The sequence below is a fragment of the Nicotiana tabacum genome, chromosome 20 (assembly GCF_000715075.1).
Source record: "Nicotiana tabacum cultivar K326 chromosome 20, ASM71507v2, whole genome shotgun sequence".
NCBI lineage: Eukaryota > Viridiplantae > Streptophyta > Magnoliopsida > Solanales > Solanaceae > Nicotiana > Nicotiana tabacum.
The window spans coordinates 82690527-82834705 of NC_134099.1; the positions used below are offsets into that span (position 1 = coordinate 82690527).

The following is a 144179-nucleotide window of genomic DNA, read 5'->3' on the forward strand; positions in this document are numbered from 1 at the left end:
TGTCGCATTTGTGACCTGGGGTTTGCAAATGCGAAGTCCTTCCCATATCTGCTTTCTTCGCAAATGCGAAGAATAGTTCGCAAATCCGAACTCTGACCCTTCCGCAATTGAGACCATTTGATCACAATTGCGATTACTGCTTGCCTAGTCCCACTTCGCAAATGCGAACTCTAGCTTCCCCAGCTACTCTTTGCAAATGCGATGAGTAGGTCGCAAATGCGAATTCATCAATGGCCGCAAATGTGAAGCCTGATCTCGCATTTGCGAGGGTTGAGGCCTGCAACAAAAACTGAAGCACACCAGCAATGTTCTAAGTCCAAATTTCACTTTGTAGCCTATTCGAAACTCACCCGAGCCCTCGGGTGTTATATCCCGTAAGTTTTGTAACATCAATATTATTTTTTTCTAATACCTTTTGTTCCATTTTATGATACTCCATAGTAATTATTTGTTTAGTTGCTAGAACTAGATGCTTAAGAAATATTTTTGCATGTAACAAAAGTATTGCTCTACTTAGAATTTATAATTTTAAACATATCATAACATTTTCACTTAGAATTTGTAATTTTAAACGTGTCATAATATCTTTATGATTTTAAGTATATTTAATATAAAGGTAAAATAATATTTTTTCAAGTTAAAGATCTTTCACATATATGATAGTACCATTTTTTTAAAGACTAGTAAGAATAAAAGTATCATATATAAATAGAATATTCGGAGTTTTTTTTTTGTTCCTCCATTTGATAATAATTTGTGAAATTACGTACCCTTCTAACGTGATTTTTATTTATGAGATTTCTTTATTATAAAGATAGAAATTATTTTCTCACATGAAAAGAAGGTTATCTTTTTACCATTTCAAAAATTAAGCATACAAATTTTATACTCTTTATATGAGATTAGAAAAATTATAAATTAAGAAAATATATGTGTTTTTTTTAACATGACATTTTAATGAAATAATAGTGTATATATTTATTTTATATGGTACCACATGACCATGATAGTAAGTTATATAAAGTGTGTTAAAAGTGAGTAGTATTTTAAGTAAGTTGAGATAATTCTTAATTATGTAGATAATTGATTAATTGTGGGGATAACTATGATTAAGTGGACAAAAATCTCTTTTTGGGGTGCCACTTGGCATCAATCTAAGCGAAAATGGCACTAATAGGCATGATGAGTCGTAAGGCATGAAATGCATTGTTTACACGTACAAGCTCTTGGTCTCTTTACTGATAAGTAAGAAGAGATTTGATGGAATTACTAATGTAAAACTTGTTGTGACCAAGATTCATCCAATTGCATTCTCCTTTCTGCAATTTCACCAATATCAACGTGCCAGTTCGAACTGCAAGTGATTAACCTTACAAGATCAAGAAGTTTAAATGGCACTTATTTTATGCTGCAAATATTCGACATCCTAATATTGAAGTACTTTCTTAGCAGAAAATAAAATTTACAGTATACGGAAGAATACTACTATAATTGAATTTTGGGTAATTAAATGTACTTATAAAAAAATGAAGAAGATAAATGTAGTCAAAGAAAAAGTTATTTGATTGATTCTTGAAATAGTGATTGTGTGGAACAAAATGGGAAATAGGGAGTAGTAATTTTATTTCACATTACTTTAATGGAGTATTAAGCTAGTAAGCTACTACATCATTTCCTAATGATTTCATTGCTTCTCAATCTTTATTGTTGTAAAACTAAATTCATGTAGTGCTTCAACCAGAAGTTATTAACTGAATAAGGAAGTAATTGCATAGAACTTTTATGAAATACTTTACCTAGATTTGAAAGTGAGGCACCCAACCTTCAGTCGTGGAGCGTTGAACATTTATGAGGTATCATGGTACACAAAGTAATAAGAGAATAAGTTCAGGTATGTTTAGGTTATTCCTTCTTTCTTTTGGCATGATCCATACGGTACAAACGAAACAAGTAAATGCACAATTTCCAGAAATGACTCTATTCATAGAAATACTAGAGATGTTTATGTTCTTGGTTCCCCATGTGTCATATTATTCTATCATCTGTGTTCATGGGTCTCAGAAAAAACGTAAGTTAATAAAAATTTATTTCATGATATTATTCAAAGGCATAATGGTCTTATGACATTCTGAAAGATTTTATTAATGTACTTCTCATGCATTGCATTCATTTACATGTGCATTTACCCAAGACTCAGACAGTGTTATATACACGTATATATGTATTTATATGTATATGGGATTTGGGAAAAGGTTATGGCGTTATATACGCACCACCACCTGATCAGTTGGTATACGATGATGATGTTGCCCATAGTGACTGAAATATCACTCAAATGGTGTTATATATGCGTGTGTATATATATAGATATGGGAAAAGGTTACGGCATTATATACGCATCACCACCTGATCAACTGGTATACGATGATGATGTTGCCCACAGTGACTGAGATGATATGATGGGATACCCTCAGAGGCTCTATGAAGTTATGTACGTATAGACCTATGCATTACATGACATTTATACGCATATGCATGATACTATAAATATTTCATGATTTACAGAGCTATCCACACTTAGAGGTTGAGTTATTTATTATATGTTTCTTCCATGTCCTTAATTAATGTTGACTTACTGTTATGTCTCGGTTCCGCCTTACATACTCAGTATATTATTCTTATTGATGTCCTTTTGTTGGAGACGTTGCATTCATGCCTGCAGTTATAGACAATCAGTTTGGCGAGCCCCCATAGTAGACGGGGTTAGCATTCAGCTAAGGATCGGTAAGACTTCACCTCATTTAGAGTGCAGCCGAGTTTATGAGTCATCGTATCAGAATTTTGCTACAGACTTATGGGTAGGTCGGTACCCCGTCCCATTTGAAGTCAAATAATTTTAGAGGCTTTGTAGACAGATGTTCAGTTTCTACAGTATGTCAGAGGCCTTGACGACCCATATGTATTCATATTTTAAGTAAGATGGTTCAGTGATACAATGTTTTCCACTTATAATTGTACATTATGAATTGTGGCCATGTAGGCCCATGATAATTACAAAAGGAATGAATGAATTACAGAGTGGTTCGCTCGGGCAACTACAGCACCGGGTGCCAGCCACGCCTCCCAGGTTTGGGGCGTGACAAAAGTGATATCAGAGCAGTTCGTATCCTAGGGAGTCTACAAAGTCGTGCCTAGTAGAGTCTCACTTATGGGTGTGTTGCGCGCCACATTTATAATTGAGAGGCTATAGGGCATTTAGGAAATGTTACCTTCTTTTTGTTTCCAGATTGTGCCATAAAACTGAGTCGTAAGAAATCCGTATGAAGCTTTCGCCAGATTTAGTATGCACCAGAAGTGCTATAGCAATAGAGCTTTAAGGCGTATACGTAATTTCTATCTATGTGGAAGGAAGGTTATGAAAGCGAAAGAAGATACGATGCGAGATTGAAAAGTGATTTAGGTAAAGTAAATGTGAAGAAGATACAAGATACTCAAGTACAAAAGTTGTGAATAGTCAAGACTTCAGATTTAGTTTGGGTTTTAAGTTTAAGTTACAAAGGAGACCTTAGTGAAAAGTTTGCAAATCTTTAAGAGTTAACATTCGAGGACGAATGTTCTAAAGGGGGAAGGATGTTACACCCCGCAAGTTTTGTAACATAAATATTATTTTTTTCTAATACCTCTTGTTCCATTTTATGATACTCCATAGTAGTTATTTGTTTAGTTGCTAGAACTAGATGCTTAAGAAATATTTTTGCATGTATCGAAAGTATTACTCTACTTAGAATTTATAGTTTTAAACATATCATAACATTTCCACTTAGAATTTGTAATTTTTGAACGTGTCATAATATCTTTATGATTTTAAGTATATTTAATATAAAGGTGAAATAAATATTTTTTCAAGTTAAAGATCTTTCACATATATGATAGTACCATTTTTTTAAAGACTAGTAAGAATAAAAGTATCATATAAAAATGGAATATTCAGAGTTTTTTTTTGTTCCTCCATTTGATAATAATTTGTGAAATTTACGTACCCTTCTAACGTGATTTCTATTTATGAGATTTTTTCTATTATAAAGATAGAAATTATTTTCTCACATGAAAAGAAGGTTATCTTTTTGCCATTTTAAAAATTAAGCGTACAAAATTTATACTCTTTATATGAGATTAGAAAAATTATAAATTAAAAAAATATATGTATTTTTTTTAACATGGACGTTTTAATGAAACAATAGTATATATATTTATTTTATATGGTACCACATGACCATGATAGTAAGTTATATAAAGTGTGTTAAAAGTGAGTAGTATTTTAAGTAAGTTGAGATAATTCTTAATTATGTAGATAATTGATTAATTGTGGGGATAATTATGATTAAGTTGACAAAAATCTTTTTGTTGGGTGCCACTTGGCATCAATCTAAGCGAAAATGGCGTTAATAGGCATGATGAGTCGTAAGGCATGAAATGCCTTGTTTACATGTACAAGTTCTTGGTCTCTTTACTGATAAGTAAGAAGAGATTTGATGCAATTACTAATGGGAAAAGTTAAAGTAAAGTTCTGGAGAAACTAGTAAAACTTGTTGTGACCAAGATTCATTCAATTGCTTTCTCCTTTCTGCAATTTCACCAATATCGACGTGTCAGTTCAAACTGCAAGTAATCGACCTTACAGGATTAAGAAGTTTAAATTGCGCTTATTTTATGCTTCAAATATTCGACAACCTAATATTGAGGTACTTTCTTAGCAGAAAATAAAATTTACAGTATACGGAAGAATACTACTATAATTGGATTTTGGATAATTAAATGTACTTATAAAAAAAATGAAGAAGATAAATGTAGTCAAAGAAAAAGTTATTTGATTGATTCTTGAAATAGTGATTGTGCGGAACAAAATGGGAAATAGGGAGTAGTAATTTTATTTCACATTACTTTAATGGAGTATTAAGCTAGTAAGCTACTACATCATTTCCTAATGATTTCATTGCTTCTCAATCTTTATTGTTGTAAAACTAAATTCATGTAGTGCTTCAACCAGAAGTTATTAACTGAATAAGGAAGTAATTGCATAGAACTTTTATGAAATACTTCACCTATATTTGAAAGTGAGGCACCCAACCTTCAGTCGTGGAGCGTTGAGGTAGCATGGTACACAAAGTAATAAGAGAATAAGTTAAGTTATGTTTAGGTTATCCCTTCTTTCTTTTGGCATGATCCATACGGTACAAACGAAACAAGTAAATGCATAATTTCCACAAATGACTCTATTCATAGAAATACTAGAGATGCTTATGTTCTTGGTTCTCCATGTGTCATTTCTATCATCTGTGTTCATGGGTCTCAGAAAAAAACGTAAGTTGATAAAATTTTATTTCATGATATTATTCAAAGGCATAATGATCTTATGACATTCTGAAAGATTTTATTAATGTACTTCTCATGCATTGCATTCATTTACATGTGCATTTACCCAAGACTCAGACAGTGTTATATACGCGTATATATGTATTTATATGTATGTGAAATTTGGGAAAAGGTTACGGCGTTATATACGCACCACCACCTGATCAGTTGGTATACGATGATGATGTTGCCCATAGTGGCTGAAATATGATTCAAACAGCGTTATATGCGTATATATGTAAATATGATTCAAACGGCGTTATATACGCGTATATATGTATGTATATATATGTATATGGGATATGGGAAATACGCATCACCACCTGATCAACTGGTATACGATGATGATGTTGCCCACAGTGGCTGAGATGATATAATGGGATGCCCTCAGAGGCTCTATGAAGTTATGTACGTACAGACCTATGTATTACATAACATTTATACGCATATGCATGATACTATAAATTTTCATGATTTAGAGAGCTATCCATTCTTACAGGTTGAGTTATTTATTCTATGTTTCTTCTATGTCTTTAATTAATGTTGACTTACTGTTATGTCTCGGTTCCGTCTTACATACTCGGTACATTATTCATACTGACGTACTTTTGTTGGGGATAGTGCATTCATGCCTGCAGTTATAGACAATCAGTTTGACGAGCCCCCATAGTAGACAAGGTTAGCATTCAGCGGAGGATCGGTAAGACTCCACCTCATTCGGAGTGCAACCGAGTCTATGAGTCATCGTATCAGAATTTTGCTACAGACTTATGGGTAGGTCGGTACCCCGTCCCATTTGAAGTCAAATAATTTTAGAGGCTTTGTAGACAGAGGTTCAGTTTCTACAGTATGTCAGAGGCCTTGACGACCCATATGTATTCATATTTTAAGTAAGATGGTTCAGTGATACAATGTTTTCCACTTACAATTGTACATTATGAATCGTGGCCATGTAGGCCCATGATAATTACAAAAGGATTGAATGAGTTACAGAGTGGTTCGCTCGGGCAACTACGACACCGGGTGCCAGCCACGCCTCCCAGGTTTGGGGCATGACATCGGGGCTCTAAACCAAAAGTGCACGCAACTTTAAGAATATCATACGAATTTGCTCGCGCGATCAAATCGCCAAAATAACACCTAGAACTACGAATTGAACACCAAATCAAATGAAATTTCAAGAAAACTTTGAAACTTCTATGTTCACAACTAGACGTCCGAATCACGTCAAACCAACTCCGTTTCTCACCTAATTTGACAGGCAAGTCATAAATATAGTGTTGGACCTATACCGGGTTCCAGAACCAAAATACGGACCCGATATCTAAAAAGTCAACCATTGGTCAAATATTTCAAATTTATTAAGCCTTTAACTTTCAAATTTCAACAAAGTATGATAACTCTAGTTAGGGACTTCCGAATTCGATTCCGGATATACACCCAAGTCCCAAATCACTATACAGACCCATCGGGACTGTCAAAACACGAACCAGGGTCAGTTTGCTCAAAACGTTGACCGAAGTCAATTCAAATGGATTTTAAGGCAAAATTTTCATATTTTCTTAGTTTATAACATAAAAGTTTTCCGGAAACATGCCCGAACTGCGCACACAAATCGAGAAGGGATATAATGAGGTATTTAAAGCTTCAAAATGCGGAATTAAATTTTAAAACATAAGATGACCTATCGGATCATCAAATAACACTTCATATCTTGAAAGTTGTGTTCATTTGAAATCGAAACTTGTACAAACTCATTTGAAACTTTAGTCATCAATATAGTTTTTAACTTGATTTAGTCTTAGAGCTCTTCTTAAATTATACATCTCGAACACATATTACGATGTTTAAGTAATATTCTTTATATAATTAGCCGTCATTCATATGTATTATTATAATAGCACATGTCGATGTTCTTAATGGTCTTTAAATACTTCGAAATTTTACAGAATGTTACAAAATAAAAATAAATTTAACTCTCGGTCTCCGCATCCACCATATCATGCAATGCAACATAAGCCAGGTTAAAGTATTAATCTTGTTCAATTTTCTATTCATAGTGGGATCCCGAGTCCCAGTTCATACTTAAAATAATGAACTTCAAAACATAAAGTTCTGTGCATAGAATTATAAAAAGATACTCCGCACCTTTTTGCTTCATTTCTTGTTTTTTTATTAAGGGGGTTGGTTATTTTGAGGATCGATCATCATATGCCAACCTGGCTGGCTTAGGATATGAGAAAATCTACTCCACCAATAAGCTTTCAGATTTTGATACGATGTGGTCCTCACAAATCTAATACTACAAAATATACAAATAATATACTACGCCAAAATTTCATTTTCTTCTTCTTTTTTTGGTGGTTTATTGATTATTGATTGGGACTAACGCGCAAGGGTGAACCTTGTGTTTATGCCATTATTTGGACGTTGACTAGAGTGGCCTTTCTTAATTTTCTGTCCACAAAATAATAGATTGAAGATGATAATAAAATAGTCTTCTCGATCATAATTATTTTCTCCAAGTAAAAGGGCAGAAACGTCGTGAAAAGTCTATTGATCTTATCCGTCAATACTGCACAACGTCGTGAAGAGTCCATTAATGACCCATTTACTCCCAAAAAAAAAAAAAACAGTTCATTCACTAAACTAGACCTGCTACGCGGGAGATCTGTGAAAGGATTAATTGAATCATATCAAGTCATAATTTTGTATTTATTTGTATAATATAAATACTTAATGTGAATAAGTTGAGTCTATATCAGAATCTTATAGCCTGTTTGGTCAAGCTTCTTTTTGGCCAAAAGTATTATTTTTTTTTTGTCAAAAGCAATTTTGGCCAAAAATTGAGGTGTTTGGCCAAGCTTTTGGAAGGAAAAAAATGCTTTTGAGGAGAAGCAGAAGCAGTTTTGGAGAAGCAGAAAAAAATAGTTTCTCTCCAAAAGCACTTTTTTGAGAAGCACTTTTGGGAAAAATACACTTAGAAGCAGTTTTTTAAAGCTTGATCAAACACTAATTGCTACTCAAAAGTGCTTTTCAAACTAATTAGTCAAACACAAACTGATTCTCACCAAAAGTACTTTTGAGAAAAGCACTTTTAAAAAAAGTATTTCTCAAAATAAACTGATTTTTGCAGCTTGGCCAAATGAGCTATTAGTTACTTATTTGGATGTAAGGCACAATGACTTACAAAAAATATCACGAAAAGGTCTGAAATCACATTGGATCTACAATAGACAGTTTGTCTGATATTTTTTCTAAGAGTCCGAAACTTTTCTAATGCCTTTTTGGGCAAAAAATACGTTTTTACTATTAAAAAAAAGTTACAAAATAACTAAAACCCAGTATTATACTGTATTTTTATTTAACGGAAAGTTAACCGTTAAAGTAAAACGCAGTACTATACTGCATATTACAGGAAAATGCAGTATTCTGCGTTTTCCTTAAATGCAGTATTGTACTGCATTTTTCTATTAATATTGGCCCAGCTATATTTAATTAAAGGGAAACGCAGTACAATACTGCGTTTAAGGAAAACGCAGTATTATACTGCGTTTAAGGAAAACGCAGTATTATACTGCGTTTTGCTTTAAAATTTAGGCCCACCAATAATTCAAATACATAAAACGTGGTATTGTACTGCATTTTACATAAAAATATTCTGCACCCCAAACTTATTTAAAGGCGTTTGAATTTTGTGAAGATCCATTCAATACTTTCCTTCAAACTTCCGTTCATACATCTCTCTTCTTCTTATCAATCATTTTTTACAATGTCTGGAGAGCCAAAAATAAGAGTTTCATTATATTGGGGGGTGAGGTTGTGCTGGAGAATAACTCTGTGAGGTATAGCTCACCTCCACGGTGTCATGTTAAATTGCCGTTTACAATAGAGTACGATAAATTGGTATCGTTGTTACGTAAAAAAATGAGTCAGAGGAAGCGTTTGGTTAACCTTAAAGTAACCGGTAGATTTTCTTATTCAGTGACTCCGCAGGAGTTTACTTATTACTCTGAGTTTAACATCAAAGATGATGATACTCTTAGAGATTTTTTGCAAATTCCGGATGAATACAGGGAATTTATTGTAATAAAATTATTGAAAATGTACGTCAAGGTGGAAGACGTTCCCAATAATGAGGGCATACATAGTAGGGATACCCCCCAGTCATCGGATGGTTATTCTGGAACAGGTTTTGCTGGACAGATTGCCGATGAAAGAGCTTGCCTTGATTTAAATTTGTCACTACCGGCGAATGAGCAGCCACAAAATAATTTTTCGACTTTATATAATCCACAAGACAATTGGTAAACTTCAATTTTTCTACGCTTTCGCGATGTTTATTTTATGTTTGAATTGGATTTGTATTAACACTCATATTTTTCATAGGGGGTACCGTCCGGATATGAATTTTACAAGTTATGACCCCGCCCCTAGTTGGAATATGCGTAGTTCTGGAGTATTGGACCACGGTGGTCCATCCGGGAGTCATTGCCAACAAGAAAATATCCATCATGAAACGTCAAGACAGTACGACTTGTAAGTAAAGTGATATATTTATTTCTAAAGTATTTATCTAGTTGGGTAACTTATCATTTTGTTCTTTTTGTGTAGTGAAAACGAGCTTCTTGATGTTGTTGACCTCACACAGTTGCCCATAGATGACGTATTCACTCTTGAGTTGGCAGATGCACAGAGTCAGGAAAATGATAGTGATTATGACAACAATGTGGATGAGTCTGGAGATGACACACCCTTCCATGATGAGGGTGATGATGAGGAGGAAGTGAATGTTGAACCTGAGCTGACGAGGGAGCATGTTCCTCCACCTCCCGCTAGACCAAGAGTGTACGAGTCTCACGTGCCATTTCATAAGTGTAATATTCCCTACCTTGATAATTTGCCAAGTATGCCGAACGTGGATGCCCTCACAAGGGATGATGACGAAATTCGGTCAGTGATATGGGATGAGTCTAGACCGGCTGTTCTGACAAAGGGCACGTATTTCCCCGACAAAGCTTGCCTAATTAGGGCTGTAAAAATCTACAGTATAAGAGAGTGTCGTGAGATAATAGTGAGTGAGTCAACTATGGAGGTATACAAGGCTGTATGTCATAGAGACTTTATGGGTTGTCACTGGATGTTGCGTGCCAGCAAGAAGAAATCAGGTTTGTGGAAAGTGGGTAAATTTATTAGCACCCACAGATGTGAAATGGACACATTCAATGAGAATCACTTCAACCTGGATGTGGACTTGATTTCTCTTGTCTTGATTTCATATTTGGAAGTGTCCATTAGGTTCAGGATTAATGAGTGTATTACAGCCGTCCACCAAGAGTATGGTTGTACTATAACCAAAAGAAAGGTATATCTCGGTCGCAAACATGCCTTTGAACTTATTTATGGCGACTGGGATAAGTCTTTTTCAAATCTGCCCAGGTACATAGCCGCACTACAACACTTTAACCCCGGCACTATTGTTGAATAGAGGCGTGAGCGTAGTCCAGACAGACCCGAATATATTTTCAACTATGTGTTCTGGTCATTTAAAGCAGCAATTGATGGTTTTGTGCATTGTCGTCCTGTAATTTCCTTAGACGGTACTCATGTATATGGAAAATATGATATTAAGCTTTTGATTGCAGTTGCAGTAGATGCCAACAGGCAAATATTTCCACTAGCTTTTGCCATTTGTGCCAACGAAAGCGAAGAGACGTGGACGCTTTTCTTGAACCACTTGAAGCAGCACGTTGTCAAACAGCGTTCAGGTATTTGTCTAATATCTTATCGACATGGTGGTATTTTAAGTTCTATATGGCACTTGCCTAAATGGCAGGAACCATATGCATACCACCGTTACTGTGTGAGGCACCTGAAGGCCAATTTCCAGAAGAAATATCCTGACAAGGGCTTGCATGACTTAATGCGGATGACTGCAACTGAGCACCGGCAATGCAAATTCACCGGGCGCATGGAAGCGATTCGGCAGATAGATCCACGAGCCTGTACTTGGTTGATGGGACATGAACTTCACATGTGGACATTGCATGCTGATGACGACAGACGATGGGGAGCCCTCACTACAAATGTGTCAGAGTAATTCAACAGCATGTTGAAGTCTGCCCGTGGACTGCCTGTCACTGCCATGGTCCGTATGGCATTCAAACAGAGTGCGGGGAGGTTAGTTGAAAGGCATGGAGCTGCATCGGCATTGATGGACAGGGGTATTCAATTTATGCCAATACCCATGAGAAGATTTGAAAGGTATAGGAGGCGAGCACAGTGGCACTCGTTTCTATAGTACGATGATGACCGGGGTGTTTTTGAAGTTAAGACCGCTATCCGCGGACACTGTGGGAATAATCTACAGACGGTGAATGAAGCCAGAAGATTTTGTTCTTGTGGAAAATGGACCATCTACCACATGTTGTGCGCACATGCGTTGAAGTGCTTTCAACAAGTTGGATATGAGGCAACCAACTATATTGATAGGCAATATAGTGTTGTTGAATACGTAGACACATATAGCGGCAGCTGCAGCCATTAGGTGATGAGCATTATTGGCCACCGGAACCTTTTAAGATGGTATGTAACAAGGACTATTTGCGCAAGCTGCAAGTGAAAAAAAGAACGCGTATACATAACCAAATGGATGTTGGTGACACCGTTTATGCGCGTAAATATGGCATATGCTCGCAGCTAGGACACGACCGTCATAAATATCCTTCAGGTGGTGTGCGTGGCGGTGGTAATCCAGCTCCTGGTGCAAGTTCGTCGAATGTACCCAACTATCAAGGATACCCCTAGTCTTTTGTTTTGTTTTTTTTTTAATATTTGTCTGTACTTGTGTATGTTGCAATATATATCAAATAAAATTAAGTTCCACAATCTTGTTACATCTTATTTTTTAACGTGACGTTTTGATATGGTTGTTCAAATATTAAACTTATTTTTGTTAGTAAAGAAGACCAAGAATGTGGAATAAAAAAAATTACGTATTAAAAAATAAATCTAATATGTAAAGCGTGGTACAATAATAAGTTTTATCTATTGTATTGTCGTTCTCAAAAAGTTGGAATGACTGAAGAAAAAGCTGTTTAATTGCATAATAACTTTAATATGTAAAGCGTGGTATAATACTACGTTTTGTTGAGTTGTCATGTCGTTCTGAAAAAGCTGAAAACCATGTGAAAAACCTGTTTTGTTGCAGAATAACTTTAATCTGTAAAGCATGGTATAATACTACGTTTTGTTGAGTTGTCATGTCGTTAAACTTCAATAACTAAAATGCAGTATAATACTACGTTTTGTGTGAAATATTGACTATAAATAACGGGCGCATGCTACTTATGTTCTGCACTTAACAATAACCAAAGTTTCTCTTTAAGAAATATCTGAACAACCCGTTTATGTCCCAAGGTGCTATTGCGGAGAAAAATGCAGTTTGTACAAATGGTGGCCAGATGGTGGATGCTGCTACTGGGCATGTATGAACAAGGAGGACGAGCAACCCGACAAGCCTACATGTGAATTTGAGGTATGGATAGATGAACCATGTAACCAGGAGTACTACAAAGAAAGAATTTATGATCTTCATATTACCTGTACGAGGCAAGCGATACGCGAGCGCCGAACCAACCAAGAAATTGATGAGTTGAAGGCGAAACTCAATGAGGTAGAAGAAGAGAAAAAAAAGCTGGAAGACCAACTCCAGTGGTGGGAGCAAATAGTAGTACGCGGTCGTGACTAAACAGTGGCTTGTACGTGTTGAGCATATTAGTGTATCTTTTCATTAGTTCTACTGTTTGTTTTTGTTATGTGTATCGTTAGATTTGCCGTGTTGGTGTTTGTGTTGTCATGTTTAAATAAAATTGTTGTTCAAATTCTGTCACAATAACCTGTGTCGTTAAACTAGAATTTTTGCCATTATCTACATAATGTATTATTTTCTTCATAGAATTGTTCAAATATTCAACGTATTAATAGAAACGCATGTGAAAAAGTTGTTTCCTTGCATCTTAAGACTATGTAAAGCGCAGTATAATACTACGCTTTGTTGAGTTGTCATGTCGTTCTGAAAAAGCTGAAAACCATGTGATAAAACAATGTTGTTTCAGAGAAATTTAATATGCAAAGCGTGGTATAATACTACGTTTTACATGTATGTAAAGCGTGGTATAATACTACGTTATATGTGAAATTTTGCCTATAAATAACAAGCGCATTCTAGTTATTTTCTGCGCTTAACAACAACCTATAGCAGATATTTCCATAAAACCAAAGTTTCTCTTTAAGAAATGTCTCGACAACCCCTTTATTGCCCAAAGTGCGACTGTGGAATCAAAAGCATGATGTACAATTGTTGGGAAGAAGCTGGACGTCGCTACTGGGCGTGTATGAACATGTTTTATAGGCAACCCGGCGTGCCTACATGCAATTTTAAGGTATGGATTGATGAACTATGTGAGCAGGAATATTACAAAGACAAATTGTATCATCTTCATGATATGTGTACAGGGCAGTGGGACAGAGAGCGCCAATCCAAGCTTGAAATTGCAGAGTTGAAGGCGAAACTCAAGGAGGCGGAAGAATAAAAAAAAAGTTGAAAAACAAGCTCGAGTGGATGAAGCAGAGAATACTAGGCGGTAGTGACTAAACAATGGCATGTACGTGTTGAGCGTTGTAGTGTATCTTTATATTTCCTTTGTCCAGTGTTTTCATTAGTTCTACTGTTTGTTTTTGTGTTAGGTTTGTAAGGTTTGTTCTTGTATTGTACTGTTAAAGTAAAATTGCTATTCAAATGCAATTAAAATAAAATTATTGTTAAAAGATAATTGTTACCATTATTTACATAATGCACTATTTACACAAAGTAAAAACATAAGTAAATCAATGAGTCTCGCGGCCTATGTGCTTCAGTGCTGCTGCTGGCCTGAGTCGCATCCCCTATCGCCCGGGTACACTATCTGGACCATCATCATCAAGCCGCCTCTTTATGTGAGGATGTGCAGCAGCATCGATACCACAGCTGGCAGGATCAGAAGAATAGGCCGTCAGGCTGTCAGCAACCTACAAAACAAGTACTAATCTTAGCATGTGACAAAGTATATTTGTATTGTACATGTTAAGTCAAAAAATATTTTCTCACTATGGTCTCGTCGTCCTCCTGAGTATATGCATCTGTGGTGTCCTCATCAAAGCATGTAGTGGCCTCAAAGATGGGCTGGGACGAAGCCTTCATAAGAAAGTTAAAAATTAATTAATGGCAGCTCATTAAGGAAAAGAAAACAAATTGAAATTTTAAAGTAATACAAACATACCTGCGCCTGTGGTAAATCCGCATCAACCGCTGGAGATGAGGCATAACTCAACTTGCGCTCGCCATCCACGTCCTGGGTCAGCCGATCCTCAGCTGTGGTAGATGGGCATGCAAAGTACTGGTCTACATCCCTGTCGAATGTACCCATGATTGACAATGCTCCTGACGGGGTGACCTGCGATGCTGGCAGAGATAACTGAAAGTTGTACGACGGCATGCTGATGGAAGGCTCATCTACCTGAGGTATATAACCCGGCTGATCATCTCCAAGATCCTCATCTCCAAAATCCTCATCATGTCCCTCAACAGGTGGGTCGACAGGTGCCTCAACGCCCCCTTGCTGGGGACCACCTCCTCTCCGTCCCTCGCGACCCCCGCGACCCTGTGGGGCACCCCTCCCTCGTGCCCTACCCCTGCCTCGTGGGATATCCCTACCCCGATGGTAGTCCTCTAGGGCCGCATAATGAGCCTCGTGATCCAACCTCGCGCCATCTCTCGCTTGAATTAGGGTCCGACGAGCCAGATCTACCACCCGCCAGCCATACTCAACGAGTGCAGCACTGTCGGTATGCTGTTGCATCTCCTGTCCCAACCGGTAGACCAGGTGATGCCCAATAGCCTGTGAAACACTTAAGATATTAAAAGAATAACGCTATATAACAAATATAAGATATTAATAAGCCACAAAAACATACTAATGACTCGTGCCTTCCGGCGTATGGTCTGTAGCGCTCGCCAAGTACATGAATGGGGTTCCTGATCATCAGTCGGGTGTGACGGCGGTACTATGATGTATACAGATAAATAGTGGCCTCCTAGGTAAGTGAAGGTGGTGGCGAAATACAGTACTCTCACTGCTCCCAAATATGGACCTGCTACTCTAGCCATCCCATAAATATATCGTCCACCCTGACACGGTCCTCCCGCTGATAGTGTGTAGGGACCCATGCAGGCTCCCCTAGTATAGGCTAGGGACGGTGAAATTGGAGAAGCACACGCTCTATGGCATGATACTCAACCATATCGAAGAAGATCATCGGGACGGAGGTGCTCCAAAGCAGTTGGTCGACTAAGCAATAATCGGGCAGCTGAGCTAGCAACTCGTCATTGTATGGCATCCAAATGAACTACCAAATAATAACATAAAAGTGAGTATGCGCAACACAACTCAATTTATAACAAGTAAGTATAGGTACATATTTACCTGTCCGGCCACCAGCATATCTAACATATCCCTAACAAGGGGGAGATTATGATGAGCATCGGTCCCTCGGTAGTTCCCATGCCGGAGAACCCACCTAGAAGCTAGAGGGAGAAATGGATAAGCCTTATCATGCGCAAGTGGTGGTAGAGGTGGCTGCAACGGCATGATCCGCTGCCAGGCCCAAACCTAAGATAAAAGGTTGATGTAAAATTTATGAGTCATTTCGACCATATAGAATTCGGAGTAATGAACAAAGTATTCGAAAATGTTGTCACCTGTAGGAGGGGCAGAAATCCACATATGTCCACCGCGCAAAGCATGCTCGCCCGACACATGCTCCTATACAGGTATGCGAGAACAACAGCACCCCAGCTGTACAAGGGTAAATCATCCAGCTGCTGAAGATGATGGAGAAAACGCATACTCACTAGACTCCCTGAAGTGTTCGGGAACAAGACACACCCGAAAAGCAGGAGCAACGCCAACCACGTGTACCTCTCAATATGGAGATCCTCTGTCTCGCCGGTAATGTTTGGGTGCAAAAACGCCATATGATCTCTGATGTCTGACAAGGCAATGCGACTGCCCCTCTCTGTACAGCGTCATCCTGAGGTCTATAACCAGTAAACTGCCCCATCATATCCAAATATTGTCCACGCGTCATGGATCTAATGTACTGGGGCAGTGCCACGGCCCGTCCATCTACGCGCAGCCCGTACAAAACCTGAACATCCTCCAGCGTGATGGTGGCCTCTCCAGTGGGCAAGTGAAAAGTATGTGTCTCCGGTCTCCACCGCTCTACCAAGGCCGTGATGAGAGACCAATCAAGCTGCATCCGCCCAATCCGAAAAATCGTATAGAAGCCCATAGCCTGTAGGCACGCGACTGCGCGGGCATGGAAAGGATGTTGCGCCATGAACTGCCACAAATCGTCAGGTCTCCTGGCGCGGATAGGCTCATCCGATAGTTGTCCCTCCCATACAAAGGAGGACCTATGGTCGCCGTGCAACACTAATAGCTGATCCTCGACAGGTCCAGGATGCGCAAGCGGAAAGTCCATGTCTTTTACTATAATTTAAAGAAAATTAATTGTGCGTGTTAGTTTAATAAATTAAATAATTATTTTTAATATTGGACTGAGTAATTATTTATGGGTTCCGGTCTCGATTTTTGAGGCCCGATAACACCAAGTTATCCTTAATTATTATGCGTGTCAATTTCAACATTTTTAGAATTTTGTTAGTTTAATAAATTAAATTAAAATTCCTTGAATTGGACTTAATAATTATGTACGGGTTCCAGGCTCGATATTTGAGGCCCGGTAGCATCAAGCTATCCTTAATTATTATGCGTGTCAATTTCAACATTTTTAGAATTTTGTTAGCTTAATAAATTAAATAATTAATTATTTTTAATATTGGACTGAATAATTATGTATGGGTTCCAGGCTCGATATTTGAGTTAATTTGACAACATATATTAATTTTTTACTTTTGTAAGTTTATTTTTATAAATTAAATAATTAATTTTGTAAAGTGTAATTGGATAGAGTTTGCAGTTACTACATACTTAAACTGTAGAGACTCTACGCTAAAAGGCTCTACATTTTACTCCGCTAAAATGCTCTATATTTTACTACGCTAAAAGGCTCTATATTTTACTACGCTAAAAGGTTACTATTACATATAAAAACAACAAACATAACATACAAATATGAACAACAAACTAAATAAATAATATTTATTTATTATTTAAGCAAATAAAAACATAACATTAACATTAAAAATTATTTATCAAATTTTAACAATTTTTTATCCCAAAGCTAATAAATCAATCCGGGTATAAATAAGATACAAATTTAAACACAAACATGACACAAATTAACGTGGAAACATATTCAACAATACAAATATGCATGTACTATACGAGTTTCGACATAAACAAAATCGAAATACCTCGATTTAAATTTTTTGAAATTGATTCAAATCGAAATTTTGCACCCGAATGAAGGAATCCAAAGTTTGTCTTGTATGCGGGACCTAAACTCTTTACTTTTGGGTGACGTGGGGCCCAAAAAAAATTTTTAAAATTTTGAACGGGGGGTGGGGGGTGGGGGTGGGGGGACCAGCAGGGATGTTCTTTTTTAATGGTGATGGTTCTGTCGTTGTCTTGAGAAAGAATGACTTTTTATTATTTTAAAGCAAAATGCAGTATAATACTGCGTTTTGCTTAAACACAGTATTGTACTGCATTTCCCTTTAATTAAATATAGCTGGGCCCAATATTAATAGGAAAATGTAGTACAATATTGCATTTATACGCAGTATAGTACTGTGTTTTACTTTAACGGCTAATTTTCCGTTAAATTAAAACGCAGTATAATACTGCGTTTTACTTATTTTTGTAACTTTTTTTTAGTAGTAAAAACGTATTTTTTGCCCAAAAAAGCATTAGAAAAGTTTTGGACTCTTTTTTCTAATAGGTGTTTAGTTTGAACTCATGAACTTCTAATCACACTGTATCAACTCTTACTTTGTGACAAGACTATTCTACAATGATCTTAATGTTAGTATTTTGTATTTGTAACATAATTCGGGAGAAGATAAAATAGCATATAAACAGAAATGTAAACGAAACAGAATTTAATTAGCCCGCTGAATTCATAGTGTTTCCTTAAGGAATTTAATCCTCTCCTAGTATTCAAGGTTGTGGATTATTTTTCCTTCCAGGTTAAAACGAATTACACACTGGTGTAGCGGTACTTCAAACCCCAGTGTTTCATCAAACACAAAGATCGATAGTAAATCACACTTACTGATGTTTTCTTTGTAGTTAAAATAATGCAAAAGAAAGGAAGAGAACTTAGAAATTTGTATGGAAAATCTGAGAGAATGGACTGCAATTTATTGCCCCAACCTATTGAGTTCAAATGAAGAGTTGTAACTCTTCAGAGGCCAGTTACGTAAAATGGCCATTTACGCAAATTAAAACGGGCAGAGGAAACGTTTTCCGTTACAAAAAACGGACAGTCAATGAAACGGATAATTTGGATTATTAATCTTCCGCTACAGATACGGATTACGTTAATATTTACTATTAACAAATAAATTTAGTCCAAAAAATTAATCAATCAATCCAGATCTGAAGCTGAAGTCGAGCCGAGCGACAACGGCGCGAGGCTTGCCTTCTTCTTAGCTCTTTAAAAGCTACAAGAAGAACAATTGTATATATACTCATCAAAAACCTTTTCCTCTTCCAATATGTGACAATGTCTCATTGTCAAGGAGAAAAATTTTAAAAAATTCATTTTCCGTTCATTTCTCATTTACCCTCTTTTAAACCTATTTTAGCTTAAAACCTCAACACTTAAAACCCATATTTAGATATATTAATTCTTTGCCATTAACAAGCTACTACTTACTAGAACTCTTCTAAGTAGGGCTGTTTATTCGGATCAGATATCCGAAATCCGAACCGATCCATTCAATTTTAGATTTTGGATTGGATCGGATTTCGTATTGTGTTTATTAAAATTTCGGATCGTATTTCGGGTTGGTATATTTTAATCCAATCCAATCCAAAATCCGAAATTATTAGGACATGTATGAATATTACACTTTAATTTACATCAACCTCCAAGTTATTACCTTTACAATTGCTAGATTTAGCTATATTGACATCATAGTACTCTCATAATTGCATAAACATGAATTTTTCTTAATGTATTGCGTCTTTTACAAAGAAAATATACATATTAGTTTAACTTTGAAGCATAATAATGCGATCCGATATCCGATCCGATCCAAACTTTAAAATCCGATCTGATCCGATATAATTCGGATCGGATTCGGATTGCATTTTCTAGAATCCGAATCCGAAATATGCTAAATCCGATCCGATCCGTGCACAACCCTACTTCTAAGGGCCAGCTTCTGGTTAACTGTACACCAAATTTGAGCTCCTGCTTGTTAACTGATAATCGCTAGAGTTCGTATTAAAGTTGGTTTGAATGTCCTAATTAACTATGACAAAAATATTTTAGAGAAGTTAATGAATAAGATGTACTTTTATTTATTGATAATGGCTTCCGTTACGTTCAAGCAGAATCCCAAGTAGCCTTATTGGGTAAAATCCATCTCTTTTAATGTGGCTCAAATACCTATTTAAGGTATTTTCAGAATGAACAGCCTCCCAAACTCATTTATCTCTTCTGAATCGAGGATATAGCAATTTTGCCTGGATTTTTTTGTTTTTTTTTGTTTTGGTGAAATTATTATTCTCCTGTAGATTCATTCTACAGACAAATAAAATCAAAGCTCAAACCTGATATCCTTAATCCTTACTGAAATTTGTTTCCCGTACGTGGAGCTGATCTCTTTCTTTTTGAGAAGGATGTGGAGCTAATCTCTTAGATAAAAACAGCTGCTGATAATTGAATTACACAAAACTGCAAATACGAAAGGCAAAATACCAAATAAAGAACAAAATTGGAACAAAATAAGAATATTTACATAATCATGATCCTCATTAATAACAACATGAAAAGGAGAAAACTAAAAACCAACTGTTTTTTCATTTTTTAGTCGACAAATTCCACATAAATATTTATAACTCCTAAAAAGATGGAACAACGCCATAAGACGCATCGGCGGCGAGAAGGGAGTCGACTTCAATCTCAGTACGCTTAGCGAATCTTCCTTTGATTCTGGGTCGGGTCTCTGCGTAAGCCTTTCTAGAAGCATACCGAATAGTCTTCTCGAACTTTCTGTTCTTCCTTTTCTCTCTGTACCTCAATACCCTTGCTTCTCTGTCTAAACCAGAGACTGCGTTCGCTACGGTGTCGGCCGATGAGTTCATCACTAAGCTGTTTGATACATCCGCCATTGCACTGTGCTCCGGCACAACTCCCACGTCCATAGATGATGAAGAAACCTGCATTAAATTTACCCAACGCATATAATTAGTGAGATCATACACTTAGAAATTATACAAACATAAGTTGTCTTTACAATCTCTTTGAATTCTGACAAACCTAGCTGCAACATAAAGCTGTGATACATTTTCTTGAACCTAGGAACTGAATTATTATTGTAGCTCAATTCAGAAGAAAATGAAGAGAGAAGAGGACATACACTTTGGCTAATGGACTGAGAGTTGAAGTTGTACAAGTATGGTTTAGATCCAATAAAGTCCATTTCGTACGTTGGAAATCCATCAACAACTGGACCTTGCAAATGGCTACTCTCGTTCTTGTTCTGCACAGGCACCACGCCATCCGAGCAATACTGCTGATGCAGCTGAAGAATATTATGCGGTTTTTGATCACACGACATAATATCCATATCCAAATACGAATCCATATCATTAAACAAATAATCAGCTGATTTATACTGATTATCAGTCCCTTCTTTCGGCGTCGGAAGTATCCACGACGCCGCCTCCGCCTCTTCCTCCGGTTGAGGATTATTCTCATGACTATCAAAGTACTTCTCATCATCATTAACGCCGCCGTGAGATTTTGCGACGGCGGAGTCGTAGAAGGGAACAACGGGGAAACGCTCGTGACGACGCGCTAATGGATTCGCAGAGTGGATATCGCGGTCGCACGTGACGCAGAGAGCGGCGGCGTCCGCCTTGCACGTGACGCTCGCCGGGGCCTGCTCGCACACCTCGCAAACCCAGACCCGCGCGTGACGCGACGCTAGCTTGTTCGCCGCGTGGATTTTGCAGTCGCATCCTAAGCATAAAAAAGCTGAATCTGCCCGGCAGAACACCGTTGCCGACGTCGTTTTGCACGAATCACAAAGCTTCGCCGTCAAACTCCAATTTTCCGAACTCATTATTACTTCTCTGTGCTCTTTTTTTCTATAGTCAGAAACGTTTTTCGAAATTATTTTTTGCTTACTAAAACTGACTAATTACAACTGAGTAACTGTCGTAACTTTCCTATTTGCTTTATTTATTGATCAAACGAGAAGTGATCTGAAGGAGGAGGGATATCTAGGAAATGACGAATTGGATAGCGGCACGTGGTATGGTCTTAGCCAAATAAAATTGGAATTAATTACTGTTGAAAAATACAAAGTTGTCGTTTGTGAGAGTATGAGTTGTCGTTTGGGGTAAAAGGTGTGGTCCACAAGGGGAAGAGCCGTGTTCGGATTGACGGTAGGTGGATAGTGGGATCTAAGGACATGTTTGGCTTTTTGTTAGTCTGTATCAAAAGGAGGAGAAAGAACTTGGAGTTCATAATGAATGTGGGACCAATGTCTCGTGACAGAGGTCCCGCCTATAGAAATGGGTTCGTGACTAATTTGTACACTCTGCCTAAGGAGTATAGGGAAGTTGGCTTTTGAAGCTTTTGAAGGGTCATTCATAAAATATTGGAATTTTTCACGAATCACTATTGTTTAGTGGTTATTAACTTATTATAGCTATCATTTACTAAATTATTTTTTATAGTTGTGTTTTCAATTGTTATAGACTGTATTTGATGTATTTTTGCTACTGTATTCATAAATACAATAACAAAACTCGGCAAAAAATAGGGGAGTCCAGCTAAGCAGAGAATGTATTCGACTATATTCGCGAGCTGTATTCGTGAATACCGTAACGTAAATCTACGGAAAAAGGGGTCCTTTTAGCTATTTAAAACGGTAAGTGAATCAATTAACGCGATAGACTCCTAATATAACTCAACTAACTCAATTATGACACGCATAATTTGTATTTCCACTTATAGAATATTCTTAGCCAAAAATTACCCAAAACAGAGCAATCTCTAGAGATTCATTTCTGCCTCTCTTTGTTGCTATCGTTCGTAGAAGTTTTGTTTACTAAATAAAATTCGAAATTCATACAAATATATATAGCAATCGGTATAATTCGATTTTACATATGGCAATACACTACAATCTGCTGAATACATATAAATACATAATGCTTAATATATAGTGGAATACATATAAATGCATGTTGTAGATATATGTGAATACATATGAATACAAACTTCAATATATATACACCACAATCTGCTGAATACATATATGAATACATAATGCTTAATATATAGTAGAATACCGTCACGACCCTAAACCCAGACCCGATCGTGATGGCGCCTCTCATGAAGACAAGACCAGCCGACACTACCCATTTCAGTATTTAACAGTTAAGCATTAAGAAACAGTCTAAGCATGATCAAATAAACCAAGGTTTAAGCAGTTAATAGCATATTTCGCGAAAAATAACCCAACACAGCCCGATACCGGGGTGTCACTAGTCATGAGCATCTAAACAATCCGGAATACTCCAAATCAAATTACAGAGTTTAATACAGAAACTAAGAACATGAAGAAATAAGATAGGGAAGAGCTCTGGGCTGTGAACGCCGACAGCTAACTAGAGACTCTTCGGATTCGCCGGAGCTGGAAATGATCAGTACTCGGGAGCGGGACCCGATACGCCTGAATCTGCACACAGGTTATAGGGAGTAAAGTGAGTACTCCAACTCAGTGAGTAATAATCATAAATAAAGACTGAAAACAGGAAATCACTTAAGGCATAAGACATGTTATAATGAAGCAGTAAAACCCTAAAAAATAGTAAACCAGTGAAAGATAGGTAAAAATCCTTTAACTCAAATTTAACTTCATGAAAAGTCTTTTTCAACAATTAAGCAGGTAAGTTGGCAGGCAATTAAGAAAAGATAACACATAAAGGTTCGCTTCTCGGGCACCGTATCAACAAATCCGCCCCTCGGGCAACATCTCAGAACAATACCAACCCCTCGGGCTCAATCTCACATCACAATAGGTTCTCGCGCTAACTCGGGTATGCAGACTCCTGGAGGGCCCCTTTACGGCCCAAGCGCAATATCAAGCCATCTCGTGGCATCATCACTAGGTTCTCGGCCTCATATCAATCAAGCTACCTTGTAGCGTACATACCTCAAGCCCTCGGCCTCATAATCAATATCAAATATTTCCTCACAACATAGGTCATCGGCCTTACTCAGTCAAAATCCTCACAAGCCACTCGGGCAATAGTAAAACATGATTCTCAGCCCAAAATATCATTAAAAGATCATTTAAGTGTTAAAACAGAGTAAACATGGCTGAGTACGAAAAACGGTAAAATATAACATGACTGAGTTCAAGTATAAAGTCAAAAAAGTGAGGAAATATCAATAAAAGTACCCGAATGATTCAAATAGTTGACATGAAGCCCAAATATGGCATTCAGCCCAAATAATGATGATAACAAATAAATTTCAGTCAAATACGCGGTAAAATAGTCATTCGGGACGGACTAAGTCACCTCCCCAATGGTGCACGACCTCACGCTCGTCATCTAGCGTGTGCATCACTTCAATATAGCACAACGATGTGCGATCCGGGATTCATACCCTCAAAACATCATCTACAATCATTACTCACCTCAATCCAATCAAATCTCTAACTCGCGATGCCTTTGCCCCTCGATTCGGCCTCCACTCGCGCGGAATCTATCCAAAATCAGAATAAGGATGTCAAAATATGCTAAGGGAACGAATCCCAAGCTAAAATAATCAATTTACAACATAAATCCCGAAATTATCAAAACCCGACCCCCGGGCCCACGTCTTGGAATTTGATAATTTTTACATCAATAGATTCCTTATCTCTCCACGAGTTCTTACATATCAAAAGTTCTGAAATCCGACCTCAAATGGTCCTTCAAATCCTCAATCAAAGGTCTAAATTTCCAAGCCCTAGTTCTTCAATTTTTGGCTTAATTTCCATGATTATTTAGGTGGAATTCACATTAGAATCGAGTTTTAAGTCCAAAATTCTTACCACCATGTGATTCCTTTGAATCTCTTTTCAATCTTCTTCAAAAAGCTCCAAAAATGATCAACAATGGAAGAAATAAATCCCAAAATCACGAACAAGAAGAGTATTTAAACGTTCTGCCCAAGCCTTAATTCCTTCTTCGCGAACGCGGTCAACGCCTCGCGTTCGCGAAGTACAAAATGACTTTGACCAAAAATCCTTTTACGCGAATGCGACATGCCCATCGCGAACGCGATGGTTCCTCAGACTTACTCTTCGCGAACGCACTCCCTATCTCGTGAACGCGATGAACAACTCGACATCAAACCCAGCTGACCAATTTCCTCTACGCGAACGCGCTCCCCTTCTCGCGAATGCGATGTACAAACATCCATCCTTTCGCGAACGCGGAGCCTTCCTCGCGAACGCGAAGGCTAAAATCATCTGCCTTATCAACCAACCCTTCGCGAACGCGAGGACCTACTCGCGAACGCGAAGGTCAATTTCTCTGCAACATTTCAACAGTTTTTTCTGCAATTCCAAACAACATGAATTGTCTGATTGACCACCTGAAACTCACCCGAGGCCCCCGGGACCTCAACCAAACATGCCAACATATCCCATAACCTCATTCAAACTTGTTCCAACCTTCGGAACGCTAAAAATAACATCGAAACACCAAATTCGCATCAGATTCAAGCCTAAGAATTCCAAAATCTTCTAAATTATGCTTTTGATAAAAAAAACCCAACCAAACCACATTCGAATGACCTAAAATTTTGCGCACACATCCCAAATGACACAAATAGAGCTACTGCAACTCTCGGAATTCCATTCCGACCCCTATATCAAAATCTCGCCTACCAACCAGATATCGCCAAAATATCAACTTCGCCAATTCAAGCCTAAATCTACTCCGAACCTCCAAAACTCATTCTGATCGCGCTCCTAACTCCCAAATCACCTTCCGAAGCTATCCGAACAATCGAAACTCACATCCGAGCTCTCTAACACATAAGTCAAGATCTAGTTGACTTTTTTAACTTAAGTTTCCTCAAAAGAGACTAAGTGTCTCAAACCTTATCAAAATTATTCCGGATTCGATCCAACCAACCCGATGCCCTATTACACGGATAAACAAAGCATAAAGAAGCAGAAATGGGGGAAACTGAGCTGTAATTCACGAGACGACTAGTCGGGTCGTCACATCCTCCCCAACTTAAACAAACGTTAGTCCTCGAACGAGTCAAGAAACATACCTAAAGTCTCAAACAGGTGAGGATATCTGCTCTGCATCTCCCGCTCGATCTCCCAGGTAGCCTCCTCCACGGGTTGATCTCTCCACTGCACTTTCACTGAAGCTATATCTTTTGACCTCACTTCCGAACGTAATAACCCAAAATAGCTATTGGCTCCATATCATAGGTTAAATCATCATCCAACTAAACCGTGCTGAAATCCAGAACATGAGACAAATCCCCAATATACTTCCGGAGCATAGAAACATGAAATACTGGATGCACACTCGACAAGCTGGGTGGCAAAGCAAGCTCATAAGCCACCTCCCCAATCCTCCAAAGCACCTCAAAAGGCCCAATGAACCGCAGACTCAATTTTCCTTCCCAAATTTCATAACACCCTTCATGGGCGAAACCTTCAATAGAACCTTCTTACCAACCATGTAGGGCACATCTCAAACCTTCCTGTCAGCATAACTCTTTTGCCTTGACTGCGCTATACGAAGCCTCTCCTGAATCACCTTTACCTTTTCCAAAGCATCCTACACCAAGTCTGTCACCAATAGCCTAGCCTCACAAGGCTTGAACCAACCAACACCGCCTCTCATACAAAGCTTCATATGGAGCCATATGAATACTCAACTGGTAGCTGTTGTTATAAGCAAACTTTGCAAGCAGTAGAAACTGATCCCATGACCCTCCGAAATCAATGACACAAGCATGCAACATGTCCTCCAATATCTGAATAGTGCGCTCAGACTGCCCGTCCGTCTGAGGGTGAAAAGCTGTGCTCAACTCAACCTGAGTACCCAACTCTCGCTGCACAGACCTCCAAAATTGCGAAGTAAACTGAGTGCCTCTATCTAAGATGATGGAAACTTGGACACCATGCAAGCGAACAATCTCCCGGATATAGATCTCTGCCAACCGCTCTGAAGAATAGGTAGTACACACAGGAATGAAGTACGCGGACTTGGTCAGCCGATCCACAATCACCCAAATAGCATTGAACTTTCTCAAATTCTGTGGAAGTCCAACAACAAAGTCCATAGTGATCCTCTCCCACTTCCACTCTGGAATATCCATCCGCTGAAGCAAGCCACCCGGTCTCTGATGCTCATATTTCACCTGCTGACAATTGAGATACCGAGCCACATATCCCACAATGTCTTTCTTCATTCTCCGCCGCCAATAGTTCTACCTCAAATCCTGATACATCTTCGTGGCACCCAGATGAATGGAATACCGTGAGCTATGGGCCTCCTCCAGAATCAACACCCGAAGACCATCCACATTAGGCACAAAAATCCGACCCTGCATTCTCAACACCACATCATCACTAATGGTCACATCTCTATCATCATCGTGCTGAACTCTGTCCTTAAGGATAAGCAAATGCGGATCATCATAATTGCGCTCTCTAATGCGATCATATAAGGAAGACCGAGAAACCACACAAGCCAATACCTGACTAGGATCCGAAATATCTAATCTCAAGAACCGATTAGCCAAGGCCTGAACATCAACTGCAAGAGGTCTCTCCCCAACTGGAATATATGCCAAACTCCCCATACTCACCACCTTTCGGCTCAAGGCATCGGCCACCACATTGGCCTTTCCCGGATGGTACAATATAGTGATATCATAATCCTTAAGAAACTCCAACCACCTCAGCTGCCTCAAATTGAGATTCTTTTGTTTGAACAAGTGCTGGAGGCTACGATGATCAATAAACACCTCACAAGACACAGTATACAAGTAATGCCTCCAAATCTTCAACACGTGAACTATGGCAGCCAACTCCAAATCATGAACGGTGTAGTTCTTCTTATGGGGCTTCAACTGACGGGAAGCATAGCAATAGCTCTACCCTCCTGCATCAAAACACAACCAATACCAACTCTTGAAGCATCACAATATACAGTATATGAACCTAAAGTTGATGGCAGAACCAACACTGGAGCTGTAGTCAAGGCTATCTTGAGCTTCTGAAAGCTCTCCTCACACTTGTCTGACCATACAAATGAAGCACCCTTCTAAGTCAACTTGGTCAAAGGCGATGTGATAGATGAGAATCCTTGAACAAACTAGCGATAATAGCCTGCCAAACCAAGAAAGTTGTGAATCTCTATGGCTGAGGACGGTCTGGGACAACTCTGAACCACCTCTATCTTCTTTGGATCAACCTGAATACCCTCGTTGGACACCACGTGCCCCAAGAAAGCCACTGAACTGAGCCAAAACTCACACTTGGAGAATTTTGCATAAAGCTTCTCCTCCCTCAATCTCTACAACATAACTCTCAAATGCTATGTGTGCTCCTCCTGAATACTCGAATACACCAGAATATCATCAATAAAAACTTTGACAAACAAGTCAAGATAAGGCCGACACACTGTTCATCAAATGCATAAACGTTGTTGGGGCATTGGTCAGCCCAAAAGACATCACCAAGAACTCATAATGACCATATCGGGTCCTGAAAGATGTCTTAAGAATATCCAAGTCCCTAATCTTCAACTGGTGATAACCTGAACGGAGATCAATCTTGGAAAACACTCTCGCTCCCTAAAGCTGGTCGAATAAATCATCAATGCGAGGCAAAGGATACTTGTTCTTAATTGTTACCTTGTTCAATTGTCTATAATCAATGCACATCCTCATAGTGCCATCCTTTTTCTTCACAAATAGAATCGGCGCACCCCAAGGTAATACACTAGGCTGAATGAACCCTTTATCAAGGAGTTCCTGAAGATGCTCCTTTAATTCCTTCAACTCCGCTAGTGCCATACGATATGGCTGTCACACCTCCTTTTTGCGCGCCCTCCCCGAAGGGTAAATGCGCGAGGGAGTTTTTCCAATTTAAGTGACAATATTCGAAATGGGATTATTTATTTAATTCAGAGTCGCCACTTGGGAAAGGTTTGGTTTTTGGTGTCCCAAGTCACCGGTTTATCTTGAATCCCAAATTGAGGAAATTTTCGACTTTTCCAAATGAAGTCTGCGAACCAGAAATTCTAAGTAAGGAATTCTGTTGACCCGAGGGAAGGTGTTAGGCACCCTCGAATCCCGTGGTTCTAGCACGGTCGCTTAAATTGTTATAATGGCTAAATATCTGATTTAAATACATGTTGTGACTTATGTGCTTTTATTAAGTTTAAAACCGCTTTTATTATTATCGTTTATTTTTATAGAATTGCAACGTCGTAAAAATGCATCTCGAACCACGTCACAATCAATGCACCCGTGGTTGTCAACACATTTTGACTCCGTTGAGATTTGGATTTGGGTCACATCAATGTGCACCCGTGTTGAAGAAGGTTAAATTATTAAAGGTGCGCCTAAAACAACTAGCGTATTGTTATTTTGGGAAGACCGTAAAATTCGCTAAACGGCCTGTCCCGAATTCTAAGTATTTTAATATATACATTTAGAGGGCCCCGCAGTTTGTGCATTTTTGTTTGCCGAGGCTCGTCTCATTTTTATTTAAAAGGATAAACCTACAGTGACTATATTTTTCTATTAAGTTCATCTCTAAAATAAAAGAAAATCTCTTAATTAATTACATGCTAAAAACGTAACTTATTAGTTATTAGTTTACGGCTAATGCGAATGGAAAATTGCGACCGAGGTTGTACAAAGAAAAACTGCTTTCATTCTATATTCTATTATTCAATAATACTAAAACGTGAGATTGACACACCATAATATCAAAACAGATTAACTATTCTTTGATTAATTTAAACTAACATTATTAGATGAAGAAGTTATACATATGCGACATCATTACTCATTTAATCAATCAACTACATTTTTATACAAAGAAAGGAAAATTATATTCAAACACAAATCTAAACAGGAGGGATTCAACAGGAACAAAGCCTGATTAATATTTCATTTCTCTTCAATCCGAGAGTATACAAATGTGTACCTGGAAATGGCAGTATAAGAACAAAATAAGGAGAAGTCAGCAGCAATAATAACGCAGCAACAGCAGGTTCAGCAACACCGCAAACCAGTAATAACCAGTAGAATAACCCAGCAACGGATTGAAAAAAAATCAGCAATACCCAAAGTGCAATCATAGTTAAAGCAGAAGAGAGACGGATACAAGATGCAGTAGTTTACTGATTTTGAATAACACTCGAGAAGAGACAAACATGATTTATTCAAGTAGAAGTTCAAGTTGTCTTTCTCTTTTTCAGTCTAACTCTCAAGTCTTAAAGCTCCCATGTAAAAAAAATCTGTAAGCTCTCAAGTGTAAAAAAAAAATCTCTCAATAATAATCTCTAAGTCCTCTCAATAATGTTCAACCCCCTTTTAATGTGTCAAATGACCCTATATATATAACAAGACAAGTCTTGAATCCCCAACCCCAAATATTCCCTAATGGCATGCTTTGTCCCCCACTACATTACATAAATACATCAACCTCAACCCATTACAATTTGTCCCCCATGCCTAAATTAAATAAATACATCAACCCCAACCCATTATAATTTGTCCCCATGCCTACATAAACAATTATAATAATGTTCAATTACCAAACTATCCCTCCGACCTTATTGCAATTACCCTTTTACCCCTGAATGATACTGCAATTTACCAAACTACCCTCATCAGCTCTAAACAATCAATTAATCATAACTTAACCAAAATATAGCCAAGATGACCAATTTCTCAACAATCTTCAACAACAAATCATATGAACACGATGAACAACACAACTCAAAATTAATGGAAGTAAATTAACCGTATCGGGAACCAATCCTGGTTAACTTAGACAAAAAATGGATGAGCAAGGAGACAACAATACAAACAACAAAATACATGATTCAAACTAAATCAACAAATCAAAAACATAAACTTACATTAAATCACTGGATTAAAAATGAACTTCAAACAAAGATGAACATGAACTAAATCTATTTTTAAACAACAAACATGACGGATTAAATGATTTAACCAACATTAACAATTTCTGAAAAACACATAAAACACATGAAACAAATTGAAGAAATAATTAATTAAATTTCAATTTGAATCTAACAAACATTAAACTAACAAATTTTTACCTAAACAATAAACAAGAACAATAAAAACAAACATGAAACAAACTGAAAATTCACAAAATAATGAACAAAACAAACATTTGCCGATTTTAGATTTGAGAATGTCAAAACGAAACACGGACCAAATAAAACTCAAAGTCTACTAACCGGATCGAAACGACTGACCAACGACGAACTCGAACTATGTATGGACTATTTCGACAAACACGAATGTGAAGCAGCAGAGATGGGGTTTGGTTTCAAGTGCAGCTCTCTCTTCAAAAAAATTTTGCCTCCAATTCGTCATGCTCAGTCTAAATCTCCCTCAGAGCTTCAACACATTTTCTCACATTCGGGGACAGTTTCAAGCACGTTTGAGTGCTTCCCAGTAAGATCATGAAGTTTATTTTTGAGCATATTGACAAGGTCTGCTCGGTCCCTTAGCAACGCAACGCAACGCGCCTCAATTTAAACTCTTCTGCTCCCTCCCTCCCTCGCGCTTACTCTCTCTCAGAAAACCTAGCTGCTCGACCACGCTGGGTGCAGCAGGAGCAGCAGAAGCCGCTTGGCGTTAGAGCAAAGACGACGAGGCAGTGGTCGTTCATGGTGGTGAGGTTTGGCTGGAGATGAACGAGAAGGCAGAAGCAGCTGGGTCCGTTTGGACGATGAAGCAGAAGCTGCAGCAACGTCGGGGGGCAACTGCTCGTCATGCATCAGGCGAAGCTGGGACGAGGTCGATGAAGGCAGCAGCAACGCAGCTGGAGCAGGTCGCGATGGAGCTTCCATGGCAGCGATGGCGATGGCGATGGAGCAGCGATGACGGCGAGCTGTTCGTTGGCTTTTGTTTGGATCTGCCTCGCGTGAGGATGAAGATGATGGTGAAGGAGCTGTGCGTGTGTGTGTGTGTTTGAAGAAGACGATGCAAGGGCAGCCATGGATGGGGTGTGAGGAAGCTTGGAGAAGAAGAAGAAAAGGGAAGGGGGGGATGAGTTAGTGTTTTAGGGTTTTCTTTTTTGTTTCTTTTTTTGTTTGGTTTTGTTTTGTGTTAGACAAAAATGAAGAAGGGGTGTTGGGTATTTGGGTTAATGGAGCGTACCGGGTCGACCCAGTTTGAAGTGGACCGTGTCATGGGGAAGATTGGGCAATTATTTGGGCCTGGGGTTGAACTTTGAAGAAGTGGCCCAATCCGATTTTTCTTTGTATTTTTGTTCTCTTTTCTTCTTTTATTTTTTTTCTAAAACTAAATTATAAAAGTACTTAAATTATTATTAAGAACTAAATTAAGTTATAAAAGCGCAAATTAACTCCCAATAACAATTAACGCACAATTAAGTAATAATTAAGCATAGAATTGTATATTTGGACATTAAATGCTAGAAATGCAAAAGATTCCTATTTTTGTAATTTTTATTTTTTGTAAACAAACTTAATTACTAACAAATTGTAGAATTAAATCTTACATGTAAAATGCGACATATTTTTGTATATTTTTATTAATCTAACAAATAAACATGCAAGGAAAAATACAAATAATCATCCAAAAATGTCACAAAAATACTCAAAATTGTACACCAAGGAAAATCATTTTATTTTGAATTTTTTTGGGAGTAATTCTCATATAAGGCAAAAATCACGTGCTTACAGAGTTTAACAAGGCTGAGTGCCCGACACCAGGTCAATGCCAAAATTAATATCCCTGTCTGGTGGCATGCTCGGCAGGTCTGCAGGAAACACATCGAGAAAATCCCTCACAACTAGAACAGAATCAATACTGGGAGTCTCAACACTGACATCCCTCACGAAGGCTAGATACGAAAGACAACCCTTTCCAACCATATGCTGGGCTTTCAAGAATGAGATCACTTTACTGGGAACATAATCAGTCACACCTCGCCACTCAATCTGTGGCACACCCGATATAGCTAGTGTGATTGTCTTGGCATGACAGTCCAGAATAGCATGACACGGAGATAGCCAATCCATGCCTAAAATGACATCGAAATCCACCATACACAATAATAAAAGATCCACACGCAGACCCCCAATAGTTACCACACATGACCGGTACACATGGTCTACAATAATAGTATCGCCCACCAGGGTAGATACATGAACAGGTGAAGCAAGAAACTCACGGGGTGTACCCAAATAATGAGCAAAGTATGATGACATATATTAAAAGGTGGAACTGGGATTAAATAACACAGGGGCATCTCTGTGGCAGACTGAGACAATACATGTGATAACAGTATCTGAAGCAATAGCATCGGCTCTACTTGGAAGTGCATAGAAGCAGGCCTGACCGCCACCTAATTGGCCTCCCCCTCTAGGGCGACCCCTATTTGACTGACCTCCACCCCTAGCTGGTTGGGCGGGTGGTGGTGAAGTAACTGGCGCTAAAGCCGATGACTGACCCCTCTACTGAGATGAACTCGCAAGACGACGAAAGCACTGCCTCCACATATAACCCATTTCACCACACTCATAATAACTCCCAAGTGCTGGAGAAGGGGACTAAAGGGAACCCCTCGCATCGGAGTGACTAGCAGCTGCACCTGGCATAGAAGAGCCTTGAACTGATGGAGCACGGGACGAACTCTGAGCTGGAAGGGCACTAAGTGATGACCGACCTTGATGAGAACTGTGAGAGCCATGACCCGATGATGCCCCACGGTAACCTAGGAGAGCTGGCTGAGCATGCCTGAATAGACTGCCTTTGTCGTGCTGAAACTGACCTTTCGAAGGAGTACCACTATAACTACCAGATCCTCGAGGCCTCTTGGCCTCCCTCTCCTCTCGCTCCTGGCGACGAACAGACTCAATCTCACGGGAAATATCTACAACCTCCTCGAAAGTAGCACTAATCACCCTCTCCCTGGTCATGAGAATACGAAGCTGATAAGTGAGGCCATCAACAAACCTCTTAATCCTCTCTATATCTGTCGGAACCAACCAAATAACATGAAGAGCTAACTCGGAGAACCTCATCTCATATTGTGTCACAGTCATCTCTCCCTGACACAACCATTCAAGCTCCCTATGCAGCTCATCTCTACGAGACTGCAGCACATATTTCTCCAAAAAGAGAACGGAGAACTGCTGCCAGGTAAGGGGTGTTGCACCAACAGGCCTACACCTCTCAAAAGCCTCCCACCAAGTGAAGGCAGCTCCAGAAAACTGATAAGTAGTGAAAGTGACCCTGCTGGTCTCCAGAATATCCGCTGTACGAAGCATCCTCTGACACTTATCCAAGAAGCCCTGGGCATCCTCGCCCTCTGCACCACTGAAGGTCTGAGGCTGAAGTCTACCAAACGTCTCCAACCTACGTTGCTCGTCCTCTGGCATGGCAGGAACTACATAGTCCTGAGCAGCTGCAATCGACTGGGCTGGATGTGCCCCCGGTGTTTGAAGTCCCTGTACGACCTGTTCAGGTGTGTGAGCGGCGGGAGTCTGATTGCCTCCCCCGGCCTGAGAAGTAGCTACGGCTGTAGTGGCTGAAACCGCCTGAGCTAGGCCAGTGTAAACTGATAGAATCTAAGCCAATGCCTCCTAAAGACCCGGAATCACAATGGGCACAGCTGGTGCCTGAGTTGGTGCTGCTGGAGCGCCCATAACTGGGACCTGATTCTGAATAGGGGTTGTTGGTGGATCTGCAGGTGCTGCCCTAGCTGCTATACGGGCCACACCTCTACCCCTACCGTGACCACGACCGCGTCCTCAGTCTTTGGTGGCCACAACTGGTGGTACTGGTGGTCGTATATCCTGACTAGTAGCGGGTGTCCTCACCATCTGTGAGAGAATAGAATAACATAAGTTTAGTGCTCGGATCAATAAATTTGCACGATAAGAATTTCAAGAATATGAAGTTTTTCCTAAAGGTTCTGCAGCCTCTCGAGGATAAATACAAACGTCTCCGTACCGATCTGCGAGACTCTACAAAACTTGCTCATGACTCGTGAGACCTATGTAACCTAGGCTCTAATATCAACTTGTCACGACCCTAAACCCGGACCCGGTCGTGATGGCTCCTCTCGTGAAGACAAGGCTAGCCGACACTACCCATTTCAGTATTTAACAGTTAAGAATTAAGAAACAGTCTAAGCATGATCAAATAAACCAAGGTTTAAGTAGTTAATAGCATAATTCGCGGAAAATAACCCAACACAGCCTGATACCGGGGTGTCACTAGTCATGAGCATCTAAACAATCCGGAATACTCCAAATCAAATTATAGAGTTTAATACAGAAAATAAGAACATGAAGAAATAAGATAGGAAAGAGCTCCAGGTTGTGAACGCCGACAACTGCCTAGAGACTCCTCGGATCCGCCTGAGCTGGAAATGATCAGTACTCATGAGCGGGACCAGATACGCCTGAATCTGCACATAGGGTACAGGGAGTAAAGTGAGTACTTCAAATCAGTGAGTAATAATTATAAATAAAGACTGAAAGCAGGAAATCACGTAAGGCACAAGACATGCTATAATGAAGCAATAAAACCCTAAAAAACAGTAAACCAGTGAAAGATAGGTAAAAATCCTTTAACTCAAATATAACTTCATAAAAAGCCTTTTTCAACAGTTAAGCAGGTAATTTGGCAGGCAATTAAGAAAAGATAAACACATAAAGGTTCGCCCCTTGGGCACCATATCAACAAATCCGCCCCTCTGGCAATATCTTAGAACAATACCAGCCCCTCGGGCTCAATCTCACATCACAATGGGTACCCACGCTCACTCGGGGTGTGCAGACTCTTGGAGGGGCCCCTTACGGCCCAAGCGCAATATCAAGCCATCTCGTGGCATCATCACTAGGCTCTAGGCCTCATATCGATCAAGCCACCTCGTGGCGTACATACCTCAGGCCCTCGGCCTCATAATCAATATCAAATATTTCCTCACAACATAGGCCCTCGGCCTTACTCAGTCAAAATCCTCACAAGCCACTCGGGCAATAGTAAAACATAATTCTCAGCTCAAAATATCATTAAAAATCATTTAAGTGTTAAAACAGAGTAAACATGGCTGACTACGAAAAATAGTAAAATATAACATGACTGAGTTCAAGTATAAAGTCAAAACAGTGAGGAAATATCAATAAAAGTCCCCGAAGGGTTCAAATAATTGGCACGAAGCCCAAATATGGCATTCAGCCCAAATAATGATGATAGCAAATAGATTTCAGTCAAATACGCGGTAAAATAGTCATTCGGGACGGACTAAGTCACCATCCCCAACAGTGCACGACCCCACACTCGTCATCTAGCATGTGCATCACTTCAATATAGCACAACGATGTGCGATCCGGGATTCATACCCTCAGAACATCATTTACAATCATTACTCACAACAATCCGATCAAATCTCTAGCTCGTGATGACTTTGCCCCTCGATTCGGCCTCCACTCGCATCAAATCTATCCAAATTCAGAATAAGAATATCAAAATATGCTAAGGAAACGAATCCCAAGCGAAAATAATCAATTACAACATAAATCCCAAAATTACCAAAACCCGACCCCCGGGCCAACATCTCGGAATTCGATAATTTTTACATCAATAGATTCCTTATCTCTCCCCGAGTTCTTACATATCAAAAGTTCTGAAATTCGACCTCAAATGGTCCTTCAAATCCTCAATCAAAGGTCTAAATTTCCAAGCCTTAGTTCTTCAATCTTTGGCTTAATTTCCATGATTATTTAGGTGGAATTCACATTAGAATCGAGTTTTAAGTCCAAAATTCTTACCTCCAAGTGATTCTCCTTGAATCCCTCTTCAATCATCTTAAAAAAACTCCAAAAATGATCAACAATGGAAGAAATAAATCCCAAAATCGCGGACAAGACGAGTATTTAAACATTTTGCCCAAGCCTTAATTCTTTCTTCGTGAACGCGGTCAACGCCTCGCGTTCGCGAAGCACAAAAGGACTTTGACCAAAAATCCTTTTACGCGAACGCGACATGCCCATCGCGAATGCGATGGTTCTTCAGACTTCCTCTACGCGAACGCGCTCCCCTTCTCGCGAATGCGATGCACAAACATCCAGCCCTTCGCGAACGCGGAGCCTTCCTCGCGAACGCGAAGGCTAAAATCATCTGCCTTCTCAACTAACCCTTCGCAAACGCGAGGACCTACTCGCGAACGCGAAGGTCAATTTCTCTGCAAGATTTCAGTAGTTTTTTCTGCAATTCCACACAACATGAAATGATCTGATTGACCACCCGAAACTCACCCGAGGCCCCCGGGACCTCAATCAAACATGCCAACATATCCCATAACCTCATTCAAACTTGTTCCAACCTTCGGAACGCTAAAAATAATATCAAAACACCAAATTTGCATCGGATTCAAGCCTAAGAATTCCAAAATCTTCTAAATTACGCTTTTGAAAAACCCAACCAAACCACATTCGAATGACCTAAAATTTTGCACACACATCCCAAATAACGCAGTGGAGTTATTGCAACTCTCGAAATTCCATTCCGACCGCTATATCAAAATCTCGCCTACCAACCGAAAATTGCCAAAATATCAACTTCGCCAATTCAAGTCTAAATCTACACCGAACATACAAAACTCATTCCGATCACGCTCCTAACTCCCAAATTACCTCCCGAAGTTATCCGAACCATCGGAACTCACATCCGAGCCCTCTAACACATAAGTCAACATCCAGTTGACTTTTCCAACTTAAGCTTTCTCAAAAGAGACTAAGTGTCTCAAACCTTATCAAAATTATTCTGAATTCGATCCGACCAACTCGATACCACATAAAACGGATAAACAAAGCATAAAGAAGCAGAGATGGGGAAAACAGAGCGGTAACACATGAGACAACTAGCCGGGTCGTCACAAATACATATGAATACATACTGTAGATATATTTGAATACATATATACATCTGATGAATATATTCCATAGCTTACTAAAGGATTATTTTTATTAAACTGCTGAATACATACTGCATATATATTTTGAATACATATGAATATATACTACAGATATATTTGAATACATATATACATTTGTTGAATATATATGAATACAAACTACTGAATATATACTGTTGCCCAAAACAATGAAACAAAGTGAAGCTTTGAAATTATAAACTGTTGAATAAATACTTTGAATACAGTGCATAAAGTGAATACATGAGTTGTTCTTAAAGAAAACCATCTTTACCAAAACAATATTAAAAAAACTATCTTCACAGAAAACTATTTTCAAAAAGTATATTCACCGATAACTATTCTAAAACTATCTTCACAAAAGTATCCGAATCTGGCATTCTCCTAACAATCTTTGAGGGTGCTTCATTGTCTCTTATGGCATCGGCGTCTATCTTTCTCATAGAATAGTCCCAAAGGAGGGCACCATATCTTTGACGAAGTAAATTGGCATCAAATGTTGTTTGTGGAACCAATCCATAAGTGCTCAAATTTGAGAGAGAAATGGAGATGAATCAGTTGATAATAGTGGTTGTATTCGTGGGAAAGATACTGAGTTGGGAGAGAGATAGTGGAGAGAGATTGTGGGTTTAGCAAAGTTGTATACTATACGGTGTTAGTGTGAGAGAAAGAATAGAAATTAAGAGAGAGAGAAATATTTCACAACGTATTTAAAGGCTTAACGATAGGAAGTGATCATAAATAAATAATTTGCTATAGAACCTAAAAGGTAGCTATAGAAAATAATTTTTTTAAAATATATTTATTTATAATAAATAAGGTGTAAAGGTTTGATATAGGAGGTGAATTTTCCTTCTTTTAGCTCCCATTGGATCATATTTTTTTTTTCTTAATTCTTTTTTGAAATTTTGTTTAATTATAAAAAGTGAATAATTTTTAAAGAAGAATTTTTCAAGTTTCAAACAGGGGCGGCTCAAGAAGATTGGTGGCATAAAGCAAATTTTTTATCTGGGGCATTTTAGAAAGTCTATTTTTCTAGCTTTTTGATATATAAATTTGTTATAATTTTTTTTATAAATTATTTAATCTATCCTAAAATGTTGATCTTAAGTAATAGAACTAGATTCAAAAATTGATAACTTGATCTAAAAATAATTTTTTGATGTTCTAATATACTTGTTGAAACGCTTGAAACTTGAGAAAAAACAAAAAAGAATGCGCAATATAGTTTTATTCAATAGTACTCTTGTAACGACCCGACTGGTCATTTTGAGCAATTGCGTCTGGTTCGGTAGTTTGAGGTCACGAGTAGCTTCACACAGTATATTATAACTTGCGTGCATCATCAGTTCGGGTTGTTGAGGAGTTCGGAAAGGATTTTTATAAGCGACTTTCATTTTAGAAGCTTGAAATTGAAAGAATTGACCAAAATTTAACTTTTGTGTATTTGAACTTGGATTGAAATTTCGATGATTCCGATAGGCTCGGGTTATGATTTTGGACTTAGGCGTACGTCCGAATTTAGATTTGGAGGTCTGTGGGTTGAATTGAACCAATTCGACAAAAGTTGGAAAATGGAGGAGTTTGACCAATAGTTGACTTTTGTGATATTGGGGTTGGAATGTGATCCCGAGAGTTGGAATAACTCCATTATATTATTTGGGACTTACCTACAAAATTTGACGTCATTCTAGGTTGGATTGATAGGTTTCGGCACGATTTTTAGAAGTTGGGAGATTGAAAAGTTCATAAGTTCGATTCATGGTGCGATTCGACGTTTCAACATTGTTTGATATGATTTGGGACCTTGAGTGAGTCCGTGTTAGGTTATAGTATTTGTTGGTGTGCTTAGACGATTCCCAGGGGTCTCGGGTGTGTTTCGGATGGGCTACGGGCCAATTCTTTTTATTTTTGGACTGCTTGATTCTGCCATGTGGTTTCATTAATCGCGTTCGCGTCACTTCCTCCGCGTTCGCGTAGTGTTATTTCGGAGGAGGAGTCATTTATTCTTCACGTTCATCGAGCTTCGTTCTGCGAGCGCGTACCTCTGCACTTCTATTCTTCGCGTTTGCATTTGCCTTCCCGCGTTCGCGTAGTAAGAACCAGGCACTTGGCACTGGTGGTCAATTATTCTTCCCGTGCGCATCCTTCTTCCCGCGTTCGCATAGTTCCTGCTTCTTATTCTTCACATTCGCGGACCCTTGCTCGCGTTCGCGTAGGGTCATCCTCATAGCCTTCATTTTTTTTCTTCGCGAACTCGTGCATCCTTTCGCGTTCGCGATGCTTTAAGACCTGGGCAGAATAAATAGTACTCTATTCCGAGTGTTAGCCATCTTTAACATTTTTGGAGTTCTAGAGCTCGGTTTTGAGCGATTCTTCGTGGGTTTTTCAGGCAAAATTATTGTGTAAGTGTTCTTTACCTAGAATTTATTATATTCCATGATTGTCTTTATTTTTATCATTTAATTAGTTTTTTGGGTTGAGGAGAAATGAGGGATTTTTAAGAAAACTTTCAAAATGTAAAATCATGATTTGAGGGACGAAATGGTATTGGAATTTGATAATTTTTATATGGTTGAACTCATATTGGAATGGGTGTTCAAATTTTGTAAAATTTGTCGGGTTCTAAGGTGCGGGCCCGGGGGTCGACTTTTGGACCGATTTTTAGAATTTGATAAAGATTGAGGCTTTATGATCCAGAATATTTTCTTATATGTTTTATTTATGCTTGAAGTTATTTTGGTTAGATTTGAGCCATCCGGAGGTCATTTCACCCGAGGAGTTCATTTTAGAGTATCGGTCTGTCTTCTTTAAGGTAAGTATCTTGTATAATATTATGTAGGGGAAACCAACCCTTAGGAATTGAGTCAATTGTGCTATCTTGATATGTGCAAGGCGTGTACGCAAGGTGACGAGTAGGTGCACAGTTTATATGTGATGTTGACCGGTTAGATTGTATAGTCTTTTTCCATGCCTTTGATCAAATTGTCATAATATGTGATACTTGTTGTTAGGCTACATTTACATTCTCTATATGATGTTGTTAGCATTTATTTACCTCTTGCTCGTTGTTTGGCCTTATTTGCCTTAGTTGAATTTATTTCCTTGTTATTTTGTTACTTCTTAATTGTGAGTTCATCTATGACTCTGTGGATTTATGGTACATGTCCAAATTGTTGTGATTGCCTGCGTAGTTATTGCATGCCTTACCTGTCCTGTTATTTTGTAAGGGTTGTTGTATTCCTTTGATTTTTACATGGTTCTCTTGTTGCCGTGTACTCATACTCTTGATTGTAGAAATTCTTATAATTGAGTTGTTCAATAATTGTTGTTGATTTAAATTATTGTATGAGGGATCGGGTTGCACGCCGCAACAGGTGAAATAAGGGAGGTGGTAGAATAAGAGAAAATATTTATATTGTGATATTATTATTATACGGTGGGATCGGGTTGCACGCCGCAACAGATAAAATAAGAGTGAATTATTATGTGGAAACAAGGGTGAATTATGATATTGATATTATATGGTGGGATCGGGTTGCACGCCGCAACATATTATATTTATTGTTATGATATTGGTACTATACGGTGGGATCGGATTGCACGCCGCAGCAGGTAAAATAATGGTGAATTGATATGGTGGAATAAGGATGACTTATGACATTGATATTATATGGTGAGATCGGGTTGCGCGCCGCGACATATCTTGTATTTGGTATCCCCTATTTTTACTGTATTGACTTTAGTCCTTCATGCGAGACTTTGATAATTTGTATTTCTGGTTTTCACTGAGTTTTGAGAATCGAGTTATTGTCATCGACTTAGCCCCTTGCCGTTATTTCCTGACCTCTTTTCCTAATACTATTATTCTGGTGAATTGATTTTCAAAGTAAACTTACTACGTTTGAGTCATTTCCTCTTGCCCTGCTGAGTCGTTAGTAATATCGTGATTTAAAATGAAAGAATTAATATCATTCTTCCTTGTGTGACTTTAAGTTAGAACTCGACGTACATTTTAGTATCTACTATTTCTAATAATCATTGTATTTTATGTCAATTCTTTTCCCCAGCTTAATCTTCTTCACTTGCCTGAGGTTTTCTTTTATTTTACTTAAAAAGGAATTGTTATTATGTCTTAACTTAATAAATTCTATATCAAATGCAATAACTATTCGATGTTGTATTTTTACTCGAAAATGTTATTTTCTCTACTCAAATGATTTGTAAAACACAACTCATCTTCTCGATGATTTCCTATTTAGTCTAGAAACTGTAAATTTACTTTATGGTTATTATAAATGGAATCTCTTGATCATCTTAATTAGCACTTGATACAGATATTATGTAACGAGTAGCACGTGGTTCTGCCATGCAAAGTGAGATGGAAAAATATGGGCACAAGGTGTCGTATATTGAAGAGTAGGAAGTTGTGGTTTATGGTATGAGACTACGAGAAATGGAATTAGTGGAATCGTGTATTAGAAACAAGTTGTTTGGTTGAGTTGACATATTTTTCCCTACCTGAGCACATTTTCATTTGTCTGTATCCCAATTGTATTGTTGATTAATTACTTGGTTAATTCTCGTTGCCATTCGTGTTTTCCATTTATCGTCATTACTGTTTGTAATTAATTTATTCCTGTTTTTGGCATTACTTTGATATCCCTACCTTGTTAGCTTTATATCATATCCTGCTCAGGTTTTTCATGTTCGGTGGGTGTCTTGACCTGACCTCGTCACTAATTTACCGAGGTTAAGCTTGATACTTACTGAGTACCACCGTGCCGTACTCATACTACACTTCTGCACATCTTTTTGTGCAGAACCAGGTACTTCGGATTGAGTTGGTTTTGAGACTTATGCTTGGTGTGGCCGGAGACTTCAAGGTACGCCTGCTGGTCGTTCGCAGGCTCCGAAGTCAACTTCTCTTGCATTTATTTCCATTGTTTTCTTTTGTTCCGGGACAGTGATGTATTCATTATGTATAACTACTCCTAGAAAGGCTTATGACTTGTACTACCGGTTTTGTGATTGTAAATTGTTCAGAGTTTTCTATTTCGAAAATTGTTCGATGTTAGCCAATATTGTTGTTATTTCTATTAATATTAAGCTTACCTGATTTTAGAGACTAGATGCTATCACGATTTCTTCAGAGGGATTTTGGGTCCTGACAACTCTTCAGCTCTTGTTTTTTTAGAAAAAATGACACACTTTTCTTTTTACTGACCAATATAACTTATCAAAAAACTTAAGCTTTGCATAAACGAAGGAAGAGAATATAAGAGTGTCGTACATGTTTTTCTAATAAGAATGATAAAATATAAGACTTAGACTATTGAAGATATCAAAAAACGGATTCTAAAAATTTATTACACGTTTTTAGTGAGAAATAAAAAGGAGAATAATAATATAAGTACCTCACTAATGATGTCATCATGAAATTTAAATAGTGAAAGATTTTACATTCTCGGTAAAAAGTTTAGGAGGAATAAATAGTGATTTTCTTTGTCCAAATTTTTGCTCAAAATGTTACATTCAATACTAATGTAAAAGCTATTTTACTTTTTATTAAATATATTTACTTTTGTTTTTTTGAAATACTCAATATAATTAGGCCTTACCTCTAAAGTTTGTGGTGAGATGGATATGATCCAAAACTTACCTTAATTAAATGTATCGAGTTCGTGCCCTGTGGATGAAATTAAAATTCCTGTTAAAATGTATTCTCTATTTTAATAGGTCTTATACGGTACGAATCCAGATTAATCGGGATTTCAATATAAATACCGAATACGAGTAGAAAACAAAAAGAAAAATTTGGGGCTCTTGCTTTAGTTGTTTGACCCTTGGGCTGCCTCTAGTTTCAAAAAGTTATTCAGACTAGTTTTTCAAGTTTTTTACTTCCAAAGCTTCAATTTTTTTTCAAGTAAAATGCATGTCCAAACATAAAAGGCATTTTTCATCACATCTTCAAAAACTCTTTTTGTCAAGTTTCTATCAAATCAATATTCAAACGTTAGCTTAATAAGTATACTTTCTAAGTACATTTTCATCGAGCCTTATGTACGAAATTGCATTTGTTAGTCTTATGTACGAAATTGCATTTGTTAGCAAGCGTTTTACTATCTTAATAGTATAAAGTTTTTCGACATAAATTCAACTTTAGTCGGATCCCACCCAATATAAATATCTAGCACGAAGTGAAACCAAAAAACGATAGTACTGTCTAGGTAGGAAGAGTTTCAAATGAATAGTTATTCTCGTCGTTGACTTGATTAGATTCTTATAACTTTAAACAAAATCTATTGCAAGAATGTCATGCGTGTAATCCAAAACTTATAACAACGTAAGGCTATATGATAAATGACTCAGGATTTATCACACTTTCTTTAGCTGAACAATTAAAATTCTCAAAGAAAGCAAACAATCATTCAGTCGTTTAACAATTTTTTTTTTTGTATATTTTCCCTCATTCAAGAGTAAAAACTCTAACGACAAAATTTCTAACCAGCAACCAATTGCTAGGTTGGAAGAAAGACGAAAACAAAAAGAGCATATCTTTTCCCATTATCTTATAGGTTTCTTTTCATTATTCTTTTATACCTTGCTCAGTCTATTCGATTGGCCTGGTCAACTGAAGCAGATTGCTATGTGCTCTTCCCTTTCTTCGATAGATAGCTATTAGTCCAAACAAAAAAGAGTAGCCTCTTGATCATTGATTAATTGGATTGAAGTATGTAAAAATATGTAGGAAGGTTAATAAAATTAATTTTAATTTTAAATTTTTAAGATTAAGATAACACTTATTCAATGTATTAAAACATATTAACAAATAATTATTAAGTAGGTTGCAGTGAATGGCATAAAAACTTGTCCGTAATAAGTGTTTACCCCAAACCAATAAAATATGAGACATATATGTTGCTTAAATACTTTTAAACACTTAATTAAGGTCAAGTGATATATATTTTCACTTTGAATTTGTTTACCCTCAAAATCGGATAACAATTGAATTTATACGCAATTTTAAGCATATGTGATATAATTTGACAGAAATTGAGAAAACAGATTAATATTGAAATCAATGACAGAAAAGTGAATGCAACCACACAAGTTGAACAGTGTTAGTCTTGAAGGTTGGTCACCCTCGAGTCAAAAAGTGTCTCAATCGATGTCAAAACAGAATAACAAGATAATAAGAACTAGAATTAACAGTATATTGCTTTTGGATGTGTGTTACCATGTCTAGTACAAATAATCAGACCCCCTTTATATAGTAGGGGAGTCCTGCTTTAGATACAATTTTACAAAAGGTAAGAAATCTCATGATTTGCCAATTAGTCGGTCTCTTGTTGATACGTGCCGAGATTCCTGCTGTGACATTCGACCGGTTACAGATATTTTGGCCTTCCGTTTTTCGGTCCGATAATATTTCCTTGAGCTTGATCGGAGTCGGGGTCGGTTCCGGAGCTACGGGCTCGATGATCTTGAAGACACATGCTCTAACTTCGTACCTTGGTTCGATATAATTCGGGGTCGATGTTTAATCCATCACATTTCAGCCCCGATCTATCATGCAATAGATGAGCCCCGTTTCAACCATATACAGATAGCCCCTCATTTTTCGGAGAGTAAACGACGAGAAACGATATGAGCCCTCGATCTTCGTCTCGATAGTTTTTACCAGAAATGACCAAACTGATGAAACATCTCGTCAATCACGTCTTTAATGGCATTTAATGTTCGGCAGTTGCTGGTCGGCCATTATGGGTTTTGAACCGTCGTTTGTAAATTATAAATACTCAAACTTTCATTCATTCAAACTTTACGTTTAAACCTCTTCTACTCTTGTTCTTAAAAAACCTTTGCATTCTCTAACACTTGTACCAGATTTCTTGAGGCCTTTGCAAAATTTCTCGCTTATACTCATTCCAAAATATTAAGCGTGATCTTTTAACTTCATCTCTATTCAAAAGAAAAATGGCAAAAACTACTAAAACAGTTCCACAAAAAGAGACCGCCTCTTCATCACGACCTGCCGACGAGGAATCAGTGGTGGAAACTCACCCTAAAGGGTTTGTTCTTGGTGGGTGCTCAACTGGTGCTGATTTCAAGGTCGAAAAAACTTCTTCAGTACCAGGTCGATGCGAGCCGATCTCGAGATATATATACTCGATCACCGATGATCTCCTCTCCAAGGTCAAAGAGGATTGCAACTGGGCTGATAAACATGTGGTGGTGCCCTCGCCTGAGGAAGCAATTACTACCTACGTGGAAGGTCTTTTAAGTGTTTACACTTATCCCTTCACGTTGGGTCCTTTAGACCCCATCATCATTGCCTTTTGCAAGAGGTATGAGGTGACCCTCGGTCAAATTTATCCCTCTTTCTGGAGGATAGTAATTCTCCTTCGCTTTTTTGTAGACAAAATTGAGGAGTGTCCCTTCACCCTCGATCTTCTTATGCGCCTATATAGTTACCGAGTCTATCGAGGGGGTTAATAAAACTTTCCCGATGGGCTAGTAAGGCTCTATTCTCGAGTATAGACGAGGATCGGGATCGAGGCTGGATGGGCTAATTCGTTCGAGTGAAGACCTCAAATTTAATCCCGGCCGAGGACATGCCATTTACCGAGAAATGAAACATGAAATGTAAGTATAACTTTACCTTAAAGATTTTGTTTATTGTTTTCCCTTTTCCTCTTTTATTATCGACGTTTTGTGATGTAGCCATTGCTCGAATGCCGAATGCAGTTCCTCGACCCAAGGAGTGGGCCGAGGACCTCATGTCGCATAAACCCTATTCCGCATGCGCGTGGCATGAACTGCCGAAGGGCCGGTGGGAGGCTCGTTCCCGTGGCAAGTTTTCTTTTTCGATTTGATAATATTTGATTTTTTCCTCGTGTTGTTGATTTTTCATTAGTTCCATTTTCTTTTGCAAGTATCCCCAAGGATGTTGCTATGAGGCCTCCATTTGGTGATGAGGATGTGCCTCTCGAGTCCCCTGCTCCAAGGCAGGGTGATGAGAAGAAAAGGAAGAGGGCCCCGAGTTCTCTGAGATCGAAAAAGGAGGTTGGTGCGCAAATCCAAGTAAAGCACCAACGCTCTACCCTCAGACTCAATCCACCGATTGAGGGACAAGTTAGAAGAAGAAGAAGAGAATTCCAAGCCGGTGGCCTATGTGCGGTCAGGTGTCGTGATATTAGAGGCCTCCAAACCGGCGGGTGCCAAAACTGAATTGTCTCGACTTGGGTAGGTCGATGAGAGAGCTTTAGCCAAAGCTCCCAAACCAGAAGGGGGCGAGGCCACTCTGCCTTGAGATAGGGAGGTCGATAATGAGATTGTAGCTGGTTCTTTCCTGATAGCGGATAGTGCTCTGAAGGGCATACCCAGAGTAATAGACCTCTCTGATTCGCCATTACTATTTACTAAGTCCATGATTGTCGATGCTTAGGGGTTGAAATAACGATCCAGCGAAGAGCCACAAGGGGCGGTAGACCCTTTTAACAACTTCTTTGATGGTATAGACTCTATCGCTATAGAGAACGTCACTGGGTTGGGTGATATACCAGTGCCGAAGAAGAGTCCATTGAGTGGACCTGCTTTGAGCCCGAAATTAGTCAACCGGTTCCCATCCTCGAGTTTGAATCCTGACCGAAAGCGGTCGATTGTTATGTCCATTTTGGAAGATGCCCGAATTCTTTCTACCACCATGGGGGTGGCTAGTTATCTTTGGTTCTTGGTGACCGAGGAGGATCAGGCCAAGATGAACGAGGTGGAAGTGCCTTGTTTGTTCAACAAAGCCCAACATGCGTTAAATCCGGTAACCTTAGATACCTCTTAATAATTTCTAGTTTGCACTTAGATGATTTTGTAGATGATTGTAACTCCTCTCCCTGTGTTTTTAGGCTTCGGTACTCCACCATGAAACGTTGCTTCGATATTGGGAAGAGCTGAACCAGTACGAGGCTGAGATCCAAGGGCTCAGTGAGAAAATAGACGCTTACAAACTTCTTAGTGAGCAAAGAGAATGGGAGGCTAAGGGCCTCCAGGCTGAGTTAGAGGTGGATTAGAAAGAGCATGCCGACTTGGTTGAGCACGTAAGAAGATTTTTTGAAGTTAGTGAAAAGGCTAAGGCTGAAGAATGTAAAAAGAACATGGACATGGCCTCAGAGAAGGAGACGTCGGGCTCAACTGGCTTCGGCTGAAGTCCAGATCCAAGGTATAAAAAAGAAGTCCTTGGCGCAGGCCAAGAAGATCGAGGAGTTTCAGTCCCAGCTGAATTCGGCCATCTCTAATCGAGAAAGTCTGGCCACGGAGCTTGAAGCGGCCAAGTCGAAGGCCAAAGTAACAAAAGCCAATGCTGATGAGATGGTGGCCATTTACAAAACCGATGCCGAGGTTGCTCGGGTTTGAGCAAAAGACATCACCGGTCATGCTAAATGGAAATCTTGATGGGAGGTCCTTGAGTAAATCCATGCTCGGGATTTCGACCTATTAGCTGAGATTGAGAATGCCACGGAGCTCAAAGCTGAGGCTAAAAGGTTGGCTTATCTGGAGGATGATAATGACTCTGAGGGTTTAAGCAAGTCCGAAGGCGGGGAAGGTCCCGAGGGTGAAGATGCTGCCCCCAAAAAGGACCAAACCAGTTAGGCATTTAGATGTTTTTGTTATTTGTTTTTTGTATTTTTGTTGAGCCGTTCGGCCTTTGTAAAAAATTTTATCAGGTTGTTTGGCCCTTGCAAAAAGAATTTTGTTATGAATATATAAGGCTTTCTTTCCCTTTCTCGGCTTTCGAATTTTTTCCTTTGCTTTCTTATTTACATTCACAAAGATCAAAATGTCTTAACACGAAATAATTAGGTTATATTCGAAGGTTCAAACAAACCTTGCCTTTACATTAATCTGTTTTAAGGCATTTTTGGGGTTTGGTGTTGCCAGAAACTTCCGCCCAAAGTATGTCGTTAATATTATAGTTCACCAAGGGTAGCCTTTAGAACTAGTTATGAAAATTTTCTTTTTGAAGGCCTTGTTTTTATTACGGGTCTCGAAAGTCTCCAAGCCGTGTTAATATTGCCGTAGCCTTTTAGTTCGGGTGTCGCCCAGTGGGCATGCTTTCCCGAGTTATCCAGGCTTATCTAAGATAACAGTCCCTGAATGGGAATGGCCTTGACCTTTAAAATTCGGGGGTTGCCTAATTGGTGTTATGCCCCTGATGTCTAATAGCTTGAACCGTTCGAGTTTCTTGTCGGATGGCAGTCCTCGAATGAGAGATTGATTGGTCGATCTCAGGTTGTCACGACCCGACTAGCCTTTTTGAGCATTTGCACTTCGCTCTCCAGTTCTCGGGCATGACTAGACCGTATGATGTATTATGATTTATGTAAATCATCGGTTTTGGTTTTCAGGTTAATCGGAACAGATATGGAAAAATGATTCTCAGCTTGAAACTTTAAATTTGAAAGGTTTGACCAAGTTTTGACTTTTTAGTATTCGATCTCGGATTTGGATTTCTATGATTTGGTTAGCTCTGTTAGGTATTTTAGGCTTGGGATAGCATCCGGAATTTGATTTGGAGGTCCGTGGTAGAATTAGGTTTGAATTGACAGAATTGGAAATTTGGCGTTTCTCGGTCGGCAGTGAAAATTTTATCGGGGTCAGAATGGAATTCTGGAAATTTGAGTAGGTCCATAGCGTCATTTGTGATGTGTGTGCAAAATTTCAGGTCTTTCGAACGAGGTTTGATTGGTTTCGGCATTGTTTGCGGAATTCGGAAGTTTAGAGGTTCTTAGGCTTGAATCCGAGGATAATTTGGTATTTTGATGTCACTTTTAGTGTTCTGAAGGTTTGAATAAGTTTGAATGGTGATATGTGACTTGTTCGTATGTTTGGTTGAGGTCCCGAGGGTCATGTGATGGATTCAGATGGTTGACAGATTGGTTTTTGAGGTTTGAGAGTTGATGAAATTTCTGGTGTGTTTCAGTTGTCATAACCACACCTGCGGAGTGGGAACCGCAGGTGTGGCAACGCAGAAGCGGAGGATCAGCAGAGAGGGTAAGAGGCACAGGTGCGAACATCGTACCGCACCTGCGAGACCGCAGGAGCGAGAAGTTGACTACAGTAGCGGGTCCTGGAATTTAAGTGAGGACCGCACCTACGATGGTTTTTCGTAGGTGCAGCGTCGCAGATGCGACTAGAAGACTGCATATGCAGAAGTTCTAGGTAGAAAGTATATAAGTTCCCCTTCGCAAATTTCTGCCCTTTCTTCACCATTTTTGAACGAGTTGGAGCTTAGGAGTTGTGATTCAAGAGGGAATCAAGTGTTTTCAGTGAGGTAAGCTACTTGGGCCTTGTATCTTATGTTTATGGCGATTATTCCATTGTTTAATCATGATATTAGTGGAAAAATTAGAGAAGAAATTGGGAGATTAGGGCTTGAAATTGGAGTGTTTAAATCGGGGATTTGAGGGGCCATTTGAGGTCCGATTTTGATGAATTGGTATGTATAGACTAGGGAGTGAAAGGAGTTTCTAGTTTTGCAATTTTTGTTGGTTTCTAAGACGTGGTCCCCGGGGTTCGGGTTTGAGCAATTTCGGGAATTTTGATTTAATTTGATAATTTTCGCATGGGTTTTGTTCCTTTAGCATGTATTGATGATATGATTCTGATTTTGGATAGATTCGGGGTGATTTGAGGCTGGGTCGAGCGGTAAGGGTATCGCGGTGTAGATTTTCGTTCGATTTGAGGTAAGTAATGATTGTAAATCTAGTCCTGAGGGTATGAAACCCCAAAATTTCATGTTATTTTGATAAATGAGGTGACGCACATGCTAGGTGATGGGCGTGTGGGTGTGCACCAGTAGGGATTGTGACTTGGTCCGTCCCGTGGCAACTATAAAGTTGCATGTTTTGATAAACTCTATATGATATCTATCTGTTTTAGAAATGACTCTGTTAACTTGGGTTGAATGCCATGTTTGGGGCCTTGTGCTGTACTGTTTGGACCCTCAGGGGTATTTTACTACTATCCTCACACTGTTTTGATTCGAAAGCATATCCTGGATCATGATTTTTTACATGTTTATTGTCTCATTCAGTTTCATTACTTTGTTTTTAAATATATGAAAGTTGTTTGGGCTGAGTTTCCTGATTTTTTCACTGAAATGCCTAATTGAATTGTGAGGTTGATGACTGAAAGAGGCCGAGGGCCTGATTGTGAGGATTATTAGTTGAATGGGGTTGCACGCCACATCGATATATATATATATATATATATATATATATATATATATATATGTGTGTGTGTGTGTGTATATATATATATGTGTGTATGTATATATATATGTATGTCTATGGAACGGGTTGCACGCCGCAGTGATATAGCGCTTGGGCTGTATATATATATATATATATATATATATATATATATATATATGTATGTATATATATATATGTATGTATGTATATGGAACGGGTTGCACGCCGCAGTGATATAGCGCTTGGGCTGTAGGAGCCCCTCCAGAGTCTGCACACCCCCAGTGAGCACAATCGACTATATATTTATGGATCGGACTACACGCCGCAGCGGTTATTATAAGTTACCTATTGAGCGTGAGTGCTCAGTGTGAGCGTTGATTGATGAGAGTTGAGTCACGAGCAACTGAGAGGCTTGCTCGAGGGGCTAAATATATATAAGTGATACTTTGCCCGAGGGGCTAAATATATATGAGTGATACTTTGCCCAAGGGGCTTGTTTTTATGTACTGTTTTCTCTCTTCTTTTACACTGAGCCTCTAATGAAAATGTTGAACAAATGTTTTAAACTACTTTCATTGAAACTTGAATTTTTTTACAAGATGTTCGGAATTTAAATGTTGATTTGAACCTTGTTATTTCCAGTGAGGCTTTATGTTAATAGATGTATATGATTTTTAAATGTCCCTGCACTCAGTCTTTATTTACCTTTATTACTTACTGAGTTGGCGTTCTTACATTACTCTCTGCACCTTGTCTGCAAATTTAGGTATTTCTGAACTCGGTAGCAAGAGTTGATTACTCAGTGGCAGGTTCATCGGAGTTAGCAAGGTAGCTGCCTGGCGATCGTAGCACTTCTTTCCTCCCTCCTTATTCTCCCTTACCTATATTCAGTGATTTTCCTGGCCATGTTGGTCTTGATATTATTAAACAGTTGTAATAGATGCTCATGACTAGTGACACCTCGATATCGGGCTTTCTTTCCGCACTTTTGTTTTGTTTTGAACACTTTATAAAGGTTTATTGTTAAATAGCTTTGATTTTATCCTAAGAATGAAAATATTGATTGGTTTTGGGATTGTGTCAGCTGGCCTAGTTCCATGATAGGCGCCATCACGACCGGGTTGGTTTTGGAGTCATGACACAAGTTAAGGTGGCCTTTGGGCTCGTTACCTTTAGGGGATCGAAAGCAAGGAATTCTTTAAGAAATGTAAATAAGAGATTTTTAAAAGACAAGATGATTTCAAGGAAGATACTTCTCTTTATTCTTGTGTAAAACAATTATACATGCGTACATGTTTTATGCTAGGGCTCGAGCAATCTATGCAGGCAAGGTTCATTTGACCGTTTGGCCCTTAAAATAAATCCTACCTATCGAGACCCTTCCATCACGAAGTTATTTCCTTGCTAAAGTCGTTATTCGAGGGTAATGCCCCCCTCCCAGTATTCGAGGTTGATTATAGAGAGAAGCCTCAGATACTGTTTATTCCATCCTTAACACCGATTCATGACTGGTCTTTTATTCTAAGTTAGCACGATCCATTGTTGCCTCGTTAAAAACCATGTCGGAAAACCCATTTTGGGCAAAACTGGTTCAAGGGAAAAAGAGTGCAACGCGTGCTTTCAGACATAAAACTTTATATGGCTCCTTCTCGGTCACCTGCAAGTGTTAGTTCGAAATATAAATAAAAGAAAACGAATGGGGTTGTACCTTAGTAGTAGTATCATTTTAGGTGAGTTATATGCCAATTGCTCGGTTGTTGTTCTCCGTTCAACGTTCCGAGTTTATAGGATCCTTTCTCGGTGACCTCGAGAATTTGGTACTGTCCTTCCCAGTTCAGACCCAACTTCCCTTTGCTCGGATTTCGGGTGTTTAGCGTGACTTTCCTTAGGACTAAGTCCCCGACATTAAAGTATCGAAGTTTGGCCCTTCTATTGTAATACCTCTCGATCCATTGTTTTTGGGCAGCCAATCGAACAAGGGCGGCCTCACGCCTTTCATCCAATAGTTCCAAGCTCGTATTCATGGCCTCGTCATTTGACTCTTTTGTTGTATATCAGTATCTGATACTTGGTTCCCCGACTTCAACCTGTATTAAGGCTTCGGCGCCATAAACCAATGAAAATGGAGTAGCCCCGGTACTGAATTTTGCAGCCGTGCGGTATGCCTAAAGGACTTCGAGTAGGATCTCCTTCCATTTCCCTGTGGCGTCGGTTAACCTTTTTTGAGGTTTTGGAGTATGGTTTTGTTGGTCGATTCGGCTTGTCCGTTTTCCACTAGGGTGATAAGGTGTCGATTAAATTCTTTTGATCTTATGATCTTCGAGAAACTTGGTCACTTTGTTTCCAATAAATTGCTTCCCATTGTCACATATGATTTCGGATGGCATTTTGAACCGACATATGATGTGGTGCTAAATGAAGTCGATGACTTCCTTCTCCCTGAACTTCTCGTATGCATGTGCTTCAACCTACTTAAAAAAATAGTCAGTCATAAATAAGATAAATTGAGCCTTACCTGGTGTCCATGGAAGAGGGCCAACGATGTCCATTCCTCATTTCATGAATGGCTATAGTGACAAGACCGAATGCAACAATTCCCCCAATTGGTGAATCATTGCAGCATGTCTTTGGCATTCGTCACATTTTTGTACAAAATTGTTCGCATCTTTTTCCATGTCGATCCAGTAATAGCCGGCTCTGATTACCTTTCGAACCAATAATTCGGCGCCTGAATAATTTCCGTAAGTTCCCCCATGAACTTCCCTCAGAATGTACTCGGTATCTCCTTGTCCCAAACATATTGCTAGCGGGCAATCGAACATTCTTCTGAATAAGGTTCCGCCCTCGGATAGCTAAATCAGGCTGCTTTTATGTGTAGGGGCCTCGATTCTTTTAGATTTGAGGGTAGCTTTCGGGTCTTCAAATACTCTACGTATTTATTTCTCCAATCCCAAGTTAGTCTTGTAGAGTTTATTTTGGCGTACCCTTCTTCTACTACTGATCTCATGAGCTGTACGACTTCCCCCGAGTTGAGCTCGTCTTCGACCGACGACCCGAAGTTCGCAAGGGCATCGGCCTCACAATTTTGGTCTTGAGGTAGGTGCTGCAAAGTCCACTCTTTGAATCGGTGTATTGTTACTTGCAACTTATCTAAGTACCTTTGCATTTGTTCTTCTCTGGCTTCGAACGTTCCATTAACTTGGTTCACCATAAGGAGGGAGTCACACTTAACTTCGACCTCATTGTTAGTAAATTTCACAGTTCTAATGGATTATCTAACTACATTGCCCGTGGGTGGCTTCAATACGATGCCACGTCCGAACCCCTTTACGTTCGAAGCACCATCCGTAAAGAGGGTCCCGATTCCCGAAGACGTTCCTGAGTTTACCAACAACTCTCTTTCGACCTCGAGTATTAGGACCTGCGTAAAGTTGGCCACAAAATCTGCCAAAATTTGAGACTTAATGGTTGTTCGGGGTCAGTACTCATTATCATACCCGCTGATTTCTATAATCCATTTGGCCAATCGTCCCGAGAGTTCGGGTTTATGCATTATATTTCACAATGGGTAAGTTGTCACAACACATATATGATGGCACTGAAAATACGGTTTCAATTTCTTAGAAGTGCCTAACAAAGCGACCACCAATTTTTCTAGGTGAAGATATCTAGTTTCGGCCTCGCCTAAGGTCCTACTAACTAGGACTTCAGTAGGACTTCACTTACCGCTATCTCCGATACTTCCAAGTACATGTATAGTTGTTTGTCTGCCTTTGGTGTGTGGAGCAGTGGCGGGCTCGATAGATATCTCTTCATCTCTTCCAAGGCCCGTTGGCATTCCAGAGTCCATGTGAAGTTGTTTTTATTCTTCAGTAACGAGAAAAATCGGCGACTCTTGTCGGAGGACCTCAAGACAAATTGCCCTAGGGTGGCAATGCGCCCGGTTAGCCTTTGCACGACTTTCACATAGTCCACTACTGTGATATCCTCAATAGCTTTGATCTTGTTGGGGTTGATCTCGATTCCTCGATTGGATACCATGAACCCGATAAATTTACCTGATCTGACTCCGAACACACATTTTTCCGGATTCAGCTTCATATTGTACTTTTTCAATATACTAAAGGTTTCCTGCAAATGCTTTAAATGGTCCTCTGCTCGCAGGGAGTTAACTAATATTTCGTCAATGTAAAATTCCATGGATTTCCCTATTTGTTCTTCGAACATCCAGTTTACTAGGCGTTGGTAAGTGGTACTGGTATTTTTCAATCCCAATGGCATTACGTTATAGCAGTATGTGCCATACTTAGTGATGAAGGAGGTCTTTTCTTGATCATCCGAGTTCATTCATATTTGGTTGTACTGAGTAGGCATCAAGAAAACTGAGGATCTCATGGCCGGCCGTGGCATCGATTTTGCGACCAATATTAGGCAAAGGGAAAGAGTCCTTGGGACATGCCTTATTTAATTCCTTATAATCTACACACATTCTCAGTTTGTTCCCTTTTTTAGGGACTACTACTATGTTTACTAACCATTCTCGGTATTTGACTTCCCGAATGGACCCTATTTTAAGGAGTTTAGTTACCTCGTCCTTGATGAAAGTGTGTTTGATCTCGGACTAGGGTCTCCGTTTTTTCTTGACTAGATGGAATTTCGAGTTCAGGCTCAGCTTGTGAGTAGTGATGTTCGGTGGGATCCCTATCACGTCGAGATGGGACCAAGCAAAATAATCTATGTTAGCTATGAGAAATTGAATGAGTTTTCCCTGAGCTTAGAGGTTAACCCCGTGACCAAGTATACCTTCCGATCGGGAAGACGCTCGAACAATATGACTTGCTCCAGCTCTTCGACCGTTGATTTGGTAGCATTGGAATCATCGGATACTATAAATGATCTGGGAACCTCGGAATCATCATCTTCGTCGGTCCCCTATTTATCCGATTAGGTCATGGTTAGTGTTGATAATTTCTATTTAGTTTACTACTTTGTGTTCGAACTTGGTTCCTTCGATGTTGTCAGTGTTGATACTAGAATACTTCTTCGACTGCAAACATTTCCTTTGCGGCCGGTTGCTCCCCATAGCATTTTAATCCCTCCTAGCATTGGGAATTTTAGCACCTGGTGAAGGGTCGAGGGTAATGCCCTCATTTTGTGGATCTATGGTCTCCCGAATAGAGCATTGTACCTCATGTCCCCTTCTATCACATAAAACATGGTTTCCTGGATGGTCCAGGCGTCGTTCACTCGTAACGTTATTTCTCCCTTAGTAGTTTCACAAGCCATATTGAACCCGATTAGCACCCGAGCCGCAGGCATAATTTGGTCCTATAGGCCAAGTTGTTCTACGAACCTCGATCGAATGACCGAGCTACCTGGATCAATTAACACACGTTTAACTCAAGATTTATTCATGAGTACATATATTACTAGTGCAACGTTGTGGGGATACATGATTCCTTCTGCATCCTCATTGCTGAAAGACAAAGTTTCTTTTGGTATGTAATCTTGAGTCCGCTTCTCCCTCATAATGGATACTTTGGTGCGGTTTAACATTGGACCTTGACGGACATCGACCCTTACAATGATCATATGGATCACGTGTTGAGGCTCTTCTTGCTTGATTTGTTTATTGGAGTCCCTATTTCTAAAATGATTCTTGGCTCGGTCACTCAAGAATTCTCGAAGATGCCCGTTGTTGAATAACGGGCTACCTCCTCCTTCAATTGTCGACAATCTTATGTTCTATGGCCGTGAGTGCCATGATATTTGCACATTTTGTTTGGGTTCCTTTAGGTTGAGTCGAATTATAGAGGTCGAGTCCATTTGGTATCTTTGATGCGTCCGATAGCCGATACGATAGCAGCAGCATCTACGTTAAAGTTATATTCTGACAACCTCATTTCTTCTTTGGGTCCGATAGGCCTGTTGAAACCATTCTTGCTCATGAGTCCCCGGTTGTTCTGGCATTGTTCATTTCTTCTTTCATTTCGCATATAAATCCGTCCGGACCCATTGCCTCTTCGATCCCCATTGTATGGCTGGTTCAATACCTTTTCGACCTTAGTTTACAATCAATATCTCTCTTGACTCTATCGATGGCTCTAATAGGATAAACGGACACGGAATGAGCCCCCAGTTGATAATCTTCGACTCTTATCTTCGATTGATATCGATTATGCACATCAGCCCAAGTGACATCCGGATATTCTATCATATTTTGCTTCAATTGTTGTGAAGCCACCGAACTTCGAACATTGCGTCCTTGGGTAAAAGCTTGAAAGGCCCAGTCATCAGCAACCGGTGGCAGGTCCATCCGTTCTATTTGAAATCGAGATACAAACTCTCTGAGCATCTCATTATCCTTTTGCCTCACTTTTAAAAGGTCCGATTTCCTGGTTTCGACCTTGATAGCCCCAGCGTGTGCTTTCACAAAAGAGTTTGCAAGCATAGCAAATGAGTCAATAGAACTAGGGGGTAAGTTATGATACCATATCATGGTTCCCTTTGATAGGGTTTCTCCAAATTTCTTCAGCAAGACAGACTTGATCTCATCATCCTTCAAGTCGTTTCCTTTTATGGCACATGTGTATGAAGTAACATGTTCTCGTTTGGGTCTGTCTCTCCATTGTACTTAGGAATATCGGGCATGCAAAACTTTTTAGGGATCAGCTTTGGAGCCGCACTCGGAGGGAAAGGTTTTTGTACAAACTTCTTGGAATCCAAGCCTTTCAATATCGGAGGCGCTCCCGTGATTTGGTCAATCCTAGAACTGTAGGTTTCCACCTTTTTGTCATTTGTTTCGATTTTCTTTTCCCTAGATTCTATTCGTTTTGTCAGCTCTTCGAGCATATTTATGATTTCCAATTTGTTACCCGACTCGTTCCTGTTCGACCTTTCCGTGACCGGTTTCTCCCTGCGAGTGATCTCACGAGCCGATCGGGCTCGATCCTTCTCGGTACGCGACTCTGATTTTGTAGTTGAGCTATTGTCGTCTGTTGTGCCTGTAACATTTCGAAGTTCATCTGTAGATTGACCCCGTATCCATCATTGTTTTGAGTATTCTGTTCCGTTAAGTGGTCTCCACCAAGAATGTTATTCTCAGGGTCAGTAGGGAGGCTTGTGTCGATAGCCACATGCGAATTAGCATTCAACGGGTCTGCAATTGGAATTCCGACGGGGTCAACGGGCAGTACCTCATTACCGGGTGCTATGTTATTGTTTTCACCGTGGTGACCTGACTCACCGTCAGTAGGTAGAGGTGCTAATTGTTAGTTTGATATTTTGAGCTTAAGCCTGAAATCAAAAATACTTCAAAGAACAAGTGAAAAATAGTGTGTGTTATGGAAATTCGTATCAAATAACCACTATTATCCTTAGCCCCACGGTGGGCGCCAAACTGTTTACCCTCAAAATCGGATAATAATTGAATTTGTAAGTGGTTTTAAGGATACATGGATTAAATTGACACAAAGTGATAAGTTAAATTGCAATTAGATATAGTAACGTAAATTCAAACCACACAAATTGAACAATCTTAGCCTTGAAGGTTGGTTACCTCGAGCCAAAAAGTGCCTCAATCGATATCAGAACAGAATAACAAGATAATAAGAAGTATAAATAACATTGTATTGCTTTTGGATGCATGTTACCATGTCTATTACAAATAATCAGACCCCCTTTCTATAGTAGGGGAGTCCTACTTTAGATATAATTTTACAAAAGGTAAGAAATCTCATGATTTTCCAACTAGTCTGTCTCTTGTTGATACGTGCCGAGATTTCCGCTGTGACATCTGCCCGGTTACGGATATTTCGGCCTTCCGTTATTCGGTCCGATAATATTTCCTTGAGCTTGATTGAAGTCGGGGTCGGTCCGGGAGCTACGGGCTTGATGCTCTTACTTTGTACCTTGGTTCGATATAATCCGGGGTCGATCTTTAATCCATCACTTTTCAGCGCCGATTTGTCATGCAACAGATGTGCCCGATTTCGACCGTATACAGATTTGTTAATTCTTAAAGTTAATTATCTAATTAGGTGTAAACACCCATTGCATGGAAGTATGTAAACACATGAAGTGTACTTTTTAAGTATGATTATTTAGTAATCGACTTCTAATATATATTGTAGTAAATACAAGAATTTTATTAAATATTTGACGCAACTGTTTTATAAAATACTTCTAGTATCTAATTTGTAAAATTAAGTTCAAAATTTACCTTTTGTTTATAGCAAACATGTTTTTCAAAAATATTTTCAGTTTTATCAGCCACATTCTATCAGGAATCTTCAACAAAATCCGAAATAGACCAGCTTCCTGTTCCACCGACGCAGGGGCGGAGTCTGTTACTGACGGGTACAATTGAACCCATAATTTTCGACGCGGAGTAAAAATTTATAAAAACTGCAAAATAATAAAAATAAACCTATAACTTTAAAAATATAATGAGTTCAATACTAAAACTCTTAAAAGTTAAACTTGTAAAAGTAAAATTTTAGATTCGCCTCTGTCCCGACGTTCCTGGGAGGTTGGGACCCTGAAAGCCCATGCCACTGCAGAGTGTTTATTGGTTTGCGATTATATTTTTAAATTTATTTTATTTCTTACTCGATATTCTATATTTGTAATGAGAATCTAATTTTTTATATATGCGCCATGTGATCTATTAAAGAAGAAATTATTCGTCATAAAAAAAACTTTCATGTTAAGGATTCGAATATGAAAGGATAGAGGGATCTTGTCTCTTCCATTATTATCCCTCCCATTACGATTAGCTATAGCCTATAGTAATTTCATTTTCCAATCAACAAATACTTCACGTGGGACGGTGAGAGTAACGACAAAATTTTCATTCGTTACCCCTTGATGTACCTTTCATATCCAGAAAAGATGTCAGCAATAGTTTTTGATTAAAGTTCGGTGTTAACTGTGACTTTATTCCTATCATTATAAAGTCATATTATATATATAGAATACTTTAATCGTGGTGAGAAGGTTATGTACTTTATGTCATGATCCCACCACATCATCATACCATGTAGGTATCATTTGGTATATATTAATGTTATATGAACGCTTATATATGAAATAAAATAACACTTGTGAGAATGTTCTAGAGAAATATAAAGATTTTTCTAGAAAAACTCTAAAACCTATGAATTTGCTAGGAAAATTCCTGAAAGATTCTAATTATGTAGAGAATTATAGAGAAGGGACTTACTTGTAAATAATAAGGGACTTATGCAACAATTAATATTTTCATACTAGCCCCTAGGAGACTAGTATATAAATAAAGTCATTCATTTGTAATTCACCAAGCAAAACATCAAGTTCTTTCTAATACAAAAGCTTCATTTGACAATTCTCTTGTGTTTTAACATTCTCTTAGTGATCTTGAGTGTAGTAAGCCTGACTTGACATAATAAGAATGTTGTGCAAGATCATGAGCAAATTGTCAAGTAACGCACGTGTATTTAATTAAAGACTAAGGACGTGACAACTATCTCTAAATGAATGTTAATTTGGACTAAGATATAAAATGCTACTACTATGTAAATTACACGTGATATAATGTTTAAACTCGCTCATTCTTTCCTAATTCACAATACCCATAATTCTTATCGCTGCCACATATCTATCGGTTGTAATTTACTTCCATAACCTTAAAAATCGACTAAACGAATCGTACCGTATCGAATCAATTTTAAATTTCTTTTAAAAAAATCATATATTTTTATATAAATCTATAACCGTATCGATAATTAGGGTAAGTTTTTTATTTATAAAACTAAACCGAAAAAATACCGAACCGTACCGAATAAATTTTACATATGAAAAATTTACTTATATAGTAAGTATAAAAATAATAAAGCATTAAATTTTTCTTTGAACCTTGGAATTATGAAAATATTTACAAGTCAAGAAGTAATTTAACTCAAATATTAATTCCTAAAATCCATCATGCTATTTCTACTTAAACTAAGCTATTTCCACCATCTTCATTAGCAAGACGCAAAGTATTCTAGTGATTATGAGTAACAAACTACATGTAATGTATTGAATATGTTTCCTTTCATATAATTTAGATTTATCTTTTTGAATATTTAATCTTCTATAGACTTTATTCTTGAGTCTCAGCTTCGTTAATATCTTTCCACTCGTGTGATTTATATTTTCTTTGTCTTTGCTTGGTTTCTTTTACGTTATTTTAGAATATTTGATCGATCTATACTCTGACAATCTTTCATATTTTTTTTAATTCATCACCCTTTAAACAATAAAAATGTCTAGAGAGTATTGCTAAGTCCTATAAAAGAATATATGTTAATTATTGTATTCTACTTCTACTGGTGACTTTTTACATGACATTTAAAAAATACCAAAAATTAATAGAATCGTACAGTTACCGAAGAGAAACCGACATAATTGGGACGATTTCGAAAAGTCTAATTTTGATTATACATAATAGAATAATCGAAAAATTAGTATGATATAAATTTTATAAGATAACCAGCCGAATCAGACCATTAACACTCCTACCTTGGTCATCTTTACTTTTGTTGTATGGTCACGATTTATGTTCATCGTATTTTATTATTAATCGTTTCATTAACTATTACTAAGACAAAGCATTTTGCTACCAATATTTTCTTAATCATTCCAACCTAGGGAGTGTGTAATATATTCTAAAAGAATTAGTCACTATAAAACTATCACAAAGGAAAATGAGTATATAATTTCTAAAACAAAAGCATGCAATTGGAAAGGTCATTTAAGATGAGTATAGAAACAATACTTGAGTTGTTGTCTTGGTTCTTGACAGAGGATGCTGTAACGATCCGACCGGTCGTTTTAAGAATTAACGCTCCGATTTCTTATTAACTACTTTTCCCGTATTTATTTCTGCTATTTTGATTTGTCGGAATATTTGATTTTGAGTTTCGGAGAGTTTTGGGACAGTTAGTCCCTAAATGGGAGTTTAAATTTTAGAAATTGGACCGTAGTCGGAGCAGTGTGAAGACGACCTCGAAATGGGATTCCATTGGTTCCGTTAGCTCTGTTGGGCGATTTCGGACTTAGGGGCGTGTTCGAATTATGTTTTAGAGGTCCGTAGCTAATTTAGGCTTGACATGCCGAAAGTCGAATTTTTGAAGTTTCCAGTTCGATAGTGAGATTTTGATATTGGGGTCAGAATGGGATTCCGGAAGTTACAGTAGCTCCGTAGTGTTGAATATGACGTGCTTGCAAAATTTCAGGTCATTCGGACGAGGTTTGGTAGACTTTTTGATCGAAAGCGTAAATTGAGAGTTTTGGAGTTCTTAGGCTTGAATCCATGGTTAATTCGATGTTTCGATGTTGTTTTAGGTGTTTTAAGGATTGGTATAAGTTTGGATAGTGGTATATGACTAGTCCGTACTTTTGGTTGAGGTCCCGGGGGCCTCAGGATGATTTCGGGAGGTTAACGGGAAGTTGGAAAGTTGAAGTTTGCAGTTGAAGTCTTTAGGCTGCTGTCATAACTGCATCTGCGGTTGAGAGGCTGCAGATGTGACTCCCGCAGATGCAGAGTCAAGCCACAGAAGCGGCCAAGAGGAAACAAGGTTGAAAGCACAAATGCGGAAGTTTAGCCGCACCTGCGAGCCCGCAGATACGGTGACTGGGGCACATGTGCGGAAAAAGGAGAACTTATGGGAAACCGTAGAAGTGGTAGTTTTTGTGCAGGAGCGGTCCACAAGTGCATAAATTTGAACCGCAGATGCGGTATCGTTGGGCAGAACATATAAATAGTTGTCTTCGCGAATTTGAGTTATTCTTTCACCATTTTCATTCGGGAATTGAGCTTATGGGGAGGTTTTTGAGAGGGAATTCAAGGGAGCTTTGAGGAGGTAAGATTCTTGGAACCTAAACTCATTATTATGGTGATTTTATCATTCTAAGCATAAAAATTTAAGGAAAATCAGTGGTAAATTGAGGGTTAGGGCTTGATTAATTGGAGGGTTTTGAGTGACGATTTGAGGGGTCATTTGAGGTTCGATTTTGGTACTTTTGGTATGACTGAGCTTGTGAGAGTGTGAGGATTCTGAAAATATAAATTTTACCTGATTCTGAGACGTGGGTCCGAGGGGAATTTTGGTCATTTTACCGAATTTCACGTATTAGCTTATAATATTTTTGTAGAATCAGTTACTTGAGGTGTTATTTATATTATGCAATTGAATTGAATAGATTTGGGTCATTTGGAGCCGAGTACTCATGGCAAAGACGTGGTTTTGGGTTGACTTTGAGCCGGTTCGAGGTAAGTGACTTGCCTAACCTTGTGTGAGGGACAGTCCCCTTAAGCTTTGGTATTATTGATAATTGAAATTCCTTGTATGTAAGGTGACGAGTACGTACTTATGCTAATTGTTGAAAATTCGGTTTTCATTAAGTAATTACTAGTATGTTTCTTTTCATGTTTATACTACTTGCAATTTAAGCCTATTGTTAGCTTAGAAAAGCATGTCTAATTGACTTAAATGCCTTACTTGCTCAAATTGCCTTATTTGGATTACGTGCAGCATAATAGGTTAGAAATATCTGTTTTACCTTGGTATGGAACTTGAATTGAACTATGTACTCTTCTTGTAGTTGCTGTGTGGTTTACTTTGGGACTACGGGACGGTATTCCGGGAGATCCCCTTGTATGTTTACTTTGGGACTACAGAACGGTATTCCGGGAGATCCTCCTGCACATTTACATTGGAACTACGGGACCGCACCCGGTAGATTCCCCCTGTTCTGAGTATTTACATTTGGGACTACGGATCGGTATTTCGGGAGATCCCTTCGCATTATGAGTTGGACTACGGGATGGTTGTGACGACCCGTCCAGTCGTCTCATGAGTTACCCCTCTGTTTTCCCTATTTCTGCTTCTTTATGCTTTGTTTATCCGTCTTACGTGGTATCGGGATGGTCGGATCGAGTTCGGAAAGGATTTGATAAGGTTTGAGACACTTAGTCTCTTTAGAGTGAGTTTAAGTTGGAAAAGTCAACCGGATGTTGACTTATATCTTAGAGGGCTCGAATGTGAGTACTGATGGTTTGGTTAGCTTCGGGAGCTGATTTGTGACTTAGTAGCATGATCAAAATGAATTTTGGAGGTTCGTAATAGATTTAGGCATGAATTGGCGAAGTTGACATTTTGACGATTTTTGGTTAGTAGGCGAGATTTTGATATAGGGGTCGGAATGGGATTCCGAGAGTTGCAGTAGTTCCGTTGTGCTATTTGGGATGTGTGTGCAAAATTTTATGTCATTCGAACGTGGTTTGGTTGGGTTTTTGATCAAAAGCATAATTTGGAAGATTAGGAAAATTGGCTTGAATCCGATGTATTTTGGTTGATTTGATGTTGTTTGAGGTATTTTGAAGATTGGTACACGTTTGAATAAGGTTTTGGGATATGTTTGTGCTTTTGGTTGAGGTCTAGGGGGCCTCGGGATGATTTCGGATGGGTAACGGAGAAGTTGGAAATTTGTTGCAACTGCTGAAGGTGCTGCTTCTGGTATTTCCGCACCTGCGGATTGGGGACCGCAGGTGCGATAACGCAGGTGCGATAAGGGAGGTCGCAGAAGCGGATAGTTCTGAGGGAGTCAGGAACCGCATAAGCGGTGAGTTGAACCGCATCTGCGATGTCGCAAATGCGGATGAGGGATCGCAGAAGCGGAAAATAGAGAGTTAAGTGACTTCCGCAGAAGCGGAGAAATAACCGCAAAAGCGGGTATTGGGCCGCAGATGCGAAAAGTTCTGGGCAAAAAGTATAAATTGTGGCCTTCGTGAATTTTGAGCTATTTCACCATTTTTATCTCGGCTTTGGAGCTTTTTGAACGATTTGAAAGAGGGTTTTCGAGGGAACTTCATTGAGGTAAGGAATTTGGACTTAAAACTCATTCCCATGCTATTATTTCACGGATTAGAGCTAGAAATCATGGAAATTAAGGGAGAAAATTGGGGAAACTAGGGCTTGGAAACTTGGACCTTTGCTTGGGGATTTAAAAGACCATTTGAGGTCGGATTTCAGAACTTTTGATATGTATGAACTCGTGAGGAGATAAGGAATCTGTTGATGTAAAAATTATTGAATTCTGAGATGTGGGCCCAGGGGTCGGGTTTTGGTTATTTCGGGATTTGTGCCAATTATTGATTGTTTTCGCTTGGGCTTTGTTCCCATAGCATATTTTGACGTCCTCGTTCTGATTTTTGATAGATTCGACACGAGCAGAGGTCGATTCGAGGGGCAAAGGCATCACGAGCTAGAAATTTGACCGGTTCGAGGTGAGTAATGATTGTAAATGATGTTCTGAGGGTTTGAAACCCCGGATTGCACATCGTAGTGCTATATTGAGGTGAGGCACACACTTGATGACGAGCGTGGGGTCGTGCACTATTGGGTATTGTGACTTGGTCCGTCCCGATTGATGATTTTACCGCGTATTTGACTGAAATCTATTTGCTATCATCATTATTTGGGCTGAATGCCATATTTGGGCTTCGTGCCAACTATTTGAACCCTTCGGGGATTTCTATTGGTATTTTCCCACTATTTTGACTTTATACTTGAACTCAGTCATGTTATATTTCACTGTTTTTCGTACTCAGCCAGGTTTACTTTGTTTAAACACTTATATGATCTTTTAAATGATATTTTGGGTTGAGAAACATGTTTTACTACTGCCCGAGTGGCTTGTGAGGATTTTTGACTGAGTAAGGCCGAGGGCCTATGTTGTGAGGGAACATTTGATACTGATTATGAGGCCAAGGGCCTGAGATTTGTACGCCACGAGGTGGCTTGATTGATATGAGGCCGAGGGCCTAGTGATGATGCCACGAGGTGGCTTGATATTGCCCTTGGGCCGTAAGGGGTCCCTCCAGGAGTCAGCACACCCCAGTGAGCGCGGGTATCCATTGTGATATGAGATTGAGCCCAAGGGGCTGGTATTGTTCTATATGATTGCCCGAGGGGCTGGTACTATTCTGAGATGTTGCCCGAGGGGCAGATTTATTGATACTGTGCCCGAGGGGTGAGCCTTTCTGTGTTTACTTTTCATAATTGACTGTCAATTATCTGCTTAATTATTGAAAAAAGCTTTTTATGAAATTATATTTGAGTTAAAAGATTTTACCTATCTTTCACTGGTTTACTGTTTTAATTGTTTTACTGCTTCATTATAGAATACTTTGTGCCTTACGTGATTTCTTGCTTTCAGTCTTTATTTACATTTGTTACTCACGGATTTGGAGTACTCATTTTACTCCCTGTACCCCTGTGTGCAGATTCAAGCGTTGCTGATCCTGCCAGTGCGAGTTGAGAGCTCCCGCGGACATTCGGAGTTCACGAGGTAGCCGTTTGAGGTCCGCTGTCTCATGTTTCTCCCTCTTTATCATTTCTATATCTTATCAGACAGTTGTAATAGTTTTGTACTTTTCAGACTTGTATTAGGTTTTATAGATGTTCATGACTAGTGACACCCCGGTATCAGGGTGTGTTGGGTTGTTCTTTTGCGTATTTATGATTTATCTTCTACTTTGGATTATTTATTCATATTTAGACTGTTTCTAAATGCTAAATTGTTAATAATTGGAAAAAAATGGGAAGTGTCGGCTAGCCTTGTCCTCACGAGAGGTGCCATCACGACCGGGTCCGGGGTTAGGGTCATGACAAGTTGGTATTTGAGCCTAGGTTACATAGGTCTCACGAGTCATGAGCAGGTTTAGTAGAGTCTCGCGGATCGGTACAGAGACGTCTGTATTTATCCTCAAGAGGCTGCAAAACCTTTAGGAGAAACTTCATATTCTTGAAATTCTTGTCTTGCAAATTTGTTGATCCGAATACTAAACTTCTGTTATTCTATTTTCTCATAGATGGTGAGGACACGCGCTATCGGTCAGGATGGACGACCACCAGTACCACCAGCTGTGGCCACCAAAGGCCTAGGACGCGGTCATGGTCGTGGTAGAAGCAGAGCAGCGAGGGAAGCACCTGTAGATCCACCAGCTGCCCCTGTTCAGGATTAGGTCCTAGTTATGGACGCTCCAGTAGCACCAACTCAGGCACCAGCTATGCCCATTGTGATTCCGGGTTTTCAGGAGGCCTCGGCTCAGATCTTATTAGTTTGCACTGGCCTAGCTCAGGCGGTTTTAGCCATTACAGTCGCAGCTACTTCTCAGGCCGAGGGAGGCAATCAGACTCCCGCCGCTCGCACACCTGAGCAGGTTGTGCAGGGACTTCAGACGCCGAGGGCACACCCCAGCCCAATCGGTTGTAGTTGCTCAGGACTATGTAGTTCCTGCTTTGCTGGAGGATGAGCAACGTAGGTTGGAGAGGTTTGGTAGACTGCAGCCTCCGACCTTTAGTGGTGCAGAGGGTGAGGATGCCCAGATTTTCTTGGATACGTGTCAGAGGATGCTTCGTACAACAGGTATTCCAGAGACCAGCGGGGTCGCTTTCACTACTTATCAGTTTTTGGGAGCTGCCTTTACTTGGTAGGAGGCTTTTGAGAGGCGTAGTCTTGTTGGTGCAGCACCACTTACCTGACAACAGTTCTCCGTTCTCTTTCTCGAGAAGTATGTGCCGCAGTCTCGTAGAGAGGAGCTGCGTAGGCAATTTGAGTGGTTGCGTCAGGGGGAGATGACCATGTCGCAGTATGAGTTGAGGTTCTCCGATTTAGCTCGTCATGCCATTGGGTGGTTCCGACAGATAGAGAGAGGATTAGGAGGTTTGTTGATGGCCTCACTTATCATCTTCGTATTCTCATGACCAGGGAGAGGGTGATTGGTACTACTTTCGAGGAGGTTATGGATATTGCCCATGAGATTGAGTTTGTTTGTCGCCAGAAGCGAGAGGAGAGGGAGGCCAAGAGGCCTCGAGGATTTGGTAGTTACAATGTTGCTCCTTCGAGAGGTCAGTTTCAGCACGGTAGAGGCCGTCCATTCAGGCATGCTCAGCCAGCTCGCCCAGGTTATCGTGGGGCATCGTCGGGTCATGGTTCTCATAGTTCTCATCAAGTCCAGTCATCACTTAGTGCCTTTCCAGCTCAGAGTTCGTCCCGTGCTCTATCAGCCTAGGGCTCTTCTATGCCGAGTGCATATGCTAGTCACTTCGGTGCGATGAGTTCCCTTCAGTACCCTTCTCTAGCAACTGGGAGTTGTTATGAGTGTGGAGAGATGGATCACATATGGAGGCAATGTCCTCGTCGTTTTGCTAGTTCATCTCACGCCAGTTGCTTCATTACCACCCACCCAGCCAGCTAGGGGTGGAGGTTAGTCAGCTAGGGGTCGCCCCAGAGGGGGAGGTTAATCAGGGGGCGATTAGGCCCGTTTCTATGCACTTCTAGGCAGACCTGATCCTATTGCTTCAGATGCTGTTATTACAACTATTGTTTCAGTCTGCCATCATACTTTGCTCGTTATATGGGTACGCCCCGTAAGTTTCTTGCTTCACCTGTTCATGTATCTACCCCGGTGGGCGATACTGTTGTTGTAGACCATGTGTACCGGTCGTGTGTGGTGACTATTGGGGGTCTGGAGACCCGTGTGGACCTTTTGTTATTGTTTATGGTGGATTTCGATATCATTTTGGGTATTGATTGGCTATCTCCGTGTTGTGCTATTCTGGACTGTCATGGTAAGACAGTCACATTGGCCATACCGGGTGTGCCACGGATCGAGTGGTGAGGTGTGACCGATTATGTTCCTAGTAGAGTGATCTCATTCTTGAAAGCCCAGCGTATGGTTGGGAAGGGTTATCTTTCATATCTAGCCTTTGTGAGGGATGTCGGTGTTGAGACTCCCAGTATTGATTCTGTTCTAGTTGTGAGGGATTTTTCCGATGTGTTTCCTGTAGACTTGCCGGGCATGCCACCAGACAGGGATATTGATTTTGGTATTGACCTGGTGCCGGGCACTCAGCCCATTTCTATTCAGCCGTATCGTATGGCACCAGCGGAGTTGAAAGAGTTAAACGAGCAACTTCAGGAACTCCTCGATAAGGGGTTCATAAGGCCTAGTGTGTGTCGCGCCCCCTTTTTCCCTCTTCGCATAAAAAAATCGGGTTTATGACATTTTAGGTATGGGACAACTCATTCCTTTTGGGAACTGGGTTTGCGTTTGAAGAGTCACCACCTAATAATTTAAGGTGCATTAGGACACCTATAAGGATTCATTTCTAAGTTTGATAACCAGAGATAGGGTAATGGCTTGAAATTATCTTAAGGGGAAGGTGTTAGGCACCCCTCAAGATCCACTAGTATGGTTCCCGGCCAAACAGTTCTTGTAAATTTTGTACAATTAGCAGATAGACAAATATAGGCTCAAATAATAGGGGATTTATGTTTGAACACATAACAATTTAATAAAAAATTATTAAAAGGCGAATTTTGAAAAGGAGTTACAGTTCTACAAATACTTGAGAGTATAAAAGGAGGGGGGTCCTAGGTTTATTTATAATATGGATCACATCAATGCGATACCCGGTATGACACTCCTCAGAAGAGGGGATACACGTGGTATTAGGGCACCAGTCATCATATCCATATCTACCCTTCCCACCCGTTAAGGTATTAAAGCACGGATTGCTCTCGACCTCTATTGCATACTATTACCCGTCCCATTCCTATCAGTCCCGGAGGGATTTAGGACTACTATTCCTATAACAGGGAGGATTTTAGGCTGACTCTTGGTTTTTAAAGGTAAAAAGTCTAAGGCGACATACAAAACACGTACGACTACATATTGAGGGAACATATAAACAACTAAGAGTCTCATATATACCTCCTCAAATAAAGCACATAAATAGCATGACTTAAACATATTTAGGGTCAGAATTTAAAGGTACTAAGGCAGGGTGCTTTAATTGTTGAAGCAGACCATATTTATTACATAACTCAGATAAGAAGTCCGAATTAGGCCTTCCTGCTGGTTGTAGCAGTGCTAATTAAACAAAGGCTAGTTCAGTTTTATTAAGCAATTACAGGCTTGCCTAAGTATGTATTGGTGATGTCCTATAAACATGATATCTATTACTGATTAAGAAGGCATCAGAACAGTGGTTAATTTCAAAACAGGCATTTTGGATCCTATAGGCATGTTTTCTAAACTGTAGTAATTAAAAGAGTAGGTTGCTTAAACTAATTCAGAACAGTACGAGTCAACCTGATTTTTAACTAAACTGGTTTTAGATCCTATATACATGATCTCTATTATAGCTGATTTTAATTCCTACAGACATGGTATCTAAGTATTAAAGGCTGATTTTGATCCTATAAGCATGGTATCTATTTGAATATGTAGTGAAGTAGGCAGGATTTATTTGATTAAAGCGAGATTCCTATAGGCATGATTTCTATTAAAATGAATTTTAATCCTTGGGCATGATCTCTATTTGTGTGAAAGTAAATCATGAAATACTTGAATTAAAATAGAGCAGATCCTACAAGCATGGTGTCTAAGTGTGAAAACATGCAAAACTTGAATTAGAACAGAACAGATCCTATAGGCATGTTCTCTACCCTTCTAATAGCTAAAACATGCATAATTACCCCATCCCTTTTCACTAGCCAACCCCAATATCTGTTATAAAATTATAGACCAAATACAGAATTACATCAAAAAAGTGTAAAATGAGAAGTTACAACCATAGGAAGCCTGATTCTGACTTCCTCTTTGAGTTATGGAATAAACCACCTCAAATGCCACTTGTTTCAAAGCCTTTCTCAGACCTGGGTGTGTTAAAGTCCCTAAAGGTCTCAAGGGAACCCGGGCAGTGCTTACACCCAGGTTTGCCTAACCAAATAGAGATGAGTGCGGTGTGGAAGGGCCAACTCTTATGTGTTCAAGTTCAGAGGGAGCTCAAGGGTCCCAAGGCAAGGCTCACATGAGAGAGGCAGAACCTAGGTCCTAAGAATATAGTGGAAATGCAGAACATAGAGATTTATTTAAAACTAGATTGAGAATAGTAAGTGGTAAGGGTGATTTGAAAACAGTAGTAGTAAAACTCAAACTACACAGAATCAGCAGTTACACAAAGGGGTCAGGGGTTTTGGGATTACATTGCACGCAGCATATGACCCCAGAAAGGGTCAGGTTTGGTCATGTACAACAAGTGATGATGATGGCATGCCCACAAACCAGCCAGAGAACACAAACACATAGGGGGATATGGAGGTTTGGGATTCATAAGTCAGCAAATCACATAACAAGTGACTGACAGAGTGCATACTTAAGGGAAAACATTAATTTAGAAGGGGAGGGAGCAGATTACAACATGCTTAGTAATGTAACTTGATTGCATAAACATAAACAGAAGTAGGAAAGGGTGAAGGAAACTGAAACAACTAAAGAAACATGTTGTCGTTGGTGCTTGAAGATTAACTAGGACATACCAATAGAGAAACAAAGTGCAGAAAGGAAAAGTAAGCAAAAATTCCACAGTCTAGCCTTGGCTTTCAGCCAGCTAGACAAAGTAGTAACACAAGTAGTAGTAGAGAAAAGAGAGAAAGTTTTGAGTGTAAGTGAGTGTTCTTGAACTCAATTGTTCGTCTTTGAAAGAAAAGAGGGTATGTATTTATAGTTTTGAAAACAGGTAAAGAATAAGGTAATAAGTAAAGTCTTAACACAAACACGGAAACAATCACAAGTCAGAATCAATTACCACAAGTGATTTCCTTTAATTAAGGAATCACTGTTTAACGGGTAGCATCAAGTCTACTTAAGAAAGAAAATCAGTTTGGGGACAGATTGATTATTGCCATAAAAGGGGCAGTAAAAGCATGAAACAAACAATCAAGTCTAAGTACAAAATATGCTTATTTTGGGAATGGATTCAGCAAGGTAAAACATCACAGTAAAGGGAAATGAATCAATTAATTTTAAACAGGCGAGTAAAATTAGGGTTCATAAATGAAAAGCTTCTGTAATCAGTCATAAAATTGAGATCAAGCAAGGAAGAAACTTTAGCATATAAATAGAGCGAACATGAACATCAGACATGCGAGGCCAAACATATTGGCAAAAGAGATAGCACAAACATACAATAGTGGCAGAAATAAGCTAGGATTCAGTAGAGACCAGAGTCAAGTAGTCGGGGCTCACACGAATTAGCCAAAGCAAAGAAGAGAGTCAAAAATAAGTAAAGGTCTCATAGTACCAGGTGAGGAAACCTTTTGAGAAGTTAGGGTTTTAACAATAGTCGAGTTAAAAAGATAGTAAAACTCAGAATGATTAGATAAGTCACATAAAGAAAAGAGAGTCTGAAACAAGGAACCTTTAATCGAGTCAAATATACATTCAAACAAGCAGTCTCAGTTTTCCACAATAATCGAGTTTAAAAGATGGTAAAACTCAGAATCAAATAAGTCAAACAAGAACGAAGAACTTAATCGAAGTACACATTTAAACAAATAATTTGAAAACGCAGATAAGACTAAAAGGAACTAGGGTTTTAAACATGCTGACTCAAGTAGAAGGAAAGCATAAACAGGTAACATAGCAAAATCATGAAACAACACAAAAATCAGGGAAGAGATCTTTAAAAGATAGGTTAAGAGAAGCCCTAATCGGAAAATGAAGAGTCATTTTGAAAGAAAAGTTTGAAGAACCTTCGAGAAAGAACTTAAGAAATTCATAGTAAGTACAGATCTAAGGTAGATCTGAAAGAAAATTGAAAGACCTTAAAGGTTAAGGTTTCGGAAAACCCAGAAAAGGTGAGAAAGACCTTGAAAGTTACCGATCTAACCAGGAAAGTCAAGGACCTGCCTTGAAAGGCCATGAATTGCCGGAGAAAGGCCATGAACAGAAGTCGAGCAAGGACTGAACCAGATCCCTTCGAGGTTTGGCCATGAAACCGTAGAAACAATCACCCAAGAGCCATAGGAGGCTGATACACATCTCAAATGACCATGAGCGGCCATGGATTAGGTAGGGGTTGAGGTAGATTAGAGTGGAATTAGATGGCGGCAACTAGGGTTCATAAGGGATTTCTGAGAGAGTTGAGAGAGAAGAGGGATTCAAGGGCGACTTTTGTTGAAGAATGAAGGGTAAGGGGTCGTTTAAGGTTAAAAATGGTCAGGGGGAACGGTGGCCGTTGATCTAAATGATCAACGGCCTAGATTTAAAAGGATAGGTGGGGAATCCGGGTTTGGGTTGGTTTAATTGGGTTGGGGTCGGGTTTAATTGAAATTGGGCCGGGAAATTGGGTCTGATTTGAGGTTTAATTTAGGCTAGAATTTAAATACCAATAGGCTATTATTTAAATAACCAATTTCCCCCTCTTTAAATTATAAAAAATAGTAAATAAATTTTTGAAAATAAATTAAAAGCACTAAAATGATTTATAACATATAATTATTAATTTAAAAATACATGACTTAATTTTATGAATATAAAATACGATTGAATCTTTAAAGGGCTAATCTTGTAATTATATGCAATTTATCTTAACAAATACTAAATAAATATGTAAAAATTTGCAAAAATTACCTTAGCTGTATTTTAGCATAAATATAAAATTCCAACAAATGAATTACCAAAATAATAATTTGGAAATAATTATTGGGTTTTTTATGGACATAAGAGGGAAATAAATTGATTTGAAAACCTTTAAAAATTATGAAAAAATAATAAGACATTTGGATATGCTTACATATGCACATATATGCTATTTTGAAGGTATATTGAAAATATATAGGGAAAAATTAGGTAACAACAACTGCCCTTCTTTAACCAGGAAGGATGAACGAGTTGTCGGGTAAAGATATGATGGCCAATTTTGACCGAGTGAAATAGTTTGAAGAGGTTTAGGCTGCACCCTGGCTTTTGAGCTGCCTACATATCCCTGGGTTTATAGGAATTAGGCCATATGTAGTTCAGTATCCATCAGCGGAGTATGCCGATGGAGGCTTTTTCAAGAACGGACGCAATATCTAGGGCTAGGTGAGTGGGTGGCTTGTGGGAATGGGTAAGGTTTGATATGCTGCGGTAACTGGAGCGGGGCCACTCCTGCTGGGATGGTCGTTGCTTGATATTTTACCTGCAATTAGAAATAATATAAGCGTATTTTGTGCATAAATTTAGACATGATGCAAATTTCCGTCGGACCATGAATGTTGTCTTTGGACGATTAGGGTGACATCCTTAGATCATGATGTCCCGGGCCATGAAGCGTATGATAAAGGATTTGTAGGCCATGAAGTGATGCTGTCGGGCTATGGGGATGGTGCCTCCGAACCATTATTCCTTTGAATAATGATATGCAAAAGATTGAAAGGGATCCTTAGGCCATGACATGGTGTTCTTGGGCTATGAAGATGGTGCCTCCGAACGATGATGCCTTTGGGTAATTTGGAGATCTTTCAGCCCATGAGATGTAGTATGAGGCGGTCTTTCAGCCCATAAGATGCAGTATGATGCGGACAAGACAGAGCTTAGTCTTGCGAATTGAAGGGCAGAGCTTAGCCCATAAGATAAATGAAATAAATGCTTGAGATAATGCTTAGCTTCGAAGAAAATTAGAGGCGAAGCTTAGCCTCGGAAGGCAGAATGATAGCCTTATGCAAAAATGCAAATACGGAGAAAGGTAGAGTTTAACCTCGGAAGGCAGAATGGTAGCCTTATGCAAGAATGCAGATGGAGACAATGTTTAGTCTCGGAAGGAAGAATGGTAGCCTTATGCAAGTTGGAAGGTAGAATAGTATCCTTATGCAATGCAAATGGAGATGGAGGTAAAGCTTAACCTAGGAAGGCAGAATGGTAGCCTTATACAAGAATGCAGATAGAGACAACGTTTAGTCTCGAAAGGCAGAATGGTAGCCTTATGCAAGTTGAAAGGAAGAATAGTAGCCTTATACAATGCAAATGCAGATGGAGGTAAAGCTTAACCTAGGAAGGCAGAATGGTAGCCTTATGCAAGAATGCAGATAGAGACATCGTTTAGTCTCGAAAGGCAGAATGGTAGCCTTATGCAAGTTGGAAGGCAGAATAGTAGCCTTATGCAATGCAAATGCAGATTGAGGTAGAGCTTAACCTCGGAAGGCAGAATGGTAGCCTTATGCAAGAATGCAGATGGAGACAACATTTAGTCTCGGAAGGCAGAATAGTAGCCTTATGCAAGAAATAAAATGACAAATGGTAGTAGAGCTTTTTTAGTTGATAGCAGTTTGCGATGTCGTGATTACAGAGAGCATTATGATAGACGGAACATCACTGGTGTATGTTGATAGCAAATGTAACGGTTCAGAGAGTCGTGTTCCTGAATAATGTTTGTCCATGAGAGTATAGTATGTTTAATGATTTTGCAATCCTGGTGCTTGCATCCAAAGAAAAATCATGAGTTTTGTAGAGGGGGGAGGTTAGCTCGTATCCTCGCTAGCTTTGCTTGTCCTGCTCGGCTTTGATCTAGTGATACTGTACGTATCGTTAGGGTAGCGTTGATAAACAAAGCAATTTCAGTAATAAACATGCATTGTTTCGTAAAAATATGACATAAGTGTATAATTACGAAATAACTTTTAGATGAACCGACGATTGTGACGTGGCTCAGGACATTGCGACCTCTCTAGCTATGGAATTTTGAGGGTCCCCCTCAAAATTATGCCCTAGTTTGATGAGTTGACGTTTCTGACTGCTGCTCGCGGTGATTGGCTGAAATTACTTCGGAATTTTGAGGGTCCTCCTCAAAATTCTACCCTAGTTTCCAACTGTGGGGGGAAATGAAAATTTTATTGCATTGTGACCGAACCCATAGGACTGCCTACGTATCCTCTCTTAAAAGGGAATCAGGTCAGGCGTAGTTCAAATTACATCATATAAGGAAAGCATAAAGATTACACATAGTAACTCTTGACTGCATCTGAATTGATCGGCTTCGGCCAGACTTCCCCGTCCATCTCTGCAAGTATGAAGGCTCCTCCTGTTAGAACCCGGTGAACCATGTATGGGTCCTGCCAGTTGGGAGATAACTTCCCTTTGGCTTCATCTTGATGCAGAGAAATTTTCTTTAACACCAGCTGCCCCGGTGTGAACTGTCTTGGCTTGACTCTTTTGTTGAAGGATCTGGACATTCTGTTCTGGTAGAGTTGACCATGGAAAACTGCATTCATTTTCTTTCTGTCTATAAGGGCTAGTTGCTCATAACGACTTTTCACCCATTTTGTGTCGTCGAGCTCAGCTTTCTGTATGATCCTTAGGGAAGGAATTTTTACCTCAACGGGAATAACAGCCTCTGTACCGTAAACCAACATATAGGGGGTTGCCCCGGTTGATGTACGGACTGTGGTGCGATACCCCAATAGATCAAATGATAACTTTTCGTGCCACTTTTTATGCTTTTCTATCATTTTCCTCAATATCGTCTTGATATTCTTGTTGGCGGCTTCTATAACTCCATTCATTTGAGGTCTATAGGTTGTGTAATTCTTATGTTTAATCTTGAAGGTTTCACACATAGCTTTCATCAAGTCACTGTTGAGGTTGGAGCCATTATCCGTAATGATTGACTTTGGAATCCTGAATCGACAAACAATGCGGTCACGAACAAAGTCTGCCACGACTTTCTTAGTCACTGCTCTGTACGATGCTACTTTGACCCATTTGGTGAAATAGTCGATGGATACCAGGATAAACCGGTGTCCGTTGGAAGCGGCAGGCTTAATTGGTCCAATGACATCCATTCCCCAGGCGGCTAACGGCCACGGTGAGCTTGTTGCATTAAGCTTATTTGGAGGTGCTTTTATCATGTCTGCATGTAATTGACAGCAGTGGTATTTCTGGACATACTGGATGCACCCCGTTTCCATGGTCATCCAAAAGTAACCTACTCGGAGTATCTTCTTTGCTAATACAAAACCATTCATATGGGGACCGCAGGTCCCGGCATTTATTTCCTCTTGTAGCCTGGATGCTTCTTTTGCATCGACACACCTTAGTAATCCCAAATCGGGAGTCCTCCTATACAGGACTCCTCCGTTGTGAAAGAAGTTGTTGGACAATCTCCGAAGTATGCGTTTCTAAGTAGGATTTACAAGCTCTGGGTACTCTCCTTTTACCAAATATTCCTTGATGTCATGAAACCAGAGCTTTCTGTCTACTTCTTCTTCAACATGGTCATAGTAAGCTGGTTGATCATGGATCTTTACTGGAATGGGGTCAATGAAATTTTTGTCTGGATGTTGTATCATAGATAACAGGGTAGCCAATGCATCGGCGAACTCATTTTGGACTCTGGGAACATGTTGGAACTCCGTCTTCGTGAACCTCTTTCTCAATTCCTGTACATGATGCAGATACAGGAGTATCTTGGAGTTCTTGGTTTCCCATTCTTCTCGTACCTGATGTATAAGCAGGTCTGAATCTCTAATTACTAGTAGCTCTTGAATATTCATGTTAATGGCCATCTTGAGCCCTAGGATGCAAGCTTCATATTCGGCCATGTTGTTGGTGCACGGGAACCTGAGTTTGGCGGCCACCGGATAATGCTGACCGGTTTCTGATACTAGGACTGCTCCTATGCCAACTCCTTTGAAATTCACTGCTACATCGAAAAACATTCTCCAACCATCATAAGGTTCTGTAATGTCTTCTCATATGAATGATACCTCTTCATCAGTAAAGTACATTTTTAGGGATTCATATTCTCCATCCACGGTATTCTCAGCAAGGTGGTCTACCAGTGCTTGTCCCTTGATCGCTTTTTGAGTTACGTAAACAATGTCGAACTCACTCAACAGGATTTGCCACTTGGATAGCTTGCTAGTGGTCATGGGCTTCTGAAAGATGTACTTCAAAGGATCCATCCTTGATATGAGATATGTAGTATAGTCACAGAAGTAGTGCCTCAGCTTCTGAGCTACCCAAGTCAGAGCACAACAAGTGCATTCCAACAGAGAATACTGGGCCTCGTACGAGGTAAACTTCTTACTGAGATAATAGATGGTATGCTCCTTCCTCCCCGTTTCATCATGCTGCCCCACAACCGAAAGCTCCATCCAATACTGCAAGGTAGAGTAATAAGGGTCTACCTGGCTCAGGTGGGACCAAGACTGGTGGTATTGACAAGTACTCCTTGATTCTGTCGAAGGCCTTTTGGCAGTCATCAGTCCATTTGGTAGAGGCATCCTTCTTCAACATTTTAAAGATTGGTTCACAAATAACTGTAGACTGTGCTATGAATCGGCTGATGTAGTTGAGCCTTCCCAAGAAACTCATCACATCCTTCTTGTTCTTTGGTAGTGCCAGTTCTTGAATAACTTTGACTTTTGATGGATCCATTTCTATTCCTCGGTTACTCATAATAAACATAAGTAATTTTCCAGCGGGAACCCCAAATGCGCACTTCGCGGGATTCAATTTCAGGTTGTACCTTCGCAATCTATTGAAGAATTTCCTCAAATCTTCCATGTGATCAGTGGCCTTATTGGACTTGATGATGACATCATCTACATATACCTCTATCTCCTTGTGTATCATATCGTGGAAAATGGTAGTCATTGCCCTCATGTAGGTAGCCCCCGCATTCTTTAGGCCGAACAACATCATCTTGTAACAGTACATTCCCCACGGTGTAATGAAAGCCGTTTTCTCAGCATCTTCCTCATCCGTCCAGATCTAATGATACCTCGCGAAACAATCTACAAATGACTGCAGCTCATGCTTGGCACAATTGTCAATTAGGATGTGTATATTTAGCAAAGGGAAGTCGTCTTTCGGACTGGCCCGGTTGAGATCCCGGTAATCGACACAGACTATGACCTTCCCATCCTTCTTTGATACTGGCACAATGTTGGCTAACCATGTCGGGTATTTTACTACCCTGAGAACCTTAGCTTTGACCTGCTTGGTGACTTCTTCCTTGATTTTCAAAATCATATCAGGCTTGAACTTTCTGAGTTTTTGTTTCACCGGTGGACATGTCGGATCGGTTGGTAGTTTGTGAGCCACAATAGATGTACTCAGATTAGTCATGTCATCATACTACTAGGCGAATATGTCCTCGTATTCCTTTAGAAATTTTGTGTATTCCTTCTTTTCTGATGGCGATAAGTGAACGCTTATTCGTGTTTCCTTGACATTTTCTGTGTCTCCCAAGTTAACAATTTCTGTCTCATCCAGTTTGGACTTAGGTATATTCTCAAAGTTCTCAACTTCTTTGACAATCTCATTTGGTATGTCATCTTCCTCTGAATCAACGTCCATTTGTTGCGTTGTCTCATTGCATGTCACAGTCATTGGTTCATCAAGATAAGTAATAGTAATGTTGTATATGTAAAGTAATGAGAGAAAAATAATAATGAGTGTTGATTCATAAGAAAAGTCAAAATGCTTTAATAAATTGCATAACTATTTTGAACATTGCAGATCTTATCGTGGGAATTGAAAATGCGAAAAGAAAATCATTTAGTAAATAAAACAGTGCATGATACTTGTTTTAGCCTTGCTACCCCGAGGCTCATCGGGCTCTGGTTGTCCTGATGGTCCAGTTATTGAGGTTTACCCCTATGCTCACAGCGTGTATGGAAGGGCCTTCCTCCCCCTCCTCCTCAAGAACAACACAACAGTCTATGCCATTGTCTTTTAGGAACAAATTCTTCATTGCTGTAAGTGCTTCTTCTTCGTCTGACCCATAAACAATGTCGGTCTGTTGGAAAGTCTGCTCCAGATGTGGTATTAGCTACTCCAAGGGATAGTAAGGACCGTGCCATGGTGGCAACCAGTTGTTGAATTATTCCCAAGTGTAGTCATATCCCAAACTGAAGGTAGTGCCATGCTTCTTGAGTTTTATAGGCTTAGCGATTCCTTGGAGGTTCTTGCCAAGCCCCTTGCTAGGTTCGTACCCACTCTAATTCAGTATACTCTCGATGTTTTTATCAGACCATTTGTCTTTGTTAACAAAATTTACCCATTCAATATGGTGGTTAGTCTCTCCACCTAGCTTCCCTCTTTCTTCGATTACCGGAATGGTCTGGCGACTGTATATAGGGTTGCTACCGTCGCCGTGAATGATCACTTCCTGGTGATTCTATTCAAATTTTACTGCCTGATGCAGTGTTAATGCTACGGCCCCAGCAGCATGAATCCATGGCCGTCCCAATAGCAGGTTGTAAGATGCTGGCATGTCTATCATCTGGAAATCGACATCGAACCATGTTGGCCCTATCTGCAGGCATAGGACAATCTCACCAATGGTGGATCTATAGGAACAGTTGAAGGCTTTCACATTTATAGCTCCATCTTTTATCTCGTGTAGTCCTTTACCCAACTTCTTAAGTGTTACCAGCGGACAAATATTGAGACTGGAACCTCAATCGATCAGGATTCTGGTGATGAAATAAACTTCGCATTGCACGGTGATGTGCAGTGCCGTGTTATGCCCCATCCCTTCAGGTGGCAGCTCGTCTTCATGAAAGGTGATATTATGGCTTTCCTGCACTTGTCCTACCATGTTAGCCATTTCCCCTGCCAATGATGTTACTTGGCACATATGCTTCACTTAGTACCTTTAACAGAGCATTCTTGTGTGCCTCAGAATTTTGTAGCAAATCAAGAATGGAGATTTGCACTGGTGTTTTGTTCAACTGGTCGATGACCGAGTATTCCTTGGCCTATATCTTTCTCCAAAGATCGTCTAGACCCGTCTCGATGAGGGGTGACCGATTGGAGGCCTGCTTGCTTGACTCAGCTAGATGTTTAGGGGTATAGACTCTACCAGTTTTTGTCATAGCCTGTGCTGCAACAGTCTCTTTGAACCTGACCTTGCCCTTCCTCCTTGCCTCGGCTGTATAGTCTTAGGGTACAACTTTTGTATGGAATGGTATCATGGTCGACATTGACACTAGGATCGGCGTGGCTATCCTTACTCTAAACGGAACGTGTGCCTTGGGTGGCAAAACTGCAACTTCGAATGGTGCGAGTGCATTAGCCGGAGACATGAATTTGACCTCAATCAGTGCTGGTGTCTTAGCAGATGACGTTGCTTCAAAATCAAGTGGCACATACATATTTACCTCAATGTCCTCAGATGGTTGAATCTGGACTATGATTGGATTTAGAGTAACTGTTGGCTTCTTTGGGTCATCGCCTTCTGCGATCAACCCGATTGATCCCTCGGGCTCCCAGTCATCTTCTATTTCAATCATGTGGATACCTCCACCCTTATGGTCTAGCAAAGGTTTGTTGCGGACATTTGGCGCGGGTTCCTTTGCCACAATAATCTTGTTATCAATTAAGGACTGGATTTTGCCTTTCAGAGAGCGGCATTCATCGATGGTGTGCCCTTTCATAACAGAGTGGTATGTACAGGATTTGTTTAGGTTAACCCACTGAGAAGGGTTCTCAGGGATCACAGTAGGGATGAGGGTGACATAACCAGCAGCTTTGAGTCTCTCGTACAACTGGTCAATGGGTTCGGCAATGGCTGTATATTGTTTGGGAGGTTTGCGATCAAAATTAGGTCGAGGTCTAGGGAAGTTTTGGCGTGCAGGAGGTGATTGATAGTGGGATGGTTGAGCATTATAGGTTTTGTAGACATGAGTGGGTTAAGAGTATCTGGGTGAAGTAGGTTGATATGTGGGAGGTGGAGGTGAATGACAAATTGGTGGTAAGGGTGCTTGGTAGTTCAGAGTTGGCTGATATGTGAGTGAAGGTGTTGGGTAAGTTTAGTATTTGATGGGAGATTTGGTCCTTTGTGCAACCATCACGGCCCCTACATCCCTTTTCTTAGACACACCACCAGACTGCAAGGCCTTATTTGTAGCTTGCAAGGCCTCGAAGTTTGTAACCATTCTTCTTTTGATACCCTCTTAAATTCTTTCACCCAGTTTGATAATGTCGGAGAACTTGTGGCTCTCGATCATTATCAGTCGTTCATAATACTGCGGGTCCTAAGCCCGGACAAAGAATCTATTCATCTGTTCCTTCTCTAAGGCAGGTCTGACCTTAGTGGCTTTGGACCTCCAGCGAGTAGCATACTCACGAAACGTTTCTGTAGGCTTCTTCTTTATATTCTGAATATAGAACACATCCAGCACATTCTCTGTGTTAAATCTGAACCTATCCATAAAGTTAAATGCCATGCTTACCCAGCTTGACCACTTCTTTGGATCTTGGTTGATGTACCAGGACAACGCATCTCCTTTCAAACTCCTCATGAACAGCTTCATGCGGATCCTCTCGTTTTTCCCTGCTCCAACTAACTTGTCACAGTACGTCCTCAAATGGACCCTTGGATCCCCCTGTACCATCAAACATTTCGAAACTTCAGAGGTTTGTACCCCTCGGGCAGTTCGACATCAGGTTGTATACAAAGATCTTTATAGTTCAGCCCCTCAATTTCTTTACTTTCTTCAACACTCTGTATCCGGCTAGTTAATTTCTTAATTTCCCCAGCTAGATTTCTGATAAGCAGGTCTTTTTCATCAGACTCGGGTGTGTTTGAGATAGGTTGGGTGGAGTGTGGCGTGGTCTCCACATAGATAGGGGCATTATGGTGGCCTGGTGTGTGGGTATGGAAATGGTCATTTGTGGGGTTTTGAGGTTCTAGGATGAGTAATGGAGTGTTGATTGAGATATGGCAGGTGTTGCATTGATTTTTTGGTGGAATAATGTGATGGTGAGGAGCGGGATGGTTCTGTTGCTTTAGGATATTCGGAGGTGTAGGGTTTTGAGTGTTAGGAAAGTTGATATCTGGGATGCTGAGGGAAAATGACAGGCTTGCTAGATTCCGAACCTGATCGAGGTCTTCTTGGAATTTCAACAGCTTTTGTTCAAGTTGGGATACATTCTCCTTAGGAACCTGAGTACCATGGCCATTAGTGGCCTCTACCCGTTCAATTGGATTCTCCTTTCTGACGTTGTTCAAATCTTCCATCTTGCCTTTGTTCTTGTTTTTGACAGGACTAAGAGGAGGAGTGGGTGGAGGGCCCCTGGATCTTGTGGAATAGGATGATTTTGCCAGAGTGCACGAACTAACCTTTGGGGAGGGGAATAATAAAAATAAAAACAAAAGGTAATCAATTTAGAGAGGAACATAAAAAGTGTTGCAGTATTTAAACACACATAGTGCAGAATGTAAAATGTGTCCTAATTTGGGAACCTCTTTGTGCCCGAGGTAGGCCTAGGAACAAATTAATTTGGAGAACTTAGGATGCTAAATGCCTCATTTTATTGATAAAAAGTAGACGAATCCCAAATTGATATTAAATAAACAGGAAATAAAAGTCACTAATGGCCATGGGCCTTATTACAATTTATAAAGCGAAAAGATAAACTCCTATCTATTTGGTCCCAGAAGGACCTTCCCCAGATTCGGCATCCTTGGCTCCGTCGAACAGATTTCCCAACTCGCGAAGTCCTAGCAACAGGTATGCTCTGGCTAGGTGTCCACCTTCGGTCCCTTCAGCATTTTGACAATCTTCGACCCTTTTGAGAAACTTTCTCTCCAATTCCACTATTCCTCATTCCAAGTATCCTAGCTGCTTGTTGGCACTGACAGCCATGTCCTTCCATTCCTCAATCAGCTTCTGGTTGGACTCTTGTATCTGGCGGTGTTCATTTTCGTACTCCTGGATCCTTTTGCGCAGTTGGTTGTATTTGACCTGTGCCTCGGCCCTTTCATCTATAATCTTGTGACCTCGAGCAAACCCTGGCTGGCCCAGACCATCATGATTGTCTTCCAACCAACCGGAGTAGAAAGGAGCACAACTAGCATGATACATGTCTGGTTTGATGGTTTCTCTTCCCATTATGATCTTGCAGTGCTACATATGCTGAGCTTGGCACTTGTAAGGACTATCATCATTCTGGAAGTCAGCCCGAAAATGACTCATCTTGTCGACCCTGGGTATAACTTGCTTCCTACTAGATTGCCTCATAACTTGGAGAGAGACCTAAGGGTATGTTCCTCTCAGACCGATCAATATCAAGAAAGGTGCATGTCTGGATCGGGCGATGAACTCCTCGGTCGGAAACCACTCGAACATCCATTGGACCCGTTCCTCAGTCAGATTATCAAATAGCTCGACCCATCCTTTGCATCCTCCGGCTGAGCGAACATATTGGGGATGTAATTCATTCACTTTGGATGATGGACACCAATGTGATCATGCCAGTCCCTTCGCTAAATCTCTTGTCGGTATTCACCCCTTTGGAGATGTTCCATGAGCCAGAGTTGAAGTAATAAATTGTAGCCTTCAAAGTGTTTTGCCCCTCATTGACACTTCTCCAAGGCTCGATATATGTCTGCAATGATCATGGGCATGATGCTGAATGGCTACCCACCAATTCCTTCCATTAGGGTCTTAGTTACCATAGCCAGCCTGGTATGGATTCTTGCCTTCTTCATCGGAAACACGATCAGACCCAGAAAACAAAACATGAAGACAAAACCCTTCGATGGATGTACCCCAAGGATGTGATGGCAAAATCGTCAGGGTAGGTACGGTAGGATTTGTTGTGACCGTACCTTTCATACAAGTAGTCAAAAGGGATGTAGGGTTCCTTCAGACATGTCAATTCTGGATTTTTCTTCAAACCCATCATTTTGAGGAAACTCCTGCCTTTGCGGTTCTCAGGCATCAGCAGACCCAGAGTTTCCCACACCAGACCGGCCAATCCTCTTATCTCTTCTATCAAGGATGTCATTTCAATGTCCCAAAGCGGAACACAGCCCTTTCATAATCCCAAAACAGTGTGGCCACTTCTATAATCTTGTTGTTTGGTTGGATCTCCAGAAGGGATGGTAGATTTCCCAGATATTTTCGGACGAGAGTTTGATCACTAGAGTGAAGATCTTTCCACCAGCTTAGCAGTCTTGGATGGATGTTGGTGACCATGCCGAATCTAGGGACTTCGTGTCTCATATTTCCGCAAAACAAACAGGGTTAGGCCCTTACCCTCACCAGACTCGACTATTTAATACCAAAAATTAGCATGAAGAACTTAGTTCTCCAAATAAATGCACAGAACATTGTGGTGTCCGTTTGGGTTTAGGGAAACCGGGTGGACTTTGGACAAGGCTATCTTAAATGATCATTATGTGGACAACATAACTGACCTGGCTAGGTTTGACCATGATGCATTCACAATTTAAACAGAGTAAGGTTTTTATGGGGTTTTAGACTGGTACCCTTGAGTGGACAACTCAAGGAGGAAAGGCACGGAACCGTCGACTACACCTTTGATCGACTGGTTTTACTGCAAATATGCCTTTTCCGGATTTAGGGGATGATAGTATCGGAAGAGCGCAACCACTCATTATAAGCGTTGCTATGGTATTTGTTTGGCACGAGTGGAGTATGATGTTCAGCATGATTATGCAATAATTAAAACATGTTGGCACGTATTTGCACGTTAAAAAGCAATAAATACAACAATTTCATAATTTAAAGTAGCAATAAAGGAAGGAAACAAAGAAGATATGTCAGTTTTGCAGTTGGAAAGAATATTAAATTCTTAAAGTAATTAAACAAGTAATTGCACATAAGGAGGTACAAATTCACAAGAACAATCCGAAATGGTAAAAGCCTAAAAATCCCCAGCAGAGTCGCCATGCTGTTGCGCCCCCTTTTTCCTTCTTCGCATAGAAAAATCAGGTTTATTATAGTTTGGGTATGGGACAACTCATTCCTTTTGGGAACTGGGTTTGCGTTTGAAGAGTCACCACCTAATGATTTAAGGTGCATTAGGACACCTATAATGGTTCATTTCTAAGTTTGATAACCAGAGATAGGGTAAGAGCTTAAAATTATCCTAAAGGGAAGGTGTTAGGCACCCCTCAGGATCCACTAGTATGGTTCTCAGCCAGACAGTTCTTGTGAATTTTGTACAGTTAGCAGATAGACAAATATAAGCTCAAATAGTAGGGGATTTAAGTTTGAAAACATAAGAATTTTAAAAAAATTATTAAAAGGCGAATTTTGAAAAGGCGTTACAGTTCTACAAATACTTTAGAATATAAAAGGAGGGGGGTCCTAGGTTTATTTATAATATGGATCACATCAATGCGATACCTGGTATGACACTCCCTAGAAGAGGGGATACACGTCGTATTAGTGCACTGGTCATCATATCCATATCTACCCTTCCCACCCCGCTAAGGTATTAAAGCGCGGATTGGTCTCGATCTCTATTGCATGCTATTACCCATCCCATTCCTATCAATCCCGGAGGGATTTAGGACTACTATTCCTATAACAGGGAGGATTTTAGGATGACTCTTGGTTTTTAAAGGTAAAAAGACTAAGGCGACATACAAAACACGTAGGACTGCATATTAGGAGAAACATATAAACAACTAAGAGGATCATATAGACCTCCTCAAATAAAGTACATAAATAGCATGACTTAAATACATTTAGGGTCAGAATTTAAAGATACTAAGGGAGGGTGCTTTAATTGTTGAAGTAGACCATATTTATTACATAACTCAGATAAGAAGTCCGAATCAGACATGCCTACTGGTTGTAGCAGTGCTAATTAAATAAAGGCTAGTTCAGTTTTATCAAACAATTACCTAAGACTTGCCTAAGTGTGTATTGGTGATGTCCTATAAGCATGATATCTATTACTGATTAAGAAGGCAGCAGAACAGTGGTTAATTTGAAAACATGCGATTTGGATCCTATATGCATGTTTTCTAAACCGTATTAATAAAAGGAGTTGGTTGCTTAAACGGATTCAGAACAGTACGAGTCAACCTGATTTTTAACTAAATTGGTTTTAGATCCTATAGATATAATCTCTATTATAGCTGATTTTAATTCTTACAGACATGGTATCTAAGTATTAAAGGCTGATTTTGATCCTATAAGCATGGCATCTAATTGAACATCCAGTGAAGTAGGCAAGATATATTTGATTAAAGCGAGGTTCCTATAGGCATGATTTCTATTAAAATGAATTTTGATCGTATGGGCATGATCTCTATTTGTGTGAAAGTAATGCATGCAAAACTTGAATTAAAACAGAGCAGATCCTATAGGCATGGTGTCTAAGTGTGGAAGCATGCAGAACTTGAATTAGAACAGAATAGATCCTATAAGCATGTTCTCCACCCTTCTAATAGCTAAAACATGCATAATTACCCCATTCCTTTTCACTAGCCAACCCCAATATTTGTTACAAAATTATAGACCAAATACTGAATTACATCAGAAAAGTGTAAAATAAGAAGTTACAACCATAGGAAGCCTGATTCTGACTTCCTCTTTGAGTTATGGAATAAATCACATCAAATGCCATTTGTTTCAAAACCTTTCTCAGACCTGGGTGTGTCAAAGTTCCTTAAGGGTATCAAGGGACCCCAGGCAGTGCTTACACCCAGGTTTGCATAACAAAATACATATGAGTGCGGTGTGGAAGGGCCAACCCTTATGTGTCCAAGTTCAGAGGGAGATCAAGGGTCCTAAGGCAAGGCTCACACAAGAGGGGAAGAACCTAGGTCCTAAGAATATAGTGGAAGTGCAGAACACAGAAATTTATTTAACTATTGAGAATAGTAAGTGGTAAGTGTGATTTGAAAACAGTAGTAGTAAAACTCAAACTACACAGGTTACACAAAGGGGTCAGGGGTTTTGGGATTACACTGCACGCATCATATGGCCCCAGAAAGGGCCAGGTTTGGTCATGTACAGCAATAGATGATGCTGGCATGCCCACAAACCAGCCAGAGAACACAAACACATAGGGGATATGGGGGTTTGGGATTCATAAGTCAACAAATCACACAACAAGTGACTGACAGAGTGCATACATAAGGGAAAACATTAATTTAGAAGGGGAGGGAGCATATTACAGCATGCTTAGTAATGTAACTTGATTGCATAAACATAAGCAGAAGCAGGAAAGGGTGAAGGAAACTGAAACAGCTAAATAAACATGTTGTTGCTGGTGCTTGAAGATTAACTTGGACATACTAGTAGAGAAACAAAGTGCAGAAAGGAAAAGTAAGCAAAAATTCCACAGTCTAGCCTTGATATTCAGCTGGCTAGACAAAGTAGTAGCACAAGTAGTTGTAGAAAAAAAGAGAAAGTTTGAGTGTAAGTGTGTGTTCTTGAACTCAATTGTTTGTCTTTGAAAGAAAAGAGGGTGGGTATTTATAGTTTTGAAAACAGGCGAAGAATAAGGTAATAAGTAAAGTTTTAACACAAACATGGAAACAATCACAAGTCAAAATCAATTACCACAAGTGATTCCCTTTAATTAAGGAATCATTGTTTAACGGGTAGCAGCAGGTCTACTTAAGGAAAGAAAATCAGTTTGGGGACAGATTGATTATTGCCATAAAAGGGGCAGTAAAAGCATAAAACAAACAATCAAGTCTAAGTACAAAATATGCTTATTTTGTAATTAGGATTCGGCAAGGTAAAACATCACAGTAAAGGGAAATGAATCAATTTACTTTAAACAGGCGAGTGAAATTAGGTTCATAAAAGAAAAGTTTCTGTAATTAGTCATAAAATCGAGATCAATCAAGGAAGAAACTTCAACATATAAATAGAGCAAACAGGAATATCAGACATGCTAGGACAAATATATTGGCAAAAGAGACAACACAAACATACAATAGTGGCAGAAATAAGCTAGGATTCAGTAGTAAACAAAGTCAAGTAGTCGGGGCTCACACATATTAGCCAAAGTGAAGAAGAGAGTCAAAAACAAGTAAAGGTCTCATAGTACCAGGTGAGGAAACCTTTTGAGAAGTTAGGGTTTCAACAATAGTCGAGTTAAAAAGATAGTAAAACTCAGAATCATATAAGTCACATAAAGAAAAGAGAGTCTGAAATAAGGAACCTTTAATCGAGTCAAGTATACATTCAAACAAGCAGTCTCAGACCAAAAGATTTAGGGATTTCCCCAATAATCGCGTTTAAAAGATGGTAAAACTCAGAATTAAATAAGTCAAACAAGAATGAAGAACTTAATCGAACAAGTACACATTTAAACAAATAATTTCAGAACGCGGATAAGAGTAAAATGAACTAGGGTTTTAACATGCTGACTCAAGTAGAAGGAAAGCATAAATAGGTAACATAGCAAAAAACAACACCAAAATTAGGGAAGAAATATTTAAAAGAGAGGTTAAGAGAAACCCTAATCGAAAAATGAAGAGTCATTTTGAAAGAAAAGTTTGAAGAACCTTCAAGAAAGAACTTAAGAAATTCATAGTAAGTACAGATCTAAGGTAGATCTGAAAGAAAATTGAAAGACCTTAAAGGTTAGGGTTTTGGAAAATCTAGAAAAGGTGAGAAAGACCTTGAAAGTTACCGATCTAACAAGGAAAGTCAAGGACCTACCTTGAAAGGCCATGAATGGCCGGAGAAAGGCCATGAACAGAAGTCGAGCAAGGACTGGACCAGATCCCTTCGAGGTCTAGCCATGAAACCACAGAAAAAAATACCCAGGAGCCATATGAGGCTGATACACATCTCAAATGACCAAGAGCGGCCATGGATTAGGCAGGGGTTGAGGTAGATTAGGGTAGGATTAGATGGCGGCGGCTAGGGTTCATGAGGGATTTCAGAGAGAGTTGAGAGAGAAGGGGGATTCAAGGGCAGCATTTGGTGAAGTATGAGGTAGGGTAAGGGGTCGTTTAAGGTTAAAAATGGTAAGGGGGAACGGTGGCCGTTGATCTAAATGATCAACGGCCTAGATTTAAAAGGGTAGGTGGGGAATCAGGGTTTGGGTTGGTTTAATTGGGTTGGGGTCGGGTTTAATTGAAATTGGGCCGGGAAATTGGGTCTGATTTAAGGTTTAATTTAGACTAGAATTTAAATACCAATGGGCTATTATTTAAATAGCCAATTTTTCATTTTTAAATTATAAAAAATAGTAAATAAATTTCTAAAAATAAATTGAAAGCATTAAAATGATTTATAACATATAATTATTAATTATAAAAATACAGGACTTAATTTTATGAATATAAAATATGATTGAATCTTAAAAGGGCTAATATTACAATTATATGTAATTTAACTTAAAAAATACTAAATAAATTTGTAAAAATATGCAAAAATTACCTTAGCTATATTTTAGCATAAATATAAAAGTACAACAAATGAATTACCAAAATACTAATTTGAAAAGAACTATTGGGTTTTTTTATGGATAAAAGAAGGAAATATATTGATTTGAAAACCTTTAAAAATTATGAAAAAATATTAAGACATTTGGATATGCTTACATGTGCACTTATATGCTATTTTGAATGTATATTGAAATTATATCAGGAAAAAATGGGTATCAACAGTGTATCACCTTGGGGTGCGTAGGTTCTATTTGTGAAGAAGAAGGATGACACTATGAGAATGTGCATTGATTATAGGCAATTGAACAAAGTAACAATTAAGAATAAGTATCCTTTGCCTCGCATTGATGATTTATTCGACCAACTTCTAGGAGCGAGAGTGTTCTCCAAGATTGATCTCCGTTCAGGTTATCACTAGTTGAAGATTATGGACTTTTATATTCTTAAGACAACTTTTAGGACAAGATATGGTCATTATGAGTTCTTGGTGATGTCTTTTGGGCTGACCAATGCCCCAACAACATTCACGCATTTGATGAACAGTGTGTTCCGGCCTTATCTTGACTCTTTTGTCATAGTCTTCATTGATGATATTCCGGTATATTCGCATAGTCAGGAGGAGCACGCGGAGCATTTGAGAGTTGTGTTGCAGATATTGAGAGAGGAGAAGCTTTATGCAAAATTCTCCAAGTATGAGTTTTGGCTTGGTTTAGTGGCTTTCTTGGGGCACATAATGTCTAGCGAGGCTATTCAGGTTGATCCAAAGAAGATAGAGGCGGTTCAGAGTTGGCCCAGACCGTCCTCAGCCACAGAGATTTGCACCTTTCTTGGTTTGGCAGGCTATTATCGCCGGTTTGTTTAGAGATTCTCATCTATCGCATCGCCCTTGACCAAGTTGACTCAGAATGGTGCTTCATCTATATGATCGGATGAGTGTGAGAAGAGCTTTTAGAAGCTCAAGATAGCTTTGACCACAACTCCAGTATTGGTTTTGCCATCAGCTTCAGGTTCATATACTGTGTATTGTGATGCTTCGAGAGTTGGGATTGGTTGTGTGTTGATGTAGGAGGATAGAGTTATTGCTTATGCTTCTCATTAGTTGAAACCCCATGAGAATAACTACCCCATTCATGATTTGGAGTAGGTTGCCATAGTTCACGTGTTGAAGATTTGGAGGCATTACTTGTATTGTTTGTCTTGTGAGGTATTTACCGATCATCGTAGCCTCCAGCACCTGTTCAAACAAAAGGATATTAATTTGAGGCAGCGGAGATGGTTGGAGTTGCTTACGGATTATGATATCACTATATTGTACCATCCGAGAAATGCCAATATAGTGGCCGATGCTTTGAGCCGAAAGGCAGTGAGTGTGGGGAGTTTGGCATATATTCCAGCTGGGGAGAGACCTCTTGCAGTTGATGTTCAGGCCGTGGCCAATCGGTTTGTGAGGTTAGATATTTCGGAGCCCAGTCGGGTATTGGCTTGTGTGGTTTCTCGGTCTTCCTTATATGATCATATCATAGAGCGCCAATATGATGATCCGCATTTGCTTGTCCTTAAGGACAGAGGTCAGCATGATGATGCTAGAGATCTGACCATTGGTGATGATGGGGTGTTGAGGATGCAGGGCCGGATTTGATTCTGGAGGAGGCCCATAGTTTGCGGTATTCCATTCATCCGGGTGTCGCGAAGATGTATCAAGATCTGAGGAAACACTACTGGTGGTGGATAATGAAGAATGATATTGTGGGATTTGTAGCTCGGTGTCTCAATTGTCAGCAGGTGAAATGTGAGCATCAGAGATCGAGTGGCTTGCTTCGGTAGATGGATATTCCCGAGTGGAAGTGGGAGAAGATCACAATGGACTTTGTTGTTGGACTTCCACGGACCTTGAGGAAGTTCGATGCTTTTTGGGTGATTGTGGATCGGCTGAGCAAGTCCACGCACTTCATTCCTGTGTGTACTACCTATTCTTCAGAGTGGTTGGCAGAGATCTATATCCAGAAGATTGTTCGGCTGCATGGTGTCCTAGTTTCAACCATTTCAGATAGGGGCACTAAGTTTACATCACATTTTTAGAGGTCTGTGCAATGAGAGTTGGGTACTCAGGTTGAGTTGAGCACTACTTTTCACTTTCAGACGGACGGGCAGTCCGAGCGCACTATTCAGATATTTGAGGACATGTTGCATACTTGTGTCATTGATTTTGGAGGGTCATGGGATCAGTTTCTATCGCTTGCAGAGTTTGCTTATAACAACAGCTACCCGTCGAGTATTCAGATGGCTCCATATGAGGCTTTGTATGGGAGGTGGTGTAGATCTCCAGTTGGTTGGTTCGAGCCCAGTGAGGCTAGGCTATTGGGGACATACTTGCCTTAGAGAAGGTGAAGGTGATTCAGGAGAGACTTCATACAACGCAGTTGAGGCAAAAGAGTTATGCTAACAGGAAGGTTCGAGATGTGTCCTACATGGTTGGCGAGAAGGTTCTGTTGAAAGTTTTGCCCATGAAGGGTGTTATGAGATTTGGAAAGAAAGGTAAATTGAGTCCTTGATTCATTGTGCCTTTTGAGGTGCTTCGTAGGATTGGGGAGGTGGCTTATGAGCTTGCTTTTCCACCCAGCTTATTAAGTGTGCATCCGATATTTCATGTTTCTATGCTCCGGAAGTATATTGGGGATCCGTCTCATGTTTTGTATTTTAGCACGGTTTAGTTGGATGATGATTTGACTTATGATGTGGAGCCAGTAGCTATTTTGGGTCATAAGGTTCGAAAGTTGAGGTCAAAGGATGTAGCTTCGGTGAAAGTGCAGTGGAAAGGTCGGCCCGTGGAGGAGGCTACCTAGGAGACCGAGCAGGAGATGCGGAGCCGATATCCTCACCTGTTTGAGGCTTTAAGTATGTTTCTTGATTCGTTCGCGGACGAACGTTTGTTTAAGTTGGGGAGGATGTGACGACCCGGCCAGTCGTCTCATGAGTTACCGCTCTGTTTTCCTAATTTCTGCTTCTTTATGCTTTGTTTATCCGTGTTATGTGGTATCGGGTTGGTCGGATCGAGTTCGGAAAGGATTTGGTAAGGATTGAGACACTTAGTCTCTTTAGAGTGAGTTTAAGTTGGAAAAGTCAACCAGATATTGACTTATGTATTAGAGGGCTTGGATGAGAGTTCTGATGGTTCGGTTAGTTTTGCGAGGTGATTTGTGACTTAGGAGCGTGATCGGAATGAATTTTGGAGGTTCGTAGTTGATTTAGGCTAGAATTGGCGAAGTTGACATTTTGGCGATTTCCGGTTGGTAGGCAAGATTTTGATATACGGGTCGAAATGAGATTCCAAGAGTTGCAGCAGTTCCTTTATATCATTTGGGATGTGTGTGCAAAATTTCAGGTCATTCAGATGTGGTTTGTTTGGGTTTTTGATCGAAAGCGTAATTTGGAAGATTTTAGGAAAATTGGCTTGAATCCGATGTGTTTTGGTTGATTTGATGTTGTTTGAGGTGTTTAGAAGATTGGTACAAGTTTTAATAAGGTTTTGGGATATGTTTATGCTTTTGGTTGAGGTCCCGGGGGCCTCGGGATGATTTCGGATGGGTAAAGGAGAAGTTGGAAATTTGTTGCAGCTGCTGAAGGTGCTGCTTCTGGTATTTCCGCACCTGCGGATTGGGGACCGCAGGTGCAATAAGTGAGGTCGCAGAAGCGGAAAGTGCTGAGGGAGTCAGGAACCGCAGAAGCGGTGAGTTGAACCGTATCTGCGATGTCGTAGATGCGGAAAATAGTGAGTTAAGTGACTTCCGTAGAAGTAGAGAAATAACCGCAAATGCGGTACTGCAGAAGTAGGTATTGGGCCGCAGATGCGAAAAGTTCTGGGCAGAAAGTATAAATTGTGGCCTTCGCGAATTTTGAGCTATTTCACCATTTTTATCTTGGCCTTGGAGCTTTTTGGACGATTTGAAAGAGGGATTTCGAGGGAACCTCATTGAGGTAAGAAATTTGGACTTAAAACTCGTTCCTATGCTATTATTTCACGGATTAGAGCTAGAAATCATGGAAATTAAGGGTGAAAATTTGGGAAAGTAGGGCTTGGAAACTTAGACCTTTGCTTGAGGATTTGAAGGAACATTTGAGGTCGTACTTCGGAACTTTTGATATGTATGAACTCGTGAGGAGATAAGGAATCCGTTGATGTAAAAACTATTGAATTCCGAGTTTTGGGCCCGGTGGTCGGGTTTTGGTAATTTCGGGATTTGTGCCAATTATTGATTGTTTTCGCTTGGGCTTTGTTCCTATAGCATATTTTGACGTCCTCGTTCTGATTATGGATAGATTCGACGCGCGTGGAGGCCGATTCGAGGGGCAAAGGCGTCGCGAGCTAGAGATTTGGCCGGTTCGAGGTGAGTAATGATTGTAAATGATATTCTTAGGGTTTGAAACCTCGGATTGCATATCGTAGTGTTATATTGAGGTGAGGCACATGCTTGATGATGAGCATGGGGTCGTGCACTATTGGGGATTGTGACTTGGTCCGTCCTGATTGATGATTTTACCGCGTATTTGACTGAAACCTATTTGCTATCATCATTATTTGGGCTGAATTCCATATTTGGGCTTCGTGCCAACTATTTGAACCCTTCGTTGATTTTTATTGGTATTTCCTCACTGTTTTGACTTTATACTTGAACTCAGTCATGTTATATTTCACTATATTTTGTACTCAGCTGCGTATACTCTGTTTAGACCCTTATATGATCTTTTAAATGATATTTTGGGCTGAGAAACATGTTTTACTACTGCCCGAGTGGCTTTTGAGGATTTTTGACTGAGTAAGGCCGAGGGCCTATGTTGTGAAGGAACATTTGATACCGATTATGAGGTCGAGGGCCTGAGATATGTACACCACGAGTGGCTTGATTGAAATGAGGCCAAGGTCCTAGTGGTGATGCCACAAGTTGTCTTGATATTGCGCTTGGACAGTAAGGGGCACCTCCAGGAGTCTGCACACCCCCAATGAGCGTGGGTACCCATTGTGATATGAGATTGAGCCCGAGGGGCTGGTACTGTTCTGAGATATTGCCCGAGGGGCGGATTTGTTGATACTGTGCCTGAGGGGCGAGCCTTTATGTGTTTACTTTTCATAATTGACTGTCAATTATCTGATTAATTATTGAAAAAGGCTTTTCATGAAACTACATTTGAGTTAAAAGATTTTACCTATCTTTTACTGGTTTACTGTTTTAATTGTTTTTCTGCTTCATTATAGAATGCTTTGTGCCTTATTTGATTTCTTACTTTTAGTCTTTATTTACATTTGTTACTCACTGAGTTGGAGTACTCACTTTACTCCCTGCACCCCTATGTGCAGATTCAGGCATTGTTGATCCTGCCAGTGCGAGTTAAGAGCTCCTAACGGACATTCGTAGTTCACGAGGTAGCTGCTTGACGTCCGCAGCCCTGTGTTTCTCCCTCTTTATCATTTCTATCTCTTATCAGACAGTTGTAATAGTTTTGTGGACTTTTTGGACTTGTATTAGGTTTTATAGATGCTCATGACTAGTGACCCCCGGTATCGGGCTGTGTTGGGTTGTTCTTTCGCATATTTATGATATTATCTGCTACTTTGGATTATTTATTCATGTTTAGACTATTTCTAAATGCTAAATTGTTAATAATTGGAAAAAATGGGAAGTGTCGGCTGACCTTGTCCTCACGAGAGGCGCCATCATGACCGGGTCCGGGTTTAGGGTCGTGACAATGGTATCCCGGGAGATCCACTGGATATTTATATTTAGGACTACAGGATGATATCATGGGAGATCCCTTGTTGTTATCCCCTGTTGTTATCTTTGTGCTGAGTTGTATTTCTTTCTGTGTTTACTTTGCCTCTGTAGTAGTTGTTGCTGTCCTTTATATCCTGTGTTCTTTTACTGTTGTACTTATTTATACTATTCTGTTCTACACTATTGAACATTATATTTTATTTAACCTCAGTAGGGCCCTGACCTTCCTCGTCACTACCCGACTAAGGTTAGGCTTGGCACTTACTGAGTACCGCTGTGGTGTACTCATGCCCTTTCTACTCATGTTTTTTATGTGCAAATCTAGGTACTTCCACTCAGACTTATCACGCTTGAGATGAGGCGCTTGTAGAGAATCCGAGGTATATCTGCCGCGTCCGTAGACCGAAGAGTCCCTTTCTACTCTCCCTTTTGTATTAGCCCTTCTGTACTTTCGTTTCTTTGTTAGATATTCTGGAGGTAGATGCTTGTAGACATTCAAAGGCTTGTGATTATGAGATTCTGGGTTTTGGGAAATGTTATTAGTTTCAAGAGTTGTTATTGTGTATGCTGAGCGGCATTTTAAACACTATTTTATTTCGCTATTTTGGTTTTTAATTATTTTTTCCCCAATTGTTGTTTATATTCCGCATTGTTAGGCTTACCTAGTCGTAGAGACTAGGTGTCGTTACGATGATTCACGGAGGGTGAACTGGGGTTGTGACAAGTTGGTATCGGAGCTCTAGGTTCATAGGTGTCATAAATCACAAGCCAGTTTATTAGAGTCTCATGGATCGGTACAGAGACGTCGTTACTTATCTGCGAGAGGCTATGTAATTATTAGGAAAATTCCACTTCATTTGATTTCCTTGTCATGTGATATTTTGATGTCACAATTCTAAACTTCTATATTTTATTCTCTCACAGATGGTGAGGACACGTGCTACCCGAGATAATCAGGCAGCCATGCCCCCTACTACAACCGTTAGAGGACGAGGCCGGGGTAGAGGCCAAGGACGTGCACGTGGTGCAGCCAGAGCACCCGCACGATCTGCCACCGAGGTACCACCAGCAGTTCCAGCCCGAGTCCAGGCACCTAATACGCCTACTGCTACTACTAATCCAGCTTTTCAGGAGACTATTGCACGGTTCATGAGCATGTACACCACTTTGGCTTAGGCAGGGTTGCTTCCCCTTGCTGCAACCACATCTCAGGCCGGGGGAGGAGCACAGACTCCCATCGCCGGCCCTCTTGAGCAGCGAGTGCATGTTTATCAGGTCCTAGAGATTATTCTTGTACAGCCTGTAGTCCCAGGTCATCCCGAGGACAGGGCAGCGGCTTCAGAGGACGAGCAGCGGAGACTTGAGAGGTTCAAGAAGTATGTTCCTCCTGTATTCAGTGGGTTACTATCAGATGATGCCTTGGGATTTCTAGAGTAGTGTCATTGTATCCTTCGCACTATGGGTATATCAGGATCGAGTAGGGTTTCTTTCATTGCCTTCCAGCTTCGAGGAGCCGCCTATGAGTGGTGGCGTACCTATGAGTTAGACAGTCCAGATGAGGCAACTTCACTGACTTGGACTCAATTTTCATATATGTTCCTGAGAGAGTTTGTTCCTCAAAGACTTAGGGATGCATGGTGCACAGAGTTTGAGCATTTGCGCCAGGGTACTATGACTGTCTCGGAGTATGCTGTCCATTACACTAGCTTGGCTAGACATGTCCCAGACTTGGTTTCTACTATTCGCGAGAGGGTTTGCCGATTTATTGAGGGGCTTATTCCCAATATCAGGTCTAACATGGCTCGTGAGTTGGAGATGAATATTTCTTATCACCAGGTGGTGCGCATTGCTAGGAGGATTGAGGGTATTCATGCTAGGGAGATAGAGGAGAGAAAGGCCAAGAGATCTCAAGAGTCAGGCCATTATTCTGGTGCCTGTGCCCCAGCTGCAGGTCGTCATGGTAGGGGTTATATGAGCCGCCCCGTTCATTCAGCTCTTCCAGCAGCCAGTGGTATATAAGGCTCCTAGGCCCTAGGAGCCTTATTATACACCTCTAGTATCTAGTGTGCCTCCTGCACGGGGTGCTTTTAGTGGTCAGTCCAGCAGACCATATGGGGAGGGATTTCCCCAGAATTAGGAGGGGTGCACCTCCATAGACTTCTCAGCCACAGCGTGCCCTATAGAGTTTTCAAGCTATAGTTACAGCTCCAGTTGCTACCCCACCTACTCAGCGAGCTAGAGCTGAAGGTCAGGGAGGTAGAGGTCGCCCTAGAGGGGGAGGCCAGGCCAAATACTATTCCCTTCCTGCCCGTACCGAGGCTGTTACCTCCGATTCTGTCATAACATATATTATACTAGTTTGTCACAGAGATGTATCGATTCTATTCGATCCAGGCTCCACTTATTCTTATGTGTCTTCTTATTTTGCTCCGTATTTGGGTGTATCTCGGGATTCTTTGAGTTCCCCCGTTTATGTTTCTACTCCTATGAGAGATTCTCTTATTATGGACCGCATTTATCGATTGTGTTTGGTTGCTCTTAGCGGTGTTGATACTAGAGCCAGTTTATTATTGCTCAGCATGGTAGATTTTGATATTATCTTGGGCATGGACTATTGTCTCCCCATTATGCTATTCTTGATTGTCATGCCAAAACCTTGACGCTGGCTATGCCAGGTGTACCGAGTGTTGAGTGGAGAGGTACCTTAGAGTATACTCCCAACAGAGTTATTTCTTTTCTTAAAGCTCAACGAATGGTTGAAAAGGGGTGTGACGTGTATCTAGCTTATGTGAGAGATGTCGGTATTGATACCCCTACAGTTGAGTCAGTTCCAGTAGTGAGGGACTTTCCAGATTGTGTTTCCAACTGATCTTCCAAGCATGTCGCCCAATAGAGATATTGACTTTGGCATCGATCTGTTACCGGGCACCCAGCCTATTTCTATTCCTCCGTATCGTATGACTTCTCCTGAGTTAAAGGATTAGTTACAGGAATTGCTTGATAAGGGTTTTATTAGGCCCAATGTATCACCTTGGGGTGCTCCTGTCTCGTTTGTGAAGAAAAAAGATGGTTTTATGCGTATGTGTATTGATTATCGCTAGTTGAACAAAGTTACAGTGAAAAACCATTATCCTTTGCCTCGTATTGATGATCTGTTTGACCAGCTTCAGGGCGCACGAGTGTTTTCTAAGATTGACTTGCGCTCAGGTTACCATCATTTGAAGATTCGGGAGCCACATATCCCGAAGACTACTTTCAGGACTCGGTATGATCATTACAAGTTCCTTGTTATGTCATTTGGGCTGACCAATGGCCCAACACCCTTTATGCATATGATGCACAGTATGTTCTGGACATATCTTGACTCATTCGTCATTGTCTTTATTAATGATATTCTGGTATATTCCCGTAGTCGGGAAGATCATGAGCAACACCTGAGGATAGTGCTCCAAACTCTGAGGGAAAAGAAGTTATATGCAAAGTTCTCAAAATGCAAGTTTTGGTTAGATTCCGTGGCATTCTTAGGCCACGTGGTATCGAGTGAGGGTATTCAGGTGGATCCGAAGAAAGTAGAGGCAGTGCAGAGTTGGCCCAGACCATCCTCAGCTACAGAGATCCGCAGTTTTCTTGGCTTGGCAGGTTACTACCGTCGTTTTGTGGAGAGGTTTTCGTCGATTGCAGCCCCTATAACCAGGCTGACCCAGAAGGGTGCTCCGTTCCAGTGGATGGAAGAGTGTGAGGCGAACTTTTAGAAGCTCAAGACAGCTTTGGCTACAGCCCTAGTTTTGATATTGCCTACAGGTTCAGGGTTTTGGGATCAGTTCTTGCCATTGGCGGAGTTTGCCTACAACAACAACTATCAGTTCAGTATTCAGATGGCACCGTATGAGGCTTTATATGGTAGGTGGTGTAGATTCCCATGGGATGGATTGATTTGGGTGAGGCTAGATTATTGGGCACAGACTTGGTTTAGGATGCTTTGGAGAAGGTTAAGGTGATTCAGGATAGACTCCGTACAGTCCAGTCCAGACAAAAGAGTTACGCGGACTAGAAGATTCGTGATTTTTCCTATATGGTAGGAGAGCGGGTTCTGCTTTGGGTTTCGCTTATGAAGGGAGTTATGAGATTTGGGAAGAAGGGGAAGTTGAGTCCGAGGTTTATTGGCCCTTTTGAGATATTGATGCATGTTGGGGAGGTTGCTTATGAGCTTGCCTTACCTCCCACCTTGGCAGGAGTTCATCCGGTATTTCATGTTTTGATGCTCCGGAGATATCACAGTGATTCGTCGCACGTGTTGGATTTTAGTTCAGTCCAGTTGTACAAGGATCTATCTTATGTCGAGGAGCCAGTGGCAATATTGGACAGGCAGGTTAGAAATATGAGGTCAAAGAACACTGCATCAGTGAAGGTGCAGTCGCGGGGTCAGCCGGTCGAGAAGGCGACCAGGGAGATCGAGCAGGATATGCTCAACCATTACCCTCATCTTTTCACTACTTCAGGTATGTCTCTATGCTCGTTCGAGGATGAACTAATGTTTAAGTGTGGGAGGATGTAACGACCTGCCCGGTCGTTTTAAGAATTAACTCCCTGATCCCCTATAAACTGCTTTCCCCGTGTTTATTTCTGCTATTTTGATTTGTTGGGATGTTTGGTTTTGAGTTTCGGAGAGTTTTGGGATAGTTAGTCCTTAAATGAGAGTTTACGTTTTAGAAATTGGACCACAGTTAGAGCAGTGTGAAGACGGCCTCAAAATGGAATTCTGTTAGCTCCGTTGGGTTATTTCGGGCTTAGGGGCGTTTTTGGATTGTGTTTTGGAGGCCCGTAGCCAATTTAGGCTTGAAATGCCTATCGCACCCCCTTTTTTTCCTAAACGGAAATCGGGTTTATGACATTTGGAGAGACGACTCATTCCTTTTGGGAACTGGGTTTAAATTTGGAGAGTCACCACCTAATGATTAGGGTGCATTAGGACACCAAAAGAATTCGATTTAAATAACCAGAGATAGGGTAAGGGCTTGAAATTATTCTAAGGAGAAGGTGTTAGGCACCCCTCAGAATCCACTAGTGTGGTTCCCAGCCAGACAATTATTGTGAATTGAGGTGCAATTAATGTATAAGCAAATAAGGCTCAAATAATAGGGTATTTCAACACATAATGGTTTGAAAGTAAACAAGTGTTAAAAGAACAATTAGAAAAGCTGATTCTTTAGAATAAGGAGTTAAATTGCTAAAAGAATAAAGAATAAAGGAAAGGGGGTCCTAGGTTTATTAAAAATATGGATCACCCCACATAATGTCCGGTAATCACTCCTCAATGAGGGGCTACACGTGACATTATCGCATGGTCATCATATACATTTCTACCCTTCCCACCCCGTTAAGGTATTAAAGCGCGGATTGGTCTTGATTACTTATTGCATGCTATTACCCATCCCATTCCTATCAATCCCGGAGGAACTTAGGACTACTAATCCTAAAAAGGAGGGATGCTGAGCTTATTTGGAGTTTCAAAGGTAAAAATTCTAAGGCGACATACAAAAACACATATTGCATATAAAAGGGGAAATACATAAGCATATAGGCTCAAGTATACCTCCTCGAACAAACACATAAAGTAGCATGTCTTACACATACTGCTTAGCTCTGATTGAAAAGCATTAAAGACGAGGGAGATGAGATTGTTGAGGCAGTTTTAGTTTATTGCATAACTTAGATAAGAAGTTCGAATCAGGCCTGCCTGCTGGTTGTAGTGATTAACAGATTTAGTTTTACAGTTATTATTCTAAGGCTTGCCTAAGTGTTAAACGAGGTCCTATAGGCATGATATCTACTGAATTTAAAAGGTGATGAGATAGTAGAAGCTTGAAATAAATTATTCGAAATCCTATAAGCATGCTTGTTAAACCTTGTTAAGCGAGGGAATTAGGTTATTAAGAGAAGCAGAATGAACAAAAAAAACTGAACTAGTTACAGGTTCTGCAGGTGGTATTATCAACTATTACCGACTTTAATTCCTAGGAGCATGTTATCTAACATTGACTGTGAATGAAAGCGAATCAGATTGATTTAAGAAACCCCTATAGGCGTGATTTCTATGCATTACTCATTTTAAACCTTATAGGCATGACATCTAAAAGAAGTTTGAATATGCAGAATTAAAAGTACCATATAGGCAGGTTTTCTACATAAAGTTGAAGATGCAGAATTAAAAGTACCCTATGGGCAGGTTTTCTCCATGAAGTTGAAGATGCAGAATTAAAAGTATCCTATAGGCATGGCCTCTAGGCGAAGTTCGAATATGCAGGAGTTAAAACATCCTATAGGCATGTTTTCTACCCTTGCATGCATAGTTACCCAAACCTTTTCACTAGCCAGCCCCAAGTGTTTATTACAACTTATTACAAACAAGAATAACAAATTACATTAGAACAGAAAAATACAAAGAAAGTATAACTAGAGGAGGCTTGATTCTTGACTTCCTCTCTGAGTTACGAGATAAACCAACTCAAAGACCATTGATCCAAAGCCTTTCTCCAATTTGAGTGTGTCAGAGTTCTCTAAGAGACTCAATGGGACTCAGGGCAGTGCTCACACCCAAATTGTATTATCAGAATAGGGACAAGTGTAGTGTGGAAGTGCTAGCCCTAAAGTGTCTAAGTTCAGAGGGAGCTCATGGGTCCCAAGGCAAGTCTCACAAGAGGGGGGGGTAGAACTTAAGTCTAAGAGAGAGTGCAGGTGAAGAAACAGAGTAAAGAAGAGGGAGAGAGGTTCTGGGAAACAGTTACAAAGTTAAGGACTTCACACACAAAGGGTTCAGGGATTGGGGATTGAAAAGAGCCTATGCACTTAGGCATTAGTTAATTCTGGGCATGCAAAGCAATAGGGAGTGTTGTTATGCTTACAGAATCAGCCAGAATACACAATCACATAATGGTAACATAGAGGTTATGATCCCAGGGGAATCACGTTTGAGTCATAGACAGCAATACTTAATACTTTCATGCCTCAAACAAACCATCAGTATCAACACATTGGGGTAGGGATTTAGGACACATAATAGATTCAAAATAGGTATAAGGAAATTACAGCATGCTAAATTAAGTACTGGACTAAACACAAGCAATAGGCAAACAAGAAGGCAAAAATATTAAGTAAACATATTGTTGTGATGCTGAAATCTTAATCAGAACATACCAGCTCAAAGAAGCAAAATATAGTAAATGCAGGTAGCAGGACTTTGAAGACATGCCACAGTACAAGTAGCAAGAGAGAATATTTTGAGTGTAAGTGATTTCAGAACTAAGTGTGTTCGTGTGTCTGTGTTAATGAAAGAGCATGGTATTTATATTCTGAAGACAGACAGAAAATAACGCAAGGATCACAGTTTAGCAGTAATTATAGAACTATGTACCAATTAAGATCAAATCAGTATAAGGACTTCCTTTAATTAAGGAGCTAAAATCAAACGGTAATGGGCAGAAAATATTTAAGGAAAGAAATCAAGTAAGCATCATGTGCAGAGTAGACAATTAGGGGTAAGTGCATAGAGGTTTAATTAAGGGAAGAATCTTTGAAATACTCGGTTAGCCAAATAAGGTAAGAAAACAAAGTAAAATTACAGCATGTGGAGACAATCGAAAATCGGTACTTAGCAAATCAGGGAGTCAAGGATTTCAAAATCATTGATTTAAGGAGAGTGACATGGGTTCCCAAGAATAAACAAGTAAACCAAGTTAAAGACAAGAGAATCGAAAGTCTAAGGGGAAGTTTTCAAACCAATTCAAAAATAGGGAAATCAGTAAAACAAAGAAAGAATCAAATACATGAGTGCAATCAGAAATTACACGGGAGGTTTGAAATCAGTCCAAAATTGAAGGTCATTTTAGAGGGGAATTTAGCATATAAAAAAGTGCATAAACATTAGGCATGCGAGGCTGAACTTGTGACAAAGAGAATAACAATCACAAAATCAGTAGATAGTGAATTATCGCAACATGGTAGTCACATAGGTCAACTTAGTAATAGGGAAAAAGGGTGTCAGAAGCATGCAAAAGTCTGGGTAAAAAGACTTTTTCTGAAAAATATAGTCTAGTTTCAATACTTGCAAGAAACCAAATCACATAGAGAAACAGAAGTTGAAACAAAAAAGACTTCGAATCTAGTCGAGCTAATTCAAACAGATGAAGCAGTTTTTAGAAGTTCGAATAGGTCTAGAGAAATTAGGGTTTTGAAATTAATCGAATTTAGAGAATGACGAACAAGTAAATCACATAGCAAGTAGTCTCAGGACTCGAATGAACCCAAAATTTTAGGGTTTTCACCATCAATCGAGTTCTAGAGATGAAAAGCAAGTAAATCGGACAAATACTAACAAAATCGATTCAGAAATCTCAAAAGGTCAAAACCCTTAACATGCAAACTCAAATAAAAGAACAACATAAGGAAACATAAGAACATGTTAGAAAATCGGAGAAAGCTTCGAAATAACTTAATAGAAACTCAAATCAGAAAAGATAAGGGTTCTTGAAGGTAGAGTTTTGAAAGAAACCTTAAGAAAATGTTTAAAAGTTTAGAGTAAACACAAATCTAAAGAAATTGGAAGAACCTCAAAGGTTAGGGTTTCAAAAGAACCCCGATGGTGAGAAAGGCTTGGAAACCATCGATTTAAGCAGGAAAAGTCAAGAGTCAGGCTTGAATAGCCATGGCTGGCCGGAGTAAAGTCAAAGATGACAGAAGATAGCCATAAGAACTGAAATCGACCAAGGTCTGGACCAAGCTTTCCCGATCTGGCCTTGAAACCATAGTACTCAAACACATAGAAGCCAAGGAAAGTGGATACAGGCCTCCAATGGCTTTGGAGGCCATGGATTTGGGAGATTTTTAGTGGTAATTAAGGGCGGTGACTAGGGTTTGAGAGGGGATTGAGAGAGAATTGAGAGAGGAGGGGGGTTTGAAGGCGGCTGCAGGTGAAAATGACTAGGGTTTGGGGTAGGTTGGGATTAAAAAAGGAAAGGGCTAATATGAGTTGTTGATCTAGGCGATCAACGACTGGATTAAAAGGAAATCCGGGCGGGTTATTTAAAATGGGTCATGGGTCAGGTAGATTAGGATTTGGGCTGGGTAATTGGGTTTAAAATTGGGGTTCAATTCAGGCTACAATTGAAACACAATTGGACTATATTTTAAATAACCACTTTTTCCTTATTTATTTTATAAAAAATAGTAGAATAATTTATGGAAATAAATTAAAGGTACTAAAATAATTATTAGAATATAATTATCAAATTCAAAATATTGGACCTAATTTTTATAGGCATAAACATAATTAAATCTAAAAGAGGCTAATATTGCAATTATATGCAATTTAGCTTTAAAATGCTAAATAAATTTGTAAAAATATGCAAAAATTACATTAGCTATATTTTAGTGTAAATATGAGAGTCCAATAAATGAATCACCAAAAAATGAAAATTTTGGGAATAATTATTGGGTTTCTTCTGGATAAGATAAGGCAATAAATTAATTTAAAAATCTTCAAAAATTAAGGAAAAATAATAAAACATTTGGACATACTTATATATGCATACATATGCTATTTTGAAAGTATTTTGCATATTAAAAATATATAGGAAAAAATTGGGTATCAACAATGCCGAAAGTCAAATTTTTGAAGTTTCTAGTTCGATAGTGAGATTTGGATATCGGGGTTGGAATGAGATTCCGAAAGTTGGAGTAGCTCCTTAGTGTTGAATATGACGTGCTTCAAAAAGTTTAGGTCATTTAGATGAGGTTTGATAGACTTTTTGATCGAAAGCGTAAATTGAGAGTTTTGGAGTTCTTAGGCTTGAATCCATGATTAATTCGATGTTTCGATGTTGTTTTAGGTGTTTTAAGGATTGGTATAAGTTTGGATAGTGGTATATGACTTGTCCGTGCTTTTGGTTGAGGTCTTGGGGGCCTCGGGATGATTTCGGGTGATTAACGGGAAGTTGGAAAGTTGAAGTTTGCAGCTGAAGTCTTTGGGCTGCTGTCATAACAGCATCTGTGGTTGAGAGGCCATAGATGCGGAGTCAAGCCGCAGAAGCATCCAAGAGGAAACAAGGCTGAAAGCTCTCGCAGGTGCGGTGACTGGGGCACATGTGCGGAAAAGGAGAACTTATGGGAAACTGCAGGAGCGGTAGTTTTTGCGCAGGAGCGGTCCGCAGGTGCGTAAATTTGGACCGCAGATGCGGTATCGCTGGGCAGAACATATAAATAGTTGACTTCGTGAATTTGAGTTATTCTTTTACTATTTTCATCCGGGAATTGAGCTTTTGGGGAGGTTTTTGAGAGGGAATTCAAGGGAGCTTCGAGGAGGTAAGATTCTTGGAACCTAAACTCGTTATTATGGTGATTTTATCATTGTAAGCATAAAAATTTAAGGAAAATCAATGGTAAATTGAGGGTTAGGGCTTGATTAATTAGAGGGTTTTGAGTGATGATTTGAGGGGTTATTTGAGGTTCGATTTTGGTACTTTTGGAATGACTGAGCCCGTGAGAGTGTGAGGATTCTGAAAATATAAATATTACCTGATTCTGAGACGTGGGCCCGAGGGGCGTTTTGTTTTTTTTACTTAATTTTGTGTATTAGCTTAGAATTTGTATGTAGAATCAGTTACTTGAAGTGTTATTTACATTATGTAATTGAATTGAATAGATTTGAGCCATTTGGAGTCGAGTACTCATGGCAAAGATGTGATTTCAGGTTCACTTTGAGCCGGTTCGAGGTAAGTGGCTTGCTTAACCTTGTGGGGGGGGGGGACATTCCCATTAGGATTTGGTATTATTAATAATTGAAATGCCTTGTATGTGAGGTGACGAGTGCGTACTTATGCTAATTGTTGAAAATACGATTTTCATTAAGTAATTACTAGTATGTTTCTTTTCCTGTTTATACTACTTTCAATTTAAGCCCGTTGTTAGCTTAGGAAAGCATATCTAATTGACTTAATTGCCTTACTTGCTCAAACTGCCTTATTTGGATTACGTGCAACATGCTAGGTTAGAAATACCTATTTTACCTTGGTATAGAACTTGAATTGAACTGTCTACTCTTCTTGTTGTCGCCGTGTGGTTTACTTTGGGACTACAGGACGGTATCCAGGGAAATCCCCCTGTATGTTTACTTTAGGACTACGGAACGGTATTCCGGAAGATCTCCCTGCACATTTACATTGGAACTACGAGACCACACCCGGTAGATTTCCCCTGTACTGAGTATTTACCTTTGGGACTACGGATCGGTATTCCGAGAGATCCCCTTGCATTATGAGTTGGACTATGAGATGGTATCCCGGAAGATCCACTGGATATTTATATTTGGGACCACAGCACGGTATCCTGGGAGATCCCCTGTTGTTATATTTGTGCTAAGCTGTATTTCTTTTTGTGTTTACTTTGCCTTTATAGTAGTTGTTGTTGTCCTTTATATCTTGTGTTACTTTTACTGTTGTACTTATTTATACTGTTCTGTTCTACACTATTGAACCTTACATTTTATTTAACCTCAGTAGGGCCCTGACCTTCCTCGTCACTACCCCACCGTGGTTAGGCTTGACACTTACTGAGTACCGCTGTGGTGTACTCATGCCTTTTCTGCGCATGTTTTCCATGTGCAGATCCAGGTACTTCCAGTCAGACTTATCATGCTTGAAACGAGGCGCTTGTAGAGACTTCGAGGTATATATGCCGCGTCCGCAGACCGAAGAGTCCCTTTATACTCTCCCTTTCTAATAAAGTTTTAAATAGATCATATATTAGTTTGTGTCCTTTGCTTATATAGTAGATGATTTAGTGTATAGAGTTTAGCTTATATACGGAAGATTAAATAATCGTTTCTTATAAGTATAAAGCTTGAGTTCACAATCTAATGATGGAATTGGACAAACCATCTTGGATGATTGTAGCACAAGATAAAATATAATTTATCATGATTATGGGAATAGTTTAATTCCAACTTCTTGTGCTAGTATATTTTGTATGTATTGAACGGACTAAGTAGAGATAAGTATCTTATAATGACTTAATAAAATAAACTCTCTAGCCATTAAATGTACTTATATTCTTAATCTTGATAAAATTATTATTAGTTTTGTACATTATTATTGTTTTGATTTATTAAAAGGCGAGATTCTTTCGTGGGTCAATATGCCTGGTAAATTGGATAATAATAATAATATAAGTTGGCGAAGTAATACTTAGTTGATGGAATCCATATCTCGGTTAAAATATTGATGATACACCTTTATGAAAGCTTATAAGTTTTCATGTGTAAACCCGACCGGTGAATTTTGTATCCGACACATGAAATAAGTTAAGCAAAAGTCTAAAGAAAATAATCAATAAATTAAATCATCAGTAATTTAATTTAGTTGATTAGTATCTGAATCTTAACATGGGGAGTTAAATAAGATTTAATGGATGAATTTCAAAATTGAATAAGGAGTGCAATTGAGAATTTTTAGTGGAATAATTCAGAATTAATTATGGTGAATATTAATTTCAAAAATTATAAATTAATTCCATAATTGGAAGCCTTGTTAATTAAATTATGTGGTCCCTGCTGTGCCTAAATAATAGGAAATAAAGGAATCATTTTTCTGGAGGAAAGGAAAACCTAACATGTGTTGGAAAAGGGTTTTAACCCTTAAAACTTGTGCTATAAATATATAAAGTTTTCCACCTAGAGAAAGTAGACATGGTGGCCGAATTTCAGCCCCTTTTTCCTAGAAAAATTTTGCCCACACGAAATTACTATTTTCGAATATTATTTGGGTAATACAGTAGAAGACCGTGGAACATTCGGAGATCGTGATCGTGCGGGTGGTAGAGAATTCATTGAGTTGCTTTGGAATTGGAAGCTCACGTGATAAAGGAGCTTTGTTCATGCTTCAAGCCATGAAATCCCGTTTATACTAGTTTTCTAGATTACATGTGATTTTGATACTGGGATTGCTTCCGCTGCTTATTGTAATACATCAATTGGTATCATATCCCACTCACATCTAATTAGATAACTAAGTTTTTCATGGAACAAGAATATCGTGTTTATGTGCATTTTTGAATTATATGTATTTGTAGTTTTCTGAAAAACTGCACTGTTGTTTTGTGAATGAACTGCGCAAACAATTTAAATTATTCTTATAATCATGAGATATCTGTTTTTATTGATATTTGATTGGGATGATCTGGATATTTTTTGGTAAACCTGAGAAAAATGCAAAACCTGATTTTGACCGAATTGCCGGTATTTTCGGAGGTCAACGAACTTGAAGGACTTCGATTGAGCTGAAATTTGGTGGGTATATTAGAAACGACGTGGTGAGAAAAATGCATTGCTTTAGCAGTGAATCATGGTGTTTTACGGCATTTTGAGGCCGTTTGGACTGTGTTTTGGACATTTTTCTATTTTCTGAAAATTATTTTTTAAGAATTTTAATTCGTTATTAATTCAATGGTGGTGGGGTGACTCCCCATGGTCTCCATAATTAAATACTGGTGATATAATAGATTTACACATTGGCTATTAGTAAATAGACATGTTATTGAATTAAATTCAATAATAGGGGTGTAGGATTTTATTGACTAGGTCTTACAAGGTATAATTGATATCGTGTGATGATATAATTATTTTTTAAGAAAGTGAAATCCAATTTTTGATATCCTGGATGAATAATTATTGTAGAGTTTGCCATATTTTTGCATAAAAAATTTCTCAAGTTTTAGTTTATGTTTTCATGCCCTGCGTGATTACTAGTCTTGGATTTTCAATGAAAATTTTGTACTCTGGTTGGAGGTTGTAATTAAGTGAAATATAACGGTATTTTGTATGAGTTTTATATTATTGGCATGGCTTTTAAGCTGTGGTCCATAATATTCCATAAAATAATTATATGAGTTACATGTATCTTCACTCGTAAATTGAGAATTTTGTGAGTAATAAATAGTTACACTAAAGTGGTTTGTTTATTTAAACTCATGAATTTTTTTTTAGTAACTTTGTACATGTGAAATTGTATCTATTCATGGATTGAGCATTATGATTGATAAGTAGGATCCACAAAATGGTCTATTTATTTGAGTCATTGAAATTTGCTTAATGTACCATGTAAAAATGTAACGACCCGATCGATCATTTCGAGTTTTTGCACTTTGCCCGCCAGTTCTCGGGCATGGATTGCCCCGTGTGATGTATTATGACTCATGTAAGTCGTTGGTTTTGGTTTTCAGGGTTATTAGAATGAATTTGGAAGAACAGCTCTCAGTTTGAAGCTTGAAATTTGAGATGGTTGACCAAGATTTTACTTGTTTATATATGATCTTAGATCGGAGTTTTTATGATTTGGTTATATCCATTAGTTGCTTTGGGACTTAGGAGCGTGATCAGAATGTATTTCTGGAAGTCCGTGGAAGGTTTAGGCTTGAATTGGCGAAATTGAGATTTTGGCGTTTTCTGATTTATAGGTGACATTTTGATATAGAGGTCGGAATGGAATTCCAGAAGTTGTAGTAGTTCCGTTGTGGTATTTGGGATGTATGTGCAAAATTTCAAGTCATTCGGACATGGTTTGGTACACTTTTTGATCGAAAATACAATTCGGAAGATTTTTGGAATCCTAGGCTTGAATTTGATGTGATTTTGTTGTTTGGAGCGTTCCGAAGGTTGGGACGAGTTTGAATAAGGTTATAAGATATGTTTGTGCTTTTGCTTGAGGTCCCGGGGGCCTTCGGGTAATTTCGGATGGCCGACCGAGAGATTGGGAATTTGGTGAATGTTGCAGATTTGCTGTTTCGGTTGTTTCCGCACATGCGGATTTAGGACTGCAGGTGTGAAGCCGCAAATATGGGATATTGGTCGCAGAAGCGGAAATAGGCTGGGAATGCTGTGGCTGCAGAAGTGGTTGTGGAGCCGCACATGCGAAGGCGCAGGTGCGGGCAAGGCATCGCAACTGCAGTTTCTGGTAATTTAAGTGAAAGACCGCAGAAACGGCTCTTGGACTGCAAAAGCGGTTCTGCAGATGCGGTGGATTGACCGCAGATGCGAAAATGCCTGCATCAGAATGTATATATTTCACCCTTCACGATTTTGAGAGGGTTTTCACCATATTTCATTCGGGAGAAAGCTTGGAAGAGCTAATTGAAGAGGGAATTCAAGAGGATTTCGTGGAGGTAAGATTTTTGGAACCTAAAGTTGTTTCCTTGATGAATTTTAACATTTTAAGCGTGAAATCAATGAAAAAATCAGTAGCACATTTGGGTGTTTAGGGCTTGAAAATTGTAGACCTTAATCTAGGGATTTGAGGGATCATTTGTGATCGGATTTTGGTATTCTTGATATGTATGAACTCATGAGAGGATGAGGATTCCATTGATGTTAATTTTAGCAGATTCTGAGACGTGGGACCGGGTTCGGGTTTGACCAATTTTTGATGTAAATTGGATATTTTCGAGTGGGCTTTGTTCCCTTAGCATATTTTAATGATTATGTACCGATTATGGCTAGATTTGGAGCATCCATTGGTCGATCTGTGAGGGCAAAGGCATCGCGGGCTAGAGTTTGGGCTGGTCGAGGTGAGTAATGATTGTAAATGATGTTATGAGGGTATAAAACCCCGGATTGCATATCATTGTGCTATATTGAGGTGACGCACACGCTAGATGACGAGCGTGGGGTCGTGCACTATTGGGGATTGTTACTTAGTCCGTCCCGAATAACTATTTTACCGTATATTTGACTTAAATCTATTTGCTATCATCATGTTTTGGGCTGAATGCCATATTTGCGCTTCGTTCCAACTATTTGAACCCTTAGGGGATTTTATTGATATTTCCTTACTGTCTTGACTTTATACTTGAACTCAGTCATGCTATATTTCACTATTTTCATAACTCAACCATGTTTACTCTGTTTTAATATATCAAATTTTATTTCAAATAATATTTTGGGCTGAGCATCATGTTTTACTGTTGCCCGAGTGGCTTATGTAATTTTGACTGAGTAAGGCCGAGGGCCTATGTTGTGAGGATACTTTTGGGTCGGGCTGCACGCCGCAGCGGTGATACACTGATTATGATTATGAGGCTGAGGGCCCGTGCTGTACGCCACAAGGTGGCTTGTTGATATGACGCCGAGAGACTATGTGATTATGCCACGAGATGGCTTGATATTACGCTTGGGCCGTAAGGGGTCCCTCCAGGAGTTTGCACACCCCTAGTGAGCGCGGGTACCCATTGTGATGTGAGATATATCCCGAGGGGCTGGTAATGTTGACATTGTGCCCGAGGGGTAATCATTTATGTGCTTATCTGTCTTATTTGTTTGTCATTTACCTGTTTAATTGTGTATTTGTGTCCGAGGGGCGAATTTTCTGTGCTTATCTATTCTAATTGCTTTGAATTCAATTGCTTAACTGTTAAAAAGTCATTTTTAAAGAAGTTTAAACTGAGCTAAGATGCTTTAAGAGATTTTACAGCTTCCTTGTTTTCTTACTGGTTTTGTACTACTCTATACAACATGTTGATGTACTTTTCGTGATATCCTATCACTCAGTCTTTAGTTATGATTATTACTCCCTGAGTTGGAGTACTCACTTTACTCCCTGCACCTTGTGTGCAGATCCAGGTATTTCTGAACCCGGTAGCGGGTATTGCTTGATTAGAGGCAGAGTCTTTGGAGTTTAGCAAGGTAGCTGCCCGACATACGCAACACTGCTTTTTTCTCTTTGATGTCATTAGACTGTATTTTGTACATTTACAGAAATTCCATTATATTTTAGGCCTTAGTAGATGGTCATGACTTGTGACACCCCGATGTCGGGCTGTATCTATTTTCGCACTGTTCTTTTAAACTTATATTATGCAATACCTGATTAACTAAAAAGGCTTAAATGGACTTATTAAAACTTTTGAAACGAACTTGGGGATTGTGTCGGCTGGCCTTGTCTTCACGAGAAGTGCCATCACAACTGGGTCTGGTTTGGGGTCGTGACAAGTTGGTATCAGAGTCTAGGTTACATAGGTCTCACGAGTCATGAGCAGGTTTAGTAGAGTCTCCCGGATCTGTACGGAGACATTTGTACTTATCCTCGGGAGGCTGCAGAACCTTTAGGAAAAACTTCACATTCTTGAAATTCTTATCGCGCGTCCTTGATTTAGCTTGAAATGTAACTTTTTGAATTCCTTCCACGCATTCGTATACGCGCATGAGCACTCGGTATCAGATGTGCATCAATGGCTTGTGAATCCCTGATCGAGGGGCGAGATATGATCTCTGTGTGTCCCTATTAAGGGACTCGAGGCTAGATTTTTGCCTGCAGCTTGAGCCCTAAGCTATTGATTGGATCCATATGTTCTGTTGTGTCCTTATTAAGGGAGATGATGACTGGATAGTTACGTGATGAGTGTGATATGACTACGAGATGTATTCATGTGATGTGGAAGCGACAAGAAAGGTCTGCTAGAGGATAGAAGAACTATTAGGTGCTCAATTTTCATCTTGATTGGAGGTATATCCCCGAGTTATGGGTGTGTGAAGAATCCTTCTGTGTTTTCTAGTTGGGGAAGTGAAGTGGATTTCACGTTGCGATATGGGTTCAGACTCAGGAAGATTAAGTGATTGCATAGTGGTTATGAAGGTGGAAGGGTATAAAGAAATGCTAGTTTGAGGCAAAACATGTGGGTTATCTCATGCGGAGTGTTCTGAGGTTGTGTGATCCTTATGTTGTCCGTTAGAAGATCTTATTTACAAGTGAAATATATGTGTTGCAATTTAAATTTGGGTTGCTTAAGAGAGTGGGTTTAACTGTTACGAGAGTGAATGCAAGATTTGCATAAGAGTTAAAGTACCAGATGGTCTGTGTTTCACGAACTTATGAACGATCGAGTTTAATTTCACTATGGTATTATGGAAGCAATAGAGTATATGCGTTATGAGTTATTGAGTGTGTTTTGATCTATGGCTTCGAGTCAAGTGGGGGAGTCTGCTATTGATTAGTTGATTGCATAGTTATGTGCTATGTTGGTTCCAGTTTGAGGCATACAGGAGAATCAGTTATGGCCTACGGAGATTGAGACCGAATATGGCTCGAGTAAAGGAAAATTCTTGACAAAGGTTATAGTATGATTCATAGGTTTGTGAGAATCACGGAACGTTATGAGTTGTTATTGGTAAAGGATGCTCGGTGCATAGAGCAGGAAGTTGCTCGGTTGTTTTAGGATGAGGTTACACTCTCGGTGTTGGAGTTCTAATGAGGCACAGGTTGTTCGGTTCATTTGGTCAGGCTAATTGTAGTTTGAGTAGAGTGAATGACTCTCGAGAATGGTTCTAAGGGGATCAAGATTTTTCATGTAATAAGTGGAAATTTTCGAGCTGTATTTTTGGCTAGAAACTGAAGTTTGCATTGAAGGGTGCCAAGACTCATGGTATTTCTATATCATTATGAGATTCTATGTATCAATATCAGAAGGTGAAGGTAATGGCTTTGGATCCGTAGGGAAATCTCTTCAAGGTAGGTATTTTGAATGTCCTGCATTTGGGAATATTTAAGAGAGAGTTCGTCGGCTTATGAGCCTTAGACGGTGTCGTTTTATGCTTGGGTCTCATGTGGTGAGTCTAGGTTGAGGAATTGTGGTGTTATGGCAAGGAGAAGTATCAATTTAAAGGTAATTTAGAAGAAACTACGATCAATAGGATAGCTTGGTAGTAGGCCAGATCGACATGGTAAAGATATGATTAGTCCTTTAGGTGATTACAAGGTAATGAGTTTCTGCAGGTGTTTTGCGACAATTCTCTTGGGTTTTTAGTGTCCTGCGTAGCTTGGTTGAGTTAGAAGGATTCAGTCCTGACGGTTTAGTTTTGTGCGAATGGAATTCGGAAAGTTCTTAATGATTCTACCACGATTAGAGGTGTATATTTTCCACGGGCATGAGGAGCATGGGATGTATAATGATTTTCTCCCAGATGAGGTTCAATGGAAAAGTTCTTGGCTAGTTGAGTACGTAGTTGCGTGTTGCTCGGAAGGGATATGAAGTTCTCATGTTTACCTTAGGATGGTATGGTATATGCGGTATGTTGTGCAAGACTTAGATTTGCATGTGTAAGGTCACGGATCAGTTCTGAAAGGAAGGTCACAATCCTTAGGCAACATGGGTAGTTTTAGATAATTAGAGAAATGAGCTCCAGATAATTAGGGAAATGACCTTCAGATGATTTGGGAATTGATCTTCAGATGATTAAGGAAATGGTATTGCTAATTGGGGTGATTTGACGAGGGTATATGTTTTAGAAAAAGGCAATGTGATTAAGTTGATAGTACTTCGATAGTATTGTGTCACTCTCTTGTTAGATCGACTGGTGATATTCGAGTTTGCTTGGTGGCATATAAGAATTTTAGAGTATCTCTCGTGGAATGATTGGGTATTAGAGGTGTGGTATGTATTCGGACGGCGAAACTGGGATTAGGTATGGTGATTTGTGTGCTATATGGAGTTGGAGACTGGGAGTTCTCATATTCAGGCTATGTTGTAGTTGTGAGTCGTGTGTATCAGCACTGTTTAGTGACTATCGGGGTTTTGAGACCCGAGTGGATCTTGTGCTGCTTGGTATGTTAGATTTTGATGTAATATTGGGTATAGACTGGTTGTCTTCGCGTCGTTTTATTCTGGACTGCTGCACTAAGGCGGAGATGTTGGCTATGCCGGGAATGCCACGGATTGAGTGGCGAGGTTCGACAAATTTCATGACCTAGTAGGGTGGGTTTATATTCTAAGACCCAGCGGATGGCTAGGAAGGATTGCCTTTCTTATTTGGGCTTTCATGATGGATGTCAGTGTAGAGACTCCTACCATTGATTTAATTCCGGTGGTGAGAGACTTTTTGGATGTATTTCTTATGGCCGGGCATGTCGCCGAGCGAGGTTGTTGATTTCAGTATTGATTTGATGTCGGGCACTGTATCGTATGGCACCGACAGAGTTAAAAGAGTTGAAGGAGCAGCTTCAGGGTTTCCTTGATAAGGGGTTCGTTGGCGGACCAATGTGGATATGTGTTCTAAATTGAGTCGGCTTGGCTGGCTCTGAGTTATATTGTTGAGGGATGTGTGATTCGATTGTTATTGAGCCTATTAGTGTTCTGAGGAGATCTATGAGTTACCTTTCTGTGTTGTGTGGCATTGGGATTTGTTGGTTATAGGCACTTGTGGTGTGGTGTTATTAGGGTCTCTCAGTGGAACTCGAGCGGGATGAGTATTGGATATTGCTCGGCAGATGGCGTATCGGTTATGCCCTTTCGGGTTTGTATGGTGTTATGTATTTGCTTCACCGTGGTTATGATGATTTGCTTTGGTTCTAGATATCGATTGCGCGTGGTCGTCAATTTCGAGCGGAGTGACTTGAGGTGTTTCATGTGGACCAGTGTTTGGATAGGGTCGCGCATTGCAGCGAAGTTATGTGGAGGTATGACCTTTCGGGTTAGATTTGAGTATTCTGTTTCTACAATGTGTGACGGGTTCGCAGCCTTGTGTTGTGGTGGTACTGGTGAGCTTGCGGTACAGCTCTTTCATTCGAGTCATTTTCATGATTTGAGTATGTTCGGATTGTTGCTTATTGGTGCGCAAATTGCACAAGTTGTGGCTTTAGCCTGTATTGATGTGTCATGTGACTAGAGTAATGATGTTGGATTAGATAAGATCGTTGGGGTCTTTAATGAATACAAACGGATTCGATTTCAGCATATTGGAAGGATAATATCGAGGTTCGGCTCAGAAAGTTGGTATGGTCTTTGCCAAAGGAGAGGTGGCTTCGCGAATGGTTAATTTGAGAAGTGGCTATGGCTTACTGCGTGTTTCATTTACCATTGGCAGTATATGAAAGAGTTGGAATGAGACTTTAGTTGATAAGAGGTTTTCTATCGGTATTCGGGTGTTGTGTGCAGCTGCCGTGATTAGAAGTTATCACTACAAGTGTTTGAGTTATGTGGTATATCATGTGATTTCACCTGAGGTTGCAAGTATGGGTTATTACATCTTTTTTGGCCTTATTCAAAGTATAGATGTGAGATTCTGATCTGGTGGATGATTTCGGAAGAGGAAATGTGGTTCTAAGGTATATGGGCTAGGTTGGATTGTGAAATTTCAGTTACATTGTGTTATCATACCTATATGAGATAGGGTGATGTAGGATCATCCCCGGGTATGCACATGGTAAGGTTATTTAGCGATTGGTTGGCTTTTGAAACAACTCTGGGAACGTTTGAGACGAACGTATGTTTAAGTGAGGGAGGATGTAACGACTTGACCGATCGTTCTAAGCTTTTGCATTTGCCCGCCAGTTCTCGAGCATGGCTTGCCCCGTGATGTATTATGACTCATGTAAGTCGTTGGTTTTGGTTTTCAGGGTAATCAAAATGAATTTGGAAGAATAGCTCTCAGTTTAAAGCTTGAAATTTGAAAGGGTTGACCAAGATTTGACTTGTTTGTATATGATCTCGGATCGGAGTTTTTATGATTTGGTTAGCTCCGTTAGCTGATTTGGGACTTAGGTGCGTAATCGGAATGCATTTTTGGAAGTCTGTGGAAGGTTTAGGCTTGAATTAGCGAAATTGAATTTTTGGCGTTTTCTGATTTATAGGTGAGATTTTGATATAGAGGTCGGAATGGAATTCCAGAAGTTGCAGTAGTTCCATTGTGGCATTTGGGATGTGTGCGCAAAATTTCAGGTCATTCGGACGTGGTTTGGTATACTTTTAGATCGAAAGCGCAATTCGGAAGATTTTTGGAATTCTAGGCTTGAATTTGATGTGATTTTGGTGTTTTAATGTTGTTTTGAGCGTTCCGAAGGTTGTTGATATACTTTTCGTGATTTCATATCACTCAGTCTTTAGTTATGATTATTACTTACTGAGTTGGAGTACTCACTTTACTTTCTGCATCTTGTGTGCAGATCCATGTATTTCTGCACCCGGTAGCGGGTATTGCTTGATTAGAGGCAGAGACTTTGGAGTTTAGCAAGGTAGCTACCCGACGTCCGCAACACTGCTTTTCTCTCTTTGATGTCATTAGACTGTATTTTGTACATTTACAGAACTTCCATTGTATTTTAGGCCTTAGTAGATGGTCGTGACTTGTGACACCCCGATGTCGAGCTGTATCTATTTTCGCACTGTTCTTTTAAACTGACATTATGCAATACCTGATTAACTAAAAAGGCTTAAATTGACTTGTTAAAACTTTTGAAATGAACTTGGGGATTGTGTCGGCTGACCTTGTCTTCACGAGAGGCACCATCACGATCGAGTCTGGTTTGAGGTCGTGACAGAAAATTATCCTTGGGAAATCTACATTAGTGGTGGAGGTTCTTAACTAGAAAAAAGAGTTTTATCTATGGGTACTAGTGATACCAACCATGAGAAGAGATATTAAGTTTTTTGCCGAATGGGAGAAAGTATAATATCTTAGGTTCTTGTGTATTTAATAAAAGGATAATTTATTGCAAAAAGGAGATATTATGTATCCTAGAAATAGGAAGAGCATAATATATGCCTTGAGATCATAGTATAATTATAAGGAGAATAGAAACTAGTATCATATTTATTTTAATTCATGAAACTACTTAAAACGGTTATTCTTCGAGTTTGGTTACAGGCTGGTGGTCATGAATTTGACGGACTCCGATTGACCTGAAACTTGGTAGGTTCATCGAAAACGATCTAGTGAGAAGAATTCATTGCTATGTTGTGAATCATGATGTTTTTCGGCATTTTGAGGTCGTTTAGATGGCTTTTCAAGCAGTTTATTAAATTGAATTTTTTATAAATATGAAAAATTATTCTTTATATATCGGCTATATTTATGTTAAATCTGAAACATGATGATTTAACTTGATATGATATGTAGCAAGAATGCAAATCACATGGACTTAATCCTAAATAAGCCAAAAATAATTTATTCGGATTTGGTCAAGTTTTTGGCGATAGTGAATTTCACGATCTCCGAATGACTTGAAATTCGGTAGGATCATCATAAACGATCAGTTAAGAAGAACTCACTGCTATGCAGTGAATCACGTTGTATTTTGACGACTCGGGATCGTTTAGATGAGTTTGTTTGGAGGTTTGGCGGATTAAAATGTGATTTACATACGAAATAATTATTTCTATCATTTTATTTATGTCTAATCTGGAACATGATAACCCATCATGTTATGACATGAATTGGTATATGATAAGAATGTAGGTCATATTTTAAATTCTTAAAATGATAATATTCCAAATTTGGTCGCAATTTTTGGAGGTTGTGATTTTACCGATCTACGATTGATTTGAAATTTGGTAGGTTTATTAGAAATAGCCCAGTGAACAATACTCACTGCTATGTAGTGAAAAACGTTAATTTTAGCATTTTAAGACTGTTTAAATGGGGTATTGAGCATTAGTTTTAATTATAGAACTTAATCCTCAGAGAAAAGTTCGTGGTTGTGATAAAGTGATGATAGGAATTAACCCTTATGGTCTCCATTTTAATTTATAGTGAGATAATAGATTTATGCCTTAACATTAGGTCTTCCTACATATCGGATAAATTTATTATGAACTCACTGAATATAGTTACTAGTTATTGATAACATGTATTAACTCTCTATTTGAGTTTAAAGGGTTGAATCAATTTTGTAACTAAAATACAATCATGATTAACTGGTGATAGAAATATATTTCTATGGTCTTCCACTATTAATTTCAAGTGAGTAATAAATTTATGCATTGACTTTAGGTCTTCCTCCATATCGGATAAATTTATTGTAAGCTCACTAGGTAAAATACTAGTAATTGATATCGTGTACTTACTCTCCATCTGAGTATACATGTTGGATCAATGGAACTAGAGTTATTAATTATGATGATATTTATTTGACTTAAATTAACAGTATACTCTCCATCTGAGTTACGTCTGTTTTAATTATTGGAGTGAATAATCTGGCAGTACATATGTACGTTGCATGAGTAGCTCTTTTCCTATCGAAATTGCTATTCAAGATGCATGACATATATGTGTAGTGTGTTTAAAATTTTCGTATTAAAAGGTTATATACAATTGACTGAAAATAATAGTATACTCTCCATCTGAGTTAGGTTCTATTTATTTTTAGATTGTATAATTCTTGCATTATATAATATACTTTGCATGAATGATTCTTTTTGTCGCGCCCCCTTTTCTCGTGAAATCGGGTTCATGACATTGACAACTCTTTTAATAGTTATTAAAAGAGAGTCGCCACCTAATGATTAAAGTGCATTAGGACACTAAGAAGAGTTTGATTTAGAAAACCAGAGATTGGGTAAGGGCTTGAAATTATCCCGAAGGGAAGGTGTTAGACACCCCTCAGAATCCGCTAGTGTGGTTCCCGACCATACTATAATTGTGACCTTAAGTGCAAATAATAAGTAGGCAAGTAAAAACGTTTCAAATATGAGGGGGTTTTCACATAATGCTTGCAAATAGATTAAAGTTTAAAGAAATAAAAGAAAGCTAAATTTTTTGAGCGAATGGTTTGGGAAATTATGAAAGTAATAAAATGAACAAGTAAAGGGACGAGGCTCCTAGGTTTACAAATAATATGGATCACCCCACACAACATCCGGTAATCACTCCTCATAGAGGGGCTACACGAGATGTTATCGCGTGGTCATCATATCCATATCTACCCTTTCCCACCCCGTTAAGGTATTAGAGCACGGAATAGTCTCGTTTACTTATTGCATGCTATTACCCGCACCAATCCTATCAGTCCCGGAGGTACTTGGGACTACTAATCCTAAAAGGGAAGGGGTATGAGGTTTCATAGTTTTAAAAAGACAAAATTCTAAGGCGTCAATCAAAACATATATGTAGCAAGTATTGGGAAAGCACATAAACAAATAAAAAGGCTCAAATAGACCTCCTTAAATCAAAGAAAAAGCATAGAGTTTAGCATGTCTTGCATGTACTGATTAAGGTCCAATCAAACTTAATAAGTTAAAACAGGCTGATTTATCACATATTTTCAGATAAGAAGTCCGAATTTGGCCTGCCCACTGGTTGTAATTAACAAAACCTGGTTCGGTTATAACTTTATCCTAAGGCTTGCCTAGGTGTTAGACGAAACCTATAGGCATTACATCTACTGGTTTCAAAAATATAGAAGTAAACTGATTACAGAAAGGTTGCCAGTTTTTAACAGAATAATACAGGTTCTGCAGTTGATAATGCGTTACTACTAACAGATTAAACTTAAAACGAGTGAGGCGGTTCAGATTTGGTTGATAGTTCCTATAGGCATGCTTTCTAGGAGTTTTTGATTTAAAACATTTTTACAGACATAGTGAGAGTGCAGAAATCCTATGGGCATGATATCTAAATGTTGTTATTTAAATCCTATAGACAGGTTTGTTTAGTGACAGATGCATATGCAGGATTTGAATTTCTAATTAACTACGAGCATGGTATCTATATGAGAGATGCAGAACTTTCTTATAGACATGGTATCTATATAATGCAGGAATTCTTATAGCCATGGTGTCTATATGCAAGTGCAGAATTCTGTAAGTAAACCTATGAGTAGGATATCTACATGGATGCAGAAATTAATAATCCTATAGGCATGTTATCTAAAGATGAGAATGCAGAAATAGGCATGGTATCTGCAGAAATTAATAAGCCTATAGGCATGATATCTACCCCTTTTTGCATACAGTCATTCCCTCCCCTTTTCACTAGCCACCCCCAATAGTTATTACAAATTATTACAGCCCAGAATGAATAAGAAAAACAAAATTACATCAGAAATTAACAGTACAACCAAGGGGAGCCTAATTCGGACTCCATGTCTGAAATATGTGATGAACCAACTCCAAAGACCAGGATCCAAAGCCTTTCTCTCATTTGGATGTGTCAGAGTTCCCTAAGAGCCTCAAATGGACTCCGGGCAGTGCTCACACCCAAATGTGCAGGATTAAGTCATAGTGTAGAGTGGAAGGGCCAGCCGTGTCCAAGTTTAGAGGGAACTCAAGGTCCCAAGGCAAGGCTCATAGGAGGGGGGGGAGAACTTAGAAGGTAAGAGTGAGTGTAAGTGCAGAGTTTGAAATAGGGGAAAGGGGAAGTGGTAAAGAAGCAGGGACAGGCCAGTGGGCATACCTAGCAATGAGAAGTGCTGGTACACCCTACAAGCCTGTTAAAACACATTGTTTTAGGAGTCAGGATGCCCTAAGGGATAAAGTACAAACATGAACAATAACTTGCATATTGCCATGTCCTGAACTACAACTCAAAGCACATAGAAGGAAATAGGGGTGCATGGATTCATAGCGGAAACAAGTAAAAAGAAATTAACATGCCAGTTAAACATTTAACTCCATATAGACAGTAAAGTAGACATGGATGTAAAGGCTGTAAGTAAACACATTGGGATGATGCTGAAGCTAAAACTAGAACATACCAGTCTTAAAGAAACAAGTAAGAAGAAAGTAATAGTCTTGTAAAGCCAAAGTGCAAACAGGCAGTCAGAATACGATGAGTTTAGAAGAGAATTGAGATTGTGGGTGGGAAGTCTGAAGTGTAAAAGTGCTGAGTTGAGAGTGTGTGGTGAGAAAGGGGTCGTGCCCTTTTATAGTATAGAAGGCAAGCAGAAATAAGGTAAGAGAATAGTTTGAAAATTGATTGTCAATCAATTACACAAGTTTTCCCTTTAATTAAGGGATTCAGATTACAAACGGGTATAAACCCATTAAGGAAAGAAATTAATCAACCAGTTTGTGCAAAGTAATATAATAGGGGTAAATACATAAAGGTCTATTTAAGGACAAGGTCTTGACAATACACGGTTTGTGCAAATAAAGCAAGGGAATCAGTTAACAGGCAAGAAATCAGAAGTCCAAAGATTTGTAGGAATGAACCCAGTCAGAAAAGGTGAAGAAAAGTTTTACTTAAGGAAAATCAGCAACAATCAATTAGTCCTATTAAAAAGGGATTCTGAACCAATCACAAATTGGAAAACCTTTTTGAAGAAAGACTTATCACATATAAAAAGCATACAGACACGTTAAGTATGAAAGAAAATTGTCATGCCAATCAGTAGAAGAGTCTAGTGTAGAAGAATCTAGAAACTCAGAATCGTGTGCAAACAAAGAATTTCGAACTTAGTTCTTAGACTCAGAGATTAGTCTGAAAGAGTCAAGGGTTCTCAAACAGAACCCTAGTTCAATCACATGACCAAACCTCGGCAGAACCCCCAATTTCTAGGGTTTCCACCTCAAGTCAAGTACAGAGATGAGGAAGCAAGTAGTTAAAACAGGCTCAGAGATTTCTTTCAGAAACTCATGAGAAAACAAGCAACTTCAGTAGAAAGTTCAAAGCAAACGGAGTGAAGAAATTCGAAGCATAATGAGAGTAGAAGAAATAGTAGAGGAAAACATGCTTAAACAGGTCTTTTAGAAGAAACTTAAAACAAGGTTCAGTATCAGGCAAACACAGAGACTTAAGAACTTAGTAGAAAAAATACAGTAGAAGAACACAAGAACACCCGAAAAGTATTGCAAAAGAACATATAGGAAAACATAGTGAGATAGACATGTGAAAGCATGGTATAGAAACACAGTAGGAAAATGAAAGACAGAAAGCATAGAAGAACATATGTGGTAAAAAGGAAACATATGAGCACAGTAGAGACAAATACACACAAACAAAAGGAAAAGAAAAGTCAGAGAAACATTTTAAGCATTTCAGAAAACCCTAAATCGAAAAAGAAGAGATTTTGGAAGTAATCTTTGAAAGAAAGTTGGGAAAATCGTTTGAAAACTCAAATAGAGCATAGATACATAATAGATCTAAAAAGATCCGAGAAAACCTCGAAGAGTTAGGGTTTCATAAGAGCCCTAGAAATGAGAAAGGCTTGGAAAAGGTCCGATCTAAGTCGGAGAAGTCAGAACCAGGCTCAAAACACCATGGTACGCCGGAGTAAGGCCGGAGATGGCCAGGAAACGTTGAATCAGCAGAGGTTTGGGCGAAAACCTTCGAAGTCAGGCCTCGAATCTTCAAGTATCAAGCGTATAAGAGCAAGGAGAGGTGAGTATAGGGCTCCCATGGCCTGAGAAGCCATGGTTTCGGTGGGTATCCAGGTTGAAGATGGTGAGAGGTGGCTGGGGTAGGGAATGTTTGAGAGAATTTGGGAGAGGGGAGGGGTTTCAAAGGCGGCGGTTTGTGAGAAATGAGATAGGGTTGATGGGGGTTGTTGAATTAAAAAGGAAAGAGGGAATTCTGGCCGTTGATAAAAAATGATCAACGACATAGATCAAAAGGGGAAGCCGGGCGGGTAAAATAAACGGGTTAGGGCCAGGTAATTTTAGGAATTGGGATGGTCCATTTGAATTGGAATTGGGGTTTAATTGGGGCTGATTTTAGGCTAAAATTGAAATAGTTAAGGCTATGCTTTAAATAGCCACTTTTTCACTTTTTATTTTATAAAAAGTAGTAAAATAATTTTTGAAAATAAATTAAAGGTATTGAATTAATTAATAATATATAAATATTAAATTAAAAATACTGGAATTAATTTCATAATTATAAAATGCAATTAAATCTTAAAGTAGGTTAAAATTGCAATAATATGCAATTTAGCTTTACAAAATACTAAATAAATTTGTAAAATGTGTAAAAATTACCTTAACTATATTTTGGTATAAATGTGAGGATAAAATAAGTTATTCACCAAAATTATAATTTCAGGAATAATTATTGGTTTTTTTGTATTGTTAAAATAGGGCAATAAATTTATTTAAAAATCTTTTAAAAAATTGGGAAAAATACTAAATCATTTAGAAATATTTATATATGCATATATATGCTATTTGAAAGTATTTTGCATATAAAAATACATAGGAAAAAATTGGATATCAACAACTGCCCCTCTTTACCCGGGAAGGATGAAAGAGTTGTCGGGTAAAGATATGATGGCCAATTTGACCGAACGAAATGGTTTGAAGAATTTGACCGTGCTCTGGTTCCTGAGCTACCTACATATCCCTGGTCTTACAAGAATCAGGCCATATGTAGTTCAGGATCCATCGGCGGAATATGCCGATGGAGGTTTTCCTAAGGATGGACGTGATACTCAGGGTGGGATGGATGGTTAAAGTCTAATAGGGATGCGGGAACTGGAGCGGGATCGCTCCTGCTAAGACGGACGTGGTTTGCCAGTTTACCTGCAAATAAGCAATACAAGTGTATACTGTGCGTAAATTTAAACATGATGCAAGTTCCCGTTGGACCATGAATGCTGTCTTTGGACGGTTAGGATGACGTCCTTAAACCATGATATCCTGGGCCATGAAACGTATAATAAAGGATTCGCGGGCCATGAAATGATGCTATCGTGCTATGAGGATGATGCCTCCGAACCCTGATGCCTTTGACTAATGATATGCAAAAGATTAAAAGGGATCCTCGGGTCATGGCATGGTGTTCTCGGGCTATGCAAATGGTGCATCTGAATGATGATGCCCTCGGATAATTTGGCGATCTTTCAGCCCATGAGATGATGTAAATGAAGTGGAGATCTTTCAACCGATGCAAGGTATAAATGAAGTGGCATTCTTTCAGCCGATGGAAGGTATAAATGAAGTGGCGATCTTTCAGCCGATGCAAGGTATAAATGAAGTGGCGATCTTTCAGCCATGCAAGATGTAAATGAAGTGGCGATCTTTCAGCCATGCAAGATATAAATGAAGTGGCGATCTTTTAGCCGATGCAAGGTATAAATGAAGTGGCGATCTTTCAGCCAATACAAGATGTAAATAAAAGGTGGCGATATTTCAGCCAATGTAAGATGTAAATAAAAGTGGCGATATTTCAGCCAATGCAAGACGTAAATAAAAGTGGCGATATTTCAGCCGATGCAGGTGGAGACAGAGTTTAGTCTCGGAAGGCAGAATGGTAGCCTTATGCAATGCAGAGAATGCAGATGGAGATAGAGCTTAGTCTCAAAAGGCAGAATGGTAGCCCTATGCAATGCAGAGAATGTAGATGGAGACAGAGCTCAGTCTCGGAAGGCGGAATGGTAGCCTTATACAATGTAGAGAATGCAGATGGAGACAGAGCTTAGTCTCGGAAGGCGGAATGGTAGCCTTATGCAATGCAGGAATGCAGATGGAGACAGAGCTTAGTCTCGGAAGGTGAAATGGTAGCCTTATGCAATGCAAAGAATACAGATGGAGACAGAGCTTAGTCTCGGAAGGCAGAATGGTAGCCTTATGCAATGCAGGAATACAGATGGAGACAAAGCTTAGTATTGGAAGGCAGAATGGTAGCCTTATGCAATGCAGAGAATGCAGATGGAGATAGAGCTTAGTCTCGGAAGGCAGAATGGTAGCCTTATGCAATGCAAGAATGCAGATGGAGACAAAGCTTAGTCTCGTAAGGCAGAATGGTAGTCTTATGCAATGCAGAGAATGCAGATGGAGACAGAGCTTAGTCTTGGAAGGCAGAATTGTAGCCTTATGCAATGCAGAGAAATGCAGATGGAGACAGAACTTAGTCTCGGAAGGCAGAATGGTAGCCTTATGCAATGCAGAGAATGTAGATGGAGGTAGAGCTTAACCTTGGAAGGCAGAATGGTAGCCTTGTGCAGGAAGTAAAAATAGCAAATGGCAATAGAGTTTTCTTTGCTGATAGCGGATTGCGGTATCGTGATTGCTGGGGATATTGTGCCTGCTGGGGACATTGTTGTGTGCGGATAGCAGTTGCGAGCAAGTGCAACGGTTCAGAGAGTTGTATTCCTGAGTTTTGCTTGACCTGCTCGATTTTGATCTGGTGATACTGTGTGTATCCTTGGGGTAGCGTTGCTAAACAGAGCGATTTCAAAAATAAACATGCATGATTTTAGTAAAGAAAATGTAACATAAATACATAATTAAGAATGGTTTTCTTTAGATGAACCGACGACTGTGATGTGGTTCAAGGCATTGCAACTTCTCTTGCTCCAGAATTTTGAGGGTCCTCCTCAAACTTCTGCCCTAATTTACTGTGATGCTGCTTCTGAAGGCTGCTTGTGGCGAATGGATGAAATCAACTTCGGAATTTTGAGGGTCCTCCTCAAAATTCTTCCCCAGTTTCCAATAGCAGGGGGAAATGAAAATTTTATTGAATTGTGACCGAACCCATAGGGCTGCCTACATATCCCTTTTTAAATGGGAATCAGGTCAGGCATAGTTCAAATTACATCATATAAGGAAAGCATAAAGATTACACATAGAATCGCTTGACTGCGTCTGCATTGATCGGCTTTGGCCAAACTTCTCCGTCCATTTCTGCGAGTATGAGGGCTCCTCCTGTTAGAACCCGGTGAACCATGTACGGACCATGCCAGTTGCGAGAGAATTTCCTTTTGGCTTCATCTTGATGTGAAAAGATTTTCTTTAACACCAGCTGCCCCGGTGTGAACTGTCTCAGCTTGACTCTTTTGTTGAAGGCTCTGGACATTCTGTTCTAATAGATATGACCGTGGAAAATTGCATTCATTCACTTTCCGTCTATAAGAGCTACCTGTTCGTTATGACTTTTCTCCCATTCTGCATTGTCGAGTTCAGCTTCCTGTATGATCCTTATGGAAGGAATTTCTACCTCAGCAAGAATGACTGCCTTTGTACCGTAAACCAGCATATAGGGGGTTGCCCCGGTCGATGTGCAGACTGTTTATCCCAATAAAGCAAATGAGAGCTTCTCGTGCCACTGCTTATGCTTCTCTATCATTTTCCTTAGTATCTTCTTGATATTCTTGTTGACGGCCTCTACGGCTCCGTTCATCTGAGGTCTATAAGCTGTAGAATTCTTGTGTTTGATCATGAAGGTTTCACACATGGATTTCATCAAATCACTATTGAGGTTGGAGCTATTATCAGTAATAATTGACTCTGGAATTCTAAACCGACACATGATGTGGTCACAGACGAAATCTGCCATGACTTTCTTAGTCACTGCCCTGTAAGATGTTGCTTCAACCCATTTGGTGAAATAATTAATTGCTACTAGGATAAACCTGTGCCCGTTTGATGCGGCGGGTTTGATTGGTCCGATAACATCCACTCCCCAGGCGGCGAACGGCCGCGGCGAGCTTGTTGCATTAAGCTCATTTGGAGGCACCTTTATCATGTTTGCATGTATGTGGTAGCGATGGCACTTTCGGACATACTGGATGCAGTCTGTTTCCATAGTCATCCTAATGTAACCAGCTCGGAGTATTTTCTTTGCTAAAAAAACAAAGCCATTCATACGTGGAATATAGGTCCCTGCATGAATTTCCTCTAATAGCCTAGATGCTTCCTTTGCGTCGACACACCTTAATAATCCCAAATCAGGAGTCCTCCTATACAGGATTCCTCCACTGTGAAAGAAATTGTTGGATAACCTCTGAAGCATGCGCTTTTGAATAGCGTTTGCGAGCTATGGGTATTCCCCTTTTGCCAAGTATTCCTTGATATCATGAAACCAGGGCTTTCCGTCTGCTTCTTCTTCGACATGAGCATAGTAAGCTGGCTGATCATAGATCTTTATTAGAATGGGATCAATAAAGTTCTTATCTGGATGCTGTATCATGGATGATAGGGTAGCTAATGCATCAGCAAATCCATTCTGGACCCTAGGAACATGCTGGAATTTTGTCTTTGTAAACCTCTTTCTCAACTCATGCACATGATGTAGATAAGGGAGTATCATGGAGTTCTTGGTCGCCCATTCTTCTCGGACCTGATGTATAATCAACTATGAATCCCCAATTACTAGCAACTCTTGGATGTTCATGTCAATGGCCATCATGAGCCCTAAGATGCAGGTTTCGTACTCGTCCATGTTGTTGGTGCACGAGAACTTGAGCTTGGCAGATACCGGATAATGCTGACCAGTTTCTGATACTAGGACTACTCCTATGCCAATTCCTTCGAAATTTGCTGCTCCATCGAAAAACATTCTCCAACCGTCATAGGATTCTGCAATGTCTTCTCCTATGAATGATACCTCTTCGTCGGGAAAATACGTTTTTAGGGGTTCGTATTCTCCGTCTACGGGATTTTCAGCAAGGTGATCTGATAGTGGCTGTCCCTTGATTGCCTTCTAAGTTACGTAGACAATGTCAAATTCACTCAACAGGATTTGCCACTTGGCTAGCTTTCCAATGGGCATGGGCTTCTGAAGGATGTACTTCAAGGGATCCATTCTTGATATGATATATGTAGTATAGGCACAGAAGTAGTGCCTCAACTTCTAAGCTACCCAAGTCAAAGCACAACAGGTGTGCTCTAACAGAGAATATCGAGCCTCATACGGGGTGAACTTCTTATTGAGGTAATAGATGGCCTGATCCTTCTTCCCTGTTTTATCATGCTGCCCCAGAACACAACCGAACGCTCCATCCAATACTGCAAGGTAGAGTACTAGAGGTCTACCCGGCTCAGGTGGAACTAAGACTGGTGGTGTTGATAGGTACTCCTTGATTCTGTCGAAAGCTTTTTGGCAATCATCAGTCCATGTGGTAGCGGTGTCCTTCTTTAACATCTTAAAGATTAGCTCACAGATGACCGTAGATTGTGCTATGAACCGGCTGATGTAGTTAAGTCTTCCCAGGAAGCTCATTACGTCTTGTTCTTTGGCGGTGGCAGTTCTTGAATAACTTTGACCTTAGATGGATCCAGTTCTATCCCTCGACGACTCACAATGAACCCAAGTAGTTTTCCGGCAGGAACCCCAAATGCACATTTTGCGGGATTCAGTTTCAGGTTGTATCTTCTCAGTCTGTTGAAGAACTTCCTCAAATCTTCCATGTGGTCAGTGGCTTTCTTGGACTTTATGATGATATCATCTACATACACCTCAATCTCCTTGTGTATCATATCATGGAAGATAGTAGTCATGGCCCTTGTGTAGGTGGCCCCTGCATTCTTTAACCCGAATGGCATCATCTTGTAGTAGTACATCCCCCACGACGTAATGAAAGCCATTTTCTCAGCATCTTCTTCATCCATTCATATCTGACGGTACCCAGCGAAGCAATCTACAAATGACTGCAGATCATGCTTGGCGCAATTGTCAATCGGGATATGTATGTTCGGTAAGGGGAAGTCGTCCTTTGGACTGGCCCGATTGAGATCCAAGTAGTCGATATAGACTCTAACCTTCCCATTCTTCTTCGGTACTGGAACAATGTTGGCTAACCATGTCGGATAATCTAATACCCTGAGAACCTTAGTTTTGACCTGCTTAGTGACTTCTTCCTTGATTTTCAAACTCATGTCAGGTTTGAACTTTCTGAGCTTTTGCTTTACCGGCGGACATGTCAGATCGGTTGGCAGTTTATGCGCCACAATGGATGTACTCAGACCAATCATGTCATTATATGACCAGGCGAATATGTCCTCATATTCCTTCAGAAATTCTGTGTATTCTTCCTTTTCTGACGGTGACAAATGAACGTTGATCCGAGTTTCTTTGATATTTTTTGCATCTCCCAGGTTAAAAATCTCGGTCTCGTCCAGGTTGGACTTAGACCTGTTCTCAAAATTTTCAACCTCTTTAACAATCTCTTCTAGTATATCATCTTCCTCTGAATCTATGTCCGTTTTTTGTGTTGTCTCGTTGAATGTCATAGCCATTGGTTCATCAAGATAGGTAATAGTAATACTGTATAAGTAAAGTAATAAAAGAAAATAATAAGAGTAAGATTTGTAAGGAAACTGTAATGCTTTGATAAATTTCATAACTGTTTTGAACATTGGAAGACCTTATTGCCAAAATTCAAAAATGCGAAAGGAAAATCAACTAGTAAAAATAAAAGATAGTGCATGATGTTTTGTTCAGCCTTGCTACCCCGAGGCTTTCCGGGCTCTGGTAGTTCTGAAAGTCCAATTGTTGAGACATGCTCCTCGGCCTACGGCCTGTATGGAAGGGCCTTCCTCCCCCTCCTCCTCGAAAATGACACAACAATCTGTGTCATCATCTTTTAAGAACAAATTCCTTACTGTTGCCAGTGCTTCCTTTTCTTCCGACCCATAGAAAACATCGGCCGGCTGGAAAGTCTGCTCCAAATGTGGTATTGGCTGCTCTAGCGGGTTGTATAGACTGTGCCATGGTGGCGACCAATTGTTGAATTCCTCCCCAGTATACTCATACCCCAGACCAAAAATGGTGCCATGTTTCTTCAGTTTAATCGGCTTGGCGATTCCTTGGAGGTTCTTGACAAGTCCCTTGCCAGGTTCATATCCGCTCTAATTCAATATGCTTTCAATTTTGTTGTCCCACCATTTGTCTTTGTCAACGGCGTTGACTCGCTCGATGTGGTGATAGGTTTCCCCGCCTATCTTTCTCCTTCCTCCAATCGCTAGGATGCTTTGGTGACTGTATATAAGATTGCTACCGTCACCGTAAATGATCACCTCTTGAAGGTTCCACTCAAATTTCACCGCCTGATGCAGTGTTGATGCTACGGCTCCAGCAGCATGAATCCACGATCATCCCAATAGCAAGTTGTAAGACGCCGGCACATCTATAACCTGAAAATCAACGTCGAACCAAGTAGGCCCCATTTGTAAACACAGGCTGATCTCCCCAATGGTGGATCTTTGGGAACCGTCGAAAGCTTTGACATTGATGCCCCCATCCTTGATCTCATGTAGACCCTTTCCTAATGTTCTGAGTGTTACAAATATTAAGGCTGGACCCTCCATCAATCAGGACCCTAGTGATAAAATAATGTTCACATTGTATGGTGATGTGCAATGCTTTGTTGTGACTCAACCCTTCTGGTGGCAGCTCATCTTCATGAAAAGTAATCTTGTGACTTTCCAATACCTGCCCTACCATGTTTGCCATTTATCCTCCGGTGATGTTGCTTGGTACATATGCCTCGCTCAACACCTTCAACAGGGCATTCTTATGTACGTCAGAGCTTTGCAGCAAAGCTAAGATAGAAATATGTGCTGGTGTTTTGTTCAGCTGATCAATGACTGAGTATTCCTTGGCTTGTATCTTTCTCCAGAGATCGTCGGGCCCAGTTTCAGTGATGGTCGGCTGACCAGAGCTTGCTTACTCGACTCAACTAAATGCTTCAGAGTATAAACCCTGCTGGTTCTTGTCATACCCTGTGCCGTAACGACTTCCCCGAACTTGACCTTCCCTTTTCTTCTCGCCTCGACTGTGTAATCCCAAGGTATGGTATTTGTATGGAATGATATTACGGCCGACATTGCTACTATAAGAGGCACCTTTACTCCGAACGGAGCATGTATTTTGGAGGGTAAAACCGCAACTTCAAACGGTGCAGGTGCGTTTGCTGGAGACCCAAACTCGACCTCAATTGGTGTTGGCGTCTTTGCAGGGGGTGGTGCTTCAAACTCAAGTGGTACAGACATGTTTACCTTGGCATCCCCAGAAGGCTGAGTCTGGACTACAATCGGATTAAGGGTGACTATTAGCTTTTTTGTTCGTCACCTTCTGTGATTAAACAAATCGATCCTTTGGGATCCCAATCATCCTCTATTTCAATCATGTGAACACCTCCACCCCTATGGTCCAACAGAGGGTTGTTGCGGACATTCAGAGTAGGCTCCTTTGCCATAATGATCTTGTTATTAATCAAAGTCTAGATCTTGTCTTTTAGAGAGCGGCATTCATCAATGGCATGCCCTTTCATGCCGGAATGGTATGTACAGGATTTATTCGGATTAACCCACTGAAAAGGATTTTCAGGGGTTGTAGCAGGGATAGGGGTGACGTAACCGGCAACTTTGAGCCTTTCATATAGCTAGTCAATCGGTTTAGCAATGGCGGTATACTGTTTGGGGGGTCTGCGGTCGAAATTTGGTCGAGGTCTAGGAAAGTTTTGACGTGCGGGAGGTGATTAATAGTGGGATGGCTGATCATTGTAGGTTTTGTAGACATGCACGAGTTGGGAATATCTGGGTGAGGTAGGTTGATATGTAGGAGGTGGAGGTGATTGATAAGTGGGTGGTGGGGTTTGGTAAGAAGGTGAGAGTGCTTGGTAATTTGGAGTAGGTTGATATGTGAGTGGAGGCATTGGATAGGCTTGGTATTTGATAGGGGATTTGGCTCTTTGTGCAACCATTATGGCACCTACGTCCCTTTTCTTGGACACACCACCAGACTGTAGAGCCTTGTTGGTAGCTTGCAAGGCTTCCAAGTTCGTAACCATACCACTTTTGATACCTTCCTCGATCCTTTCTCCCAGCTTGATGATGTTAGAAAATTTATGATTCTCGATCAGCATCAGTCTTTCATAGTATTGCGGGTCCTGAGCCCGGACGAAAAATTTGTTCATTTGTTCTTCCTCTAGAGTAGGCCTGACTTTAGCGGCTTCTGACCTCCAGCGAGTGGCATACTCGCGGAATGTTTCTGTGGGCTTCTTCTTTAAGTTCTGAATGTAGAACACATCTGGTGCATTTTCGGTGTTGAACCTGAATCTGTCCATGAAGTCAGATTCCATACTCACCCAATTCAACCATTTCTTCAGGTCTTGGCTAATGTATCAAGACAGAGTATCTCCCTTTAGACTCCTCATGAAAAGCTTCATGTGAATCCTTTCATCTTTCCCTACTCCGACCAGCTTGTCGCAGTATGTTCTCAAGTGGACTGTCGGATCCCCTGTACCATCAAACATCTCGAACTTAGGAGTTTTGTACCCCTCAGGCAGCTCGACATCTGGTTGTATGCAAAGGTCTTCGTAGTTCAACCCTTCAATCCCCTTACTTCCTTCGACACCCTGAATTCGACTAGTCAACTTCTTGAGTTCTGCAGCCAGGTTCCTGATGAGTGAGTCTTTGTCATCAGACTCGAGTGTACTTGAAATGGGTTGAGTGGAGTGTGGTATAGTCTCTACATATATGGGGGTGTTATGAGTGTGGAAATGGTCATTTGTGGAGTTCAAAGGTTCTGGGATGAGTAGTGGAGTATTGTTAGAAATATGGCAGGCGTTGTAGTGATGGTGAGGAGTGGGATGGTTTTGTGGTTTCGGGATGCTTTGTGGAGGTGTGGGGTTCTGAGCGTTAGGAAAATTTACATCTAGAGTAGTGAGGGAAAATGATAAGCTCGCCAAGTTCTGGACCTGATCAAGTTCCTTCTGAAATCTCACCAGTTTCTTCTCGAGTTGGGATGCACTTTCTTTGGAGACCTGAGAACCATGAGTGACCTCTACTCATTCAGTTGAGTTCTCCTTTCTGGTGTTGTTCAAATCTTCCATCTTTCCTTTGTTCCTGCTTCTGATAGGACTAGAAAGGGGAGTGGGTAGAGGGCCCTTTGATATTGTGGAGTAGGATGATGATGCCAGAGTGCACGAACTAACCTTTGGGGAGGGGAATAAATAAAACAAAAGTAAAAACAAAAAAGGTAACAAGTCAGTGTGGATTATAAGAAAGTGTTGCGATATTGAAACACATAGTGCAAGAATGTAAATCATGTCCTAATTTGGGAGCCTCGTTGTGCCCGAGGTAAGCCTAGCGACAAATTGATTTGGAGAATATATAATGCTAAATGCCTCATTTTATTGATCAAAAGTAGACGAATCCCAAATCGACACTAAATAACAGGAAATAAAATATCACTACTGGCCATAGGCCTTATTACATTTTATAAAGTGAAAAGTAAATTCCTATCTATTTGGTCCCAGAAGGACCTTCCTCAGGTTGAATGCTCTCGTTGATCAGATCCTCCAGTTCGCGAAGGTTTACCAGTAAAAATACCTTTGCCAGGTGTTCTCCTTCATTTCCCTCAGCGTTCTGGCAGTCGGTGACTCTCTTCCTCACTTTTCCTTCCGATTCTAGCAGACTGTATTCCAGATATTCCAACTTTTTGCTAGCTTTGGTGGCCCTTTCTTTCCACTCATTGATTAGGTCATTTGATGGAAGACTCCTCCACCAGTCTAGCAAGAGTGGGGGTGTGCTAATAATACCGAAACTGGGGACCTCGTGCCTCATTTTCTGCAAAACAAAAAGGTTAAGACCATACCCCTACCGGACTCGACTATTTAATATCAACAATTAGCATAAAAACATTTAGTTCTCCAAATAAATGCACAAAACGTGATAGTGTCCGTTTGGGTTTTTGGGAAACCCAGTGGACTTTGGATAAGGCTATCTTAAAAAGTCATTATGCGGACAACATAACTGACTCGGCTAGTTTTGACCATGATGCATAAACAGAGTAAGGTTTCTATGGGGGTTTTAGACTAGTACCCTTGAGCGGACAACTCAAGAGGTAAAGGCACGGAACCGTCGACTACACCGTTGATCGACTGGTTTTACCGCAAATACGCCTTTGCCGGATTTAAAGGGTGATAATATCGGAAGCGCGCAACCACTCATTATAAGCGTTGCTATGGTATTTGTTTGGCACGAGTGGAATATGATGTTGAAAACATGCTTATGCAATAATTAAAACAAGTTGTCACGTATTTACACGTTCATAAAATAATAATTACAATAATTTAAAACAGTAATAAAGGAGTGCAGTAAAGGAAAGCAGTGAGAAAAATAAGGGAAAGAAACAAGAGACAAGGTAGTTTTTTTTTTGCAGTAGAAGAGGGAATTAAATGCTTAAAGGTATTAAACAAATAAGGCACATAAGAAATGTAAAGTCAGAGTAATAACTTGAAATGGTATAAGCCTAAAAGATATCCACAACAGAGTCGCCATGCTGTCGCGCCTCCTTTTTCTCGCGAAATCGGGTTCATGACATTGACAACTCTTTTAATGGTTATTAAAAGAGAAGAGTCGCAACATAATGATTAAAGTGCATTAGGACACTAAGAAGAGTTTGATTTAGAAAACCAGAGATTGGGTAAGGGCTTGAAATTATCCCGAAGGGAAGGTGTTAGGCACCCCTCAGGATCCACTAGTGTGATTTCCGGCCATACTATAATTGTGACCTTAAGTGCAAATAACAAGTAGGCAAGTAAAAACGTTTCAAATATGAGGGGGTTTTCACATAATGCTTGCAAATAGATTAAAGTTTAAAGAAATAAAAGAAAGCTAAATTTTTTGAGCGAATAGTTTGGGAAATTCTGAAAGTAATAAAATGAACAAGTAAAAGGAGGGGGTCCTAGGTTTACAAATAATATGGATCACCCCACACAACATCCGGTAATCACTCCTCAAAGAGGGGCTACATGAGATGTTATCGCGTGGTCATCATATTCATATCTACCCTTTCCTACCCCGTTAAGGTATTAAAGCGCGGAATAGTCTCGTTTACTTATTGCATGCTATTACCCGCCCCAATCCTATCAGTTTCAGAGGTACTTGGGACTACTAATCCTAAAAGGGAAGGGGTATGAGGTTTCATAGTTTTAAAAGTACAAAATTCTAAGGCGGCAATCAAAACATATATGTAGCAATTATTGGGAAAAGCACATAAACAAATAAAAAGGCTCAAATAGACCTCCTTAAATCAAAAAAAAGCATAGAGTTTAGCATGTCTTGCATGTACTGATTAAGGTCCAATCAAACTTCATAAGTTAAAGCAGGCTGATTTATCACATATTTTTAGATAAGAAGTCCGAATTTGGTCTGTCCGCTGGTTGTAATTAACAAAACCTGGTTCGGTTATAACTTTATCCTAAGGCTTGCCTAGGTGTTAAACGAAACCTATAGGCACGACATCTACTGGTTTCAGAAATAAAGAAGTAAATTGATTACATAAAGGTTGCCAGTTTTTAACAAAATAATACAAGTTCTGCAGTTGATAATGCGTTACTACTAACATATTAAGCTTAAAACGAGTGAGGCGGTTCAGATTTGGTTGATAGTTCCTATAGGCATGCTTTCTAGCCGTTTTTTATTTAAAACATTTTTACAGACGTAGCGAGAGTGCAGAAATCCTATGGGCATGGTATCTAAATGTTGTTAGTTATTTAAATCCTATAGACAGGTTTGTCTAGAGACAGATGCATATGCAGGATTTGAATTTCTAGTTAACTACGAGTATGGTATCTATATGAGATATACAGAACTTTCTTATAAACATGGTATCTATATAATGTAGGAATTCTTATAGCCATGGTGTCTATATGCAAGTGTATAATTCAATAAGAAAACCTATGAGTAGGATATCTACGTGGATGCAGAAATTAATAATCCTATAGGCATGTTATCTAAAGATGAGAATGCAGAAATAGGCGTGGTATCTACAAAAATTAATAAGCCTATAGGCATGATATCTACCCCTTTTTGCATACAGTCATTCCCGCCCCTTTTCACTAGCAACCCCCAATAGTTATTACAAATTATTACAGCCCAGAATGAATAAGTAAAGCAAAATTACATCAGAAATTAACAGTACAACCAAGGGGAGCCTAATTCGGACTCTATGTCTGAAATATATGATGAACCAACTCCAAAGATCAGGATCCAAAGCCTTTCTCTCATTTGGATGTGTCAGAGTTCCCTAAGAGCCTCAAATAGACTCTGGGCAGTGCTCACACCCAAATGTGCAGGATTAAGTCATAGTGCAGTGTGGAAGGGCCAGCCCTCAGGTGTCCAAGTTCAGAGGGAACTCAAGGTCCCAAGGCAAGGCTCACAAGAGGGGGGCAGAACTTAGAAACTAAGAGAGAGTGTAAGTGCAGAATTCTGAAAGGGGAAAGGGAAAGGGTAAAGAAGCATGGACAGGCAAGTGGGCATACCTAGCAATGAGAAGTGCTAGCACACCCTACAAGCCTGTTAAAACACATTGTTTTGGGAGTCAGGATCCCCTAATGGATCAAGTCCAGACATTAACAATAACTTGCATATTGCCATGTCCTGAACTACAACTCAAAGCACATAGAAGGAAACAGGAGTGCAGGGATTCACAGCGGAAATAAGTAAAAAGAAATTAATGTGCCAATTAAACATTTAACTCCACATAGACAGTAAAGTAGACATGGATGTAAAGGCTGTAAGTAAACACATTGGGATAATGCTGAAGCTAAAACTAGAACATACCAGTCTTAAAGAAACAAGTAAGAAGAAAGCAGTAGTCTTGGAAAGCCAAGGTGCAAATAGGCAGTCAGAATACGATAGGTTTAGAAGACAATTGAGATTGTGGGTGGGAAGTCTGAAGTGTAAAAGTTTTGAGTTGAGAGTGTGTGGTGAGAAAGGGGTTGTGCCCTTTTATAGTATAGAAGGCAAGCAGAAATAAGGTAAGAGAATAGTTTGAAAATCGATTGTCAATCAATTGCACAAGTTTTCCCTTTAATTAAGGGATTCATATTACAAATGGGTATAAACCCATTAAGGAAAGAAATTAATCAAATACTTTGTGCAAAGTAGTATAATAGGGGTAAATACATAAAGGTCTATTTAAGGACAAGGTCTTGACAGTACACGGTTTGTGCAAATAAGGCAAGGGAATCAGTTAACAACCAAGAAATCAGAAGTCCAAAGATTGGTAGGAATGAACCCAGTCAGAAAAGGTGAAGAAAGGTTTTACTTAAGGAAAATCAGCAATAATCAATTAGTCCTATTAAAAGGGATTCTGAACCAATCACAAATTGGAAAACCTTTTTGAAGAAAGACTTATCACATATAAAAAGCATACAGACACGTTAAGTATGAAAGAAAATTGTCATGCCAATCAGTAGAAGAGTCTAGTGTAGAAGAATTTAAAAACTTAGAATCATGTGCAAACAACGAAGTTCAAACTTAGTTCATAGACTTTGAGATTAGTCTGAAAGAGTCAAGGGCTCTCAAACAGAACCCTAGTTCAATCACATGACCAAACCTCGGTAGAACCCCCAAATTCTAGGGTTTCCACCTCGAGTCAACTACAGAGATGAGGAAGCAAGTAGTTGAAACAGGCTCAGAGATTTCTTTCAGAAACTCATGAGAAAACAAGCAACTTCAGTAGAAAGTTCAAAGCAAACAGAGTGAAGAAATTCGAAGCATAATCAGAGTAGAAGAAATAGTAGAGGAAAACATGCTTAAACCGGTCTTTTAGAAGAAACTTAAAACAAGGTTCAGTATAAGGCAAACAAAGAGACTTAAGAACGTAATAGACAAAATACAGTAGAAGAACACAAGAACACCCGAAAAGTATAGCAAAAGAACATATAGGAAAACACAGTGAGATAGACATGTGAGAGCATGATATAGAAACACAGTAGGAAAACGAAAGACAGAATGCACAAAAGAACATGTGTGGTAAAAAGGAAACATATGAGCACAATAGATACAAATACACACAAAGAAAAGGAAAAGAAAAGTCAGAGAAACATTTTAAGCATTTCAGAAAACCCTAAATCGAAAAATAAGCGATTTTGGAAGTAATTTTTGAAAGAAAGTTGGGGAAATCGTTTAAAAACTCAAATAGAGCGTAAATACATAACAGATCTAAAAAGATCTGAGAAAACCTCGAAGAGTTAGGGTTTCATAACAGCCCTAAAAATGAGAAAGGCTTGGAAAGGTCTGATCTGAGTCAGAGAAGTCAGAACCAGGCTCAAAACACCATGGTACGCCGGAGCAAGGCAGGAGACGGCCAGGAAACCTTGAATCAGCAGAGGTTTGGGAAAAAACCTTCGAGGTCAGGCCTTGAATATTCAAGTATCAAGCGTATAAGAGCAAGGAGAGATAAGTATAGGGCTCCCATGGCTTGAGAAGCCATGGGTTCCGGTGGGTATCCAGGTTGAAGATGGTGAGAGGTGGCTAGGGTTAGGGAATGTTCGAGAGAATTTGGGAGAGGGGAGGGGTTTCAGAGGCGGTGGTTGGTGAGAAATGAGATAGGGTTGGTGTGGGTTGTTGAATTAAAAAGGAAAGAGGGAATTTTGGTTGTTGATAAAAAATGATCAACGGCCTGGATCAAAAGGGGAAGCCAAGCGGGTAAAATAAATGGGCTAGGGGCGGGTAATTTTAGGAATTGGGCTGGTCCATTTGAATTGGAATTGGGGTTTAATTGGTGCCGATTTTAGGCTAAAATTGAAATAGTTAGGGCTATGTTTTAAATAGCCACCTTTTCCCTTTTTATTTTATAAAAAATAGTAATAATTTCTGAAAATAAACTAAAGGTACTGATTTAATTAATAATATATAAATATTAAATTAAAAATACTGGAATCAATTTCATAATTATAAAATTCTATTAAATCTTAAAGTAAGCTAAAATTGCAATTATATGCAATTTAGCTTTAAAAATACTAAATAAATTTGTAAAAATGCGTAAAAATTACATCAGCTATATTTTGGTATAAATGTGAGGATAAAATAAGTTATTCACTAAAATGATAATTTCGGGAATAATTATTGATTTTTTTGTATTGTTAAAATAGAGCAATAAATTAATTTAAAAATCTTTAAAACAATTAGGAAAAATACTAAAACATTTGGACATACTTATATATGCATATATATGATATTTGAAAGTATTTTTCATATATAAATACATAGGAAAAAATTGGATATCAACACTTTTCTCATCGAAATTTATTATTCGAGATGCATGTATGTATATAATATTAAATGCAGCCTGAATTTTACTATTCAGTGTTTGGACTTATTATGATCTATTTAATATTTTACCTCAACTCCACAATGACTTTATGCAATTTGTCGTATTACTTGTTAAAATTTTCTTTTAGTGATAAGGCATTAATTTAAAGGATGCAATATATGTACTTTTTGTCAGAAGGAATTTAATTTTGGTTTCTAGGCAAAATAAGAGATGGATATTTGTTTTATTTTTTGAATAACTCTTGAGTTATTTAACTTGATAAACATTTTATCTCTAGTGGTACATGAATGCATGACCTTGTTATTGATATTAATGTCTCTCCTGAACAGAACAATATTAGTCTGCCTCATAAGAGAATATGTTCTTCAAAATTGAGTAAAACTTATCTGTGCCATTTTGTCTAAGTCATATTAATCTGGAGAGGATTCAAGTTGGTCAAGGATGGACCTTAATGTTCATTGAAAGTAGAGGCACTACCAACTTGTGGATCCTGTTTGGAAGGAAATTTGACTAAAGGATGTTTCCTTTCAAAAGGAAATAAAGCTAGTGATAAGCTAGAATGAATCCATTCTGATTTATATGGTTAAATGAACATACTAGTAAGAGACAATTTTGAGTATTTTTGTGACGTTCATAAATGATTACTCAAAATATTAATATATTTATTTGATGCACCGTAAGTCTTGATGAATTAAGTAATTCATGATTTTTAAGACTTGAAACGGAGAAGCACCAAGAAAATATATTAAGTTACTGCAATTTGATTGTAGTAGCGAGCACCTATCTAAGGAGTTCTTTTGTTACTTATCAGAATAAGGGATTACATCTCAATTGACTACACTGTAAACTCCATAATAGAGTGGTACGGTAGAAAGAAGAAATAAGTCTTTTTCGGACATGGATAGATTAATGAAATGTTATTCAAATTTGCATTATTTGTTTTTGGAATATTTCCTAGAAACTACAAATTACATTCTAAATTTAATTCCTTCTAAGTTAGAACCCGGGACATCTATAGAACTGTGGACTGAATGTAAGCTCAGTCTGTGGCATGTTTAGATATAGGATTGTCCTGCATATATACTGAAAGGGAAAGTGAATATGTAAGTTGGAACTAAAAATGGATAGGTGCATGTTTATTGAATATCCAAGAAAACGAATGGAGTTTTATTTCATTGTCCTAAACAAAATAAGGCAATTGACGTTCAAGAACATCAAAACCCACAAGTCGGAATTGACGTTCCATTGCATTTAAGTAGTGTGAGAATGTTAATAGACATAATATGCCTTTATCGAGTGGGAACGATGTTTGAACAGTCAACACTATAGCAAGAAATCACTAATATTTCAATGTCGTAAGGTAATGAAGGCAATATTGGTAGTACTTTGTCGTAGTGGGAGAATGCTAAATAAAATCATAGTTCGGTGTATACTCTTGGGATAGTTTCAGTAACGAGATCCCTGAAGAGTTTAATACCAAACTAGATAGTTACGACAAAGCACTACTGGACAAATATTGCATCACATATAACTTGGCAAGATTCTTTAACAAAACCTTATTTGGTGAAGATTTTTAATAGTCATGTAAAGGAATGCCTGAGAAATGTGTAGATGCATGGCTATGAGTCTAAGTGGGAGATTATTGTGGCATATACTATTAACCGTGCATTTGGATATAGTATATTCTAATAATTATCATGGTTAAAAGTCTAAGTAGGAGATTGTTGGGATATATACTATTAACCATGAGGTTTGGTTTAGATATAGTATTTATTATGATATAATTGTTCATTCAATTTTAATAAAGTTTTAAATAGATCATGTATTAGTCTGTGTCCTCTGCTTATATAGTAGATGATTTAGTATTTAGAATTTAGCGTATACATGGAAGATTAAATCATCGGTTCTTATAAGTAAAAAGTTTGAGTTCACAATCTAATGATAGAATTGGACAAACCATCATGGATGATTGTAGCACACGATTAAATATAATTTATCTTGATTATGGAAATGGTTTAATTCTAACTTCTTATGCTAGTACATTTTGTATATATTGAACAGACCAAGTAGAGATAAGTATTTTATACTGACTTAATAAAATAAACTCTCTAGCCATTAAATGTACTTATACTCTTAATCTTGATATAATTATTATTAGCTGTGTACATTATTATTGTTTTGATTTATTAAAAGGTGATATTCTTTCGTGGGTCAATATGCCTGGTAAATTGGATAATAATACTGTACATTGGCGAAGTAATAGTTAGTTGATGGAATCCATGTCTCGGTTTATAGATTGATGATACACCTTTATGCAAGCTTATACGTTTTCATGTGTAAACCCGGCCGGTGAATTTTGTATCTGACACATAAAATAAGTTAAGCGAAAGTCTAAAAGAAATAATCAATAAATTAAATCGTCAGTAATTTAATTTAGTTGATTAGTATCTGAATCTTAACATGGGGAGTTAAATAAGATTTAATGAATGAATTTCGAAATTGAATAAGGAGTCCAATTACAGATTTTTAGTGAAATAATTTGTAATTAATTATGGTGGATATTAATTTCGAAAATTATAAATTAATTCCATAATTGAAAGCCTTGTTAATTAAATTCTGTGGTCCCTGCTGTGCCTAAATAATAGGAAATAAATGAATCATTTTTTTGGAGGAAGGAAAAGCCTAACATGTGTTGGAAAAGGGTTTTAACCCTTAAAACTTGTGCTATAAATACATAAGGTTTCCACCTAGAGAACGTAGACACGGTGGCCGAATTTCATACCCTTTTGCTAGAAAAATTTCGCCCACACGAAATTACTATTTTCAGATATTATTTGGGTAACACAGTAGAAGACCGTGGAACGTTCGGAGATCGTGATCGTGCCGGCGGTGGAGAATTCATTGAGTTGCTGTGGAATTGGAAGCTCACGTGATAAAGGAGTTTTATTCACGCTTCAAGAGGTAACTCGTGAAATTCTGTTTATACTAGTTGTCTAGATTGCATGTGATTTTGATACTGGGATTACTTCCGCTGCTTATTATAATCCATCACATAACAAGTGACATTTTGATCTTTGGCATCCTCTTTGACTAGAAAATAGAAAATCTAATCTCATATGATTTTGATTACAAAATTTAATTAGACATGAACTGAAAAGACTCGCAAGTACCAAATCCTAAATGATTTAGGACTGCTAATATTAGTTTAATTCCAAACGTAAGGAAAATAAATATACTCATTTATATAACTTAAAAACAAAAGCAGGTCATGTATATATAGGATGAGCATAGAATACGTTACGTGATTAATTGATTGTCGTTGGATCTCGTCAACAGTAGAAGAATTGAGTAGAATTCAAGGATTTTTAAAGGAGAATTAGGGTTTCTAGTTCTTTCTTATCAGAGCAACAAAAGAAAATGTGGGAAATGAATCGAAATGGACGGCCTGCCTAATATAGCTGGGCCCTTATGTATTTACAGTAATCCGGTAATTCGGTCCAGAAATTTTACAAAACGAGTATATTAAGATTATAAATAAAGAATTTTTACCTCCTACAGCAAAGGTTAACACCTTATTTATTTTAAATAAATATCATTTTAAAAAATTATATTCTATAGATACCTTTTAAGATTTATAGC

At 39.4% G+C, this 144179-nt stretch overlaps 1 protein-coding gene across 1 annotated transcript; it reads right to left on the reverse strand.

The window, feature by feature from the left end:
* Window positions 1-20422: 20422 nt before the first annotated feature.
* On the reverse strand, window positions 20423-21909 carry LOC107799876 (zinc finger protein CONSTANS-LIKE 3-like). The gene is made up of 2 exons (XM_016623011.2): window positions 21068-21909; window positions 20423-20867 (listed from the first exon to the last, which is right to left on the reverse strand). The coding sequence occupies exons 1-2, from the start codon at window positions 21773-21775 to the stop codon at window positions 20550-20552; spliced, it is 1026 nt and encodes a 341-aa protein (XP_016478497.1). The 5' UTR covers window positions 21776-21909; the 3' UTR covers window positions 20423-20549.
* Between the last annotated feature and the right edge of the window lie 122270 nt (window positions 21910-144179).

Excerpts from the sequence above, each read along its gene's own strand:
- LOC107799876 (XM_016623011.2), bottom strand. The coding sequence starts at position 21,775 with ATGAGTTCGGAAAATTGGAGTTTGACGGCGAAGCTTTGTGATTCGTGC. Across the intron at positions 20,868-21,067 it reads CTCAGTCCATTAGCCAAAGT|GTTTCTTCATCATCTATGGA; the intron begins GTATGTCCTCTT and ends AATTTAATGCAG.